This window comes from Cetorhinus maximus, chromosome 1 (assembly GCF_964194155.1).
Source record: "Cetorhinus maximus chromosome 1, sCetMax3.hap1.1, whole genome shotgun sequence".
Classification (NCBI taxonomy): domain Eukaryota; kingdom Metazoa; phylum Chordata; class Chondrichthyes; order Lamniformes; family Cetorhinidae; genus Cetorhinus; species Cetorhinus maximus.
This window is the reverse complement of record NC_135879.1, coordinates 239,367,213-239,511,391: the sequence shown is the minus strand read 5'-3', so window position 1 is coordinate 239,511,391 and position 144,179 is coordinate 239,367,213. Positions and strand designations below refer to the sequence as shown.

The 144,179-nt window shown below is 44.2% G+C and overlaps 1 pseudogene; it reads right to left on the bottom strand.

The window, feature by feature from the left end:
- Positions 1 to 23,734: 23,734 nt before the first annotated feature.
- Positions 23,735 to 100,742, bottom strand: LOC144679632 (fibroblast growth factor 18-like; annotated as a pseudogene).
- Between the last annotated feature and the right edge of the window lie 43,437 nt (positions 100,743 to 144,179).

Below are 144,179 nucleotides of genomic sequence, written 5' to 3'. Positions count from 1 at the left end.
GTTCTGCGTCTTAATTTTGTGCCTAGATCCTCATACTGACTATGCAGAACCTGCTTCTTTGTCCTGCCTATGTCGTTGGTACCTACATGGACCACAACGACTGGGTCCTCCCTCTCCCATTGCAAGATCCTCTCCAGCCCTGAGTAGATGTCCTGCATCCTGGCCCCAGGCAGCCGTCTGGACGCACGCTCTTTGCTGCAGAGAACAGTGTCAATACCCCTCACTATACTGTACCTTACTACCTCTACATTCCTTTTTACTCCCCCAACTTGAATGACTTCCCGTACCACAGTGTCATGGACAGTTAGCTCATCCACCCTGTAGCATCCACTCTCATCCAAACAAGCTGAAAAAACCTCAGACCTGTTGGACAATTGCAGAGGCTTATACTCCTGCCCTCTGAGTTCCCTTAGCTGCCTCACTCGCAGTCACACTCTCCTGTCCTTGACCACTGACCAAATCCGAAGATCCTATCCTAAGAGGTGTGACTGCCAGGTACAAAGAATCCAGGTAACTTTTCCCCTCCTTGATGCATCACAGTGTCTGTGGCTCGGCCTCCGGCTCATAAACTCTGAGCTGAAGCTGTTCAAGCTTCAAACCCTTGCCGCAGACGTGTTTGCCCTGGATCAGACTGGCATCCAGGAGCCCCTGCATGCTGCAGCTGTGACACATCACCTGTCCTGACATCCTTAATGTCCCAATTAACAATTTAATTATTTTATTCAATTATCTATTTTACTTCTGTTTTATATATTTTATTAACCTTACCACCAGTTGCTAGACTATTTTAAACATTAGGAGTAGAATAAACCTTAATCACTTACCAGATATTCACCAAATAACTAGCTTCTTCTCCTTTAGCAGAGTACGGCCACTTCCTGAAGGCTGAGACAGTTAAAAAGCAGAAAGCAAAAGAGCACCTCTTTCCCTTCCTTCCCTAACTTCCTAAATTACCTAAGTCCCAGCACTCTATTCTAAGTCGCACTTCTTGCAGTAAACCTTACCTACACGACCTCTTTCCTCCATGCATTCAATTCCCATTTGAACCAAATTCCCAAATATACTCACTCGGTTTCAGTCTCACTCAGGCTGAAGTCTCCCTTCACTGATCATGCTCCCCCTCCCCTACTGATTGTGCACTTAAAAAGTTCCTTTCTTATATAAATCTGTGATGATTCACTCTCTTCTTGCTACAGTTATCAACACCTAATTTAAGCTCTATTCAGGCAAAGGGCTTTCAGGTGATTTACAGTTAACTGACACTAAGAACTGTTTAACTCGGCTACTTAATTTATAGACTGTTAATCCTGGGTTGCCAGTTCTAGATCAGAATCTGACCCTTACTCCAAAATTGAACTTGAAAAAGATTTATCAGTTGAATTCCCACTTGAACCAAATTCCCAAATGTACTCACTCGATCTCTGTCTCACTCAGGCCGAAGTCTCCCCTCGCTGATCGCGCGCCTCTTACTGATTACTTTCCTCCTTTGTCCTTTTCTCATATGTTTGTATGAAGTATAACTATTTACAATACAATCTTCACTTTAATTGCTATCCCTTCTTCCCCCCTCAAGTCTCTGACTTTGTAAGTTCAGACAGCCTTGAGGCTTGACAATTCTTCTACATCTCGGCCCGTCATGTTTGGAGGAATGGTAGTCTCCGTTGCTTTGGGTTGGCTTTGTTGGTTTGGCGTTGGAATTGTAGTACTCTGGGTTTCTGGTACTTGGTTGTCTCCATTTGATTCACTTTTGGCACTCTTTATCAACAACCCATCTGCTTTGTTCGGAGACAGTGTGTTTGTCTCGTTCCTTCCGGAGGGACCCTGCACTCCGTTCATCCTTAGAGTGGCCTCAGATTTTCTTTTTCTGTTGGGTCTGCCATGTTCTTCCTGAACGTTGACATTTCAAAAATGGAACCTTTATTGCACAATTTCAGCCAAATATTTGTTTACTCTTTTATTTTCCAATTCTTTTGCAAGATTATGAATCTTTTCATTCAGCTCAGCAACTACTCTGGTGAGTTCACTGGTCCTTATTTCAGAGTTGTCTGTAAAATCCTTATACACACTGAACAACTTCATCTTGGCCTTCAGTTCCTTTCAGAGTCTTTCCTCCATGGTCACTGACTGCCCCTTAAGTTCTTCCAATTCATTTGTTAGCTCATTAATCTGTTTCTTAGAATTTTTGTTTTCTGCTTTTAAAGTCTGGATTTAGTCTTCCATACTGCACATCCCATCTTTCGTGTTCTCCAGATTGTATTGAAGTCCAAGAATTTCATTGCTCTTTTCATGATGAGGTTCCAACATTTTATCAAACTCATCTTCCGAATGTGGAAGTTAGCTCACTACACGGACCAGGTTTTACTTAGCAGAGCCGAAGTTGGGTGTACTATCCTTCAATCTTACATTCTTTCATTTTACTTCTGCTAGTTGTGTCTGAGACTCTTCACACTCATTTGTGAGAACCTCTACTTTTCCTTGTAACAGTTCAACTTTTCCTTGACATTCCCAGTTCTTGATTTTCATTTCAGCCACTTCATTTTTCAACAACTCCATGGTTCTCAGTACTTTTGAGGCATCCAGTGATTCTTCTTCTCATTCGTTGAGCTTCAGCGTCGGACTTACATTTTTCAATCTTATTTCTGTCATTTCTTTCTCTGTCTGCAGCAGAGCTTTGTCCTTGTCCTTCATTTTGGTTTTCTGTTGGCCAGGTCTGTCTCAGGCAAAGTCTTAACTTGTTTCAGTTCTGTAATTGTCATTATCCGCTTGCGGCTTGAAAAGTTCTACACCTTTTCCATTCAATGCCTCCCCACTTTTCCATTTAGCTGGTTCTTCAGCTCTTCAGTCTCTTTCTTGTACCTTTTGGCTTCCTCCTGGATTATTGAACATTGCTGACTCTTCTCTGCCAACTGGTTCTTTAGTTCATTCAGAGTAAAGTTAAATTAATTTTGCTTCTCTTCATAATTTTCCAGAGGCACAAGCATTGATCTAAATGATCCTTGTAATGTGCGAAGATCCAACAACAGGTTTTTCTTTTCTTTGCAAAGCTGGATTGCTTTGGTTTTTTTTTTGTAATTCAACAGAGCCTCCTCGAGTTTCTTCTGCCGTTCTTCTATTCTGCTACTCAAGTCAGTCTTCATTTCTTCATGTTGCTGAAGGGTTATGTACTCATTTTGCATTTGATCTTGAAGGACAATCAGCTGTTCTTTCAGCTGTTTATTTTCTTTTTGACCTCTTGCCAACTCACTCTGCACTTCAGTGCTTTGTTTTGTTGCTGCTGATAGTTCCAATGCAGCTCTTTCTGAAGTAATATTCAATATCTTTTTCAGTTCCTCATGTTTTTCCATAGCTACATATTGATTCTTCAGACATATTGAGTCTTTCAGAATGGCAACTTCTTTGCATGCCTTTTCTTCCTTCTGTTGCATCCTTGCTGCCAACTACCCAGCACCCCTCTCACCATGGCCCCCACCATGTGAAACTTCCCCCACCTACATTAGTTGACAATGGCCTGGGTCGCTCCCTGATCCTGGGACCCAGATGCCTGTTCTTCTGGCAGAAGCCGCAGCCTCCCCAGTGGCACTGCTGAGCACAAGAGCTGCCGGCCTCTGGCCAGCAACAGTTGGTAGGTGAGACTTATGCCCTGGGGTCTTGATTGCAGGGAAGGCCTGCTGCTGTATTTGCCACTGCCTGATTGGCTTGTGGTTCGGCAGGCCTTCCTGAAAAGAGGCAGCATGGGCCTCTCATTGGCTCTCCAGCCAGCAGGCGAGAATCCCAACACGATTCCACTCATAGAGACATAGAATGGTTACAGCACAAGAAGGAAGTCATTTGGTCCCTCATGTAAGTGGTTACATGTGTGGTATTTTCCACTATCAGGATGCTGCTGGCAGTTCACAATTACGTCTGCCTACCACACAATTGAGTGGCATTGTGTATGAATTTCAGTGCCAGTGTGATACTTGGTAGATAGGCCGTACACCCAATGATTGGCTGATCAAATAATACAGCATGTTACTTCAGTCATTCACAGGTATAGAAAATAAGTGCAGGAGTAGGTCATTCAGCACTTGGAGCCTACTCCACCATTCAATATAATCGTGGCTGATACTCTATCTCAATGCCATACTCCTGCTCTCTCCCCATACCCCTTGATGCATTTAGAGTTTAGAAATCTATCTATTTCCTCCTGAAATTTATTCAGTGGCTTGGCCTCCACAGCCTTCTGTGATAGAGAATTCCACAGATTCATAGTAGGTAGAGAACAGACCATACTCAACCAGTCCCCACTTGCAATACCCAAAACAAAACATCAGCTGTTAGATGTGATTCCCTGATTGGGCAGCACTTGCTGAACAATCCTGAATGCACCATGAACAATTGATTTAAGGTAATCAGTTGAGCTTGAAATGCAGCTCATTTATACTTGCTGGAAGTGACATACATTTATACGCAGGGACCAGTTCTCTGCAAAGAAAAGGAACATGTTCAAGCCTTGCGCCTTTTCTGAATTATCCAGGAACATGGAGAGCCTATAGTTCCTCATAGATTTCTCCATGGCAATGCCTCGGCCAATCAGAGGCAACTTGCCAGCCAGCACCCCTTTTCTTCTCTAGTATGAGTTATTGTGATCATTTGAAATTTGGCATTCTTGCATTTGTCCTGATGAATGTAAAACAGAAAGCTTCAGCAACATGTCTTTCTTTTTGACAATATTCAAGTTCTGTTTTACCAAGCAACTGTTTTTCAATTCCCCTCTGAACCTTCTATATTGGGCCTGGTTCTCAATTGTCTGTCATATCTGTCATATGCACACTTCTCTTCTCTGTTTCATCTTAATCTCTACACCTTTCATGCTATGGATTTGTTTTCCCTACCTTTCCCCTACATTGGAATCTAAGAACGTAACAACATAAGAACATAAGAACTAGGAGCCAGAGTAGGCAATACAGCCCCTCAAGCCTGCCCCACCATTCAATACGATCATGGCTGATCTCATTTTGGCCACAACTCCAATTTCCAGCCCTGTCCCCATAACCTTTCAACCCATTACTAATTAAAAATCTGTCTATCTCCTCCTTAAATTTATTCAGCGCCCGGCATCCACTGCATTCTGAGGTAGTGACTTCCACAGATTCACGACCCTTTGAGAAAAGTAATTCCTCCTCATCTCCGATTTAAATCTACCACCCCTTAGTCTAAAACTATGGCCTCTCATTCTAGAATGCCCCACAAGGGGAAACATCCGCTCCATGTCTACTTTGTCTATCCCCTTTAGCATCTTATACACTTCCATTAGATCTCCTCTCATCCTTCCAAACTCTAGCGAGTATAGGCCTAAACTGTTCAATCTCTCCTCATGGGACAAGCCCCGCATCTCTGGAATCAATCTAGTGAACCTCCTCTGAACCGCCTCCAATTGAACTACATCCTTCCTCAAGTAAGGTGACCAAAACTGTGCACAGTACTCCAGGTGCGGTCTCACCAATGCCTTTTACAGTTGCAACAACACTTCCCTATTTTTATACTCTATTCCTTTAGCAATAAATGCCAAAATTCCATTTGCCTTCCTTATTACCTGCTGTACCTGCATACTAGCTTTCAGAGATTCATGCACAAGGATACCCAGATCCCTCTGCACTGAAGCATTCTGAAGTTTCTCTCCATTTAAATAATAAATCCGACCAAAATAAATAACCTCACACTTATCCACGTTAAACTCTACCTGCCAAATTTTGGCCCATTCACCTAACCTGTCCATATCCATTTGTAAATTTCTTATTTCTTCATTGCAACTTACTTTCCCACCTATTTTGGTGTCATCTGCAAATTTAGCTATAGTACCTTCTATCCCTGAATCCAAGTCATTAATATAGATTGTAAATAGTTACAGCTTGCCATCCAGAAAAAGACTCATTTATCCCGATTCTCTGCTCTCTGTTGGTTAGCCAATCCTGTATTCAAGCTAATATATTACTCCTAACTCTGTGTGATCTTATCTTGTGTATTAATCTTTTGTGCAGCACCTTATCAAAGGCCTTCTGAAAATCCAGATATACTACATCTACAGGATCCCCATTATCCACTTTGCTTGTCACATCTTCAAAGAACTCTAGCAAATTAATCAAACATGATTTACTCTTCATAAAACCATGCTGACGCTGATGGATTGCATTTTGACTTTTCAAATGCCAATGCTAACCTACACTGAAAAAGTGTCTGAAAAACACATGCCATGCTGCCCAATTTTTACGCCAATCTGTCTAGGTTTCAGTTGTTACTACTCTGCTGAGGTGTGATGTTTATGACTGTGCAAAAATTATCTTACATTCTACAAATAAGAAATAAACATCACCCATATTCTAGTAAAAATGGAGGATATGTGGTGCCACATTGCCATCTACTGGTGCAACAGTATATCATGCATAAAAATCACATGACAACAGCTTCAGTATTGATAGGTTCAAAACAAGTCATCTGACATTGTTTGTCCTGGTGTATAAATAGGATGGCTTTCAGTATTTCTTTGGTATTCTCTGTTGAGAACTCATTGATTGGTAATTTGAAGACACCGATGGCTATCCTACTTGTAAACATATAGACATATAAAATAGTTTGCACTTGCTGCCAATATTAAAAACACATTTCATTTATATAGTGCCTATAGTACATTATAGTATAATAAAACATCCCATGGTACTTTACAGAAGTGTTATAAAGCAAAATTAGACACTGAGCCACAGAAGCTGGCATCTGGGCAAAAGCTTTGTCAAAAAGGTAGATTTTAAGAAACGTTTTAAAGGAAGAAAGAGATAGGAATTTGGCATGATGTAGGGAGGAAATTTCATAGCTTAGGCAGATGAAGGTCTGGCCAACAAGTTGAATTATCTTTGACATCCAATCTGTATAATTTGGATTAATTTCCTTGGTTCATCCAACACTTTTGGCGAGTCAGCCAGGAGTCAACCTGCTTGAGCTTTGGATTAGAATTGGACAGCCTGCTAGAGCAAAGAGATATTGACAAGGTGGAAAATCTGGATCAATGTTAATACTAAAGAGAAGTCAAGAGAATATGCAGCTAGAGATTTGAAATAACCCTGTAGTTTACCCCAAGCAGCTACTAGCACTATTCCGCAATGCATCCAATTAAGCCAGTCCCTTCCTGCTAAACAATTAGGCTAATTTCCTGGTATCAAAGGTGTAATTTCTCTGCCATTCAACTCTTGCTCTTCCTAAACCTGAGTTCATCCATTACTCTGCTGCCCATAGCTTAACACACAAGCCCTGTTCACCCATCACCCCTGTGCCCGCTGACCTACCTTGGCTCCCAGGCCAGGAACCCTGTTGGGAACACTCATGCCTTTGAGCCAAAAGGTTGTAGCTTCAAGTCCCTCTCCAGAGCTTTGAGTGCAAAATTGAAGCTGACAATCAAGTGAAGTATTGATGGAGTGCTACACTATCAAAGATGCTGCTTTTCAGATGTAATATTGAACTGAAACCCAATTTGCCTCCCCAGATGAACATAAAAGACCCCATGCCTCTACTTTGAAAAAGGGCAGGGGAGGTTCCCCAGTGTTCTGACCAACATTTATCCTACAACCAACATCATTAAAACAAATTATCTGGTCAGTGTAACACTGCAGTTTGTGGAATCTTGCTGTTCACAAATTGGCGACCAAGTTTTCTACATTAAAAGAAAATTTACATTAAATTACCTGACTGTAAAATTGTGGGACACCCAGAGTCCTTAAAAGGCATATATAAATACAAGTTCTTTTTTCTTTCTCTCCTCTCTCTTGTGGGTTATATGGTTCCATGAACAATAACAGACTATGCTGCTAGCCAATATGCCAGCCGTCAGTATTTGCTGCCAAACCTACACTCATCTTGCCTTCCCGTTGGCTCCTTTCTTGTGCTGCTGAACAGCATTTCACACTCAGAGCAGGAATCCTGACAGGTCATCACCCCAAATTCGACATGTGTGATCCACCCTTCGTCATCACCGGGTCCAAATCATTAACCTACCTAACTACCAGCATTGTAAGGGTTGAAACCACAACTTTCTGGCTCAGTGATGATTGTGGCAACAATTGAACAGGCACAGAAATCCCACTTGTTAATTTGACTCCAGGATATCGCTCCAACGATGGGAGGGCTGGCAGAGTGCCATTGGCGCCGGTGGTGTATTAATTACCTCTAGAACTCGAAAGATATGAGTGGAATGATAACAAAGATGAGAGATAACTTCTGCAGTTACTTCAAAGCATTCGGTGGTTTCTGACAGCCCTCCGTGCGTTAGCACATCATTTCAGCGCCAAATGAATCTCATAACAAACCAGCTATGGTCAGGAGTCCAACTTACCAGATTCTGTGTAACACAGGCACCTTCTTTTCGATTTTAGTTGAGCATTCGGGTGGCTCAGCTGGTGAATGAACTGCCCCTTTCCTAGCTCTGTTAACCTTCAGCCCCGCAACTCATACACAACACTACGATTCTCCAAATCTGGCCTCTTGTGTGTCCCCTGCTCCTGTCCCCCAGCTTTGGCAACCTTGCCTTCAGCTAGGCCCTAAGCTTTAGAATTTCATCAACCTACACCCTGCTCTCCACTTGCACACCTCTCCACCACTCTTTCATTCTTCATGTCCTTAAAATCTACCTCTTTGACCAAGCTTTTGCTCACCTATCCTAATATCTCCTTACGTGCTTCAGTGTCAAATTTTGTTCAATAGCTTTCCTGTGAAGAGCTTTGGGATGTTTTACTACATTAAAGGCTCTATATAAATGCAAGTTGATGTTGATGCTGCCTGATGTGGTACTGCACTGTACAGGACAGGACACCATTTGTTTCCATTCCCATTCGGTACTGATGTTAACTAATCTCAATTTTGGGTAGAGTGAGAAAGGAGCTGCAGTGGGTTTGAGTGACTAAGGAATGGGAAAGGGGACGAAAACCACGATATTCCTGATTGGCATGTGCTGATTCCTACTGAAGAGTATGTATTTAGGCTTCCAAAACACAAAGTCATGTGATTAATTAATTCTACCAGCTTCTATTGATATGTGAAGGCAGGTCACTTGGCTAGTCAATAGATGGTGACTGGCACAATGGGACAAGGACCAATAAGAAATATGACATCCAGGACAAAGCAATCTACTTGCCTGGGGAACCCATTCACTACATTAAACATGCAGTCCTCCACCATGGCTTCAGCGTGCTATCCACAGGAGGCACTGCAGTATGTCACCTCTACTTCTATGGCAGCAGTCCTCACACCTCAACCTCAACCACCTAGAAGGAGAAGTGAAGCATTATCATGGGAACACCACCACCATCCAGCTTCCCCCTAAAAGTCACACACCACCCTGATTGGAAATATACCACCATTCCTTCACTGTCGCTGAGTCACTGGAACTGAGAGTAATTCACCACATGGACTGTAGTGGTTCAGTAAGAAGACGGCTCACCACCAGCTTTTCAGGGGCAACTAAGGATGGGCAATAAATGCTAGCCTTGCTGGCAACAGCCATATCCTGACAATGAATTGAAAAAGGGGGAAGAAAATTGGGAGGATTAAATGAAAGGGTGACTGTGTTGGCAAAACTTGTTCACCATTTCTGCAGCACCAGTATACTGTGCTGGCTTTTATCATGTTGAGGTGTGTTAATTGGGACTAATGAAACGATGACAATGATACATTTTCTGATTCTCCCTCCTGACACAGAAGAAAGTTTGCAAACACTTTGATCATAAAGTGGGGAAAGAAAGAAGAAAACAAATGATTGTTGGATTCTTTCTGTACCGTAACCCTCACTTTATATCTCATTTAATCTTCTGCTCCTATTCTATCCGACAGGCTATTTCAAACATGTCTCACTCTTTGAGCAAAGGAAGTTCTTCCTGAAACAGGGATTGATAGATTTTTGTTTGGCAAGAGTATTAAGAATCAAGGCAGGTGGTTGGAATCAAGGCAGTTGTGATTAAATTGAATGGTGGAACAGGTTATGTATAGGGGCTGTATAGCCTCCAGCAGTTCCTTAGTTCCTGAAATCTGCTTTCAAACTATGGGGTGAAATTGGTCTTGGGAAATTGGTCATTTCTTTTCAGTAGTGAAAACAGGGTGATAGGAAGCTAACAGCCCAATTTACACCGATTGGATTTAATGGAAATGAAGTGATATGAAGTGCAAAGCAGGAACGTTATTGCACATTATTGCACATATTGCATTATCCTGTAATGAATTTATCATCCCTACTTCTTGCTATAATTTAGGTTTGTATCTTCTGCTACCACATTCTCGTTTTAACTTAATATCCTGGATTGCTGACCACTTCTAGCTCTGATGCACCTCCATGAAATTCATCCTTTAAGCCTTTTCTTTCTGGACCACAAAGCCCTTTGTTCCTCTAAATTTTCCATCATAATTCGTTTTCCAATATACTCAAGGTCACTTGTGCCACTCCTCTTTACAGTACTGTGGCTGTTTGCTGTGGCCTGGTGACCAGAGATAAAGGGAACAGATGCAAGTCTAATCATTTTGGCACTAGACTAACACTGGAGAAGATTGGAGTTCAAATCTCTCATGTGCCGGGTTGTGAAGTTTAACTTATTAAAGCTGGCAATTGGTAGATTCACATAAAAAACACAGGAAACCTACCGATTGTTCTAAAAATCCAACCAGTTCATTATCATAGAATCACAATTAGGTGGCCATTCAGCCCATTGTGCCCATGCCTGACATGTACTGGCTCTTTGAAAGGGCCATCCAATTAGTCCCACATCCCCTGTTCTTTAGCATTCTCCTGCAATTTTTTTTCCTTTTCATGTATTTATACAATTCCCTTGTGAAAGTTACAGTTGAATTTACTTCCATCACCCTTTCAAGCAGTGCATTCTAGATCATAACAATTAATTGAGCAAATAAAATTCTCCTATTCTCCTCACTGGAATTTTTGATGACCTTAATTTTTATTTTATTCACTCATGGGATGTGGGCTTTGCTGGCTAGACCAGCATTTATTGCCCATCCCTATTTTCCCTTGAGAAGGTGATGGTGAGCCGCCTTCTTAAACCACTGCAGCCCATCTGGAGTAGGTACACGCACAGCGCTGTTAAGAAGGGAGTTCCAGGATTTTGACCCAGCAACAGTGAAGGAACGGTGATATATTTCTAAGTTGAGATGGTGTGCAATCTCTAAGAAGCTAAGATACAGGAGCAGGAGAAGACCCTATGGCCCATCAAGCCTGCTCCATCTGACTATGGATAATCTTGGGCTACAACTCCACTTTCATCCCGTATCCTTCGATTCCCTGAGAAACTAAAAATCTGTCTATCTCATTCTTAAATATATTCAATGATGGCACATCCACAACCCTCTGAGGTATTTAATTCTAAAGGTTCATGACCCTATGAATGAAGAAATTTCTCCTCATCTCAGTCCTAAATGACCAGCCCATTATCCTAAGACTGTGCCCCCTAGCCAGGGGAAACAACATTTCAGCATCTACCCCATCAAGCCCCTTTATAATCTTGAATAATTTATTGAGATCACCTCTCATTCTTCAGAATCCCAGAGAATATAGATCCAGTTTAATCAGCCTTTCATCACAGGACAACCTTTTAATTCCAAGGGCCAATTTGATGAATCTTTATTGTACTGCCAGGAGTACAAGTATATCCTTCCTTAAAAATGGAGACCAAAATTGCACACAATATTCCGGGTATAGTCTCACCAAAGCCCATTTAATTGTAGCAAGACTTCTTAATTCTTGTGCTCTACTCCCCTTGCACTAAAGGCCAACATGCCATTTGGTTTCCTAATTACTTGCCGTACCTGCATGCTAACTTTTTTGTGTTCTTGAGCAATTACACTCAAATCTCTCTGAACATCTAAAAAATATTCTACTTTCTATTCATACAACTCGTGAATAACCTCACACTTCACCACATTATGCTCCATTTGGACCTTGTTGCCCATTCACTTAATCTGTCTATATCTCTTTGTAGCCTGTTTGTGTTCTCGTCACAGCTTGCATTCCCGCCTAGCTTTGTATCGTTATCAAACCTAGATACATTACACTCCGTCTCTTCGTCCAAGTTATTAAAATGCATTGCAAATAGCTGAGACCCCAGCACTAATACTTGCAACACTCTACCAATCACAACCTGCCAACTTGAAAATGCCCCACAAAATACTTGCTCAAAGTCTCTGCCTTTTCTTCATTCCATATGATACTCTCTCCTGTCTCTGCTTCTGAGGGACCAATATTTACTCTAGCTCCTCTCTTTCTTTTTACACGTTGGCAAAAGCTCTTACAATCTGTTTTCATATTCCTGTCTAGTTTACTCTCTGTCACGAAACTATCATATTTTTCATAACGTTATTGTGGTTTATTGTAAAGTAGGTTTATGAATGTGGGTGTGTCTGGTTCTGTCTGCGATTTAATTGAATTAGAGTCAGATAGGTTGCAAGGTTGAAATTATCAAAAGAAGTTAGGTGTAAAAGGCATTTGAAATGCTAATGAGTAGGCATGGATGAGGGCAGCATGTAGAGTGTGAAGGAAATTTGCATTTTTAGATAAAGGAAGGGGTTGTTTAAGTTTCAAAGGGATGACAGGATATTTATAACTAACAAGATAAGCAAGGTCAAGCAGTATGTTTATTTTTCCCAAAGGCACTGACCATATTGGCAAACTGAAAGATTTTTACATTATGGGAAAAGTAAATTTCCAAAGACATATAGAACAATGGAATTTACAGATTAAAGAGAGATAAACTTTTATAAAGAAGGATGGAAGGTTAAGTTGGGGGGCCATGTAAGATCTAAAAGGACCATGCAAAACAGCCTTGGGGAAGCCTACAGCCACTTTTGCAGAAGTCTGCTGTGTCCAGTAACCAAAGGTGGAGGAAAGCCTTTGGAATTCCACTGTCGAGTGGGTGCTGTGGTAAACTTGCTAGCTTGCCTATATAAATTTAAATCCTATTTTGGGACTGTTGCCTTAAAGGGTGTGTGTAATTGGGAGTCAGGTTAATTAGGGACGTTGGGATTTGTTATAGTATTAAGTAACTGTAATCTAATGTATGTGCTTGAAATCTTTTCATAACACTCTCATATTCCATTTTCTTCCCCTTTTCATCAGCTTTTTGATGGCCATTTGCTGGCTTCTGAATCACTTCCAATCTCCAGACTTACCACTATTCTTTGCAACAATATAAGCCTCTTCTTAGAGGGGAACTTGCAAGTGGTGGTGCCCCCATGTGCCTCTTCTGGGTGGTACTAGTCATGGGTTTTGAAGGTGCTGTTGAAGGAGATTTGGCAAGTTGCTGCAGTGCATTTCGTAGACGGTACAGACTGATGTCACTGTGTCGGTTATAGTGGAGGGAGCGAATGTTTAAAGCGATCAATGGGTTGCCAATCAACCGGACTGCTTTATCTCGGATGGTGTCAAGCTTCTTGAGTGTTATGGGAGCTGCGATTATGCAGTCAAGTGGAAATTATTCTATCACATTCCTGACTTGTGCCTAGGGGAGTCAGGAGGTGAGTTACTCGCTGTAGTATTCCCAGCCTCTGACCTGCTCTTGTAACCACAGTTAAAACTGTATTCGCTGATTACTGACCTCTGAGCTAATGGAGACAGTTCCTCTGTATTTACTCTATCTAATCCTCTCATAATAGATACTATATGTATGCAAATTGTTTCTTTTGATGCATTCTGAAAGGCAGAATGAAGAGAGGCAAGATAAATTAAATAGTATAAATTTAAAGGTAGGGTAGTAACAGAGATAGTTGTCTTTATTCTTTTCAACCCATCTTTTCCCATGTCTCTGTATTTGCTTAAAAACTGATCAAGCTCTAACTTCTTGCCAGGGCTTGAAAATTGCAGCTATGGGGAAAGATTGGAGCGGCTAGGGTTGTTTTCCTCAGAACAGAGGAGGCTGAGGAGTGATCTAAGGTGTACAAAATTATGAGGGGCCTAGATAGGGTAAACAGTGAAGACTTGTTTCCCCGAGCTGAGGGGTTCATTACCAAGCGGCATAGATTTAAGGTAGGATTAGAGGGGAATGAGGAAAAGATTTTTCACCCAGAGGGTGGTTGGTGTTTGGAATCACTGCCTAAATTGGTGGTTGAGGCTGAAATGCTCAATTAATTTAAAAGGTATCTGGATCTGCATCTGAAGTGCTGTAACCTCCAAGGGTACGGACCAGGGGCTGGAAAGTGGGATTAAAAATGATTGGCTAATTCCTTTTTTTTCTCTTTTTTGGCTGGCACAGACACAATGGGCTGAATGGCCTCTTTCTACACCATAACTTTTCTATGGTTTCTATGCTTATTCCAGTTCTGATGAAAGGACATCAATTTGTAATGTTAACTCTGTTTTCTATCATCACCTGCTGAGCGTTTTTAGCTTTTCATGTTCTATTCTAGGCAAGTACTCCTCTCATTTTTAAATAGTGTCCAGGAAATCTTTTATGCCCACCAAAGAAGGACTTGGGCATCAGTTTAACATCTCACCTGAAAAATGGCACCTCTGACAGTGAAGCACTCTTTCAGTGTTGCACAGTGTTGCACTTGCCTTTATCAATCGAGGCATAGATTACAAAAGTAGGGAGTACTGTGTGCAGTTCTGGTCGCCACATTATATGAAGGATGTGATTGCACTGGAGGGGGTGCAGAGGAAATTCACCAGGATGTTGCCTGGGATGAAACATTTAAGTTATGAAGAGAGGTTGGATAGACTTGGGTTGTTTTCGTTGGAGCAGAGAAGACTGAGGGGCAACTTGATCGAGGTGTACAAGATTATGAAGGGCATGGACAGGGTGGATAGGGAGCAGCTGTTCCCCTTAGTTGAAGGGTCAGTCACGAGGGGGCATAAGTTCAAGGTGAGGGGCAGGAGGTTTAGGGGGTATGTGAGGAAAAACTTTTTTACCCAGAGGGTGGTGATGGTCTGGAATGCACTGCCTGGGAGGGTGGTGGAGGCGGGTTGCCTAACATCCTTTAAAAAGTACCTGGATAAGCACTTGGCATGTCATAACATTCAAGGCTATGGGCCAAGTGCTGGTAAATGGGATTAGGTAGGTAGGTAAGGTGTTTCTCACATGTCGGTGCAGACTCAATGGGCCGAAGGGCCTCTTCTGCACTGTGTGATTCTGTGATTCTGTGATCAGCCTAAGTTCCATGCTCCAGTCTCTGAAGTGGGCTTTGAACCTACAACTTTCTGCCTCATAAACAACAGTGCAACTCACTGACACGCTGTAACATAGTGAATATAATCTGATCCTCATGCCCCTGCATCCCAGCACCTCCTGGAAAGAAAGTACGGAAATAAGCTTTTGGAAATTGCCCAGTCTGCCCTGAGTTGTACCAGTACAGATACAGGCTAATTAGCTGGCTTGGTCAAATGGTGACGAAGGCAGGGGGGGCACTTCCTACGAGAGGCCCTCACTTTCCTGTCCTTTCAGATTGGAGTTATAGAGAGGCCGGCATAATTATTAAAACGATCGCACTGACAGAATTTTGAAACACAAAAGAGGTCAATGGTTCTGGGAGATTGCACTGAAACTCTGCGATGTTCCAATTGACAGGATGATGGGGATACTTCTCTGGAGAAATGTCAACCCTCTAAGCACTGCATTCTTTGTCTCTACAGAGGTGTTATTGGGTCATTACATTCTGGATATTTTTGAACTGGGCACTCTAACTGTCCCACGCCAAAGCTGGTGATACCACCTGAGGAGATTAGCATATATTTGTATTTTTCACTTCACAACATTTCCACCATCCGCGCCCCCCACCGCCGTACCTTCTCGTTCCTTCTGCCTCCCTCTCACCCACCACCCCACCTGTACATTTCCATTTGGATTAAAACAAATTAGCTGATCATCATCACGCTGGTGTCTGTGGGAGCTTGCTGTGCGCAAGACCGAATGGTGCGTTTGCTGCATTACAACAGTGACTACGCTTTAATTAAAGTACTTCATTGGCTGTAAAGAGCTTTGGAATGTCTTATGGTTGTGAACAGCACTGTAGAAATACAAGACATTCTCTTTTTGAGGGAATGCAATTACAATTGCTTAAAACAAAGCCAATTGAGGTGAGTGGAACGAAGGATAATGTGCTTTTAAGGCGATTGTTCAACACACACCATAAATACAATGCAGAAATAATTCAAAACAGAAGAGCAAGAAAAGGAATGTAGCACAAACTCTGGGAGGATTTAGTAAGAGACATTGCAAGTGACTGTTTGGAAATAACATTAAATATTTGAAAATGTTTGCGATTGTTGGCATCACCCAACTCTGTGGCATTGCATAACATACCGGGTATGTGTATATTCTCTAGAAAGTTCTTTTGAGTTTAGAAGTCAGAAATATTTAAGGCAGTTTCTCATTTATTTTCACGAGGAACCCTGTCTCAAAGCCACTCTGGTCAAGATTTGTTTCAGAAATGGGAATTTTAACCCGTTAGAACCCACGCCCAAACACTATCTCTGTGTAAAATTTACTGTAAAACTGATGGTTGTCACTGAAGAGTTGGAAGTAGCTGATTAGTCGTTTGGTAGTACAGAACTTGAGTATTGCTGAAAGAAGAAATATGTCAAATCTCTTCGTCTCGCACTCATCCGGACACTTCACAAGAATGCCAATATAGGTGAAAAACAACAATTTATACTGTATGCGAAGAGAGTGCTGATTGGTTGGCAAGTGGCGTTGTCATCGAGAATGAACCAGTGATAGTGACTGACAGTTAACTGCCAAGCATTTACTGAAATTTAAACCAAGCAGCTTGACCTTGATTACCCTGAGGAATGAATCAGCGAATGGCTGTCACTTATTTTGTTTAGCTGAAACAGGCATAATGTGTGTACATGTTCTTTCTGTCTGCAAAGAACAGGGCCCTGTCTATTAATATATGTAGCTTCTAGTACTCACAGATGTTCCATACTGTGCATCCGACTGACAATATTAAATTGACTAAGAATTGGTTGCTAAGAATTACGCTGGCAACCAATTTGGTCACTGAGGAGTGAGTCGGTTTCCCGCCAACTTTGCTTCTAGGGGTGGGGCGGGGGGTGGGGGTGGGGCGCAAGCTGTCTGCCACCTGATAATATGCAGCCTCTGGTCTTTTGCATATCCCTGATTTTAGTCACTCCACCGTTGGCAGTTCTGCCTTCAGCTGCTGAGGATGGTAGCTTTGCAATTCACGGAATCACAAAATAGTTACAACACAGAAGGAGGCCACTCAGCCCGTCATGTCTGTGCTGGCTATCCGAAAGAGTAATTCACTTAATACCATTCCCCTTCCTTCTCCCCGTAGCCCTGACGATTCTTCCTTTACAGTTAATAGTCCATTTCCCTCTTCAATGCTTCGATTGAACCTGCCTCCACCACTTTCAGGTACTGCATTCCAGCATTCGGTCCCTAAGCCTCTCTACCTCTAACTCCTCCTATAAGCTTTCCTTAAAACTTACATCTTTAATCAAGCTTTTGATCACCTGCCCTAAAATCTCCTTGGGCAGAATTTTTCATATGGCGGGTGGGCGGACTTGGCGGCAACGGGCAGGGGCGGGTGCAGAACCGCCGTCATTTTACCTAGGTGAGCTAATTAAGGCCGGCCCAGTGTAAGACACAACTGGTAGCGCTCAGCGTTACCTGTGCAAGAAGGGGGAGGAGGGAGAGTCGGGGCCAGCGCTCTTTCGTGCTTGCGTGTGAAAGAGCGCTTCAATCTCCCAGAGGCACAGAGCTGCCTCAGGGAGATTGAATCCATGTTCAAAAAATTAAATAAAAGGTTTTAAAATTTGTTTAAACATGTCCCCTGAGATGGGACATGTTTTTATATTCATGAAAATTTTTCTATTTGTATAATAAAAGTTTTAGGAAGCCTCGTCCCACTCGTGGACGAGGTTTCCTAAAAGACGCGAAGGCTGCTTGGGCCTTTTGCCTGCCGCCAACCTTAAGGTTGGACGGGCAGTGTTAACAAGCACAATAATTACTAGTTTAATGGCCTTAATAGGCCGTTTACATTTTGGCGGGCATGCAGCCAACTCTGGCGCTCGCCCGCTGAATGAAATATTGTGCGACTGCGCAATGATGTCGGGACGCATGCCTGATGTCATCGCGCATCGACGCGTCGGGCCTGTCCCCGCATGCCAGCTGAAAAATTCTGTCCCTTAGGTGGCTGGCTGTCACTTCTGTGAAGTGGCTTGGGAGGTTTTACTATGGTAAAAGTACTATATAGACGCAAGTTGTTGTGTATAATATGTTTTTTTTATTCGTTCATGCGACATGGGTGTGGCTGGCTAGGCCAGCATTTATTGCCCATCCCTAATTGCCCTTGTTCAGAGGGCATGTAAGAGTCAACATGATTGCTGTGGGTCTGGAGTCACATGTAGGCCAGACCAGGTAAGGAAAGTAGATTTCCTTTCCTAAAGGACATTAGTGAATCAGATGGGTTTTCACAACAATTGATGATGGTTTCATGGTCATCATCAGACTTTTAATTCCACACTTTTATTGAATTCAAATTTCACCATCTGTCATGGTGGGATTCGAACCCGGGTCCCCAGAGCATTACCCTGAAATACTAGTACCACGGTGCCAGTAAAATCCACAGTATATTATGCAATATTATAATACACAATATGGGTATACCTAGTAATATTATTGTATAATATATAAAGGAGTCACTCAGTATGCTGTGCTACAATATGCAAATATGCAAAATACTCAGTAACACTATTATATAATATATAAAGCAGTGTTTAAGTGGCACTACGCAGGCTGCGTCGATTCTCTGGGGTTAAATAGCACCACAATTCACTATCTGCGTCATCCGTGCGGCATTCCTCATTGATATCATTGAAGACTACTGCACTGTCTACACAGGTAGCAGCTTATAGTGCTGCCTGCCTTGGGGGAATCCATCATCTGCCTAGCACCACTTGAAGCAGTGATATTCCAATGACTTTCTCTCCCCACAATGTGTTATTATGTGGTGAATGTAAACCCAGTAATGCTAAAGATATTACATTATACAGGAGTGTTATACCCAGTAACAGATGAGGTATATAATGTAACCAGGGGTGTTATACCCAGTATTAAAATGTGTTATATATTGTATACGGGACCGTTATACCCTGCAACACAGTGTGTTACATAATATGTACAGGAGTGTTATACATTGTAACACTATTATATAATATGAACAAGAATGTTTACTCATTAATACAGTGTGATATTATATAACATAAAAAGGAATGTTATAATCAGTATCCACGGTATGTGTTTTTGTGTATATAGGCGTGTAATGCCCTGTAACACAAGGTGTGTTACTATACAATATACACTGGAGTGTTATGTCCTGCAACTCACGGTGTGCTGTTATATAAGATATATCATGTTATACTCAGTAACACAGGGTGTGCTATTATATAAGATATATCATGTTATACCCAGTAACACATGGTGTGCTCTTTTATAAGATATATCGTGCTATACCCACTAACTAACAGTGTGCTAATATGTAAGATGTATTGTGTTATACCCAGTAATACATGATGTGCTATTTTATAAGCTATATTGTGTTATACCCAGTAACTTATGGTGTGATAGTATATGATATATCGTGTTTTAACCAGTAACACATGGTGTACTATTATATCAAATATATCGTGTTATACCCAGTAACTCAGTGTGCTATTCTATAAGATATATCGTGTTATACCCACTAACTCACAGTGTGCTATTATATAAGATATATCGTGTTATACCCAGTAACTTATAGTGTGCTATTATATAAGAGATATCGTGATATACTCAGTAACACATGCTGTGCTATTATATGATATATCGTGTTATACCCCAGTAACACATAGTGTACTATTAGATACACAGGAGTGTTATATCCAATATAACATGTGTTATAATATAATACTACAGTGATATACCCAATAACACACAGCGTGCTATTATCTAATGCTAATAAACCTGAGTCAGCATTGCCCAGGATTAGTTGATAAACATAAGCTATTCTTAGCACAGTTCTGTGAGAGATTTCAGAATCTTGATCCAGATATAGATAATAGTCCGTGACAACACAATGCAGGCGATTATGTCTTCAATTCTATTCTGCACAGGTTTGCTCTGGCTGCTGATGAGCTGAGCATAGATGACTGTACTTTGTTGAATGATTTTCCCACAACTTTCTAATTGGGCATGCTTTGAATATGGTAACTTCCTAATCTTTGTGCAACATTAATTCCTGGTTCAATAGAACCGTGGTACAAATCAGCCATGATCTAACTGAATGGCAGAGCAAGCTGGAGGGGCTTCCCGTTCTTATGCTCCTAACTCCCACGGATATACCTTAACCAGCACCCCTTTAGCCTCCTCCCCTCCCAGCATGAAAATATTGTCCAAACAGGAGCTTATAATGTGCAGAAACTCAGACACAATGCTATCACTTAATCTGAGTGTGGGAGCTCCATTTTACTTAAACAAGTACTTTAATACTCCTCTCAACCAAGTAGAATTATCAGGGCACGATGGAGGCTGAATTTAACAAAAATGCCATTTGTTGGTGATGGAATTTGCAAAGCTGATAAAATCAGTGTTCCGAATTATCACAGCCTGGAGGGTGTCAGGTTCGATCGCTGGTTTGTGCTGAGTTACATGATCTGTTACGGTGTTAATTGTCAGCTGTGGTTTAGTGGGTAGCACTCTCACCTCTGGGTCAGAAGATTGTGGGTTTAAGTCCCACTCCACAGACTTGAGTATAAAATCTAGGCTCCCAGTGCAGTACAGAGGGATTGCTGCACTGTTGTGGGTCAGTTTTTGGGGGGAGTCCCTCTCGGATGTAAAAGATCTCATGGCATTATGTAAAGCAGAGTGTCCTGATCAATATTTATCCTTCAACCAACAGCTAAAAAAGGATTATCTGGTCATTATCATGTGGCTATATGCAGGAGCTTGCTGTGCGCAAATTGGCTGTGGAGTTTTCCTCCATTATGTTATGCTTTTAGAAAAATCATTAGCTGTAAAGAATTTTGGGATGTCCTGAAACCATGAAAGGTGTTATGAAAATGCAAATCTTTCATTTTCTTTTACAAATGGCCTTATCTTGCCCAATAGAAGGCCATCAATATCCCTCTTGGAAGCATCACGTGCTGCAAAGGTTTTCACATAAAGAATGATTACCAGAGCAAGGCAGCAGAGGAGAGGGTTCTCAAAACTGGTTGAATTATATCCTGGCCTAAATCAATACACTCAGGAGAGTAGAGGTGAAAATCTGAGACAAGTCCAGTGGGGCAGCGGGTAGCAAAGGTTAACCAACCACAAGGGAGACCACAACCTCCCTCAGCCCAAAAAACATAACATCACATTTTTCCATGTAATCCTCATTTTTTAATCATGAGGCCACATTAATCTCCTCAAATTTTATTTTAGTTACAGATGCAATAAATAGCAATCCTTATAATAGTCATAAAAATTATTTTCATACATTTTACACTGTATATAAATGAATCAAGCTGTCACTGGAAACTATTTTCCAGGCCAAGGTTGTTGAATGATGACTGAGACGGAAAACTTGGGGGCGATCTGGGCTGTTGGTTCTAATGATAGCAAGCCATGGTATAACTGGATCACTCCAATTCCAAACCAACCAGTTCAAATCCTTTCATCATGTGTCTGCAGTGTCCTTAGTAGGGCTGCTGACCATTGCATCAGTTCTCAAACAGAGATAAGTCCTTTAAAATATCAGTGCCCATTTTCGATACCTTGCTCCAGCTAAGTCATTTCAGGCTGGCCTCACACTGGACCATGTGAATCTTGTGCCAATAGTTCTTCAATAGTACCATTAAGCTATATCGTTATTTCCTCAAGGCTTCTCCACTCTATGTGTGTAGAATGGAATAAGGGTGACAGTGTGCTGAAAGCAGAACTTTATCCCAGATCTTATTTGCAGTTGGCCTCGGGCCTCCTTCTTGGAATGCCCTGTTTGTAGATTTGGAGATGCAGAGAAAAGTATCTTCTAGCTTTCGCATGAAAAACTTTACATTTAACCACTTTTCTAGCAATCTCCAGCCATCCCAGTATATGCCCACCTCTTCGTTGATCACCTCCTGAACTTGCCCAGAGCACAGCCAGTTCTCTAGACTCATTCTCAGGTCATCCACGGTGGAATCTTCCCTCCAAACACCTTGGCAATGTTTTTCGCACTGTAACATTTGGGTTTCCTGGCAGCATTTCCATTGTAGAACCTTTCCCTCTGTGGACAGTTGGCCAGCAATTCCACTGACCCAATGCCAACACATCCAGTGCCAGTGGTCCAGAAACTAGGTGATTGCGTGTTGTATTTACAAGAGGACCTTGTCAGACCAAAGACAGTTTACGCAGCTTAAAGTTATGTACAGAATTGTGGATTCTTTTTTTTCCCTCAAACTCCATTATCTCACAGCCCCTCCATAAATGGGAAAGCTTGAGATCAGTGTCAACACAAACAGATAAAAAAAACCTCTTGAGCTAAAGCGTCGTTAACAAAACTGAAAGGACAAGCAATATGTTCTTACTCTTAATCTAGCCTTGATTTATCATTGATCACATTGATGTAAATAATAATAATCGAAAGGAGATAATATGACTAAAATAAAAATTATACATATTTTTACAGTTTCTGTACAAGTTGTTTTCCTGAATTACATCTAAATGCTATCAAAGAGAAGAAGGTCAGAAAGGAATTGGGGAACATTTCAGCAGCAGTAGACTAGAGGCTAAATGTTTGACAGGGAAACTGTCTATTTTTTCGGGAAACTTTGGAGAAGGGTCAAGGGTCAGAGTGCAGGGCACCTCCAAGATTGAGAAAAGCTGGGAGAGGAGACGAGCAGGATCTGGTGATTAGTTGACGCAAAGCTTGGGTTTAAAAAGCCTGAAGAATAGCAGTGGAAAGGAAAGGCTGATGATCGAAGGGAGGTCGCGCAAGAGCGAAATCAGCCTGAGGCAGAACTGAAGGGAGAAGCTTACTGTTGTCTCCAGGCTGTTTCTTAATGTGTTGATACCAATACAGTATGAGGGCAGGGGGTACAGGAGGGAGATGGAGTCAGACATCAGCCACTATTTTTCAGCATTTGTAGGATAAATGTCTTGCTTATATGTCAAATTACTTCCGACGCTACCACTTAACCAGTACGCCACCCAGAGTGCTTTACAGTTCGAAATGCTCCCGCCAGAGCATAATATCAAGTTTGGAAGGATGCAATTTGGAATTGCATTACTAGGTGTTTTTCACAGTTCTAGCAAGCTGAGTATATATGTTAAAAAAAGGGTCCCTACCCACCCACCCCACCCTAAACCCTCACTGTGCTTCACTGTGGATCCTAGTGGCAGATTTTGGATAAGAGCCAAATGCCATGGTGAAGAGATTTTCTTCATGGTTTTCTGTCAAGTTTTTTAAACTGCAGCCTTGCTGCAGGCCAACAACAAGAGGTGCCTATCCTTTTTGGGACGCTGATGAGAAATGGCCATTTTATAAATAACCTGCACACACACACACACACACACACACACACACACACACACACACGCGCGCACACACGCCACGCCCAGTTTCCCTTTAAATATAGGTCAATTCAGAGCAGTTCCTTTCACTAGTATAAAAATAAAGTATCTTTAGTTTTCAAAAAAAAACCCCCAAACACAAATATTTATCCGAGGCAGCCAGCAGACTGATAGAGGTCCCTTAGGTCCTAGCTGGTCTTGTGGTGACGAGCTCGCTTAGTCCTTTTAGTGACTGTGGTGTATTTGAAAGGTCTATGGTGCTCCCCTTTGTCTTTGGGGGGTCTTTTCATGAAATGGACCTCCCTCTGGTTCTGTTCGGTTTTCGATCCCTTCCTGGGCCGTCCTTTCCTGGTGAAGCCCAGGTACCAGCCTTTGTACTTGGCAGACATCAGAGCGGTGTAGTTATTCTCCAGGACCTCTTCTACAAACACGCACTCCCGGTTCTTTCCATTGAGCTGAAAAAGGGAAATAAAAGCGTTACTTGAGAAAGAGGAGGAGAACTGCAAATGGACGTGTGCCCTCAAAAGCGACTAAACTATAATAAAGCTCTGGTAGGGCACATCTGAAGCACTGCGTTCAGTTCTGATCACCATACTTCAAGGAGGATATGTTGTATTGGCCTTGGAAGGGGGGGTTGCAGTGCAGATTCACCAGAAAGATACTAGGGCTTAATTATGAGGTGAGAAAGCATAAACTCAGCTTGCGTTGAGCAGATGGGCAACAAATGCTGCTCTAGCCAGCGATGCCCACATCCCATTAAAGGACGATTCGGCCTGTTGCTCAATTTCACCCGGCCCGCAGCAAGATCTCGAGAAACTAAAATTAGCCTGAATACAGGACTAGCTCTTTCTATTGCCTAAATGACTTTTTTTTCATGTTGTCTCAGATGCTATTTTTAGTGAGATCCGTACAAACTCATCGTGACAGCATGGCTGCTCGTTTGTCTCTGTAACTGACCACGACGGTGCCTGCAAAAAATTAAGCCACGAGTGAACTTTAGGACAGTGTTAGACCTTTGGGTTGGGAAATTTGCCATCTAATTGAAACAAAACAATGACACCAGGAATGCTGGGAAATATGGGGCAGAATTTTACGAGTCGGCGAACGGGAGGCGGGGCCCGCTCACCGATGCGTAAAATTATGTGCGGTGATGTTGGGGGGGAACTCCCGATGTCACCGCGCCCAATTTAAATTTTTTGGAAGGCAGGAGCGCATCAAAATCAGCTGCGGGCCCGCCGACCTGTCAATGGCCAATTGAGGCCATTGACAGGGTCAATTAGGTAATTCAAGGACCTGCCTGTCCAACTTTAAGGTTGGCGAGCAGGCCAGGAGCCCCGGCGGCAACTAGAAAAGACATGAAACCTCATCCAGCGGCGGGATGAGGTTTCATGTCAGCTTTAAAAAATTTTAATAAAGATTATGTAAAAATTATGGACCTGTCCCAACTCATGTGACATTGTCACATGAGGGGACATGTAAGGAAAATTTTATTTTTCTATTTTTATCTTTTTTACATATACAGCCAATCTCCCTGAGGCAGCACTTAGCCTCAGGGAGATGAGTGCGCTCTTTCGTGCGCATGTGCGAAAGAGCGCACTCTCGATTTTGGGATTCCCCCCATCCCCAGCCTGCACAGGGCGAGCATAGAGCTTCTGTGCGGATGTCACGCTGGGCGGGCCTTAATTGGCCCGCCCACGTAGAATGGCACTGCGCCTCCGATCGGGGGTGCCGATCGGAAGTGCGCCCGTACGCGTCTGCCCATCAACTTCTCCCCGCAACGGGGGAAAAATTCAGCCCATTATCTTTGACTATGGCTGCTGTTCTGTGGGAAGAACTCAAACATTGCAAGTTGACAATGCAGTTTTATAAACTAAAGCTCCACTCACACTTGATTTTTATGTGTGTGTGTGTGGCCCGCAACTGATGTTGTCTTTGTGCGAATGGCCCATGATAAGCAAAGTGTTCCCCTGCGTTAAAGAATATTTTCTGCAATTTAGAAGAGTGGCAGGTGATATAATTGAAATGTAAAAACTATTCGAGGGCTTGTCAGGGAAGATGCTGAGAGGATATTTCCCTTGGCTAAAGAGACCAGGTTACGGGGTCACAGTCTCAGGATAAGGGGGTTGTCCACTTGGGACTGAGGTGAGGAGAAGTTTCTTCTCTCAGAAGGTTGTGAATCTTTGGAATTCTCTACCCTAGTGGACTGTGGATGCTCAACTGATTATATGTTCAAGACTGAAATTGAGAGATTTTTAGTCACCAAGTGAATGAAGGGATGTGGGGATCGGGTGGGGAAGTGGGGTTGAGGCTGAGGATCAAACGTAATTATATTAAATCCTGGCGCAGGCTGGAGGGGCTATATGGCCTTCTCCTGCTACTTCTTCTGCATTTCTCTGTTCATAGAAGATTGAGGGGTGATCTATTTGAGGAGTTTAAAATGGAAAAAGGATTTGATAGGGTAAAAAGAGAAAACTATTCCTCTGATGAGGGAATCAAAAACAAGAGAACATAAAAATTAGAGCTGGGTCACTTAGGGGTGAAATCAGGAACCAGGGCCAGGAGTTTTAGGATGGTGGGGACTTAGCACATCCCCTCCAACTCCGAGAGCCCTGTTGCCCTTTTACACTCTAACAAGCATTGATTGGCTGTAGGCGGGACTATGCTCTAACAAGCATTGATTGGCAGTAGGCGGGACTATGCTCTAATGAGCGTTGATTGGCAGTAGGCGGTACTATGTTGTAATGAGCGTTGATTGGCAGTAGACGGGACTATACTGTAATGAGCATTGATTAGCAGTAGACGGGACTATGCTGTAATGAGCGTTGATTGGCGGTAGACGGGACTATGCTGTAATGAGCGTTGATTGGCAGTAGACGGGACTATGCTGTAATGAGCGTTGATTGGCAGTAGACGGGACTATGCTGTAATGAGCGTTGATTGGCAGTAGACGGGACTATGCTGTAATGAGCGTTGATTGGCAGTAGACGGGACTATGCTGTAATGAGCGTTGATTGGCAGTAGACGGGACTATGTTGTAATGAGCGTTGATTGGCAGTAGACGGGACTATGCTGTAATGAGCGTTGATTGGCAGTAGGCGGGACTATGCTGTAATGAGCGTTGATTGGCAGTAGACGGGACTATGCTGTAATGAGCGTTGATTGGCAGTAGACGGGACTATGTTGTAATGAGCGTTGATTGGCAGTAGACGGGACTATGCTGTAATGAGCGTTGATTGGCAGTAGACGGGACTATGTTGTAATGAGCGTTGATTGGCAGTAGACGGGACTATGCTGTAATGAGCGTTGATTGGCAGTAGACGGGACTATGTTGTAATGAGCGTTGATTGGCAGTAGACGGGACTATGCTGTAATGAGCGTTGATTGGCAGTAGGCGGGACTATGCTGTAATGAGCATTGATTGGCAGTAGACGGGACTATGCGCTAACGATCGTTGTTTGGTAGTAGGCGGGTCTACACTCTAGTGAGTGTTGATTGGCAGTAGGCAGAACTATGCTGTAATGAGCGTTGATTGGCAGTAGACGGGACTTTGCTCTAACGAGCGTTGATTGGCAGTAGGCGGGACTATGTTGTAATGAGCGTTGATTGGCAGTAGACGCGACTATGCTATAATGAGTGTTGATTGGTAGTAGGCGGGACTATGCACTAACGATCGTTGTTTGGTAGCAGTGGGTCTACACTCTAGTGAGTGTTGATTGGCAGTAGGCGGGACTATGCTCTACAAGCGTTGATTGACACTAGGCGGGACTTCCATCTCTCACTCAGGAGGAAGTCCTGCCTTGAACAGCTGTTGGCCAATCAGATTAAATCAGAGTAAAATTCTGGCCCAGTTCTTCACACAAAGAGGTGGATTTTGTAGGGGGGTGGTGGCCCCAACATTGAGCCAGAAAGCCTTAAGCAACCCTGGCTCAGCCGTTTCTGGGAACCCTGACCTGATTCTGTGGCCATCAGGCAATTAACTGCCTGGCAAGGGGGCTCTCGTCCCTTTAAGCATAGCGATTCCACGTCCAACATCTGCCGGCCAATCGAAAGGCCGGCAGTTTTTCATTCCCAGCAGTGCCACTGAGTGTGGTGGCCACTGCTGGGACTGTGACTGTACCTGGCCCTGGAGTAGCATCATGAAGATGGTAGCATAGTGGTAATCCAGAGGCCCAGGCTAATGCTCTGGGGACACGGGTTCAAATCCCACCATGGGATCTAGTGGAATTTAAACTCAATTGATAAAATCTGAAATTAAAAGCTAGTCTCAGTAATGGTGACTGTGAAACTACCATTGATTGTTGTAAAAACCCATCTGGTTCACTAATGTCCTTTAGGGGAGGGAATCTGCTGTCCTTACCTGGTCTGGCCTACATGTCACTCCAAACACACAGCAATGTTGTTTACTCTTAACTGCCCTCTGAAATGGCCTAGCAAGCCACTCAGTTCATGGCAATTAAGTATGGGCAACAAATGCTGTCCTTGCCAGCAATGCCCACATCCCATGAAAGAATGAAAAAAATACAAATGGCCTTGGAACCCTAATAGGTTGGGTCAGTATCACTGCAGTTGGTCAGGCAAGCCCTAGTGAGTGGGTGTGGGGTGTCATGGGTTAGGGTGGGGGTGGGTGATTTCAGGGGCAGGGATGGCAGCCCTTGATGCGATGGACCACAGGGTACCTGATCAGGAGGGTGCCCACCTCCACCCCACCACCCTGAGCCTGCAGAGAGGCCTGTAGGTTTTTCTGGGCTGTCTTCCCACACAATTGAGGCTCCCCCTACTTCTGGCAAAGGCAGAAGGGAAGTCCATGGTTTTTTTTGAGAGAGGACGATGACAGTGCCTTTGCAGGAGAGGAAGCCATCTCCAACTTTAGCTAGCACGGGAAAGGAGGTTGGGTGTGTCAGCAATTGAGTGGGAATGGATTCAAAGGGGCAGGAGATAGATCGTATCCATGAGATGATCTCAGAGAGGGCGTAGGCAAGCTGGGAGAGAAAGTAGAAAGAGATGGAAGTCTAGGGGTGAGGTAGAATGGGCAAAGGAGGGATATGAAATTTGGTGGATATAAAGAATGTGGGGACAGGTAACAGCACCAGCTCAACAATGGTCTCAGTGATAAGCAGATCCATTAGCTCCTCTCACTAATTGTAATGAGAAGTAATGAGAGGTTGGGATTGGGGTTTGAGGAGCTGATTGATAGTGGGAAAGGGAGCCAAGGAATTGTTTTTTTCTCTTCAGGATGATTCTAATGTATTGCCAGGTCTGACCAAGGAGCCCAAGACCCAATGAAACATGGGGTTGTCAAGCCAGATCTGGCAAAGGATGGCTAAGTCAGTTATGTACCATTTTAAAGAAGGAACTTGCATTAAAGTTGCATCTTTCCCCAACCTCAGGGTATCACGTAGCTTTACGATCAAAGTGTAGTCATCATTGTAATATCTGTACACAGCAAGGTCCCACAAACAGCGCTCAAATGATGACCAGATCACCTATTTTATTAATGTTTTTTGTGGAATTAATATTGGCCAGAACACCAGAGAGAGATCTCCTCCTCTTCCTGGATAGTGCCATGGGACATTTACATTCACCTAAGAGGGTTGATGGGGCTTCGCTTTAGAATCTCAGCTGACAGAGCAGCACTACCTCAGTATCATACTGGAGTGTCAGTCCAGTTTATGGCCTCAAGCCTCTGAAGTAGAAGTTGAACCCATAAACCTCTTATTCAGAGGCAAGAGCACTAACCACTGAGACATGGCTGACACAAGAGGTCACTCGACTCTTAGTCTTGATGAAGGGAGGATGGTGGCTGTACCAGGTGGAATGGGAGATGGTTAAGCATTGCTAGGAATGTGGGCCTTCTTTGTGAGCTGACAGACTGGCTGACTCATTGAGGAGATCAGCATCTGCAGATACTGTGACAAATGGAACAGGCAGTTCAGCTTTATATTCACTCCAGTAAGCCTTGTATTCACAGTTGACAATAAGTCACTGAAGGCTAACATGTAGGTGTGGCAAGCAATTAGGAAGGCTAATGGAATGTTAGCCCTTATTGCAGGGGGATTTGAGTACAGGAGTGGTGAAGTCTTACTTCAATTGTATAGGAGCTTGGTTACACTGCACCTAGAGTACTGTGTGGAGTTTTGGTCCCTTTGCATTAGGGAGCATATTATTGCCATAGAGGTAGGTTTTTATTATTATTTGTTCATGGGATGTGGGCATTGCTGGCTATTATTTATTGCCCAGTGCATTTAAGAGTCAACCACATGGCTGTGGGTCTGGAGTCAGGTGTAGGCCAGACCAGGTAAGGATAGCAGGTTTCCTTCCCTAAAGGGCATTAGTGAACCAGGTGGGTTTTTACAACAATTGGCAATGGTTTCATGGTCATCATGAAACTCTAAATTCCAGATTTTGGATTATTGAATTCAAATTTCACCATTTGCCATGGGAGGATTTGAAACTGGGTCCCTAGAGCATTACTCTGGGTCTCTGGAATAGCAGTCCAGTGAAAATACCACTATGCCACAGCCTCCCCCATGAAGCATAGGTTCACCAGACTTGTTCCCGGGATGGCAGGACTGTCCTATGAAAAGAGATTGGGGATACCGGGCCTGTATTCTCTAGAGTTTTGAAGAATGAGAGGTGATCTCATTGAAAACTACAAAATACTTAAAGGGATAGACAGGGTAGATGCAGGTAAGATGTTATCTGTGGGTGGGGAATCTAGAACCAGGGGACACAATTTCAAAATAAGGGGGAAGCCACCTAGGACTGAGATGAGGAGAAATTTTTTTACTCAGAGGGTTGTGAATCTTTGGAATTCTCTACCCCAGAGGGCTGTGGAAGCTTAGTCATTGGGTACTTTTAAAGCAGAGATTGGCAGCTTTCTAAGTACTACTTACATAAAGGGGTATGGGGATGGTGTGGGAAAAAGGATGGAACTGGATGATCAGCTGTGATCATATTGAATGGTGGAACAGGCTGAATGACCTACTCCTGCTCCTATGTTCCTATGTTCCAATGTTCAGCATGCACAACATGATTTGCCTGTTTGCAGAGAGGAGGTGGAGGGGAATGGATATGAGAAAGGAACCAGGTAATATTTATAGGCAATGTAATCATTACTTTGGCCTAATCAATGCAGAAACCAACAGTGCTGAACCTTTGTGTAAATAGTGGTTTTGTGCCAAATGTGCCTCTAGTGTGCCAAAGCCCATGTTAAATATTTTAAATATTTGAATTTCTATTGTAGTATCATGTTGGGTCTTAAAGAAACATACACATAACTTTGTACCAGGGTCCAGGATGTAAACAAAATAAGAAAGACTTACATCTATATAGTATTTTACATCGTATTTCGAAATAAGTTTAACTTCACACACAGTTCATTACTCTGAAGTGTAGTTACCATGTGGGCAAATATGGCTGCCATATTGTGTACAGCAAGAACCCACAAACAGCAATTAGATGAATGGACCAGTTTTTGGTGGTGTTCATCCATTGAGGAATGTTGGCCAGGCCACTGACAGACCTTCTTTGACTGTAGTCATGGCATCTTTAACGTCCTCATGAGCAGGCATTTGGGGCCTCAGTTTGATGCCTCATACAAAGGTATGGCATCGCTGACATTCAGAAAATGTTCAAGGAATTCAATGCTTCTATTCTGGAACCGAGGACTTTGAAAGAATGAAAGCATTCAGACTATGCTATGTTAACTGCGTCTTAGTGGGTGGCATTACTGCCTCTGAGATTGTCGGTTCAAGTCCCAGCTGAGCCTAGGCTGACATTCCCAGCTGCAGTACTAAAGGAATGCTGCACTGTCTTCCAGATCAAATTGAGGCCCTGTCTGCTCTTTTAGCTGGATCTAAGAGGCCCCATGGAACTATTTTGACAAAGAACAGGGGAGGGGGAGTTCCTACCTGTGTTAAAGCCATTATTATCCCTCAATCTACATCGCTAAAACAGGTCACCTGGTGATTATCACCTTCCAGTTTGTGGGAGCTTGCTGTGCACAAATTGGCTGCCTCGTTTCCTACATTACAACAGTGACCACAGTTCAAAAGTAGGTGATTGTCTATAAAGCACTTTGGGGCATCCTGAGGTCATGAGTGGTGCTATATAATGCAAATGTTCCCTTTCATTCTTTATGCATGCTGAGCACCGAGGATCCTTACTTGGCTCACGCCTCCTGTTTTTACCAACTGACTCTTTATTTTCTCAACATGGAGCCAACTCTAGTCATACACCACAAACTCTTACCTTGGCCAATGCTGCGTGCTTTAGTCAGCTCAACTTTCTCCTCATTAAACACAGGATGGTAACATTCAGCAGCTGCTAGTGAGAGCCTCTAGTTGAGCAGGTGAGTTAGTCTGAACAGACATTACCTACTGTGTTTTATTGAATTGTTGCATTACGGATTGGCTTAGAGCCAACTCTGTGTTGGTTGGCAAACACTGTGAAACCCTTAAATATACAGGATCATACTGGGCCTCAATGATTTTCATTAAGGCTGCCTTAATTTTTCTGTTTTCTCAGGATACTGCCTGGCCTGACTCTGACCTGCCTGGGTGTGAGGGAGCCCAATTTAATCTTTCCTGTGCATGCTGGTCTCAGTTCTTTTTTAAATTCATTCTCGGGGGGAGGGTGGGCATTTGTTGGCCATCCCCAGTTGCCCTGAGAAGGTGGTGGTGGTCAGCCAACTCCTTGAAACACCGATAGCTGTTTGATCCAACTGAGTGGCTTGCTAGGCCACTTCAGAAGGCAGCTAAGAGACATCTACATTGGTGCAGGAACGGAAGTTACATGTAGGCTTAGAATGGGCAAGGACAGCACATTTTCTCCCCTGAGGAACATTAGTGAACGGATTGGGTTTTATACCACAATCTGTCAGCTTCACGGTCACTTTTATTGACGTCCAAATTTATTTTAAACGGGATTCAAATTCTCAAACTTTCACGGTTGGGGTTTTTCAGTTCAAACTAGACAGCCCCTGGGCTAGGAAAGAGAGGGGTGAATAAAATCAGATTGAGTTCTTGCTGCTTGCGATAGCCGATCTCACCTGCTGAATGTGTATTTGTGATGGCAATGAGGCCAAGTTTGAGGCCTGTGCCTGCCCAGGATCTAACCATTGCCCCTTGGCATTCAATGGCATTCCCATCAGTGAATCCCCCACTGTCAACATCTGGGGATTACCAGTGACCAGAAACTGAACTGGACTAGCCTTATGAATACTGTGGCTGGAAGAGCAGGTCAGAGGCTAGGAATCCTGCAGTGAGTAATTCACCTCCTGACTCCCCAAAGCCTGTCCACCATCTACAAAGCACAAGTCAGGATTGTGATGGAATACTCTCCATTTGCCTGGATGAGTACAGCTTGCACAACACTTCAGAACCTTGACACCATCGAGGACAAAGCAGCCCACACAGTAGCAGCAGTGTGTACCATCTACAAAACGCACTGCAGGAATTCACCAAGGCTCCTTCGGCAGCACCTTCCAAACCCACGACCACTACCATCTAGAAGGACAAGGGCAACAGATACATGTTGGAGGCTCCCTCGAAGCCACACACCATCCTGACTTGGAAATATATCGCCGTTCCTTCACTGTCGCTGGGTCAAAATCCTGGAATTCCCTTCCTAACAGCACTATGGGTGCACCTACACCACAGGGACTGCTGCAGTTCAAGAAGGCAGCTCACCACCACCTTCTCAAGAGCAATCAGGGATGGGCAATTAATGCTGGCCTAGCCAGCGACGTCCACATCTCATAAATGAATAAAAAAGACAAAAAGCAGGACAAATCCAACCCGGCCAATTACTGCCCCAACAATCTACTCTCGAACATCAGTAAAGTGATGGAAGGAGTCATCAACAGTGCTATCAAGCAGCACTTGCTTAGCAATAACCTGCTCATGGATGCTCAGTTTGGGTTCCACCAGGGCCACTTAGCTCCTGACCTCATTACAGTTTTGGTCCAAACTTGGACAGAAGAGCTGAACTCCCGAGGTGCGGTGAGAATGACTGCCCTTGACATCATGGCTGCATTTGACCAAGTGTGGCATCAAGGAACCCTAGCAAAACTGGAGTCAATGGGAATCAGGGGAAAACTCTCTGCTGGTTAGAGCCATACCTAGCACAAAGAAAGATGCAGGGATGATGTTTACTCTGGCTGGGGGTGCCAAGAACAAGAGATCACAATCTCAGGATAGGGGGTAGGCCATTTAAGACTGAGGTGAGGAGAAATTTCTTCACTCAGAGGATGGTGAACTTGTGGAATTCTCTACCACAGAGGGCTGTGGAAGCCAAGTCACTGAATATATTTAAGAAGGAAATAAATAGATTTCTAAACTCTAACGATGTCGAGGGGTATGGGGAGGGAGTGGGAGTACGGCATTGAGAAGAGGATCAGTCATGATCATATTGAATGGCGGAGCAGGCTTGAAGGTGGAGGAGTAGTGATTCATCAGCTAAGGGTAATAGTCATAATAATAATAATAACAATAATAATAATAACATTGCTGTGGGATGGGAGTCATATGTAGTCCAGACCAGGTAAGGATGGCAGATTTCCTTCCCTAAAGGGCATTACTGAACCAAATGGGTTTTTATCACAATCAGATTGTTTTCTCCACACCATTATTGAGACTAGCTTTTAATTTAATTGAATTTAAATTCCACCTGCCAGTTAGTTAGGAGAATCACAAAGATATTGTGCAGAAAAATCAGAGATAAGTTAATAAAGGTTAAATATTTAAACAAAATTAATCACTCTTATGCATGCAGTTAATGTGGAAAAAAATACTGATCAGGGGCCACCATGAGTAGGGCAAAACCGAGTCCTACCTTGGCCATTGTTGCATGGCTACTGAAAAAGAAAGACTTATATTTATAGACTGCTTTTCACAACCACCAGAAGGCTCACACCACCATCCCAAAGGCAATAAGGGTTGGATGACAAATGCTGGCCTTGCCAGCGATGCCTATGTCCCATGAAAGAATAAAAAGTCACTTTGGTAATGTAAGGGAATGTATTGACAGCCATAGCTCAGTTAGTATCAAGCTTTACACTGAATCAAAAAGTTCTGGGTTCAAGTCCCACTCCAGGGTGTGAGCACAATACTCAAAGCTGACACTCCAGTATGGTATAGAGGGAATCCTGCACTTTCAGAGCTCCTGTCTTTGGCATGTCAAACCGAGGTCCCAGATGCCTGTTTCGATGGATGTAAATGATCCCATAGCACCATTTTGAAGAAGAGCAGGGAAGTTATCCCTGATGTCTTGGCCAATGTTTATCCTTCAGTCAACATCACAAACAGATCATCTGGCTACTGGTAAGTATATCACTTGTTGCCACAGTGTACAAAAATATACTGCAGCTGTTGAAAGGATATAAAATTCACAGCACAGAAACAGACATTTTGGCATTTATGCTAAGCCTCCTCCCATTCTACTTACGTCATCTAACCCTATCTGCATATCTTACTATTCCTTTCTCCCGAATATATTTATCCAGCTACCCCTTAAAGGATCTATATCCCTCCCCACTAGCCAAGCATTCCAGCCTACACCTGGGGTGGGGTGGGGGTGTCAGTAAAATTGTGCTCCATATTTCAGTGAGTGAGTGATGAATCTATGAAACAGACTCCCTAAGGGAAGCAGCTAGTATTGAATCATAATTATAGAGACTCTTTTCAGAAATGGCATTTTGGAGATGTCGCATCTGCAGAGGGCACATTTCCCACTGCCTGCATCAAAAATGGTACAAAGACAGAAGGATGGAAGGAGTGTGTATCCATCTCACATTTTTCCCTTCCACACAGCCCACTGGTCATTTGCTATAGTTCTGTCGCCTGGCTGAATCTAATTCTGTCTAACTCTGCACCGCATGAACACTGATTAAATATTTGCTAGGAAGGAGCTACATTAACGAAGTACAACTAAATGCAGTGCAGTTATATTGTGATATTTTGTCCATGAAAATACAAATTAACTGTGCGTGAGAACATACTGAAAATCGCTGCCCTTCAATGCACAAAGATGGACATTAATGGTCATTTCTACTATCAACCAAGCACTCAAGCAGTCCCAAACGTAGGAAACGTTCTAAACTATGCACAGGCATATTTTAAAACAAAGGCTTAAATTTTCAGGCCGCATTGGCGTCAGGCACCATTTTGGGGGTGGGGGGCTCAATATGGCGAGAAGGCCAAGAATCAGTTTTAGATGGTTGTGAAACCAGTTTGCGATCATCTGCTCCCCCGGTCAATGGCGTTTCCTGCCACCGAACTTTGGGAGCCTAATTTCAATACTTTCGCATTTCATTATAAGCCCTGCTCACCGAAATCATTCCCCCCAACGTCAAAATTACCGTCCACGTTGGCGTGACCTCAGAATGGCGTGCTTCAAGACTGACCTGAACTTTGAGTGGAACTCGGAGGCCAGTGCACACAACCTCGCGCAGCACTTGCAAGCATCAGCAATAGGACATCAAGGAAGAGGCACTGCTCATTCGTGGGGGGCATAGGCAAGTCACTTCTCCCAGCTGGCATTCAGTGCAATGCCAGGGCAAGGGCTTCGGTGTGGGCCAGGTTGGTTTGTTGTGGGGGGGGCGGTGGGGGGGGCAGTGGTTTGTGGTGCAAGGCAGCACAGACTGAAAGAAGTATTCAAGCACATGCCGGGGTGGGGTGGGGTGGGGGACGGGGAGGGGGTTGAGGGTGAGGGAAGCAACCACGCACTTGGAAAAGCTTGTCAAAAGTGAGCATTCTTCCACAGCTGAGACTGTTCAGCTGCAGTTCCATTGACAGGCTTGGAGTCGGGCCTCTGAAGCTTTTCTGCTCACTCAAGCAACACAAAAGCATGAAAGTGCCACCAAATGCTCCAGAACTTTTCACCCCTCGGGTGCAGACGACAAATTAACGTGCGTTTTAGACGGCAGCAGAGCAATCGGCTGCCTGGGAAGTTGTACAATCCCCTTGTGAAAGCTGGCCATGGTGCAGTCACTGGTGGAGGTGCTCACAGCCCCTTGCAGTGTCTTTATTAAGGTTTGGATCAAGCTAACAGTGCGGGTTAGGAGAATGTGCCTAAGCTGAGAGCACAGTGTGCAGTCCAGTGGGTGAACTGCTGCCAATCCTCATTTGGAGTGGGAGAGAGGTTGGTGGGTTTCGGACAGCCATGAACAGCAATACAGTCTGGCCATCCAAGTGGTGGCCAGCACGCTACTGCATGCGTGAAGGGGCCTTCAGACTTAACCGAGAGAGGTTCCTAAGACACATATGCGAACCAATGCATCTCTCTTTGATCCTGCAGGAGGAGAACATCAGGATCATGAAGCCTGGTGATTTAGCGGTTTGCCTCATGGTTTACAGGGAGCAGAGAAGAAGAAGAAGAGTGTGGCGCAGGCGCCTAGCTCAGCAAAGAGAGGAACACCTTCCTCAAGATGAAGAGTGGTAGAACCTTTGGTGCACGCAGCTGAAGATCCAGAGAGAGCTGTTGCTTGTAGTCACCTTGCTAGACCCAGGGTCTATAGGCAGCACTTATCATTCCTGCAGATGACTGAGAACCAGTGTTACCAAAGACTGCACATGTCTAGGGAACTGGTCAGTCACATATGCCACCTGCTGCAGGATTTTATGCCACGGGCATCAACTGCCAGTAACCGTGGCACTCAATTTTAATGCCAGTGGCTCCTTCCAGGGCTCCGCAGGTGACCTGTGTGGGATCTTGCAATCCTCCACGCACAAGTGCATCCAAGAACTCACGGACGACATCTTGGTGAAGGCACAGAACTTTGCACATTTCACCCGGGATCAGGAAAGCCAGGAAGCAAGAGCGCTAGGATTTGCGCAGATCCCAGGTTTTCCACAGGTGCAGGGTGCCATTGACTGCACTCATGTGGCGACAAGCAGTCAACTACGTCAACTGCAAGGCTTCCACTGGCTGACATTCAACGACATTACTTGTCATTCAATTGCATTACCATCGCACCCCCACTATCAACATCCTGGGGTAACCATTGATCAGAAACTGAATTGGACTAGCCATATAAATACTGTGGCTACAAGAGCAGGTCAGAGGCTAGGAATCCTGCAGCGAGTAACTCACCTCCTGACTCCCCAAAGCCTGTCCATCATCTACGAGGCACAAGGCAGGTGTGTGATGGAATACTCTCCACTTGCCTGGGTGAGTGCAGCTCCAACAACACTCAAGAAGCTTGACACAAAGCAGCCCATTTGATTGGCACCCCTTCCACAAACATTCACTCCCTCCACCACCGACACGCAGTGGCAGTAGTATGTACTGTCTACAAGATGCACTACAGGAACTCGCCAAGGCTCTTTAGGCAGCACCTTCTAAACCCACCACCACTACCATCTAGAAGGACAAGGGCACAGATATATGGGAACACCACCACCTGGGAAGTTCCCCTCCAAGCCACTCACCATCCTGACTTGGAAATATATTACCGTTCCTTCACTGTGGCTGGGTCAAAATCCTGGAACTCCCTCGCTAACAACACTGTGGGTGTACTTACACCACAGGGACTGCAGCGGTTCAAGAAAGCAGCTCAGCACCACCTTCTCAAGGGCAATTAGGGATGGGCAATAAATGCTGGCCTAGCCAGCGATGCCCAGATTTCATAAATGAATTTTAAAAATGTTCAGCTGGTGTGCATCCATCACAAATGTATCCTAAAGGTCAGCACATGATTCCCAGGGACCGTCCACAACTCCTATACCCCTAACAGGTCTCAGATCCCTGACATTTTCCAGGGTCCAGAGTGGCTGTGGGGTTAGTTCCTCGGGGACAAGAGGACATGACTGATTATGTCCATGCAGCAACCTCGGACTGCAGCAGAGCGACGGTATAATGAGGCTCATGCTGCGACTCGAACTTTGGTGGAGAAAATGATAGGCATTTTGAAAATGAGGTTCCAGTGTCTCGAAAGGTCCGGTGAAGCACGGCATCACAATCCCCAGAGGTCGCGCATCATCGTTGCTTGCTGTGCACTTCACAACCTGGCACTGCAACGGGGGAAGGGGCTGGCTGAAGAGGAGCTGGAAGAGCTGCATTTCTCCTCCGATGAGGAGGATGTCGAAGGGGATGACGTTGATGAGGTCCTCGAAGGCAAGAATGCCAGTGAGGAGGCCACCACACTGGCCAGATGAGGCAAGCATGCTCAGGAGGCCCTCATAGCCGCAAGATTCATGGAGGATGATGACGAGATGCAGTGAGGACACTCCATAGCTCTTCATGTTGCCTCTGTGAATGCCTGACTGCTGTGTGACTAAGGGCAGCTCGCTCGTGCTCTATGATCAGCGTTATATCATGGAGATGCAGCCATAAAATTTTAAATGCACATGATCCTTTGTCAGCCTTCAGCACCTGACTTCAGGAGCACAGTGTCACTGTCACAGATGCTGAAGAGATGGGGACCAGCCCCACCTTAAAGGTGCTGAGCGCACACAGAGAGAATTACGGAACTCAGTGACGCCTGCCCACTACATTCTGGCAGAAATGACAACCACTGTCGAGGTGCAGGCATCAGTAATGTGTGAAGCCGGATCATCACTTTGGCCCTGAAGGCTGCACAAAGCCCTGGACTGAGATACCTGCCTTTATTTTGTGCAGGAACCAAGGTTTCACATCTGAGTGACACGAACACTGCTCATAATAACAAGGAGCCATAGGCAGGGAGATATTCTTGGCAGTTTATTTACAATAGTGAACATTATGTACAAGTGATTAACACCCGTGCCCGGCTGTGCAGCTACATCTTCTTAACCATCCTAACCCTGTCACTATGTCTTGGTGCTCCCCTGACATCCACAGCAGCGGTGGAGGCAGCCTGCTGACTGCTACGCTGTGTCTGTAATGAGCTTGGTGGGCGTCCTCTGGAGGACTAAAACCTGGAGGGTCCCGGCCTGCTTTTGGGGTCTGGCAGTGACACCCTTCTCAGCCTGTGGAGCTGGAGCTGCTGAGGTCACAGGAAGGCATTTTCATAAATACTAGTGGAGTGCCACAGGGATCAGTGCTGAGGCCACCATTATTTACAATCTATATTAATGACTTGGATGAGGGAAGTGAATGTACTAGCGCCAAGTTTGCGGATGACACAAAAATAGGTGGGAAGGCAAGTGGTGAGGATGACACAAAGAGTCTACAGAGGGGTATAGACAGATTAAATGAGTGGGCAAAAACTTGGCAAATGGAATATAATGTGGTAAGATGTGAGGTTATGCACTTTGGCAGGAAGAATAGAGGAGCTGCATATATTTTAAATGGAGAAACACTGCAGAAAGCTGCGGCACAGAGGGATTTGGGAGTCCTTGTGCATGAATCACAAAAAGCCAGCATGCAAGTTGAGCAGATTATAGGGAAGGCAAATGGAATGTTGGCCTTTATTTCAAAGGGAATGGAGTATAAAAATAGGGAAGTCTTGCTAAAACTGTACAAGGCGCTAGTTAGAAAAGCTTTGGTCCCCTTACCTAAGGAAAGATATACTGGAATTGGAGGCAGCCCAGAGAAGGTTCACTTGGTTGATCCTGGGTATGAAGGGATTTTCTTATGAGGAGAGGCTGAGTAGGTTGGATCTGTACTCATTGGAGGTTAGAAGAATGATAGGTACCTAATTGAAACATATAAGATTCTTAAGGGGCTTGACAGGGTAGATGATGAGAGGTTTTTTGCCCTTGTGTGAGAGTCTAGGACCAGAGGGCATAATCTCAGAGCAAGGAGTTGCCTATTTAAGACAGAGATGAGGAGGAATTTCTTCTCTCAGAGGGTGGTGAATCTGTGGATTTCTTTACCGCAGAGGGCTGTAGAGGCCGGGTTGTTAAGTATATTCAAGGCTGAGATAGACAGATTTTGAATCAGTAAGGGGATCAAGGGCTGTGGGGAAAAGGCAGGAAAGTGGAGTTGAGGATTATCAGATCAGCCATGATCTCATTGAATGGTGGAGCAGACTTGATGGGCTGAATGGCCTACTTCTGCTCCTACGTCTTATGGTCTTATGGAGAGGGGGAAGCTGGAGTGAGATCGAACTGCCCCACACCCCTCTTGCGTTGACACCTCTGGTGGCAGCAATGGAGTTCAGGCCGCGCAGCAGTGCAGGACTGATGTCCTGGACCAGTCTCCTTGGCAGCCACCATCCTACCAGTGTTGACCTCGGTGCAATGCCATGCCAGTGTTATCACCTCAGACTGAAGGCAGACAAACTCTTCCATTGTGCCTTGCAATCTGAGGAGTGCACGGAGCTGCCTCAGGGAGATTGAAGCGCTCTTTAAAAAAAAATTGAAGAGAATAAAAACTTAATAAAACATATCCTCTCATTTGATGAGCTGGGACATGTTGTTAATTGAAAAATAAAGTTTTTATTTAATGTTTATTTGCTTTAGGAAACCTCATCCCAGTCGTGGATGTGGTTTCCTAAAAAATGTAAAAGGATGCGTGGCTTTTTCGTCTGCCCGCCAACCATTAGGTTGTACAGACAGCGTAAATTTGAATTTAATTAGATTGTTAATGGCCTTAATAGGCCTTTTAATTATTGGCGGGTGCGCAGTCGACTCTAGCGCTCACCCTCCGAACAAAATAACGTGCGAGTGCGCGATGACGTCGGAACGCACGCCCGACGTCATCGCACATCATTTTACGCTCAGGCGTGTCCGTACGCCAAGCATAATATTCTGCCCTAGGTGCTCAGTCAATGAATGGCTCAGTTGTATGTTTCACAGAGGTCCCAGGTTTGATTCTGTGAGCTGGGTTGGCTGATCGGGAAATTGCCATCCAAGTGCACTCCTGAAAGGGAGCTGAAGTCAAAGGTAGGGCTACAGCAGAGTAATGTCGATTCTCTGACCCCGTGCTCCCAACTAATGTGGTTCCCCACTGGAAACACACAAACTGAGTGAATTTTCCTATTTGTGTTACACCATGGAGCCCTTTAACCAGCATGTCATGCTGATGTCCAACATTAAAGTTCCAGTGCACTGTGCCGCCTGTAATCTAATAGGGTTTAAATTTAACATGAGTTTTATTTGGAGGGACGACATGAAGTATTTGGAATTGAGATGCAATGATGTCTGTCCAACTTGAGTGTAAGAGCCAGACCCTTGGCTCTGCCAGCAGCGTACACTGTTTGTTCCTTTTTACTTTACTCAGGCATTTGCAGTGAGGCTTAGCACAAATAGGCACAAAAAATGTTGACCTGGGGATTTAAATTTAACTCTTTCCATCTTCTTATGATTATATTTCTATATTAAAACTCTTACTCCAGGAATTTCCTCAAGAGTTTCTCCTGGTGCAAAATTGTCGGAAAACCTGGTTTTCTTTGTAACTGGGATTTTTGCCATCATTCTGGCCCCCGATCGTACTGATCATTAGTCCGGAATGACTTCAGTTAGAAAGGAGTGGCCTTTTACAATGCCCCCATTTTAATTGCTCCATCAGTGACAGCTGGGCCTTTAGCTGCCTCAGCCATAAGCTCTGGAATTCTCTCTCTAAACCTTTCCGTCTTTCTAGTTCTCTTCTTTTAACATGCTCCTTAAAAGGTTTTAAGGATTTGGGTGCCTGTCTTGCTATCTCCTTTCTATGGCTCGGTCTGAAAGTTTTACAATGTCAAAGGTACTGTATAGGATCTTAGGAAGGTTGTACCACATAAGGAAGTAATTCAGCCTCTCGAGTTTGTGCCCTTTCTATATAAGAGCAATTTAGCTAGTCCCACTTTCTCCTTTCCCCTTAGCCCTGCCAATGTTTCCCTTCAGGTGCTTATCCAATTCCCTTTTGAAAGCCATGTTTGAAACTGCCTCCACCACACTCTCAGGTATTGCATTCCAGAACCTAGCCATTTGATGTGTATAGAAGTTTTCCCTTATGTCACCTTTTGTTCTTTTGTCAATCACTTTAATTCTGTGTTCCCTGGTTCTCGGCCTTCCCCGATGGGAATAATTTTTCTCTCTCTACTCTTCCTAGACCGCTCACGATTCTGAACACTTCCACTAAATCTCCTCTCAACTTTATTATAGGAAGAATAAAACTAACTTTCCAATCTATCCACTTCTCCAATCTATCGATCCCTCATCCCTGGAAGCATTCTCATTAATCTTTTCAGCACCCTAAACGTTTACCTCCTTCCTAAAATGTGGTGCCCAGCATTTGGCACAGTACTCTAGGTGAGATCAAGCTAGTGTTTTATATTGGTTGACTATAATTTCTTTAGTTTTGTACTCTATGCCTCTATTTATAAAGCCCAGGACCCCTTATGCTATTTTTAGCCACTTTCTGAACCTGCTAGCTTCAATGCATATAAACCCACAGTTCTGTCTGCTCTTGTACCCCCTTTAGAATTGTACCCTTTCGGGCAGCATCTGTGGAGAGAGAAACGGAGTTAACGTTTCGAGTTTGTATGACTCTTCTTCAGATAAAAACAAAATACTGCGGATGCTGGAAATCTGAAATAAAAACAGAAAACGCTGGAAATACTCAGCTGGTCTGGCAGCTTCTGCGAAGAGGGAAACAGGGTCAACGTTTCAGGTCAGGGGCCTTTCCAAGGATCCAAATAAAACCCTGGCATCTGGACATCCCCATAAAGTTAGAGCCCAGCCATTGATGAGTGACAGGAAGAACTTCACACAAAAGGTAGTAGAAATATTGAACTCTCACTTCTAAAAGACTTTGAGGCTGGAGGACAATTGAACATTTTAAAACTGAAATTGATCATTTTTTGCCGGGGCAGGGGCATTAAAGGTAAGGAAACCAAGATCGGTAAGTGAAGTTAAGTCACAGATCACCATTAAGGGTTACAGTCCAAGATGGCTAGATGGAGTTAAGATACTAATCCACTTTGACCTAACGGAATGCCAGAACAAGTTCAAGGGGCTGAATAGCCTATGTCTGCTCCTATGATCCAGGAAAATGGGGAAGGTTCATTTTTTTAATTCTTTCATGGGATGTGGGCATCACTAGCAAGACCAGCATTTGTTGTCCATTCCTAATTGCCCACAATTTTTCATGTAACAAGTTCCTGAGCAGGTCTTTGTTAAGGAGCAAGTGAAGATAAAGCACTGGGAGAGATTGGCATCTTCACTTGGCTGTAAATGTGATGGAAGGGATTGCTCGCCCATTATAGACTATCACTCCATGGAAATTTTGCCCTGATCTCAGCCAACATGAGGCTAGAAGGTTAAGGGGAGACTTAATAGAGGTGTTCAAAATTATGAGAGGTTTTGAAAGTATAAACAGGGAGAATCTGTTCCTAGTGGCAGAAGGGTTGGCAATCAGAGGACACAGACAAGATAATTGGAAAAAGAGCCAGAGCGGAGATGAAGTGGATTTTTTTTTTATATGCAGTGAATTACTATGACCTGAAAAGCACTGTCTGGAAGGGTTGTGGAAGCAAATTCAATAGTAACTTTCAAAAAGGGAATTCGATAAATACTTGAAAAGGAAAAAAAATGAAGGTCTATGAGTAGAAGAGTGGGGTTAATTGTTTAGCTCTTTCAGGCACGGTAGCCTGAATGTGCTGTATGATTCTCTGGGGATGGTCCTGCCTACATCTAAGTGGCTAATTCCAGACTTTTGTGCAGTGATCAAACAACTTAAGAAGAGATTGAAGGGGACAGACTATTTCAGCAATCAACCCTGCTCCTTCCACAGACCATTCCAAGTGATCAGCCGGCCTGACACATATTTGGAAAGGCTGGATTGTCATTAGGTGCTGAGTTCTTTCCCATTCAGCTCTACATTCAAGCAAGCCAACCTCCTAATGGGTAACCTGATCTTGGGTGGACAATCAATCAATGGGGAGTGCATATGTGTGTGGACAGTTCTTCCATTATCAACTCCCAACAGCTCATAACAGCTTGAAGAAGGCTGTAAAAAGTCTTTTTTCACTGTTTTATTTCACCTTGAAATGAAGTCCATTTGCGCGTCAAAAATCGCTGTTTTGTAGGCAGAGCTTCAGTAAGCCCGGGAAAGTAATCCACCAAGAGCACATAACAGACATCATCCAAATAAGATTTATGAAATGTCTAGCCAAGCTACACAATCAGATGATGATGACGACTCGGCCATCGATACACAAAGTGAGCAGCCATTCGGCACGGTGAATGTTAAAGAATGTATTGGTACAGTGGTACACTAGAAATCTTTGCCATCATCCAGACTATATGCCCACTATTGGAGGGGCTGCACAAATCAAATGCAATCTGGATACCGGTGTGGGTGGAAACATCCTTCCACTTATCACACTGAAATGTATGTACTCACAGAGGTAGCAAGTGATGATTCAACCAAACATTGCCAAATTCACTGCGTACAATGGCTCGGAGATTCCATCCATGGGATCCTTTGCACTCAAGTGTTGCTACAAAAACTCACTCTCGTCACCCCAGATATTTTATGTTGTGGACACCTTGGGTCCAGTGATCGTAAGCCTACCGGTGTGCACAGACCTGTCCTTGGTCACCATCCATGGTACTTGTACTGTCAAGACAATGATGAAAACCACAGACCACAGGAAGCACCATTGGAAACCCTGTGCTTACACTGAGAGAAGACCACCTAACTCTGCAGCACAGAGCATCAGCGGACAGGCTTCGCGGCACGGTTGGGACCGAGTATGTATACCCATTTCAATCTTGCAATCTTCATCGCACTGTGGAACCAAAATGGAATTACTATTCAGCAGACTAGTGCGGACAACCCTTCCCAGTCATCACTCGTCATTACTCCCAGGTATACAAAATGCATTAATCAAAAATACAGGGGAAGATAAAAGATGCCCACGACCGGCATGTGGGTAATGAATTACCGAATTTCAGACAAACCGTTCAAGTCCAACACCCAGCTGATGGCACATGTAATCCAGCAGTAATCATCAGCATAAGCCCAGAACCAAGATCATATCAAGTGTGAGCACCAAATAGCGCGATGAAACAGGTGCCAAATCAGGACAATACCACAACCAGAAAGACCAAGTAATCCTATTGTGAACAGAACATGGTCTAAATTACAACAAACACAGCACCCCTAACCAGCATTCTGAAATCGTACAGCAGCCTCCAACCAAGATCATCATAACTAAATCTAGATGGGGATAAGCAAACCGCTGATATGTTTCGAAGACTTATAAATGTATTGCTTTGTTTCAGGGCATATTCAGACACAATGTTACTTCCTTTTGCTGCATTTAAATAGTTTGATTCCTCAAACTATTGAAACCTTTAGTTTAGAAAAAAAGGGGGATGTCATGATATGATGTACATGTATCTTTAAGGGTGAATTTCTTAAACTGACGTCTATCACTACCACTGAGACAGATGTGATGCAGTAGTCCCATGGCTACGTACTCAGAATACAGCAGCAGTAATAGGGGTGAGATATGCATACATCACCTCCCAGTTAACATTGTATGTATATAGTCTTATCTTTAAATAAAGAACCCCCATTATTGTTTTACCAAATCTTGTAAATGATCGGTATGCTTATGATGAATAGAAAAACGTAACACTGGCTTCGAGATCTGCCGGCCAATCTGATTTGCCAGAGGCATCAGCCAGAAATTTCCTTGGAATGCTTATCTGTCATAACTTTGTGCCGGATGTGTGACAGATAAATTCCAGTTCCGCAACGTTTGCGATGGACTTCCGGCAAAGTAGTAGTGCTACAACTGGAACTGTTTCAAGTAAATTCTCAGCCATGTGGTGATGGGCTCAAGCCTCTTTCCAGGGATAAAGCTATATAATCTAGGCTGCCACTAAAGTGCAGTACTGAGGGAGTGCTGCAAATGGGACATTAAACCAAAGTCAAATGAAGAGTTTAACAGTTAGAGGTGTTAGACATCTCATGTTAAGAGAGTTGAACTGGCCAAAATTGATTCCTAAACACAGATTAACAATGATAGTGTGTAGGGATGGATTTTTACTAGCCAAGGAGCATGAAAGTGTATGGAGCCATGGCAGGTAAATGGAGTAATTAAGAGTCAGATCATCCATGAGCTAACTGAATGGCAGAACAGAAATGGTTCAAAGGGCTGAATGTTGATTACCTTGCCAAGAATCTTCCCTCGCTTGCTCATGCAGATGTAATGACCCGTCTCTTTGCCCTTAATTCTCACGTGGCTGCCAAATGTGTCTGTCTCCACCACAAGAAGAGCTGGAAAGTGAAAAAAAGTGTGGAATAAGCACATAAATAAAACAAAGGTTGAGACAAATCTATTTGGCCCATAGTAGATCATCCCTCCTGTAACCTAACAATCTTATAGAACCTCATCCCTCTAGATACTATTAAAGCTCACCCCACTTGCACCCAAATTATCCCATCAAAGATCATCTTCATAGTACACTAACTCCCATTATAGGACCTAGCACCATTATGAAAGTGACTAATACACTCATTTCTAGTTGTTCCAAACACTTCTCATTCTTTGTCTGAAGAGTTCTTGTCAGCTCTGAAGAAGAGTCATAAGGACTTAAAATTTTAACTCTGTTTCTGTCACCACAGATGCTGCTAGATCTGCTGAGTTTTTCCAGCATTTCTGTTTTTATTTCAGATTTCCAGCATCCGCAGTATTTTGCTTTTAAATTTCTTGTCAGTAATGGTTTGGAGCTATGAAGTGAGAGCTTCCCTATGGGCATAGTGACCAACGGTCCCATATTTTAAGGGATTGTCCCTTATTTTGATTGTTTGTCCAATGTCCCTTAGGGGAGTTTTTTGTTCCTTATTTCTAGGATAGCCTGTGCCTTGGAGTCTCCAGGGTGAGACTGAGTGATTTGAGTGGGAGTGCAAGTAGTGAGTCGGCCAGCAGAGAGATGATAATGTTGTGACTCAACAAGATGAGTTGTAAGATTTTACTGCTTTTAAATCCAACCCCACCCCCACTCCCCACCGCATCCCCCTCCCCAACCCCTGATATTATGGTCTCAAGAAACTCCCCGCTCTCTTGTGTACCAAATCTCCTCTCCACCCACTCTTCCAGCCTCAGCTCTTACCGTCACCAGTACCCCCTCCCCCTCCTTCAATCTCACCAGCACCCCCACCCCCTCCTTCACTCTCACCAGCACCCCCACCCCCTCCTTCACTCTCACCAGCACCCCCACCCCCTCCTTCACTCTCACCAGCACCCCCACCCCCTCCTTCACTCTCACCAGCACCCCCACCCCCTCCTTCACTCTCACCAGTACACCCACCCCCTCCTTCACTCTCACCAGCACCCCCACCCCCTCCTTCACTCTCACCAGCACCCCCACCCCCTCCTTCACTCTCACCAGCACCCCCACACCCTCCTTCACTCTCACCAGCACCCCCACCCCCTCCTTCACTCTCACCAGCCCCCCACCCCCTCCTTCACTGTCACCAGGACCCCCACCCCCTCCTTCACTCTCACCAGCACTCCCACTCCCTCCTTCATGGTCACCAGCACCCCCACCCCCTCCTTCACTCTCACCAGCACCCCCACCCCCTCCTTCACTCTCACCAGCACCTCCACCCACTCCTTCACTCTCACCAGCACCCCCACCCCCTCCTTCACTCTCACCAGCACCCCCACCCCCTCCTTCACTCTCACCAGTACCCCCACCCCCTCCTTCACTCTCACCAGCACCCCCACCCCCTCCTTCACTCTCACCAGCACCCCCATCCCCTCCTTCACTATCACCAGCACCCCCACCCCCTCCTTCACAGTCACCAGCACATCCCCACCCACTCCTTCACTGTCACCAGCACCCCCACACCCTCCTTCATGGTCACCAGCATCCCCGCCCCAAGTCCATGACTGAAGTGTCGCATATTTTCTTTCATAAGAATTGGTCACCCTGCCTATGGGTTGTATGTGGCAACATCATGGATCCATTCATAAAGAATTTTCCTTGGATATTTCCAACAAAATGGCAGATGTGTTCCAACAAGAGATTAAAACCTCCCTTAGGCAGAGAGAATTTATATCATGAAATCACACACTCTCGGCCTACAGTTTACTGCTGGGATACAAAAGATGCCTTTTACTCTTGGCTTTTGGGCTCTTCTGATTTTAAAGTATCCCCATTAATGCCTGTGTTAAAGTAGCTCAGATAGGAATGATCCATAGTGCTAACCAAAAGGAGGAGATTGTGTTGAAAAGGCAAGAGATGCCTTTAGTTTAAGCATATACATTAACACTAATCGTTCTTTTAAAAATATCAAAAAATATCAGTCAAACAGAAGCCAGGTCAGGTAACTAGACCTAGGATCTTTGAGTGCCAGGGAAACTCCATTGGTAACTAATGGAGTCATGTCTTCAGAATCCAATCTGGAACAGTGCAATCTGGGTGTAAATTCAGCTAGGGAACTTCAAACTTTAAGGAAGTATCTTATACAACACTAAATAGGCAGTAGGAGGGTTTTGGACAAATAGCACACTCAGTAGGGATTCCATCCCCTTTTATGGAACTTATTAACGAGCTTAACAAAGAGTTTGTATTTATAGGATGTCTTTCAATTGCTCAGAACATCACAATGCAATTTACAGCCAACAGATTGCTTTGAAATCTAGTTACTGTTTTTCTGTAGGCAAATACAACAGCCAATTTGCAAGTTCCCTTGGTTGGGGATAAAAGTGAGAAATTAGTCTTTTAGCTGATATTGGGCAGGACGCTATGGGAGAATTCCCTGCAATGGGATTCTTTATAATCACCTCATTTGAATAGCAGCCCGCGTGTGTGCGTGTGTGTGTGCAGATGGCAACCCCCTGCGCATATTGTACAGAATACAGTCCCTCTGTATGCTATAGAAGAAAGCAGCCTTTTTGTATATTATAGAGAACAGCAGACGCTGTGTATATTTTAGAGAGTCACTGCCCATGTGCAAATTGTAGAGAGTAGCAGCCCCTGCACGTATCAAAGAGAATGTGATTGCACTGGAGGGGGTGCAGAGGAAATTCACCCAGGATGTTGCCTGGGATGAAACATTTAAGTTATGAAGAGAGGTTGGATAGACTTGGGTTGATTTCGTTGGAGCGGAGAAGACTGAGGGGCGACCTGATCGAGGTGTACAAGATTATGAGGGGCATGGACAGGGTGGATAGGGAGCAGCTGTTCCCCTTAGTTGAAGGGTCAGTCACGAGGGGACACAAGTTCAAGGTGAGGGGCAGGAGGTTTAGGGGGGATGTGAGGAAAAGCTTTTTTACCCAGAGGGTGGTGACGGTTTGGAATGCACTGCCTGGGGGGGTGGTGGAGGTGGGTTGCCTCACATCCTTTAAAAAATACCTAGATGAGCACTTGGGATTTCATAACATTCAAGGCTATGGGCCAAGTGCTGGTAAATGGGATTAGGTAGGTAGGTCAGGTGTTTCTCACATGTCAATGCAGACTCGATGGGCTGAATGGCTTCTTCTGCACTGTGATTCTGTGAATAGTAACTCCTCTGTGTATGTTGAAGGAAATAGCAGTCCCTATGTATATTTACAGTATAGCAGCCCATGTCCATGCTATAGAGAATAGCCCTTCCTGCATATGTTATAGAAAATAGCAGCCTCTGCATTTATTGTAGAAAATAGCTGCCCCTGTGTATGTTACAAACATACAGACATATGAAATAGGAGCAGAAGTAGGTCATTCGGCCCCTCGATCCTGCTCTGCCATTCAATAAGATCATAGCTGATCTGTTTGTGTTTCTGATTCCACGTTCCCATCTACCCCCGATAACCTTTGATTCCTGCCAAACAAGAATCTATCTACTTCTGCCTTAAAAATATTCAATGACCCTGCCTCCACCACCTTCTGAGGCAGAGAGTTCCAGGGCCGCATGACCCTCTTGAGAGAAAAAATTTTTCCTCATCTCCGACCTAAAAGGGCAACCCCTAATTTTAAAACAATGCCCCCTTGTACTGGGCTACCCACAAGAGGAAACAACTATTTTCACGTCCACTTTGTCAATATCATTCAGGATCTTATATACTTCAATCAAGTCACCCCTCACTCTTCTAAACTCCAGTGGAAACAAACCCAGTTTGTCCAACCTTTCCTCATAAGGCGACCAGAGAATAGCAACGCCAGTGTAAATAGCAGAGGAATAGAGACCACTGGGTATGTTATCAACCTTTAGGGAAGGAAATCTGCCGACCTTACCTGATCTGGCCTACATGTGACTCCAGACCCACAGCAAAGTGGTTGACTCTTAAATGCCCACATATTTTGGACATGCAATGTGAATGGGAGGGGAGTGTTTGGAGAAAGAGATAATGTGAGGAAAAACACCTGGAAAACATGCCAAGGAAGGCCCAAGATGGCATGGATGGATAATATCAGAATGTGGACTGGCCTCTCTATGGGACAGGCAGTGTGGGCAGTGGAGAATAGAAATCAGTGGAGAAAGATTGTTCATAGTGCGGCCAAACCTCGAATGAGGACAGATAAAGGACAAGACAATACTTGCATTGGAGACAGTGCAGCGAAGGCTCACTAAATTGGTCCCTGGTGAGAGGGTTGCCCTATGATGAGAGGCTGAGTAAACTGGGCCTATATTCTCTAGAGTTTAGGTAGGAACAAGAGGCAATCTCATTGAAACATCCAAGATTCTGAAGGGGATTGGCAGGATAGATGTCAAAGCTGTCCCTAAGGTAAGGCAAATCGGGGCAAGCGCCCTGGCTCTACACTTTGGGGAGCCCCGTGCTTTGACATCACGGTGTCAGGTGTAATGCTATTCCGAATTAGTTAACGTCTTTAAATCAGTCATATGGAGCATAGCGTCCAACCTGCAGGGTAAGTCATTCACGTGCTGTATTTGTTTTCAGTCCCGGGCAATTTAAACCCTCCCCCTTCTCACTTTATTTTTCTCCCAGTGTGCGTTTGCAACTAATGTTTGCTTAACATTGGAAGATGGACAGTCATTTTCCTCTTAAAAATAAAATCTAATTATTTATTGCATCACGTCTGTATTTTTTTTTTAAATGAATGCCCTCGCTCTGACATCTAGGCCAGAATTTCCCAGTCCCCCTGCAGCGGGTCCCTCCGGGACGAGTCCGCCGAGCCATTGAAATCTCCGTTCACATCGGCGGGACCGGAAGATCCTGCCCGTGTGAGGGGCTGGGAAATTCCGACCTTAAAGTTTTCTCCAGCTGGGGTATGAATTGCGTTAGTGAAAATATCGTAACGGAATCCCCCGGAGATCATGGATTTCCCCTGAACAGAAAGAGAGCCAGCAATGATGTTCAGCCTTGGAAGCAAGGTGTAGTTTTAATTGCGACACGGTTATCACTGTCAATAGTGCAGGACGTGCTTGTGACCGAGAGCTCAGTAGTTGGGATGCTGCTGGTGCTCCTTTCCACACACACACGGTCAGGGGGACCAGCCATCAGAGGAAACTTGTATAAATATGTTACGGGGGGTCCACACAGTGTGATTTGCCCTGGGCCCCCGCACCCCCTAGGGACGACCCTGATAGATGCTGAGAGAGGGATTCCGCTGGTCGGGGAATCTAAAATATGGGGGCATAGTCTCGGGATAAGGGGCCGATCATTTAGGACTGAGATGAGGAGAAATTGCTTCACTCAACAGGCTCTGAATCTTTGGAACTCTCTACCCCAGAGGTTGTGGATACTCCATTGTTGAACACATTTAAGGCTGAGAGGGACAGGTTTTCGGTCTCAGGAAATCGAGGGATATGGAGAGTGGGCAGGAAAGTGAAGTTGAAGCTCCAGATCAGCCGTGATCATATTGACAGGCCATGTGGTCTACTCCTGCTCCTATTTCTTGTGTTCTTGTGTTAGAACATACTTGATCAAGTGTTTGGTCACCTTTCCTATTATTTTCTCCAATTGGGCTAAATGTCAAATCTTGTCTGATAACGCTCCTGTGAAGCATCTTGGGATGTTTTACTATTAAAAACACGACATAAATAAAAGTTATTGTCGTGATTGTGAAGTCACACTCACTGCTTTATGAATTGTAGCCATTAAATGTTGGCACAGAATGGCAAAAGATATCATTGAAACGTTAATACAACCATTTGCCATGGCTGCTGTTAAATTGGCCAACCATCCCCACAAAACCTCCCTGATTCATGACAAATGCTCCCCTTCCTTCCTAACTCACTATCAAGCTAAAACCTCTCCTACTGCTATACCTGGGCGGAATCTTCTAGAACTTCTCTCTTATTCCTTGGGCAAGGGATTAATTTGATTTACAGTGAGGCTTAATTGAATTTACAGTGAGGATGGAATGCTGGTGACAAAAGATCAACCACCCCATACACCCAATCCGATTTTCCTTGCTGCTGAACCTGCCCAAAGGTTAAAGGAGAGAGTTTCCGGAAGAGTCTGCCCAAATATGGGAGCAGGAGAGGTTGTAGCTTGATAGAGAGTTAGTAAGGACGGGAAGAAGCATTGGAACAGATTTTAACATGATAGAGAGCTAGGAGTTGTTAGAAAGGAGGAGAAGCATTTGTCATGAGAAAGGAAACTAAGGACATCAAAAAATGCATTTTGGTTCAGCAACTGCTCTCCTTCTTGTTGATTTGTACCTCTCTGTAAACCCTGCCTAAGTGTGTGGCTCTGGATTCTAAAGCCCCCTCCAGAAACTTGAACATAAATTCTAAGCCGACACTCTCAGTGCAGGACTGAGGGAGTGCTGTCTTTTGTATGAGATGTTAAACCAAGGTCCCATTTTCCCTCTAAGGTGGAAGGAATGAGAGATCCTGTGACACTATTTAAAAGAAGAGCAGGGGGAGCTTTCCCTGCGGTTCTGATCTCTACTCATCCCTGAGGCAACATCACTAAAACAGTTTAGTTTAACACATTGCTGCATATGACACCCAGCAATGTGTAAATTGGGTGCCTATTTTTTTATTTGTTCATTGGGTGTGGGTGTTATTGGCAAGCCCAGGATTTTGTTGCCTATCCTTAATTGCCCTCAAGAGCAGTTAAGAGTCAGTCACATTGCTGTGGGTCTGGAGTCACACGTAGACCTGACCAGGTAAGGATGGAAGGAATGGAGTCACATGTAGATCTGACCAGGCAAGGATGGTAGGTTTCCTTCCCTACAGGACATTAGTAAAGGAGAAGGGTTTTTATCACAGTCAGAGACTAGCTTTCAATTCAAGATTTTTCTTGGTTGAATTTAAACTCCATTAGCTGCTGTGGCAGGATTTTGAGCCCCTGTCCTTAGAGCATTAGCCTGGGCCCCTGAATCACTAGTTCAGTGACATTACCACATCACCACCATCTTCCCCTAAATTGCAATAGCAACTACACTTCAAATGTACATCATTGACTGTAAAGCACCATGGGACATTCTGAGGCCATGAAAGGTGAGCCTTTCTTTCCATCATTGTTCGTCAGGTTTCTCTGTGATTCAGTGACACAACTTTTATTGATGGTGCAAAAGCTACTTGCCTTCTCCTTTCTGCAAATTGTGTAACACATGTGTCCTGCTATAATTCGCCCTTCTCAAGACTTCAGGGCTGTGGAATTCTTCCCTCCCTCAGTCTATCCTGTCTCCTACAACGTTTAGGTTTGGAAAACCCAAGCACGGGGCCATCGAGCCACTGGCCACCGCCTCTTCTTTGCAAATTTGCTGCTGTCCTGCGATTGTGAGCCATGGTTCTTCACTCGAGTTACTGAGCAGGGAAAGCGCAGCCCCCGTAGCTACTGGCAGTTGTGGGCAAACACATTTTATTTTTGTTTTCTGTACCGCGGTCTCACTATCTAAATAGTACGGTTAATTTCACCAGTGGTATGTTTTTTTTCTCTGCTGTAAACAGTCGGGTACTGGCTGAGCCACAACTCTTTGGTCAGCAACTCCAGCAATCGTCAGTCGCAGAAATACAGCAAAGTTCTGTAACCGAGCTGTCAAAATAACGGCATTTTGCATTGCCAGTTCTGCAGCTAGTATTTGACAAAAGGTGCGGGAGATGCTGAAGCATGGGGAAGGTCACAGTTGAGTGGAGACGGAGGGAAGAGAGACTTCTTTTAAAATGAATTCTTGGGACGTGAGTGTCACTGGCAAGACCAGCATTTATTGTCCGTCCTTAAGCTGTCTTAAGTGGCTGGCTCAGCCACTTTAGCAGGCGATTAGGTGCCAACCACATTGGCAGTGGGACCAGAGTCACATATAAGGGCACAAGGTTTAAATGCCCTAAAGGGACATAAGTTGGGGTTTTCTGACACTCTGGTAACTTCACGGTCACTTTTACTGACAGCTGGTTTTTATTTATAGATTTCTTTTTTTAAAACTGAATTCAAGTTCTAAAACTACCACAGTGGGAATTGCACTCAATTCCTACACGTTTCTCTCTCTCCCACTCTCAGTAAAAGGGACTTGTATTTATTTATCCCTCATAAATAATGACGCGGTCCAGTTGCTTCACAGGAGTGTTTTAAATTTGACTCTGAGCCACGTATAGAGATATTAGGGCAGATGACCAAAAGCTTGGTCAAAGAGGTATTGTGTAAAGGGTGTCTTAATGGAGGAGAGAAAGAGATGGAGAGGTTTTGGGAAGAAATTCTAGAGTGTAGGGCCTAGGCAGCTAAAGGCATGACCACCAAAGGTGCAGTGATTATAATCGGGGATGCTTGGAGGCTGAAATTAGAAGAGTGAAGATATCTCCATGGAATATAGACCAAAGGAGATCACAGAGATAGGAAGGTCATGGGGGGATTTGAAAACAAAGATGAGAATTTTCAAAATCGAGGTGTTGTTTAACCAGGTAACAGCGTAGGTCAGCAAGCACAAGGTTGATGGGTGTGAGAATTAGGTCACGGGCAGCTGGGTTTGAATAACTTCATGTTTACGGAAGGTAGATGTGGGAGGTTGACCAGGAGTGCATTGGAATAGTGATATCTAGAGGTAACCAGAGTTTGGAGAATCCCAAGTTTGATCCCTAACTGATTCTATCCCAAAGTAGTGACTACATAGGATCTCCTTGATATGGAGAGAGGACAATCAACCTGTGCTTTCATTCAATGACATCAATAACAACAGCATATATTTATATAGCACATTTTACATAATGAAACTTCCCAGGCTGCTTCATAGGAGCATTATAAAACAGGGTATGACATCGAGCCACAATAGGAGATATTAGGTCAGATGACCAAAAGCTTGGTCAAATAGGTAGATTTTAAGAAGTGCTTTAAAGGCAGAAAGTGGGGTATAGAGGTGGAGAGGCAAAGGGAGGGAATTCCAGAGCTTGGGGCCTAGGCAACTGAAGGCCTGGCCACCAATAATGGAGCAATTATGATTAATTTTGATAAAAGTAGGACTGTCGCTTTAAGAATAATCCTGTGTTGTAAGATCATATGATCTGTGTAAACCAATCAGTTTGTTAGAACCTCTGGAGAGAGTTCTTCTTTAGTTATATAGTTAGATGCACACATGTAGCTGCTGCTGCTGTCTTGTAAATAAAGTTCAATGTTTCCACCAAGAAAAGTTGCCTGGAAAAGCAACTCTATAACAGTGAGGTAGAGAGGTGGAGAGGTGTGGGGAGGGAATCTCAGAGCTTCTGGCCTAGGCAACTGAAGGCGCGGCCACCAATGATGGAGCAATTATGATTGGGAATGCACTAGAGGCCAGAATTAGAGGAGCACAGGTATCTCGGAGGGTTGGGAGTTGGAGGAGATTGCAGACATGGAGGGGTAGGGGGGTTTGCGGATGGCAAGGCTATGGAGGGATTCAAAAGGAAGGATGAGAATTTGAATATCAAGGTATTGCTTGAACAGGAACCAATGTAGACCAGTGAGCACAGGGATGATAGGTGAATGGTAATTGGTGCCAGTTGGTCACACGCAGCAGAGTTTTGGATGACCTCAAGTTTACAAAGGATAGAATGAGGGAGACCAACCAGGAGTACATTAGAATAGTCAAGTCTGGAGGTAACAAAGGTGTGAATGAGGTTTCAGCAGAAGATGAGCCGAGACAGGAACAAAGTCAGGCCATGTTTGATGGTTGAAATAGACAGACTATTCATGATAGCATGAATATGTAGTTGGAAGCTCTACTCCGTGTCAAATATGACATCAAGGTTGCGAACAGTCCGGTTAGTCTCAAACCAGGGAGAGGGATGGAGTCAGTAGCAAGGGAATGGAATTTGGAATGAGGCTAGAAAACAATGGCTTCATTCTTCTCAATATTTAGGAAATTTCTGCTCATCCAATACTGGATGACAGATAAACACTCTGATCATTTAGCAGTGTGATGAGTCAACAGGGGTGGTGGTGAGGTAGAGCTGGTGTTGTCAGTGTACATGGGAAAACTAACACACTGCCTTCGGATCATGTCACTGAGGGGCAGCCTGTGGATGAGATATAGGAAGGGACCAAAGATAGATCCTTGGGGGTCATCAGAGGTAACAATGTGGGAGCAGAAAGAGAAGCCATTGCAAAAATTGCCCTGGCTACAATTAGATAGATAAGAATGGAAGCAGGCGAGTGTCAGGTAATGCACTTGGGGAGGGCTAACAAGGCAAGGGATTACACTATGAATGGTAGGACCTCGGAAAGTACTGAAGATCAGAGGGACCTTGATGTGCATATCCATAGATCCCTGAAGCTAACAGGCATGTAGATAAGGTGGTTAAGAAGGCAAATGGGATACCTGCTCTTATTAGCTGAGGCATAGAATACAAGAGCAGGGAGCTTATGCTGGAACTGTATAAAACGCTGGTTAGGCCACAACTGGAGTACGGCGTGCAGTTCTGGTCACCACATTATAAGAAGGGTATGATTGCACTGGAGAGGGTGCACAGGAGATTTACCAGGATGCTGCCTGGGCTGGAGGGCCTGAGCTATGAGGAAAGATTGGATAGGCTGGGGCTGTTTTCCTTGTAGCAGTGAAGGCTGAGAGAGGACCTGATAGAGGTGTATAAGATTATGAGGGGCATATATTGGGTGGATAGGAAGGCACTTTTTTCCATTAGTGGATGGGTCAATAACCAGGGGGTATAGATTTAAGGTAAGAGGTAGAAGGCTAAGAGGGGAGTTGAGGAGAAATTTTTTCACCCAGAGGGTGGTTGGGAGTCTGGATCTCACTGCCTGAAATGGTGTTGAGTCAGAAACTCTTGTAACATTTAAGAAGCATTTAGATATTCACTTGCGTTGCCATAGCCTCCAGGGCAATGGGCCAAGCGCTGGAAAATGGGATTAGTGTAGTCAGATCTTTGTTTACTGGTGTGGACATGATGGGCTGAATGACCTATTTCTGTGCTGTAAACATCAATGTGTCTATTAGTCTGTGAGCAGTTGCAACCAGCTGGATGACAGTGGATAGACATGCGAGCCAGAAGGAGGATGATGTGGTCAACTGTGATAAAGGCTGCAGAAACGTCGAGAGGGACATGGAGTCACATAGGACGGCAGTGTGACCTTGATAACAGCTGGGTCGGTATTGTGAGAGGGGAAAAAACCTGATTGGATGGATTCATAAAATGGAGTTTTGGGAAAGATGGGAATGAATTTGGGAGGCAACGACACATTTAGGATTTTGGAGCGATCATAATAAGATCAGAAGAAATAGAAGCAAGAGACCATTCAGCCCCTCGAGCCTACACTGCCATTCAATAAGATCATAGCTGTTCTGATTGTGGCCTTAACTCCACTATCCTGCCTGCCACCCATAACCCTTGACCTCTTGTTGATCAAAAACCTGTCTCACTCAGCCTTGAATATATTCAATTACTGCAGTATCCACTGCTCTCTAGGAAAGAGAATTCCAAAGGCTAATGACCATTTGAGAGAAGAAATTTCTCTTCATCTCTGTCTTAAGCGGGAGACCCCTTATTTTTAACCTGTGCCCTCGAATCCTAGATTCTCCCGTGAGGGGAAACATCCTCTCAGCATCTACCCTGTCAAGCCCCCTCAGGATCTTATATGCTTCAGTAAGATCACCTTCATTCTTCTAAACTCCAGTGAGTATAGGCCCAACCTGTTCAACCTTTCCTCATAAAACAACCCTTTCATATCAAGAATCAGCCTAGTGAACCTTCCCTGAATTGCTTCCAATGCAAGTATATCCCTCCTTAACTAAGAAGACCAAATCCTATACAGTACTCTAGGTGTGATCTCACCAATGCCCTGTACATGCGAACATACAAACATGCGAATTAGGGGCAGGAGTAGGCCACTCAGCCCCTTGAGCCTGCTCCTCAATTCAATAAGATCATGGCTGATCTGAATGTAACCTTAACCCCACATTCCTGCCTACCCCCGATAACCTTTCACCCCCTTGTTAATCAAGAATCTGTCTAGCTCTGCCTTAAAAGTATTCAAAGACTCTGCTTCCACCGCCTTTTGAGGAAGACAGTTCCAAAGGCTCACAACTCTCTGAGAGAAAAAATTTCTCCTCACCTCTGTCTTAAATGAGTGACCCCTTATTTTTAAACAGCGATTCTTCGTTCTAGATTCTCCCACAAGAGGAAACATCCTCTTCACATCCACCCTGTCAAGGCCCCTCAGGATCTTAAAGGTTTCAATTAAGTCGCCTCTTACTCTTCTAAATTCCAGTGGATACAAGCCTAACCTGTCCAGCCTTTCCTCATAGGACAACCCGCCCATTCTTGGTATCAGTCTAGTAAACCTTCTCTGAACTGCTTCTAATACATTTATATCTTTCCTTAAATAAGGACATCAGTACTGTACACAATGCTCCAGATGTGGTCTCACCAATGCTTGTACAACTGAAGCATGACCTCCTTACTTTTGTATTCAATTCCCCTCACAATAAATGATAACATTCTATTAGCTTTCCTAATTACCTGCTATACCTGCATACTAACCTTTTGTGATTCATGCACTCGGACACCCAGATGCTGCTGAATCTCAGAGCTCCTCAATCTCTCACCATTTAAATAATATGCTTATTTTTTATTCTTCCTGCCAAAATGAATGATTTCACATTTGCTCACATTATACTCTATTTGCCAGATCTTTGCCCATTCACTTAACCTATCTATATCACTTTGTATCCTCCTTATGTCCACTTCACAATTTACTTTCCTACCTATCTTTGTGTTGTCAGCAAATTTAGCAACCATTCCTTCAATACCTTCATCCAAGTCATTTATATAAATTGTAAAAAGTTGAGGCCCCAGCACTGATCCCTGTGGCACACCACTCGTCACATCCTGCCAATCAGAAAAAGACCCATTTATGCCAATTTTCTACTTCCTGTTAGCCAGCCAACCTTCTATCAATGCCAATAAGTTACCCCCTATACCATGCAATAACCTCTGATGTGGCACTTTATCAAATGCCTTCTGGAAATCTAAGCATAGTACATCCACCCTTTATCCACAGCACATGTGACTCCTTCAAAGAACTTCAATAAATTGGTTAAACATGATTTCCCTTTTACAAAACCATGTTGACTCTGCCTGATGGCCTTGAATTTTTCTAAGTGCCCTGCTATAACATCTTTAATAATAACTTCTAACATTTTCCCTATGACAGATGTTAGGCTAATTGGCCTGTAGTTCCCTACTTTTTGAATAAAGGGGTTATATTAGCTATTTTCCAATCTGATGGAACTTTCCACAAATTTAGGGAATTTTGGAAAATTAAAACTAGTGCATCAGCTATCTCATGAGCCACTTCTTTCAAGACCTTAGGGTGAAATCCATCCAGACCTGGGGATTTGTCAGCCCGCAGCCCCAACAATTTGCTCAATTCACGTCCCTGGTGATTGTAATTTTCCCAAGTTCCTCTCTCCCTTCCATTTCCTGATTTACAGCTATTTCTGGGATTACTTGTGTCCTCTATAGTGAAGACCGAAGCAAAATACCTGTTTAATTCATCGGCCATCTCCCTACTTTCCATTATCAATTCTCCAGACGCACTCTCTTTAGGACCAATGCTCGCTTTGTTAAATCTTTTGTTATTTAAATATCTATAGAAACTCTTACTATCCATCTTTATATTACTAGCTAGCTTTCCCTCATACTCTCATTTTTCTCTCCTTATTAATTTTTTTGTCATTCTTTGCTGTTCTTTATATTCTTTCCAATCTTCAGACCTGCCACCCGTCTTTGCATAATTATATGCTTTTTCTTTAAAGTTTGATACTGTCTTTAACTTTTTTAGTTAACCACAGATGGTGGGCCCTCCCCTTGGAATTTTTCTTTCTCATTGAAATGTATATGTTCTGTGGATTCTGAAATATCCCTTTAAATGTCTGCCACTGAACTTCTGTTGACATATCCCTAAACCGCATTTGCCAGTTCACTTTAGCTAGTTCTGCTTTCATACCCTCATAATTGCTCTTATTTAAGTTTAAAATACTAGCCTGGATGCACACGTTTCTTCCTCAAAATGGATGTAGAATTCAATCATATTATGATCACTGCTACCTAGGGGCCTTCACTAGGAGGTTATCAATTAATCCTATCTCATTGCTCAATACCAGGTCTAGTACCACCTGCTCTCTGGTTGGCTCTAGAACATGCTGTTCTAAGAAACTATCCCAAAAACATTCTACGAACTCCTCATCTACACTACCTTTGCCCATCTAATTTATCCAGTCTATATGTAGATTAAAATCCCCCGTGATTATTGCTGTACCTTTCTGCCAAGCTCCCATTATCTCTTCTTTTATACTCTGTCCTACAGTGTAGTTACAATTAGGGGGTCTGTACACCTCTCCCACAAATGATTTCTTGCCTTTGTCATTCCTCAACTCAACCCAAACCACTTCTACATCCTGGTTTCCTGAACTTAGGTCATCCCTCTCTAATGTGACAAGACCATCATTAATTAACAGAGCTACCTTTTCCTAACTTCCTGTCCTTTCTAAATGTCACATAACCTTCAATATTCAGGACCCAATCTATGTCATCCTGTAGCCATGTATCTGTAATGGCTATCAGATCATACTTATTTATTTCTATTTGTGCTATCAGTTCATTTGTTTTGTTTTGAATGCTACGTGTGTTCAGATACAGAGCCTTTAGTTTTGTCCTTTTATTATTTTTGTAGCATCTAGCCTTATCTGCTGAGTTCCTCTTAGATTTATGCTCCCTGTCCCTTCCTATCACAGTCTGTTTATCATTTCCCATTTTAATACCTGTCTCTCTTGCCTTGTCTCTGCTCTTTGGTTTACCACATATTCTCAGATTTGATCCTTTGCCCCCACTATTCAATTTAAAACCATCTCTGCTTTCCTAGTTATGCAGCTCACAAGGACACCAGCCCCAGCACGGTTCAGGTGTAGACCATCCGAACGGTACAGATCCCAACATTGGTGCCAGTGCCCCACAAACCAGAACCCACTTCTCCCACACCAGTCTCCGAGCCACGCATTCATATTGCTAATCTTATTTGTCCTTTGGCAATTTGCATGTGGCTCAGATAATAATCCAGAAATTATTACCTTTGAGGTTCTGCTTCTTAATTTGGTGCATAGCTTGTCATACTGATTATGCAGAGCATCCTTCCTCATCTTTCTATGTCGTTGATACCTACATGGACACTGACCACTGGCTTCTTGCTCCCTCATTGCAAGTTTCTCTCCAGCCCTAAGCAGATGTCCCAAATCCTGACACCAGGTAGGCAACAAAGCTTTCGGAACTCTTGCTCTTTGCAACAGAGAACAGTGTCAATCCTTCTTAATATACTGTCCCCTACTACCACTACATTCCTTTTTGCTCCCCCCACTTGGATGGTTTCCTGTACCACGGTGCCCATGGTCAGTTTGCTCATCCACCCTGCAGACCCCACTCTCATCCAAACAAGCTGTGAGAACCTCAAACCTGTTGAACAATTGCAGAGGCTCACATTCATGCACCCCTACCCTCTGGGTCCACTTACCTGCCTCACTCGCAGTCACACTCTCCTGTGCCTGGCCACTGACCAAATCAGAAGACCCCATCCTAAGTGGTGCGACTGCCTCCTGGTATAAAGCATCCAGGTAACTTTCCCCCTCCCTGGTGTGCCGCAGAGTCTCCAGCTCAGCCTGCAGCTCAGTGACTCTGAGCTTACTGCAGACGTGTTTGCCCTGGATCACAATGTTATCCAGGAGCTCCCGCATGCTGCAGCATTGACACATCACCTGTCCTGCCATCCTTAATTTAAATAATTACTTAATTATATTAATCACTTATTTATGTTGCTTTCTTATATATTTTATTAACTTTACCACCAAATTATGTACTATTTTAAACCTTAGGGATAGAATAGAACTTGTCAACTTACCAGGTACTCACCAAACAGCTAGCTCTTTTCCCTGTAGTAGAGCAAGAACCAATTTCTATGGGGTGAGAAAGATAGAAAGAGGAAACAAACAAGTCCTTTCTCCGACTCCCCTCTCACCAAACTCAGTTTGTCAGCTGCACTTACGGCTGCTCGAAAGACCCCTGAATTTACAGTAAACTGAACGGGGGCTACAGTAGCCAGATTCAACCAGTTAGCTAATTAACTACTCAGCTCCTACAGCCGAGAGTGAGTTTACCCCATCTAAACTGCAAGAAAGAAAAAACTTAGTCCGCTTACAGCAAGCTGTGCCTACTTTTATACTCCATCCCCTTGCAATAAAGGCCAACATCCCTCATGCCTTCCTAATTACTTGCTGTACCAGCATGTTAACCTTTTTGTGATTCATGTACCAGGACACTCAGATCCCTCTGTAAATAAAGGAAAGTTGGAGGTGGGATGGTAGTTTACAAGGATGCTAGGGTCAAGGGTTAGTATTTTGGGGAAAGGGTGATGACGGCAGATTTAAAGGAGATAGGGACAACACCCGAAAAGAGAGAACTGTAGACAACATTGGCTAACATGGGGACCAGGAGGGCAAGTTGGGTGGTCTGCAGTTTAACAGGAATAGGATAGAGGGAGCAGGGGGTGGATCTGATGGGCAAAAGAACTTGGAAAGGGCATTAGGGGAGATATGAGGGAAACTAGAGAAAGATCAAATTTCAGGGCTAGAGTAGCGGGTAGCTTGAGAGGACGTTAGGTTGCAGCAAGCTGGATGAAGGGACAGACACTGCAAAGGCAGCTGATTGGATGGTTCAATCTCTTTCATTCCAGTGTGCATGTACCTCACACTGTTTTGGCTACGGGTTCAGCTGGTTTTCACTGGTCACAGGGTACACATGCATCTGACACATGCATCTGCATATGAGCATGCACAGACCATGCTAATGTCTCACTACAGAGCCTGGCCTCCAATCATCTTGCAATGCCCTTGCCATTGGGCCAAGGCCCCACTCTACCTAGACCATGTGGTAGTCAGTGTGCAATGACAGCCCCGCATTAAAAATAAATTCCTGCACAGGCATCTTCCACTTGTTAAAATGAAGTTTGGGACCTTGAACGTCAGACCCCTCAATCACAACCCAATCCCAAATCCCAACAGCAACAGACCTGAGCGTCACACCACTATCATAACTCGGGGACTCAGGTGCCTTGACACCAACATTGCCGCCCTAAATGAGACATGAAGGAGAAGGCCAACAGAAGAAACAAGGTGGTAGATATATCTTTCCCCAGGAGGGCCTTCCAGAAAAGGAACGGCGCCTCCATGGGTAGGCATCACCAATAAAACTGAGCTTGTCTGGCACCTCAGTGTTCGAGCAAGAGTCCACAGAAAAGTCCAAATCACCCACACTATGGCAGGTTCTGGTGGCTGTGGACTGATCACTGTCTTGTCTGATCTACCATCTCCAGCCTAGCCACCAAACAACGGAGATACAGAAGCAATGCTGCAAGGAAATTTACATCAAAGGCCTCAAAGATCCTACTAAGGCAGCCCCTCTTAGTCAGCACTTCACTGCCAACCTCTCAACCTCCAACCACCAGAAGCTGCAATGTGCCCATATGGTCGACCTAACAAATACCTGGAGGCAATCTACAGCAGTCATCTCCAAGCACTGGAGAAGTCCCACCATAGTGCCTTCACAAGATCCTCCAAATCCACTGGCAAGAAAGGCGGTGCATCTGCAGTGTCCTCTCCCAAGGCAACTTTGTCCAGCATCAAGATGCTAATCACTCAAAACCAGCTCTGTTGGGTGGGACATGTCATTCATATGTCTGACACCAGTCTACCAAAGCAACTGTCCTACTTGGAACTCGGTTGCAACAGGACACTCCCAGGAGCACAGCGGAAACGCTTTAGGATTCTCCTCAAAGCATTCCTAAAGAGGTCAAACATCCCTGCCGGCTCATGGGAGACCCTGACTTATGACTGACCAAAATGGAGAAGGTTCATCCAGAAGGCACCAAGCACATTGAGGAACTTCATCGGGAATGTGAAGAGGTGAAGTTGGGGGGTCAGAGCGAGTGCACCAAACACCCAACCTCCAAACACCTCAACCACCCCACCCTTCAAACTCGACTTGCCCTGCGCCTGGCAGAGTCTGCAGATCACACATTGGACTTACCAACAATCTCAGAACCGATCAAACCCGAGTGGAAGCAAGTCATCCTCGAACCCAAGGACTGCTTAAGAAAAGATGTAATACTATCCAGTGTCTTATAGACTGGAATTTAACACCCACCCCCCTATCACAGATCAGACTGGCAGGCGGGGAGGGGGGTGGCATAAAATCGGGTAGCACGTTGGGGCCTGTTGCCTGGGCGCCTCCATGGAATTTTCCCAGCGAGGGGATAGGTGTTGTGAGGTACACTCACCCTGGGGCCAATTAATGACCACTTAAGGACACCAACCCACTGCCATTGGTATTTTACCAGCAGTGAGGGGTGCCCACACCACCTGCAGTGCTTCATTTTCGGACACCCTGTGCTTAATGGAAGACTGCCCCCCAGTGGTGATCCCCACCACCACTTGCTTCCTGATTGAGGCTCTCCACACTGTCACTGGGGCTTGCCTGACTGGCCCCAGTGAAACCTCGCCATTTACCTCAGGATCCAGCTCCAGTGATGGTCCTCATGAGGAGACCGGCTGCAGTCCCAGCAGTGGCCAGCGCTCTTGGTAGCACTGTTAGGACTGGAGAGCTGCCAGCTGACTGACTGGCCAGCAGCTCTCAGAGGCAGGACCTCCTATCAAATGAAAGGGTTGGATGCCACAACCTGAGCCAATTAACAATATGCTGGCCGTAAGATCGGGTCGGGACTTTCCGACAATGCAGAGGCGAGTTCGCTCACTGACCGTTTTAGCCAGGGGCAGGAAAGCTTGGCACAGTTAGTAGCACTCTCATCTCTTAGGAAGAAGTTTGTGGATTCAAGGTCCACTTCAGAGACTTGAGCACATAACCTAGACTGACACTCCAGTGCAGTAATGAGGGAGTGCTACACTATTGGCTGCTGTCATTTAAATTGGACATTAAATAGAGACCCTCCAAACCATGGCACAGTTTAAAGGTGTATTAGCCAACACTGTAGAGTCATCTGAAGGACCTCCTCCCTTCAGTATTGCACTGGAGTGTGAGCCAAGAAAACAAGGTCAAGTCTTCTAATTGAACTGGAGCTGCAGTCTTCCGACTGAGAAGTGAGATTGTTACTAAGTCAGCCAACCTGAATTCGGTGGAAGGGAAATTCGAAGAAAAAGAATTGGCAAGTGACCATCAGAAGATTTCCCTTTAAGAAGTCCCAAAGTGCCATGATATGATTAACCCACTTCAGTCTATGACGAGTGTTTATACAACAAGACTAAATAGCCCAATGCAAACATCGAGAGCTCTAAACACACACCTGACTCAGCCCAAGCTTCCCAGATGGATATTCTTATGTCATGCCACAGGAACTGATGTTCCATTATTGGGACTGGCTGACTTATCATGAGCTGCTAGGGTCAAAGTGCTCACAGTGTGCATTAAAGTCTCACGCTTCTGCAACAGGTGTACAAGTGAGAGAGGCCAATCTACAATAGAGCAATCAGTACACTATTGACAATGTGCCAATGGTGACTTCTTTAGCTGTTTCTACTTTGAGCAGGTCTCTGATAGCCTGAAGGCTAAACAGGCTGGGCTTACTGAAGGCTTCAGGGATCTGGAAGACCACCATTGGAAATGGGTAGTAGTGTGGGTCAGGAAAGGTATTGAGTGGCAACTCTACCAATGGTTTAATTAGTTTTGGCAAATGGTTAGGATTGTCCTGAGGCTTCAGCAACTTAAGTTTAACCACCTGGATATTGTTGCAAGTACGACCAGAGCAGCATTAAAAAAAAACGGAGCTTATTTTCATTTTCTTAGAACATTCGCTGTAAAGGTGTTAAAGGTAAAATGGATTGGAGCTGAGGGGGAGGGTGGTTGTTTAACTGGGTGGGAGGAGCTGGAGGTGCAAAGTCATGTGATAAAACTCCCAGGACGATGCCCAACCGCAGCCTTCGGCTTCATGTGGTCATTATAATGGAAGAGCTTAGATTGGGCCTTCTTGGGCCTTCAGTCTGCAGCACTTTGTACCTCAATTTCAGGGCAGCTACCTCAGCACTTCAGGACTGACCACAAGTGTTCCCATTCTTCACCACAATCTGGCAGACCCTGTTACTATTACTTTCGAGATGAGAATCAGGTCCGCTCCTGGTGTACCGCCCTCACGAGGATTGGCGTGAGGCACAGGAATGCTGTGGGCATCTGTGGAACTGTAACCCTAGGATTCAGTCAATACCGCCAAGTGGGTAAGGGAGAAGAAAAAAGTAGGAAGAGAAACAGGATGATCTCCTTACTAGTAAGCAAGAAAGGTTGAATCTCTGGCAAAGGAATGTAAATGAGGAGGAAACTCAGTGGCTGAGCATTGTTAAAGGAAACAAAAACAAAAATTGCTGGAAAAACTCAGCAGGTTTGACAGCATCTGTGTAGAGGAAGACAGAGCTAATGTTTCGAGTCCATATGACTCTTCATCAGAACTCTCCTCCGTCTGGCTGAACTTGTTCTCTCACTGAACAATTTCTCCTTAAACTCGTCTCACTTCCTCCAAATAAAAGGTGTGGCCATGGGTACCCACATGGGCCCCAGTTATGTCTGTCTCTTTATGGGGTATGTGGAACATTCCTTGTTCCAGTCCTACTCCGGCCCCCTCCCACAAGTCTTTCTCCGGTACATCGATGACTGCTTCGGTGCTGCTTCATGCTCTCGTCTGGACCTGGAAAAATGTATTAATTTTGCTTCCAATTTCCACCCCTCCATCACTTTCACATGGTCCATCACTGACACTGCCCTTCTCTTCCTTGACCTCTCTGTCTCAATTTCTGGTGATAGACTATCCACCAATATTCAAGACAAGCCCACCGACTCCCACAGCTACCTCGACTACAGCTCCTCACACCCTGCTTCCTGTAAGGACCCCATCCCATTCTCTCAGTTCCTTTGCCTCCATTGCATCTGTTCCGATGATGCCACTTTCCAAAACAGTGCTTCTGACATGTCTTCCTTCTTCCTTAACCGAGGTTTTCCACCCACGGTGGTTGACAGGGCCCTCAACCATGTCCAGCCCATCTCCCGCGCATCCGCCCTCACACCTGCCTCTCCCTCCCAAAACCTTGATAGGGTCCCCCTTGTTCTCACTTATCACCCCACCAGCCTCCACATTCAAAGGATCATCGTCTACCATTTCCGCCAACTCCAGCACGATGCCACCACCAAACACATCTTCCCCTCCTGTCAGCATTCCATAGGGATCGTTCCCTCCGGGACACCCTGGTCCACTCCTCCATCACCCCCTATCACGGCACCTTCCCATGCAACCGCAGAAGGTGCAACACCTGCCCCTTTACTTCCCCCCTCCTCACTGTCCAAGGACCCAAACACTCCTTCCAAGTGAAGCAGCGTTTCACTTGCACTTCCCTCAATTTAGTCTATTGCATTCACTGCTCCCAATGCGGTCTCCTCTACATTGGAGAGACCAAACGCAGACTGGGTGACCGCTTTGCGGAACACCTTCGGTCTGTGCGAAAGCATGACCTAGATCTCCCTGTCATTTGCCATTTTAACACACCACCCTGCTCTCATGCCCACATGTCCGTCCTTAGCCTGTTGTAATGTTCAAGTGAAACTCAACGTAAACTGGAGGAACAGCACCTCATCTTCCGACTAGGCACTTTACAGCCTTCCGGACTTAACACTGAGTTCAACAACTTCAGATCATGAACTTTCTTCTCCATCCCCACCCCCTTTCCTCACCCCCTTTTTGATCCCCCTTTTCCTAATAATTATATATTTTTTATATATTTTTTTCTTTTCCCACCTATTTTTATTATTATTTTTAAAATTTATTTCCATCCATTGTTTTATCTCCACCTTTTAGCCTAATTTGATCCCCTCCCCCCGCCCCAACCCCACTAGGGCCATCTGTCACTTGCTCGTCCTGCTTTCTACCCTTAATGTCACCATTAGCACATCCTTCAGCTAATATCACCACCGTCAACACCCCTTTGACCTTTTGTTTATGACACCTTTGGCAATCTCTCCTTTGTCTCCACCTATCACTGGCCCTCTATCCAGCTCCACCTGTCCCACCCCTTTAAACAGCTTATATTTCACCACATTTCTATTTCTCTTTAGTTCTGATGAAGAGTCATACGGACTCGAAACGTTAACTCTGTCTTCCTCACCACAGATGCTGTCAGACCTGCTGAGATTTTCCAGCAATTTTTGCTTTTGTTTCAGATTTCCAGCATCCGCAGTATTTTGCTTTTATCTTATTGTTAAAGGAAAGGTTGGTTCTATGGACAAACACTGTTGAAATAAGGTTGGCTGTGTGGGTACACAATGTTAAAGGGGAAGTTGGTTCTGAGTAAGCACAAGGGCAGGTTGACTCTGTAGGTATTGTTAATGGGGAGTGTGACTACAATGATAAGCAATCTTAAAGGGTAAGGTACATCAAAAGGGGAAGGTGGCTCGGTAGTTAACTAGCAAACAGAAGAGTGAAAACAAAAAACTACTGCGGATGCTGGAAATCCAAAACAAAAACAGAATTACCTGGAAAAACTCAGCAGGTCTGGCAGCATCGGTGGAGAAGAAAAGAGTTGACGTTTCGAGTCCTCATGACCCTTCAACAGAACTAAGTAAAAATCACCCCTCTCCTATTTTTACTTAGTTCTGTTGAAGGGTCATGAAGACTCGAAACGTCAACTCTTTTCTTTTCCGCCGATGCTGCCAGACCTGTTGAGTTTTTCCAGGTAATTCTGTTTTTGTGTTGAAACAGAAGAGTGACTTTGCTGGTAATTATTATTAGGGAAACAATTCTATAGCTATCCTATGACATCCTATGTTACTGTGACAAAGGTAAACTTGTCCTTCTAATCCTTCTTAACCTGTATGCAGCCTTTGACATAGTTGACCACACCATCCTCCTCCAACACCTCTCCACTGTTTCCCAGTTGGCTGGGACTGCTCTCACCTGGCTCCATTCTTATCTACCTAATTGTGGCCAGAGGATCACTTGGATTGTCTTCCTGCTCCTGCACTGTTACCTCTTGGGTCCCTCAAAGATCTACCCTTGGCCCCCTCCTGTTTCTCATCCAGATGCTGCCCCTCAGTGACATCATCCAAAGATGTGGTTTTAGTTTGCACATATACACCGACGACACCCAGATCAACCTCACCACCACCTCTCTTGACTCCTCTGCCATTACTAAATTGTCAGCCTGCTTATCTGACATCCAGTGCTGCATGAGCATAAATTTCCTCCAATTAAATATTGGGAAGACTGAAGCCATTTCTGTTCCCTGCTCCAAGCTCTGTTCCTTAGCTATTGACTCCATCCTTGTTCCTGGCAACAGTCTGAGATTAAGACAGTCCGTTCGCAACTTTGGTCTCACATTTGATCTCAAGATGAGCTTCCGACCTGATATTAATGCCATCACAAAGAGCGCCTGTTGCCACCTCCATAACATTGCCCAACTTTGCTGTCTCAGCTTATCTGCTGCTTGAACCCTCATTCATGCCTTCACTAACTTTAGACTCGACTATTCCACCACACTCTTTGCTGGTCTCCCATATTCTACCCTCTGTAAACTTGAGGTTATCCAAAACTCTAATGTCTGATTTAATACACGGCCTGTCCCATTCTCCATCACTCCCTGTGTTCGCTGGCCCCCAGCAAAGCACTGCCTTGATTTCAAATTTTCACCTTTGTTTCTAAAGGGTTGTGGGAACCAGGAGGAAACACCAGAGAGGAATAACAAGGTGTACAGAATACTGGGAGAGATAGATAGCACTGGAGTAGGGAATAGTACTGGAGTAGAGTAGTTGTTAGGTGGGGTCAGAGTAAGTAAGAAAGTATTAAGTCTAAGTCATAGTTAATGTGCATGTATGTGAATGGTGAATGTGAAAAGTAGCAAGTAACATCCGTACCACACAAGTGCCAGGGAATGACCATCTCAAACATGAGAGAATCCAATTAACAATCTCCCTTGACAATGGCATTACCATCCATTACCATCGCTGAATCCCCCACTATCAACATCCTGGGGGATTACCATTGACCAGTAACTGAACTGGACTAGCCATATAAATACTGTGGCTACAAGAGCAGGTCAGAGACTGGGAATTCTGTGGCAAGTAACTCACCTCCTGACTCCCCAAAGCCAGTCCACCATCTACAAGGCACAAGTCAGGAGTGTGATGGGATACTCTCCACTTGCTTGGATGAGTGCAGCTTGAACAACACCCAAGAAGTTTGACACCATCCAGGACAAAGTAGCCCGCTTGATTGGCATCCCATCCGCCACCTGCAACATTCACTCCCTCCACCACCGATGAACAGTAACAGCAGTGTGTACCATCTACAAGATGCACTGCAGGACCTCATCAAGGCTGCTTTGACAGCACCTTCCAAACCTGTGACTACTACCATCTAGAAGGACAATGGCAGCAGAGACATGGGAACACCACCACCAGCAAGTTCCCCTCCAAACCACACACCATCCTGACCTTGAGATATATCGCCTTCCTTCACTGTTGCTGGGTAAAAATTCTGGAACTCCCTTCCTATCAGTGCTGTGGGTGTACCTAAATCACATGGACTTTGGTTTGGTTAATGAAATTGGTGAGTTACGGGCACAGATTGGCATGTGGAAATATGCTGTTGTGGCTATAACAGAGACCTGGTTCAAAGGAGGGCAAGACTGGGTGTGAAATATTCCTGGTGTTTAGGAAAGATAGGAAAGGAAGGAAAGGAGGAAGGGTAACATTACTGATTAAGGAGGACACTGCAGTGCTGGAGAGGGAGTAGAGGGGTAAACGGTAGAATCTATTTGGCTGGAGCTAAGGAACAAAAACATGCTCAGTACAATCTATAGGCCTCCAACTAGTGGAAACAATTTAGAGGAACAAATTTGCAGGGAAATTACAGAGATGCACAAGAATTATAGAGTAGTTATAATGGGGGACTTATCCATATATAGGTTAGGGATAGTAATAGTGTAAAAATCCAGAGAGGGGCAAGAGTTCCTAGAGTGTTTTCAAGAGAATTTTCTACAGCAGGATGTGTCCAGTCCAATGAGGGGCTAGGTGCTGCTGGGCCGTATTCTTGGGAATGAGGTGGACCAAGTGGATGAAATGTCAGTAGAGGACAGTAATCAATTTATCATAAGGTTTAGGTTGGCTATGGTATAGGACAAAGAACAATCTTGAGAAAGAATAATTAACTGGGGGTAAGCCAACTTCAATGGGGTCAAAATGGATCTTGGCTGAATAAATTGGAATTAAAGGTTGGCAGGAGAAATGGTGGCTGAGCACTGGGCTACCTTCAAAGAATAGATCATTCAGGCACAGTCAAGGTATATTCCTTCAAAGAGAAAAGGTAGGGCAAACAAATCCAGAGCTTCCTGGATGACAAAAGTGATAGAAATTAAGACAAAGAAGTCAAAGTGTGCTTTTGACAATGTCAGGTGGATAATACAATTGAGAACCAGGCCGAATATAGAAGGTTCAGAGGGAAATTGAAAAAGCAAATAAGAGAAGCAAAGAAGAGCATGATAAAAGACTGGCAGCTAACATAATAGGGAATCCCAAAGACTTCTTTAGGCACCTATATAGTGAAAGAGTGGTAAAAGGAAGAGTAAGGCTGACTGGGGACCAAAGGGGGATTTACACATGAAGGCAGAGGGAATAGTTGAGGTATTAAATGAATACTTCGCATCTGTCTTTACCAAGTAAGTAGATGTTACCCAGGCCATGGCAAAAGAGGAGGCTATTAATACACTAGAGGGATTTAAAATTTATAAGGAGGAGGTATTAGATAAGCTGTCTATACTTAAAGTTGAGAAAACAGAAGGACCAACACCACACCTGCAAATTTCCCTCCAAGCCACACACCATCTTGACTTACAACTATATCTCCATTCCTCTACTGTCGCTGCGTCAAAATCCTGGACCTTCCTTCCTAACAGCACTGTGGGTGTGCCTGCACTACATGGACTGCAGCAGTTCAAAAAGGCGGCTCACCACCACCTTTTCAAGGACAATTAGAGATGGGCATTAAATACTGGACTACCAGTGATGCCCATATACCATGAATGAGTGAATGAAATACATTCAAGGATACTGAGAGAATTGAGAAGTCACTGACCATAATTTTCCAACCTTCCATCGACTCATGGGGTGGTGCCAGAGGATAGGAGAATTGCAAACATTACACCTTTGATCAAGGAAGGTTTCTTTTTTCCTTTATTCTTTCAAAGCCAGCATTTGTTGCCCATCAACTGAACATTTCAATGGACAGTTAAGAGTCAACCACATTGCTGTGGATCTGGAGTCACACGTAGGCCAAACCAGGGTAAGGATGGCAGATTTCCTTTCCTAAAGGACATTAGTCTTTACAACAATCGATGATAGTTGTTCTGGGTCACCATCACTGAGGCTAGCTTTATATTCCAGATTTGTTAATTGAATTTAAATTCTACCAGCTGCCATGGTGGGATTTGAACCCATATTCCCAGAGCATTAGCCTGGGCCTCTGGATTATCACTATGCCATCATTATCCCCAGGTGTAAAACTGAGCCCAACAACTACAGGCCAGTCAGTTCAACTTCAGTCATAGGGAATATTCTGGAAACAATAATTTGGGAAAAAATTAATAGTCACAAATGTGGGCTAATTAAGGAAAGCCAGCATAGATTTGTTAAGGGAAAATCATGTTTAACTAACTTGCTCGCGTTTTTTGAAGAGAGAACAGGAAAGGTTGGTGAGGGCAATGCTGTTAATGTGGTGTACATGAACTTCCAAAAGGCATTTGGTACAGTGCCAAACCACAGACTTGTGAGCAAAGTTAAAACTCATGGAATAAAAGGGACAGTAGTACAGTAGTAGCATGGAAACGAAATTGGCTGAGTGACAGGAAACAAAGAGTAGTGGTGAATGGTTGTTTTTCGGACCGGAGGAAGGTTTATAGTGGAGTTCCCCAGAAGTCAGTGTTGTGACATTTGCCCTTTCTTAATGACCTATTATTAATGACCTAGCTCTTGGTGCACAGGCACAATTTCAAAATGATGATATGAAACTTGCAAGCATTGTGAACTGTGAGAAAGATAGTGTGGAACTTCAAAAGGACATAGACAAGTTGCTGGAATAAGCAGACAAGTGGCAGATGAATTTCAATGTGGAGAAATGTGAAGTGATTCATTTTGGTAGGAAGAACATGGAGAGACTATACAAAATAAAGGGTACAAGCCTAAAGGGTGTGGAGGAGCAGAGAGATCTGGGTGTATATGTGCATAAGTCATTGAAGGTGGCAGGACAGGTTGAGAGAGCAGATAATGAAGCATATAGTATCCTAGGCTTTATTAATAGGGGCATCAAGTACAAGAGTAAAAGGTTATGTTGCATTTGTATAGACACTGGTTTGGCCACAGCTGGAGCATTGCATCCAGCTCTGGGTGCCGCACTTTAGGAAGTATGTGGAGACAGTGCAGAAAGATTCACGTGAATGGTTCCAGGGGTGAAAGACTTGAGTTATGAAGATATATTGGAGAAATTAGAACTGTTTTTGTATGGGAAGAGATGGCTGAAAGGAAAGGTATTCAAAATCACGAGGAGTCTGGACAGGGTAGAGAGGGAGAAATTGTTTCCATTCGCAAAAGGATCGAGAATGAGAGGGCACAGGCTTAAACGAAAGTGACATGACCATAAGACCATAAGACATGGGGGCAAAAGTAGGCCATTCAGTCCATCGGGTCTGCTCCACAATTCAAGGAGATCATGGTTGATCTGATAATCCTCAACTCCACTTTCCTGCCTTTTCCCCATAACTTTTGATTCCCTTAATGATTAAAAATCTGTCTATCTCAGATTTGAATATACTTTACAACCCAGCCTCTACAGCGAGTGCAGGGAAGCTTCAAAAAGTGAAGTCAGCAAAAAGGTGAGTAGTGCGTGAATATTTTTGTCCAGCTTTTTCTCCAGTTTTTCTCCAGTTTAAAATAGATTAAGCTAAGGAAAGGTAAGAGTTCTCGTTTTTACTTAAAGTACATAATTAATTTAACTTTTTTTACAGTATTTAACTTAAAGTAAAGGTTTTTTTTCAACAAGAGCCATGGTAGGACAGCTCAGTCCCGTGTTATGTACCGCCTGCAACATGTGGGAAGTCCTAGATGCTCCTTGCGTTCTGACCGACCACGTATGCAAGAAGTACCACCAGCTGCAGATGCTTGAGCTCCACGTTTCGGAGCTTGAGCGGCAGCTGGAGGCACTGAGGTGCATCCGCGAGGCTGAGAGTTTCGTAAATAGCACATTTTTAGATGTGGTCACCCCACAGCATACGGAAGTGCAGACAGAGAGGGAATGGGTGACCATCAGTCAGAAGAAAGGTGTCAGGCAGGTAGTCAGGAAATCCCCAAGGTGCATCTCGCTCGAGAACAGTTTTTCTGTGTTGGAAAATGGTGAGAACGATGTTTCCTCTGGGGAGTGCAGCCATGCTCATGGCACTGTGAGTGGCTCAGCTGCACAAGGGGGGGAGGAAAAAGAGGGGGAGAGCAATAATGGTAGGAGACTCGATAGTAAGAGGAACAGACAGGCGTTTCTGTGGCTGTAGACGTGACTCCAGGATGGCATGTTGCCTCCCTGGTGCATGGTCAAGGCAGATGGGTTGCACCTGAACTGGAGTGGGACCAACATCCTTGGACTTTGAAATAAAGGCCAACATTCCATTTGCTTTACCTATTACCTGCTGAACTTGTATGCTAACTTTTTGGGATTCAAGCACGAGGACCCCCAAATCCCTCTGTGCTGCAGCTTTCTGCAGTGTTTCTCCATTTAAATAATATTCAGCTCCTCTATTCTTCCTGCTGTAGGGCATAACCTCACATTTTCCCACATTATATTCCATCTGCCAAGTTTTTGCTCACTCACTTAACCTGTCTATAGCCCTCTGTAGACTCTTTGTGTCATCCTCACCACTTGCCTTCCCACCTATTTTGTGTCATCCACACACTTGGCGATAGTACATTCACTTCCCTCATCCAAGTATTAATATATATATTGTAAATAATTGAGGCCCTGGCACTGATCCCTGTGGCACTCCACTAGTTACAGGTTGCCATCCTAAAAATGCCCCCCTTATCCCAACACCCTGTCTTTTATTAGTTAGCCAGTCCTCCTTCCATGCTAATATACTACCCCAGCACTATGGCTCTTATCTTTTTAAGTAGCCTTATGTGCAGTACCTTATCAAACACCTTTTGTAAATCCAAATATATTACATCTACTGGTTCCCCTTTATCTATCCCACTTGTTACCTCCTTAAAGAATTTTAATAAATTTGTCAGGCATGATTTCCCCTTCATGAAACCATGCTGACCATGGGGAAAATTTTTTTCACTCGGCGAGTGGTTAAGGATTGGAATGCACCTCCTCAAAGCATGGTGGAGATAGGTTCAATCAAGACATTCATAAAATATTTAGATCGTTATCTGAAAAGAAATAATGTGCAGGTCACAGGGAGAAGGTTGGGAATGGCATTAGGTGAATTCCTCACTTGGAGAGCCAGTGCAGGCACGATGAGCTGAATGGCCCCCATCTGTGCTGTAACAATTCTGTGGCTCTGTAAAACCCCTCAATAGTCTTGTCCCTCCCTATCTCTGCATTCTGCTCTAGTCCCACAACCCTCTGAGATATCTGTGCTCTTCTAATTCTGGGCTCTTGTGCACCTCAGTTTTAAGCACTCCATGGTGACTGTGTCTTCTGTGGATGAGGTCCCAATCTGGGGAGATGGTGGTGAGGTGGTAATGTCATTGGACTAGTAATTTACAGGCCTAGGCTAATATTCTGGGAACATGGGTTTGAATCTTATCTCAGCAACTGCTGGAATTTGAATGCAATTAATAAAGCTGGAATATGAAGCATGTCTCAGTAATGGTGACTATGGTTGTTGTTAATGCACCTAATGCTATTTAAGGAAGGAAATATGCCATCTTATATCCTGATCTTGCCTACATGTGACTCTAGACCCACAGCAATGTGGCTGACTCTTAAATGCCCTCTGCAATGGCCTGGCAAGCCACTCAGTTCAAGGGCAATTAGGGATGGGTAATAAATGCTGCCCTTGCCAGTGACACCCACATCCCATGAAAGAATAAAAACAAATGCTTTGGAATACCCTCCCTGCACCGCTCCGCCTCTCTACCTTGCTTTCCTCCATTGAGAAACTCCTTAATATTTACCGCCTTTGACCAAGCTTTTGGTTATCTGACCTCAGGTGGCTTGGGTGTCATACTGTGTTTTATAATGCTCATGCGAAGCACCTTAATTGGGTTGTTTTATTATGTTAGAGGCGATAGATAAATGTAAGTTGTTGTTGTCGCTAGTCACAGGAAAAGGGTGACCCCCCCCAACCGGCCCCACAAAAATGCGCAATGAATTTATCTTTTGGCGCAATCACTTGGTTTCTTGAAGCTTTTACAGAGCATTATGTTCATGTGGAATTTTCCACACAACAGGCCTTTAAAATAATACAATAGAGAACCAAGCAGGAAGCAGAGGAGATCTAACAAAGAGAATCAGAGGGACAAAGAGATATTATGAGAATAGATTAGAGGGTAACATCAAAGGGAGCCAAAAAGTCTTTTGCAAACATATAAATAATAAAAAAAAACTATTCAAAACAAGATATTTTGGGGAGGTAGAGGGCATGGCTGTGCTAGTAAATGAGCACTTTACATCAGTCTTCACCAGAAGAGGATGCTGCCAATGTGATAGTAAATGACAAGGCAGTAACAATATCAGACAGGTAAAAACAGATAAAGAGAAGGTACTTAAAAGGTTGGCAGTCCTCAAAGTAGAAACATCACCTGGTCCAGATAGGATTTATCCAAACCTCTAACTCAAACAAGATCCCTTCCCCTAAACGTTACTTTATCTGAAAGTGAAACATTTACATCAAAAATAAAAGAAACAGTCAGGAGGGCTGGTGAGCTTTGAAAGGATGCTGCATCTAAGGGTGAATGCTAAATCCACCTTTAAAGTGCTGCCAACGCTAAACGATAACATCTTATCAAATAAATGCTTCTTCACTTGATCTACATGAGCTGTAGTGAAAACCTACCTGTCAGGCAGCCTATTAAGTAAGTATTCAGTTAGTCTGTGTTAGTTCAGGTAGCAATAGTAGAGTTTCTGCATTTACACTCAGTGCCTCAGAGTCTTTGCAACACACATTATCAGACCATGCTATTCTTCATCAGAACGACAAGGTTTTACAAAGATCATCTATAAATAATGTGTTGGGTATTGTTGGATTCAGCAGCTAAGAGTAGGACCCCAACTATTCTGGAAATAATTCACAGGGATGATGTTAACAAAACTTTTTGTTTCGCCACAATAAGAGTGAATCTAATGGCATCTGTCATTTTTCAGGGTCACCCTTGCCCATTTAATCTCAACGATATTTTGCAGGCAATTTGTTGGAAGTTAGGGCTGCCAACCCTCCAGGACTGGCCTGGAGTCTCCAGGATTGAAGATCAATCTGCAGGACACTATTGTGTGCAACCCTGGAGAAAAATCATCAGGACATTAAAAAATATTGGGTTTTTCTTTTGTCACCTTCATTCAACATTTCTCTTTACCAGGTATAAAAATATTGAAAATGGGGAGGAGAAAAAGGCTGTTTGTCTGACAATCAAGCATCATCCAATTGGGCAATAAGTCTTTTAGTTTTCCAATTGGTGTAGGAGGGCAGTACGTACATCACAAGGATGGATGCGTTTGCTGGCGAATGGCTGGAGTGTGGAGGCAAGTCATGTGATGAAACCTCCAGGAATACATTTAATCGCTGTTGGCAACCCTATCGGAGTGTGAGCTGATAATGGACAAGGGAAACAGGACACCTGGAACCTGACTGAACAGGCCAAGCAACTTTGCACTTTGGCGGGAAGAATAGAGGAGCTGAACATTATTTAAATGGAAAAAGACTGCAGAAAGCTGCAGTACAGAGGGATTTGAGGGTCCTTGAGCTGAATCGTAAAAAGCTAACATACAAGTTCAACAGGTAATAGGAAAGGCAAATGGAATGTTAGCCTTTATTTCAAAGGGAATGGAGTATAAAAATAGGGAAGTCTTGCTAAAACTATACAAAGCACTAGTTAGACCACACTTAGAATACTGTGAACAGTTTTCGTCCACTTATCTAAGGAAAGATATACTGGAATTGGAGGCAGTCCAGAAAAGGTTCACTAGGTTGATCCTGGGTATGGAAGGATTTTCTTATGAGGAGAGGTTGAGTAGGTTGGGCCTGTACTCATTGGAGTTTAGAAAAATGAGAGGCGACCTTATTGAAACATGTAAGATTCTTAGGGGGCTTGACAGGGTAGATGCTGAGAGGTTGTTTTACCTTGTGGGAGAGTCTAGGACCAGAGGGTACAATCTCAGAGTAAGGGGTCACCCATTTAAGACAGAGATGAGGTGGAATTTCTTCTCTCAGAGGGCAGTTAATCTGTGGAATTCTTTACCACAGAGGGCTGTAGAGGCTGGGTCATTAAGTGTATTCAAGGCTGAGATAGACAGATTTTTAATCAGTAAGGGAACCAAAGGTTATGGGGAAAAGGCAGGAAAGTGGAGTTGAGGATTATCAGATCAGCCATGATCTCATTGAACAGCAGAGCAGACTCGATGGGCCAAATGGCCTACTTCTGCTACTAAGTCTTATGATCAATCAGATTGAAGGATTGCGAAATAACCAATACAGGGCTGAGAGGAAGTCTAAATTAGATTGATTGGGTGAACGCTATGCAGAACACCTCCACTCAGTCCGCAAGTGTGACCCTGAGCTTCCAGTCGCTTGCCATTTTAATTCACCACCTTGCTCTCACACTCACATCTCTGCTCTTGGCCTGCTAGTCTTCCAGTGAAACTTAATTGAAGCTCAAGGAATAACATCTCCTTTACCAATTAGGCACTTCACAGCCTCTGGGCTTAACATAGAGTTCAACAACTTCACACCATGAACTCTGACCCCATTTTGATTCTGATTTTTTACCATGTGCCAATTTGAATCTTGTTTTTCATGTTTTTGCTTTTGGACATTATTCTACCATTCGCACTCACTCTGGGCAAATTCTTTGTTTCTTTACTACAACCATTACTCTGGCAGCAAATTATGAGCTAATAACTCGGGTTGTAATCACTGTCCTCACCTCCAGGACCACCATCATGCTGTCACTGCTTGTTTGTCGTTGAGCTTTGAATTAGCTAACTTTTCCTCCTTGAAAAAACTTCGCATCCTAATCCTGACACTATCCCCGTCTCTGGCTGATCACTCTATCCTTATGGTGTAGAACTTTAGAATCCTGATGGACTCTGAGCTGAGCTTCAGCACCACTTACATTGTCAAGGCCACCAACCCATCCCCACAAGAATGCCAACCCTTGCATTTACCTCACTTTCACCACTGCTGAAACCTTCATCGGTGCTATCTTCACTTCCAGGCTTGACTTTTCCAAAAGCTCTCCTCACAGATCTCACACCCTCTCCAATGTATCCATAACTATGCCACTCACATCTTATCTCCTGATCTCCAATCACTCCTGTATGTACCAGCTCCCCAGCAAACTGAGATTCTTCATCCTCTTTTCTAAATGCCTTGTTGCCTTACTGCCACTTCAAACTCCCTGGCTTGAATTTTTAGGATGGCAGTGGCTGGGCTGGGCCAGGCCGGGCCCACGCCATCCGAAGAGTTGGCGGGGAACACATCGCAACACCAACTCCGACTGCACTGCTGCTAATTTACGCTCTAATCAGTGTTGATTGGCATTAGCAGAAGATAAGGTGTGAAAGCTGGCAGGTAAAACGTCCTTTTTCCTACCCGCTACCGCACTTAGTGGAAATATGGGACAATTCCGCCATAAGCCCCTCACTCAGGAGGAAGTCCCATCCTTGAGAGCTGTCAGCTAATCTGATTGGCTAGCAGCTCTTCAGTCCCTGCAGCAACAGCGCTGCAGTGGCCGGAAGAGGAACTCCATGTAGCTGCCCGAGACTAAGAGCTGAATTTTCTGTACCAGTTGCATCTGCATATCATTATAAGCCCTGCTTGCTGGAATCATCTCCCCACACTGGATAATCTGAGCACATCGGCATGATTGCGCACTGACATGCTTCATAACTGCACATAGGCGACGTGCACCCAGTGAGTTGTACTTCACTCAGAACTTTAAGGTTTGTTTGCCTACTTGCTTCGGTCAGCACTCGCGGTCATCAGAGCCAGGCTTTGCAGACAGCATCATATCCTTTGAGGGGAGCCTACGGGCAAGTCTGTATCTACCAGACCAGCCATAAGGCAGGAGTGGCTTTTCAATGGCTGCAGGGCTAGGGCTTCTTTGGGGAAGGGGGAGAAGTGGCCTTAGGCAAGGGAAGAGGCTTCAGGGCTAGGGCTGTACTGGGAAAGGGAGGTATCCTAGGGTGTGTGTGGGGGCACTTGTTGATCTGTGCAAGAGGCCTCAAGATGGTGAGGGCTGAGGAGGCAGTCTCCAGAGGAGGTGAGGCCAGATGGAGATGTGAGGGTGTGTGTGTGAGAGAGTGTAGTGTTGTCCCTTGAGCTGGCAGTGAGTGAGATGCCAGTGAATGTGTGATGGGCTTGTGAGTGGGTGAGTTTAGAGTGGTGAGATGGTTGCCTTACCCTGGCGACACGAATGAGATCATTCATCCTCTTTCTGCACTGGATGGCCAACCTCTTCTGTGCAGCGTAGGCACTGACCACCACTGCCACCGCCTCCCAAGCCGGAGTGGTGAGATTGCTGGACCTCCTGTGGCCAAAGCGAGGGTGGAGGACATCACGACGAGCCTCCGAAAGACATTCCAGTGACAGGTCACTGAACTCTTCTTGGCTTTCAGGGCCATGTCTTCACTGGAGTAGTCCTGGGCTGTAAGAACTGAGAACTGTGTGGGTGGCTGCAGTTGAGATATGTCAGCCAGAGTGAGGTAACAGCATGGCGGGCGATTCAGAGGCTGCCCACCAGCAAAACGGCGCATTTCCTGTGCCAGCATAATTAATGAGGCAGGAAGCGGATGATAAGGTGAGAAAAGGCGCCACTGCGTCCAGTGGATAAAACATCCTTTTTCCCGCGCACTACCTCATTTATTTAAACTCTGAGACGATTCCACCCTAAGACCCGGGAACCGGAGACCTAGGTAAATGTAACGGGTCACAGGGCGGGGAGGTTAGGGAAGGCCTAGGGGGTTGTGAGGGGGGGGGCAAGCGGGTTCTCGGGGGATAGGCCGGGGTGCAGGTGGAGGTACGGAGGTCATCAGGCCTTAACGGGAGGGCACCCCGAGTCAGAAGGGGGCTTCTGATGGAGGCATCCAGCGCCGCCTTCCCCCCCGGTATTTAACTTTATTTTTCGGTTCCAAAGCTCCCACCAGCATAAAAATTGAGGCTGGGTGGGAAATTGCCCTTAAGTGGTCACTAATTGTCCACTTAAGGGCCTCAATTTGGGCAAGGGTGGAGCTCCTTGCCTGAGGCCTTCCCCACCCAAGTGTAAAATCGCAACGAGGTCAGGGGAAGCGGGAACCCAGATGGAATCCCGTCCCTGCAATTTCACGTTCCCCTCCACCTAAAAACCCTCCATGTGGGAGTGTAAAATTTTGGCCCTTTGTCCAACATGCAAGTGTGCACTACATTCACACAATAACACAAGAAATAGGAGCAGGAATAGGCCATATGGCCTGTCGAGCCTGCTCTGCCACTCACTATGAACATGGCTGATCTTGGGCTTCACCCACTCTTTTCCGCCCACTCCCTATTTCCCTCGGTTCCTTGAGAGATCAAAAATCTCTATTCCAGCCTTAAATGTTTTCAGTGATGGAGCATTCACAATCTCTGGGTAGAGAATTCCAAAGATTCACAACTTTATCAGTGAGGAAATTTCTCCTCATCTCTGTCCTAAATGATTGGCCCCTTATCCTGAGACTGTGCCCCTGTGCTCTAGATTCCCCAGTCAGGGGAAACAACCTCTCAGTGTCTACCCTGTAAAACTCTTTCAGAATCATGTATGTTTCAATGAGATCAACTCTCATTTTGATTTACTCCAGAGAATATAAGACCAATTTACTCAGCCTCTCATCATAGGGACAACACCCTCATCCCAGGGACCAATTTAATAAATCTTCACTGTACTGCCCTTACTGAAATATGGAGAACATATTCTGACCCTGACCTTCTTTGCAAGCCCCCCCACTTTTTATCACTGGCCAAGCCTTCAACTAGCTGAGTCCAACTGTTTTTTTAAATTAATTCATGGGACGTGGATGTCATTAGTAAGGCCAATATTTATTACCCATCCCAAATTGCCCTTGAGAAGATAATAATGAGCCTTGTTCTTGGTCTTGAACTATTTCTTCAAAGCATAGTTGTATTTATTAATGACTTAGATGATGGAACGAAAAGTCACATATCCAAATTTGCTGATGACACAAAGATAGGCGGCGTTGTAAGCAACGTAGATGTAAGAATAAAATGGCAATGAGATATTGTTCGATTAAGTGAATTAAGTGAAATTGTGGCAAATGGATTTCAATGTTGGTAAGTATGAGGATATCAGCTTTAGACCTAAAAAGAACAGGTCAGAATACTTTCTGAATGGTTTAAGGCAGTTAAGAGTCAACCACTTGGGTGTGGGACTAAAGTCACATATAGGTACTTGGAAATATATCGCCGTTCCTTCACCATCACTGGGTCAAAATCCTGGAACTCCCTTCCTAACAGCACTGTGGGTGTACCTACACCACATGGACTGCAGCAGTTCAAGAAGGCAGTTCACCACCACCTTCTGAAGGGCAATTAGGGATGGGCAATAAATGCCAACCCAGCCAGCGAAGCCCACATCCCATGAATGAATAACAAAAATACATTGGAGGTCAAAACAGACTTGGGAGCCCAGGTACACAGATTATTAAAATGTCATGAATAGGTACAGAAATCATCAATGAATGTTAGCCGTTATATCCCAAGTACTAAAATTCAAGAAGTCATGCTTCAGCTATGTAAAGCACTAGTTTGATCACACCTGGAGTACCGTGAGCAATTCTGGGCATCAATTTTAGGAAGGATATATTGGCCTTGGAGGAGGTGCAACATAGGTTTACTAGAATGATACCATATGTCAAGGGTTAATTTACAAAGAGAGATTACACAAGCTAGGGATATATTGCCTGGAATATATAAGGTTATGGGTTAATTTGATCAAAGTTTTCAGGGTGTAATGGGAAACAGATAAAGATGGATAAAAGAGAAACTATTTCTGCTGAAGTCTAGGACTAGGTTCTAGGACCAGACAGTCTAAAAATTAGAACCATACCTTTCAGGGCTAAAATTAGGAAATACTTCTAAATGTAAAGGGTGGCAGCAATTGGGAATGCTCTTTTCGCAAATGGTGATCGATGCAAAATCAATTGTTAATTTTTAATCCAAAATTGATGGATTTGTGCTATCCAAAGACATTAAGGAATGTGGGACAAAGAAAATCTATAGAGTTAGGTCACAGATCAGCCATGATCTCACTGAATGGTGGAACAGACTTGAGGTGCTAATGGCTGACTCCTATGTTTAAACCAATGTTTCTATGTGCCAATGTTCAGCCATTTTCAGGCATAAGCCTGGACAGTGTGTAGAAGCTTTTTTAAAAATTAATTTTCAGGATGTGGGCGTCACTGGCATGGTCAGCAGTTATTGTTAATCTCTAATTGCCCTGAAGAAGGTGATGGTGAGCCTTATTCTTAAACATATGTGGCGAAGGTGCTCTCATGGTGATGCTCTTTTTTTTTTGTAGTTGGTTCATAGGCCACTTTCAAGGGCAGTTAAGATCAACCAATTCAGTGTGGGATTAAAGTCACATACAGGTAATACACCAGGTTTCCTTCCCTAAAAAATATCAGTGAACCAGTTGGGTTTTGTCAGGCAATCTGACAAATTTATGGTCTTTAACTGATACCAGATACTTAATCCAGGACAAGGAACTGTGCATCACACTAGTGGTCGGTCTTCAGGCATACTCTCTTCAGCAGAGATCCCGAGCCAATTTTCTCCTCTGTAATGCAAGGACGTTGAAGGATATTGCATTGCCTCTGCTGCCATGTTGGCTGAAATCATCATAAACTGGGGATTGAACCTGAAATTTGCTTAATTTATTGAACTCAAGGACAGACCACATTGAGATTCTAAGCCCATAAAGAGCAGGAGCGGAGTGGCTGTGGTTTACCTGTGAGGGAGCAGGTTCTCACCCAGACACTCGGTGGCGCTGGAATTCAAAAGGAGAGACGTCAAGACCAGGGAAAGAGCTGATTGGTGAGTAGTGGGTAAGTTGTGTATTTTTTCCACTTTAAAGTGACATTACAGAAGGTAAGAGTCTCAGCATTTGTTTTTTTTAAGAAAAACTAAATAGTTTTCTACTTAGCTTAAATTTAAGGAAATAATCTTTTAATGAAAAACAAACAAAAAGTATGGCAAGGGAGCTCAGTCCCATGTGTTGTGCAGCCTGCAGCATGTGGGAAATCTTGGACACTCCTTGCAGTCTGGATTACCACATGTGCAGGAAGTGCCACCGGCTTGACCAGCTTGAGCAACGGGTTTCGGACCTTAAGCATCAGCTGGAGACACAGCGGTGTATCCGTGAGGCTGAGGGTCACGTGGATAGCACGTGTTTAAATATGGTCACTCCACAGCTTAAGGGAGGTGCAGTCAGAGAGGGAATGGGTCCACCAGTCAGAAGAAGGGAGGAAGGCAGGTAGTCAGGAAAGCCTCAGAGTGCACCTCACTCAAGAGCGTTTTTCTGTGTGCATAACGGTGAGGGTGAAGGTTCCTCTGGAGAGTGCAGCCAGAGCCAAGTTCATGGCACAGTGGGTGCCTCAGTTCCACAAGGGGGGAGGAGTAACAGTGCAAGAGCAATAGTGGTAGGATACTCAATAATGAGGGGTGCAGACAGGCGCTTCTGCGTCCGTAAACGTAACTCCAGCATGATGTGTTGCCTCCCTGCTGCCAGGGTTAAGGATGTCACTGAACAGCTGCAGGGTATTCTGAAGGAGGAGGGTGAACAGTCAGAGGTCATGGTTCACATTGATACCAACGACATAGGTAGAAAGAGCGATGAGGTCCTGCAACAAGAATTTAGGGAACTAGCAGAAGATTAAAAAGCAGGACCTCAAAGGTTGTAATCTCTGGATTACTCTCTGTGCCACGTGCTAGTGAGTATAGGAATAGGAGGATAGAGAGGATGAATGCGTGGCTGAAGAGATGGTGCAGGAGGGAGGGCTTTAGTTTCCTGGATCACTGGGTCTGTTTCTGGTGAAGGTCGGACCTGTACAAAGTTGGACAGGTTGCACCTGAACTGGAATGGTATCAAAATCCTTATGGGGAGGATTGCTAGTGCTGTTGAGGGTGTTTAAACTGATTTAGCAGGGGGATGAGATACAGGGTGGAGGTACAGTAGGGGGTGATACACAGCCAAATATAGAAGAGAAACTAAGTCAGTCTGGAAGTCAGAGCAAATATAGACCTGTTAAGGCACAAGGGAATAATGCAAGGCCAGATTGCATCTATTTTAAGGCAAGGAGTCTTCCAAGTCAGGCAGATGAATTGAGGGTGCTAATTAACACATGGGATTATGATTTTGTTGCTATCGCAGAGACATGGTAGAGGGAAGAGCAGGACTGGCAGCTCAATATTCCAGGGTATAGAATTATCAGGTGTGATGGGGGCGGGGTGGGTGGGTGCGTGTAAAAGAGGAGGTGGCATTGCACTATTGATCAAGGAGTCAAGTACTACAGTAAGGAGGGATGGTATCTTAGAAAGTTCCTCACGTCGGTCCTGAAGTGCTCTGTGGTCTGCTTTGATTCCTGTTAAATTAATGAGGTCATATGGGTAGAACTTAAAAACAAAAAGGGGGCATTCACTTTGCTGGGAGTGTAGTATAGGCCTCCAAACAGTCAGCGGGAAATAGAGGAGCAGATATGTTGGCAAATCTCAGAGAAGTGTAAAAATAATAGGGTAATAATAGTAGGGGTTTCAACTTCCCCAATATTAACTGGGATAGACAAAGTGTGAAAGGATTAGAGGCGACGGAATTCTTAAAGTGCAGACAGGAGAGCTTTTTGAGCCAGCACATAGAAAGCTCTACAAGAAAAGGGGTGATACTGGACCGGATCTTAGGGAATGAAGCCAGGCAAGTGGTAGAAGTGTCAGTGGGGGTGCATTTCGGGGATAGTGACCATAACTCTAAGATTTGAGGTAGTTATGGAAAAGGACAAAGGTGGATCGGAAATAAAGGGCCTGAATTGGGAGGCGGCCGATATCAATATTATAAGGCAAGATCTGGCCAAAGTGGACTGGAAGCAGCTACTTGTAGGAAAGCCTACATCAGACCACTGGGAGACATTCAAAAGGGAATAGTGAGAGTTCAGGGCCAACATGTTCCCGTAAAGGTGAAGGGTAAGACCAAGTCCAGGGAACCCTGGATGTCAAGGGATATAGAGGATTGGATAAGGAAAGAAAGGAGGCTTATGGCAGATACAGAGGGCTGAAAATAGCGGAAGCCCTAGAGGAGTATAGAGGCTGTAGGGGGTACTTAAAAAAGTAATTAGGAGAGCGAAGAGGGGGCATGGAAAAACACTGGCAGACAAGATAAAGGAAAATCCCAAGGCATTTTATACATATATTAAGGGCAAGAGGATAACCAGGGAAAGAGTAGGGCCCATTAGGGACTAAAGTCGCAATGTGTGTGTGGAGCCGGAGGACATAGGTGAGGTTTTGAATGATTACTTTTCACCTGTGTTCACTATGGAGAAGATGATATAGGTGTAGAAATCAGGGAGGGAGACTGTGATATGCTTGAACAAATTAGCATTGAAAGGAGGAGGTATTAGCGGTTTTAGCGGGCTTAAAAGTAGATAAATCCCCAGGCCCAGATGCGATGTATCCCAGGCTGCTATTTGAGGCAAAGGAGGAGATTGCAGGGGCTCTGACACTAATTTTCAAATCCTCTCTGGCCACAGGAGAGATGCCAGAGGACTGGAGGACAGTGAATGTGGTACCATTACAAGAAGGGTAGTAGGGATAAAGCAGGTAATTACAGTCCAGTGAGTCTAACATCAGTGGTAGGGAAATGATTGGAAAAAATTCTGAGGGACAGGAGAGGCAGGGGTTAATCAGGTATAGTCAGCATGGCTTTGTCAGGGGGAGATCATGTCTAACAAATTTGATTGAATGTTTCAAGGCGGTGACTAGTTGTGTAGGTGAGGGTTCTGCAGTTGCTGCAGTCTACATGGACTTCAGTAAGGCTTTTGACAAGGTCCCACATGGGAGAATAGTCAAGAAGGTAAGAGCCCATGGGATCCAGGACAATTTATCACTTAGTGGCAGGAGGCAGAGGGTGATGGTCGAAGGTTGTTTTTGTGATTGGAAGCCTGTGACGAGTGGTGTACCGCAGGGATCGGTGTTGGGACCTTTGCTGTCTGTAGTGTACATTAATGATTTAGGTGTGAATATAGGAGGTATGATCAGTAAATTCACAGATGACACAAAAATTGGTGGTGTCATAAATAATGAGGAGGAAAGCCTTGGAACACAGGGTGATATAGACGGACTGGTAAGATGGGCAGAGCAGCGGCAAATGGAATTTAATCCTGAGAAGTGTGAGGTGATGCATTTGGGAGGACTAACACGACAAGGGAATACACAATGAATGGTAGGACCCTAGGAAGGGTCAGGGGGACTTTGGTGTACATGTCCATAGATCCCTGAAGGCAGCAGGACAGGTAAGGTGGCTTAGAAAGGAATATGGGACACTTGCCTTTATTAGCTGAGGCATAGGGTATAAGAGCAGGGAGGTTATGTTGGAGCTGTATAAAATGCTAGTTAGGCCACAGCTGGAGTAATGTGGAGTGTGTGCAGTTCTGGTTGCCACATTATAGGAAGGATGTGATTGCACGAGAGAGGGTGCAGTGGAGATTCACCAGAATGTTGCCTGGGCTGGAGCGTTTCAGCTATGAAGAGAGACTGGATAGGCTAGGGTTGTTTTCCTTACAGCAGAGAAGGCTGAGGGGGGACCTGATAGAGGTATACAAAATTATGAGGGGCACGGATAGGGTAGACAGGAAGGAACTTTTCCCCTTAATGGAGGTGTCAATAACCAGGGGGCATAGATTTAAGGTAAGGGACAGGAGGTTTAGAGGGGATTTGAGGAAAAAGTTTTTCACCCAGAGGGTGGTTGGAATCTGGAACACACTGCCTGAGGGGGTGGTAGAGGCAGGAACTCACACAATAGTTAAGAAGTATTTAGATGAGCACTTGAAACGCCGTAGCATACGGGCCAAGTGCTGGAAAATGGGATTATAATAGATAGGTACTTGATGGCCGGCATGGACATGATGGGCCGAAGGGCTTGTTTCTGTGCTGTATAACTATATGACTCTATGACTCTAAACGAAAGTCTCCCTTTTGCCTCAAACCTTAAAGATCCCAGCTGGCCAGATGCATCTATGTTGAAGTTATATAAAGCACTGGTAGACTGCAACTGGAGTAACAGCTTTCAGCTCTTGCCACTGTAGCTCAAGAAGAATATATTGGCCTTGGATGAAGTGCAGTGCAGATTCACCAGAAAGATAACTTGGCTTGGAGTGTTAAATTATGAGGACAGGCTGCATAGACCAAGCTTGTATTCCTCTGAGTACATAAGATTAAGGAATGATCTAATTAATCTGTTTTAGATGATTAAAGGAATCAATTGGATGGATAGAGAGAAACCATTTTCTCTGGTATGGGACTCTAGAACAAGGGGACATAACCTTAAAATTAGAGCTAAGGGCTAAGACCATAAGATTTAGGTAGGCCCATCGAGTCTGCTCCGCCATTCCATATGAGATCATGGCTGATCTGATAATCCTCAACTCCACTTTCCTGCCTTTTCCCCATTATCCTTGATTCTACCTATCAAGTCTATCTCAGACTTGAATATACTTTATGACTGAGCCTCTACTGCCCTCTGCGTTAAAGAATTCCACAGTTTAACTACCCTCTGAGAGAAGATATTCCTCCTCATCTCTGTCTTAAAAAGGTGACCCCTTACTCTGAGATTATGCTCTCTGGTCCTAGACTCTCCCACAAGGGGAAACACCTCTCAGCATTTACCCTGTCAAGCCCCCTAAGAATCTTATATGTTTCAATTAGGTCACCTCTCATTCTTCTAAACTCCAATGAGCACAGGCCCAGCCTACTCAACCTCTCCTCATAAGAAAATCCCTCCATCCCTGGGATCAACCTAGTGAACCTTCTCTGGACTGCCTCCAATGCCAGTATATCTTTCCTTAGATAAGGGGACCAAAACTGTTCACAGTATTCTAGGTGTGGTCTAACTAGTCCTTGTATAGTTTTAGCAAGACTTCCCTATTTTTATACAAACACAAAAATACCTGGAAAAACTCAGCAGGTCTGACAGCATCTGCAGAGAGGAACACAGTTAACGTTTCAAGTCCTTATGACTCTTCAACCGTTCTGTTGAAGAGTCATAAGGACTTGAAACGTTAACTGTGTTCCTCTCTGCAGATGCTGTCAGACCTGCTGAGTTTTTCCAGGTATTTTTGTGTTTGTTTTGGATTTCCAGCATCCGCAGTTTTTTGCTTTTTTCCCTATTTTTATACTCCATTCCCTTTGAAATAAAGGCCAACATTCCATTTACCTTACCTATTACCTGTTGAACCTGTATGCTAGCTTTTTGTGATTCATGCACAAGGACTCCCAAATCCCTCTGTGCTGCAGCTTTCTTCAGTCTTTCTCCATTTGAATAATATTCAGCTCCTCTATTCTTCCTGCTGAAGTGCGTAACCTCACATTTTCCCACATTATATTCCATCTGCCACGTTTTTGCCCACTCACTTAACCTGTCTATATCCCTCTGTAGTTGTTGTCGCTGATGTCAGGAAGCACTTTTTCACATGAATGGCAGTGAAAACCTGGAATTCTCTCTCCTGAAAGGCTGTTGAGGGTGAGAGTCAATTGATAATTTCAAAACTGAGATTGATAATACTCTTCTCCAACAAAAATCTTAAGGGATATGTAATCAAGGGGGATGTAGGTTAGCTTAAAGGAAAAGGCTCAATGGGTGGATTGGCCTCCCCCTATTCCTCTATAACTATCTTTGAAGCCTCACTGAACAAGACATTTACCGTATTTGCCACCATCCTCCCCGTTGGCATTGACCTTTTTGCCCAGCACCTGGACATGTTTGCCACTGGTCCTGCTGTAGAGCTGGTAGACTCTGATCTGCTTCCGGCTCAGGTCATCTGAGTGTCTGGTATGGTTCTCCACGTAGGTCCTGAAGTGCTCTGTGGTCTGCTTTGATTCCTGTTAAATTAATGAATAGCGAGAATGAGGGTAAGGAGCTGTGTGAGGATCAGACACTGAAGGCAAGGGGCTGAGAGTGAGGTGCTGAGAATGAGGGCAAGGAGCTGTTTGAGGCACTGAGAATGAGGGCAAGGAGCTGAGAGTGAGGTACTGAGAATGAGGGCAAGGGGCTGAGAGTGAGGTACTGAGAATGAGGGCAAGGGGCTGAGAGTGAGGCACTGAGAATGAGGGCAAGGAGCTGTTTGAGGCACAGAAAATGAGGGCAAGGGGCTGAGAGTGAGGCACTGAGAATGAGGGCAAAGGGCTGAGAGTGAGGCACTGAAAATGAGGGCAAGGGGCTGAGAGTGAGGCACTGAGAATGAGGCAAGAGGCAGAGAGTGAGGCACTGAGAATGAGGGCAAGGGAGTGAGAGTGAGGATGAGATACTATAAATAGGAGAAGGAGCTGAGAGTGAGGATCAGCTATTAAGAATGAGGGTAAGATGTTGAAAAGGAGGATGATAAGGGTGAGAAGTTGAAAATGATCTAAATTTGAAGACTGTGGTCAAGAAGAGCATCATTTCTAAGAATGAAGGCCTAAAACCAAAATGAGAGAAAAACACTGAGCACAAGAGTTAGGCAGCAACAGTGGGGGTAATTTAGTGTGCATGATGGGGAGATGCCGAGACAGAGGATGTGTTATTGCTGAACTATGTTGCAAGTTATATTCCAAGTTTGGTCAGCAAGACAGAAGGAAGCTCTGGAGGCTGCGGGACAGCTGTGAGGCTGATCCCCAATGTCAGAAAATTAAGTTGTGAAAATAGACAAAAAAGTGCTGTGGCTTTGAAAGGAGACAACTAAGAGGATACCTTCTCCAAGTATAGTATTAAACACTAACCTGGAGCATTCCTCTAGGTTAGGCCATAATAGTGGAACAAGAGGCACTGGTTAAAATGGGTGAAAGGAAAACTGAGGTCAAGTAACCGGAGGGACTTCATACAAAGAGTGATAAGCAATGGAAACATATATAAACACCCCCACACCCCTGCCCCCGGGTGTAGTGAGGCTCGTTCAAGAGGAAGCCTGCTCAGATTTATTGAAAATTACTCCCCATTTGAACTCGACAATTCAAAACGGCAAGTAACCACGCATAATCTGTTAGGAGAGCAGCAATGCATCTTGTAGATTATAAGCCACTGTGCATTGGCATAGAATAGGGAGCCATGTGTATATTCTAGAGAATAGCAGCCCCTGTGTATATTATGGGGAATAGGAGCCCCCATGTATATTACAGGAATTAGCATGTGAGAGAATAGCAGTCTAAATATTATACAGAATAGTAGACTCTGTATATAAATTATTAAAAGTTACATTGGCCAGAATAAATGGAATTAAAATTTATGACAAAGAGCCAGAGATGAGGAACTGAAAATAGTTAAAAGTGGACGGGGAATAAAACAAATGTGTCCCAACAATGGTCATTGCAATCGACCAATCGGAGCTGACTTGCCATCCAATCAGCACTCCTTTTCTCATGCACTATACATCGTTGTTCCTTTGAAATTTGGTACTCTTGTGTCTGTCCTGGTGGATGCAAGACGAAAAGCTTCAACAAACTCAAATGCAACTAATAACAATTTGTATTTATATAGCACCTTTAACATAGTAAGTTGCCCCACGGCGCTTCACAGAAGCATTACAAAAGAAATTTGGCACCAAGCGATATAGGGAGACATTGGAGCAGATGATCAAAAGGTTGGTCAAAGAAGTATGTTTTAAGCATTATCTCAAAAGATAAAAGAAAGGTAGAGAGTTGGAGAGAGAATTCAGAGCTTTAGGTCCAAGCAGCTGAAAGCACAGCAGCCAGTGATGGAGCAGTTAAAATTGGGATTGATCAAGAGGCAAGCATTACAGGAGTGCAGATATCTCTGATGGTTGTAAGGCTGGAGGAAATTACAGGGATAGGGAAGCATGAGGCTGTGAAGGGATTTGAAAAAAAGGATGAGAGCTTTAAAATAAAAACGTTGCTTGACTGGGAGCCACTAAGTCAGTAAGCACAAGAATAATGGGTGTATAGGGCTTGGCACGAGTAAGGACATGGATAGCAGAGTTTTGGATGTCCTCACGTTTACTGGTGTAGGTAGTGGGAGGCCGGAGAGCATTGGAATAGGCAAGTCTAGAGGCTACAAAAGTATGGATGAGAGTTGCAGCAGCAGATGAGCTGAGATAGGGGCAGAGGTGGCAATAGGCGGTCTTAGTGATGTCATGGGTATGTGGTTGGAAGATCATCTCATGATCAAATTATGATGCCAAGATTGCAAACAGTCTGTTTCTGCCTCAAGACAGTTGCTATGGAGAAGGATGGAGTCAGTGGTTTGGGAAAGAAGTTTGTAACGTGAACAGAATACAATGGCTTCAGTCTTCCTTATATTTAGTTGGAAGAAATGTTTGCTTGTCCAGCATTGGATGTCAGATAAGCAGCCGGATAATTGAATAACAGTGGAAGAGTTGAGAGAGATGGTGGCATGGTAAAACTGGGTGCCATCAGCATTCACGTGAAAACTTGCATAGTGTTTTTGGATGATGTTGCCGAGGGACAGCATGTGGATGAGAAATAGGAGTTGTGGGGTGGGTGGCGGTGCCAGGATAGATCTTTGGGGGAAACCAGAGGTAATGGTGCAGGAGTGGAAGAAGAAGACATTGCAGGTGATTCTTTGTCTGCAATAGATAATTAAGGATGGAACCAGGCGACTGCAGTCCCTTCCAGCTGGACAACAGTGGAGAGGCGTTGGAGGAGGATTGTGTGGTCAACCATGTCAAAGGATTTCTTGGTAGCCAGGATTCTGGTGGACATTTTGCAGTGAGAATAACCAGGACAATCATAGATCCAGTTTCAAAATCTTTAATGAAGTTCTTTACAGAAGCTAATCCAGTCAGAAAAGGTGGAGAGCCAAGCAGCAAGCTGACCAAGGTCCAATTCTACATACTGAGTCTCTGCTGAATAAAGCATGTTCACATTCAAGGAATCTTCATTTCTTTTCTCATATAATACACCTCTCCTGATAAAAATGATGTGACATACCCTTCACTATAATACCCTGCATATATTCAGGAGAATATATATGTTATAGAGAGTAGCAGAAACTCTGCACGTTATTAAAAAAATGATATAACAAGCGCCAAATTGCAGCACTCACTGATACAGTAAAGCCCTGCCGGAATAATCTGATATAACACATCCGATGCTGTGAAATTCTCTGATATTACACACTTTTTATTATAACACTGTCTGATATAACATAACCTGAACTATAACACATCTGCACGATGGCGTACTGGACTAATAATTCAGAAACCCAGAATAATGCTCTGGAGACATGGGTTCAAATCCCACTCACGGCAGAAGGTAGAATTTGAGTTCAATAAAAATCTGGAATTAGATAACTATGAAATGATTGTTGTTAAAGAACCATCTGCTTCACTAGTGCCCCTGTAGGGAAGGAAATCTGTTGTCTGTGACTGTGTTGTCCCTTTGGACAAAGGTAACCTTACAGTTGGTGAGAAGGCCGGGCAGCCTTTTGCCAGCCTCATCTCGGGTGGGATGAGGTTTCCGACAGCTGTTAAAAATTAAATAAAAATTTTAACATTTCATTAACAACATGTCCTTGTTCATGTGTCACGAGGGGACATTTTTATTAAAATCCTTTATTTTTTATATCTTCAGCTCCCTGAGGCAGCTCTGTCTCATGGAGCTTTTCCTGCACGCACGCGCAAAGTTTCCCGTTCATCCTCCTCTCCTCCCCCACACAGGCAGCACTGAACGCAGCAGCGTGCATTTCACGTTGGGCAGGCCTCAATTGGCCCACCAGCGTGGAATCGTGGTCAGGGCCCGATCGCGTGTCAGTTCCCCAGTGTTACTGACCATCCTGTGCCCCAGTGTTACTGACAGTCCTGTGTTCCAGTGTTACTGACAGTCCTGTGTTCCAGTGTTACTGACTGCCCTGTGTTCCAGTGTTACTGACTGCCCTGTGTTCCAGTGTTACTGACAGCCCTGTGTTCCAGTGTTACTGACCGCCCTGTGTTCCAGTGTTACTGACCGCCCTGTGCCCCAGTGTTACTGACCGTCCTGTGCCCCAGTGTTACTGACCGTCCTGTGCCCCAGTGTTACTGACCGTCCTGTGCCCCAGTGTTACTGACCGTCCTGTGCCCCAGTGTTACTGACAGTCCTGTGCCCCAGTGTTACTGACAGTCCTGTGCCCCAGTGTTACTGACAGCCCTGTGTTCCAGTGTTACTGACAGCCCTGTGTTCCAGTGTTACTGACAGTCCTGTGTTCCAGTGTTACTGACTGCCCTGTGTTCCAGTGTTACTGACAGCCCTGTGTTCCAGTGTTACTGACAGCCCTGTGTTCCAGTGTTACTGACAGTCCTGTGCCCCAGTGTTACTGACAGCCCTGTGTTCCAGTGTTACTGACAGCCCTGTGTTCCAGTGTTACTGACAGCCCTGTGTTCCAGTGTTACTGACAGCCCTGTGTTCCAGTGTTACTGACTGCCCTGTGTTCCAGTGTTACTGACAGCCCTGTGTTCCAGTGTTACTGACAGTCCTGTATTACAGTGTTACTGACTGCCCTGTGTTCCAGTGTTACTGACAGCCCTGTGTTCCAGTGTTACTGACAGTCCTGTATTACAGTGTTACTGACTGCCCTGTGTTCCAGTGTTACTGACAGCCCTGTGTTCCAGTGTTACTGACAGCCCTGTGTTCCAGTGTTACTGTCAGTCCTGTGCCCCAGTGTTACTGATAGACCTGTGCTCCAGTGTTACTGACAGTCCTGTACCCCAGTGTTACTGACAGCCCTGTGTTCCAGTGTTACTGACAGTCCTGTGCCCCAGTGTTACTGATAGACTTGTGCTCCAGTGTTACTGATAGACCTGTGCTCCAGTGTTACTGATAGACTTGTGCTCCAGTGTTACTGATAGACCTGTGCTCCAGTGTTACTGATAGACTTGTGCTCCAGTGTTACTGATAGACCTGTGCTCCAGTGTTACTGACAGTCCTGTGCCCCAGTGTTACTGATAGACCTGTGCTCCAGTGTTACTGACAGCCCTGTGTTCCAGTGTTACTGATAGACCTGTGCTCCAGTGTTACTGATAGACTTGTGCTCCAGTGTTACTGATAGACCTGTGCTCCAGTGTTACTGACAGTCCTGTGCCCCAGTGTTACTGATAGACTTGTGCTCCAGTGTTACTGATAGACCTGTGCTCCAGTGTTACTGACAGTCCTGTATCTCAGTGTTACTATAGTCCTGTGCTCCAGTGCTACTGACAGACCTGTGCCCCTGTTGTTACACTGACAGAACTGTACCCTAGTGTTACATTTTGCACCAGCCTGGCAAAGGTTATCAGATGCACATTTTGTGGACACTCAATTGAATGCAACAATGCACATCATAACTGGGACCCTCTGCTCAACACCCCTCCTCTGGCTTCCTGTCCTCGCAAACATCACTCCCCCACACATCCGCCCACTGATGAAATCCCAAAAGCTGGTTGAAACATCTGCGCTGCACCTCACCTACCACTCCATTGATGACCTGTTCAACCCACCCACTGCCCGCCTTCCATCTCGGTGCCCATATGGAGCACCCTTCCTGAGCAAGGTCTACAACAGACATCCTTTGGTCAAGGAATGGGAAACACGAGATGTCACTAACAAGTTCCTTGTGACAACTCCACATCTGTCAAATGGGGCGAGCTTTGAGCTACTATGGCGAGAGTGGTGATATGGGGCAGAAATTTCCCCCTGTCCCGGGGGGGTTGTGCGAGGGCGGGCACAAACCCAATCAGCGCCCCCGATCTGGACCGCGCCACCATTTTACGTGGGCGGGCCAATTAAGGCCTGTGCGGGCAAGGGGGAATTCCCTCAGTCGGGGCCTGCGCTCTTTCACGCATGCCAGAAGTGCCTTAGGGAGATTACTTTCACTTATGAAACAAAGGTTAAAAATAAAATTTAAGGACATGTCCCCTCATGTGAAACTGTCAGATGAGCTGGGACATGTCCATTAATTTTTTCAAAAATTTGTATTTAATTAATAAACCCTTCATGAAACCTCATCCCGTCCGTGGATGAGGTTTCATGAAAAATGTGAAGGCTGCCTGGGCTCTTCGCCTGCCCGACAACCTTAAGGTTGGACGGGCAGCATTCTTAACAACTTTGATTACCTTCTGTATGGCCTTAATAGGCCTTTGCCAGTTCGGCGGGCGTGCAGCCGACGTACGCCCGACATCACCGCGCGTCATTTTACGCGTCGGCAAGTGGTCCCCGCCCCCTGCTCGCTGACCCGAAAATTCTTCCCAGGAATATACATACAAACATATGAATTAGCAGCAGGAGTAGGCCACTCAACCCCTCAAGCTTGCTCCAACATTCAATAAGATCATGGCTGGTCTGATTGTAACCTCAACTCCACATTCCCACCTACCTCCAATAACCTTTCACTGCCTTGTTTATCAAGAATCTATCCACCTCTGCCATAAAAATATTCAAAGTCTCTATCCTCTATAGTGAAGACCGATGCAAAATACCTGTTCAATTCATCTGCCATCTCCTTATTTTCCATAAGACTCACTTTCTGTAGGACTAACGCTCATTTTATTCATTCTTTTCTTACTTAAGTATCTGTAGAAATTCTTACTATCTGTCTTTATATTTCTAGCTAGCTGTCTCTCATACTCTAATTTTTCCCTCTTTATTAGTCTTTTAGTTATTTTTGCTGTTTTTACATTCTGTCCAATCTTCTGACCTGCCACCTATCTTTGCACAATTATATGCTTTTCCTTTAAGTTTTATACTGTCTTTAAATTTTTGGTTAACCAGGGATGGTGTGTCCTCCTATTGGAATTTTTTTTCTTGTTGGAATGTATCTATTCTGTGTATTCTGAAACATCCCCTTAAATGTCTGCCACTGCATCTCTATTGCCCTATCTCTTAACCTAATTTGCCAGGTTACTTTAGCTAGCTCTACTTTCATGCTTTTATAATTGCCCTTATTTAATTTTAAAATGCTAGTCTTAGACCCACTCTTCTCTCCCTCAAACTGAATGTAAAATTGAATCATATTATGAATGCTGCTATCTAGACAGGTTCAGGTCAGGCCAAGGCCCCTGCGCAGCTGATTTTTATCACTCCACAATTGTTAGCTGTGCCTTCAGCAGCCTCGGACCTAAGCTCTGGAATTCCCTCCCTAAATCTCTCTGCCTCTTCACCTCGCTTTCCTGCTTTAAGACACCAGTTTGTTGTGGAACTTGTTTTGGGATGGCTGAGTTGGTACCATAGACAGAGTAGGTCAGTAGACACTTCTTAGGTGGAACACATTCTGTTTATTTACAAAGGTATTCTGCAACTACACATGTGTGCTTTCAACTCAAACCCTGTCTCTCCACTACAGGCTCTAACTATAGACCACTGACTACTGAGGTAGCCCGTGCTACTCCTCTATTGGATAATAAAATCATGTGATCTTCCATTATAACATTCTTCTTAAAGATATATTACACATCAGATTACCACACCTCTCCCCCTTTACTCAGAAATGCATTTTTCAGTTACAATTACAATTTTCTCAAAATATCAAATTATTTACAGGGTTTGAGTTGAAAGCACACAAGTGTAGTTGCTGAATACCTTTGTAAATAAACAGAATGTGTTCCACCTAAGAAGTGTCTACTGACCTACTCTGTCTATGGTACCAACTCAGCCATCCCAAAACAAGTTCCAACAAACTGGCGTCTTAAAGCAGGAAAGCGAGGTGACGAGGCAGAGAGATTTAGGGAGGGAATTCCAGAGCTTAAGTAATTTACAAATTCAGACTTTCTGGGTGTTTCCTATGTGTGTAGAACGTCTCAGCTCCACAGCTTCAGATGCTTCATCAGGAACCTCCTTTTCTGATGCTGTCCAAATATCAGGTTCTTCGACGGGCACCTGCAAATCTGCTTCCTCAACTCTCGCAGGTACAGCCGACCCTTCAGAGACATCTGTACTCGGTACAGTTCTCTCAACAGGAAACGTTGACTCGGTCATGAACACTGGTGAATGGTTTGTCTCCTCTTTATATGATCCACATGTCTCCGTATGACTCAGTCTTCCACCTTCACGTGGTAAGAAGGAGGTCCTGTTACTGCACTTATTTCACCCCATGACCACTTTGGTCCTTCTCCAAAATTCTTCACAAATACTGTGTCTCCTACAGTAAACCTCCTGTCATGACTATGCCAGTTATGTCTAGTTTTCTGACTTCCCTGGCTCCTTTCCACCTTCCCCGCTAAATTTGGCATTATTAAGCTCAATCTTGTCCTGAGACGGCGTTTCACCAATATTTCCGCAGGTGCAACACCTGTTGTTGTGTGAGGGCTGGTCCTATAATGGAATAGAAAGCCTGCTGGCTTGGTTGCTATGGAATCTCCAGTTAATTTCTTCATGCCAGCCTTGAATGTTTGAACCACCCTTTCGGCCAGTCCATTTGAGGAGGGGTGGTATGGTGAAGTTTCTACACGAGTGATATCATTGAGACTGATAAACCATTGAAGCCCAGCATTCGTAAATGCCGTGCTGTTATCAGATACGACCACTTTTGGTAGCCCATGAATGGCAAAGCTTTGACGTAGCTTCTCAATTGGAGCAGAGGATATTGGTGACTTCCCCTCATACATGTCCATCCATTTTGAGTGGGGATCACAATGCGCAGAAACATGTTCCCATGAAAGGTCCCACATAGTCAATGTGTAATCGTACCCATTGCCTTCCTGGCCACGCCCAAGGGTGTAATGGAGCTGTTGAAGGTAACTTTTCAACTTGGTGACACTGCATACTAAGCTCTCTATTTCTCCATCCATCCCAGGCCACCATAGATAGCTACATACTAGGATCTTCATTTAGGAAATTCCTGGATGTGCACTATGTAGTTCAATTAACAATGGTGTTCTTCCTTTTGGAGGGACTATCGCTCATGCTCCGCACAATAAGATACCATCCTGGCTGGTTATTTCATGCCTTCTGTTAAAATATGGTTTCATTTTATCAGATACCTGCTCTTGTGACCAACCATGAAGAACTTGTTCTCTTACTTTGGATAAGATTGGATCTCGACTTGTCCTTTCTCTGATCTGTCCAGCAGATGCCGGTGATGAATCCAAGAAATTCAACAATAAAATAAGTTCTTGATGAGCTGGGACATCCTCATCATTTTCCTGTAAGAGCAAACGACTAAGTGCATCAGCGTTTGCAATTTGACTTCCAGGCCTGTGGATGAAAGTATACTCAGTCGCTGCCAGGATCAATGGTATTATTTGTGTTTCTGTGTCTACTTTCGATGGACTTTCTTATTTCTGACACTGACTTTAATCACTGCCTTCTTTTCGAATTCCATATTTGCCAGACCACTCTCAGGTGCAAGCTCGTCTTGAGTGAACTCATTGGTTGAGCTTTCCAGAATTGCATAATTTGTCTGCTTCTTGGAAAATTCTGTAACTTTTGTCTCCAAAGCCTCTTTAGCTTCATGCAGCTGCTTCCTCAGCTCTTCCATCTCTTTTTTGCATTGGAGTACTGCCTCCTGGAAAAGCATTGTCATGTCTTCTCTGCCAACTCATCCTTCATTTTACTCAGAGAAGTGCAGAGCTCTCTGTTTCTTCTCATACTTTTCCAGAGGTACAAGCTGAGACAGGAGGGAAACTGGCCGTGTGTGAAGGTCCTTCGGCAGGTTTTCACTTTTCTTCCGGGGGTTGTTCACCTCAACCCGGGCTCTGTCCCTCAGGATGGTCTCTCCTAATTCTTTTTGCTGTCTTACCGTGCCTTTGCTTGAAACATCCTGCATTTCTTTAGGTTGTTGAGTCTTTATACACTCCTTTTCCAAAACAGGAACGTTTTCAGCTTCCTTTTGGAATCTCTGTGACAAATGAAGGTTGATTTCCCTCAGCCCGTTTCGTTCAAGGAGGCTTGGCCCCCTCGCCTGCTTCCACCATCAAGGATAGTTTTACTGATTGGTTTCCATAATGGACACTAACTCTGCTTGTGCCTTTGGGCAGAATTTTACACTCGGCGTACGGGCATGCACCTGACACGCCCAAATGTAAAATGGCGCACGATGATGTCGGGCGTGTGTCCCAGTGTCATCGCGCACTCGCGTGACATTTCGTTTGGCGGGCGCACGCCGGAGTCGGCTACACGACCACCGATAATTAAAAGGCCATTAACAAGCTAATTAAATTCAAATTTACGCTGCCCGTACAACCTAACGGTCGGCGGGCAGGCGAAAAGGCCAAGCGGCCTTTACATTTTTTAGGAAACCTCATCTACGAGTGGGATGAGGTTTCCTAAAGCAAATAAACATTAAATAAGAACTTTATTTTGGAATTAAAAACATGTCCCATCTCATGCGAACGAGTCACAGGAGGGGACTTTTAAAAAATTTTTTTACTGTATTTATTACTTTTTTTAAAAAATGCTTCAATCCACCTGAGGCAGCTCTGTGCCTCAGGGAGATTGAAGCGCTCTTTCGCGTGTATACACGAACAGCACGCCAAGCCCGCTCTCCCTCCTCCCCCCGCCCGCACAGGTAGTGCTGAGCGCTGTAGCCCGTGATCCACGCAGGGCGGGCCATGTGAAATCACAGAGCGGAGTCAATCGCGGGCAGCGGCCGGCTTCCCAATCGCCTCTGCCCGCCAAGCCCGCCCGATGAAGGAAAAATTCTGGCCTTTGACTTGGATGTCTTCACCCATGTAAGTTTTTAATTTGGCATCTGTTTCTTCCAAATTTAATTACGTTCACCATAATTCAAATATTTGAAGGTGTGTTCACCGGTCACTGTAGTGGAAGCTCCTGTGTCCACTTCCATTCTAATAGGTCTGTCATTTACCTTCAATGTTACATATAATGGTTCTGTTCTCCCAACCTTCAAGTTATACAACGAATAAATATCCGACTCTCTTAATTCAGGCTCTTCTACATTGTAGATCTCACAGGGTTTTTTATTTTGTTGGAAAGTCTGCCTGATTCTTTCCTCGCTCTGTCTCCTCAGGTGTCCATTTCGATGACAATAAAAGCATTCGATATTTTTAAACTGCCGATCATTATAAAGTTGTCTGTTTCCACCTCTGTTGCCATTGTTCCATGTTTTTGCAGCTAAGTCACTTCTTTTTACTTGTCTGCTAGCGGTGGCTGTTTCCCGCTTCTCAGCAGAGCATTGCATTTTCGCTCCCTTTTCGGCTGGGGCTTCCCACCCAACGTGGAGGACAGCACCATTTTGCGCTCCCTGTATGGCTGTCGAACCCCTTAATGCGCTTTCCATGGCCAGTGCTATCTCTAGCACCTTCAAACCTAAATTTTAAAAAGTGACTTGCAAAAGAAGCAAGTGTGACATGAGAAAAAAACATTTTCACACAATGAGTGGTTCGGGTCTGGAATGCACTGCCTGGAAGTGTGGTGGAGGCAGGTTCAATCGAGGTATTCAAGAGGACATTAGATGATTATTTGAATAGAAACAATGTGCAAGGGTATGGGGAAAAGGAAGGACAATGGCATTAGGTCATAATGCTCATTTGGAGAGCCGGTGCAGACATGATGGGCTGAATGGCCTCCTTCTGTGCCATTAAGATTCTGTGATTCTGTTTCAGACAGTAATCTCTTCTGAATCGAGTCCTCATTTACACCGCACACTAAACGATCTCTGTGCATGTCATTAAAGATGTACCAAACTTGCAATGTTCTGCCAACCTGCCACATAACAAGCAACTGTCTCCCCTGGGGCTCTAATTCTTGAGTTAAATTTGAACCATTGCATCGTTACCGAGGGCCTTGGCTGGTAATGACCTTTTACAAGGTCCATCAGTTCCTCAACTTTTCGAACCAGCGACACCGGATGCTGTCAGACTTCGAATCAATCCATTGGTTTTACTCCCACACGTGGATAAGAGGATCGCTTGTCTCTTCTCTTACCGTGCAATGTCATTCGCTTGGAAAACTAACGCGAGGCATTCAATATAATGAGACCAATTGGCTGGATCGAAAGGATCAATTCTTCTGAATTGCGGCATTCTGTGAGGGGATTGCTTCGACCATTAGGACGGAAATTCTATTTACAATTACCATGCGAGGTACAGCCCGATTTAGGGGGTTGTCACAAGGAACCTGCTAGTGACTTCCGTGCTTAGTACTGTACCAGTGTAGTATTAACAGGCTTGTACCCACCATCATTCTACCCATGTAATACCGACAGACCTGTTCCCAACTGCACTGTACCAGTGTAATATTGACAGTCCTGTTCCCAACTGCACTGTACCAGTGTAATATTGACAGTCCTGTTCCCAACTGCACTGTATCAGTGTAATATTGACAGTCCTGTTCCCAACTGCACTGTACCAGTGTAATATTGACAGTCCTGTGCCCACCAGTACTGTACCCATGTAATGCTGACAGTCCTGTTCCCAACTGCACTGTACCGGTGTAATATTGACAGTCCTGTGCCCACCAGTACTGTACCCATGTAATACTGACAGTCCTGTTCCCAACTGCACTGTACCAGTGTAACATTGACAGTCCTGTGCCCACCAGTACTGTACCCATGTAATACTGACAGACCTGTTCCCAACTGCACTGTACCAGTGTAATATTCACAGTTCTGTGGTGACAAGTACTGTAAAAGTGTAATATTGACATCACCAGCACTGTACCAATCCAATAAAACAGATCAGTACCAATCAATACTGAAGCCTGGTATCATACTGTTGAAAATACTGTCTCCAAACACAATCTTAGGTTAGCAGAGTTAAATCCAATTGGTGTTTTTCATGATAGAAGTGGATTAAACATTAATATTTCATCTACCCAGCTATAAAATAATGTGACGGCACTGTACGCCTCACACCCAGGGGTCATTTGAGAAATAACATTCAAAGAGCCTTTCTCACCCCCGGCCCCTTGCACCCATTCCTCCTGCTTTACCTGTCTGGGAGTACATGAGTGATTGCAGCACATTCCCTTGGGGGTTTCTCTCCGCATGTTTAACCACGAGGTTCCAGCCAAGAAACTGCAGCCGATTCATTACCTCAGGAGACTGAGGCCAGCTCCAATTTCCACCTGAGACCAAACAACCAGCCTATTTCAATCGGCAGGTTTATTTTTAATGGTCCGGTCCCTAGAGGTGTGGCTTTTGCCAGGATTGGTTTTGGTGGGTAGAAAAGGATGGCTAAACTCTTGCTATACAGCTATGGTCCATGAAGAAAGGAAAGGAAGGACAGAATGGATGAAGGAAAGGGAGGAGGGAAAGGAAAGGAGGGAGGGAGGGAGGGAGAGAAACAGGAAGAAGAAAGAAGGAGGGAGAGAGGTAGGATGGGCGGAAGGGAGGGAGAGAGGGAGAAAGGAAGGAAGACTAGAATTTATGTAGCACTGTAGGTCTTCCCTAAATGTTACGCAGCCAATCACAGAATTGTTACAGTGTAGAAGGAGGCCATTCGGGCCATTATGTCTGCACCGGATCTCTGAGCATTTTAACTTAGTACCAATCTCCTGCCTTTTCCCCCTAACCCTGCACATTGTTTCTATTTAAATAATTATCCAATGCCCTCCTGAATGCCTCAATTGAACCTGCCTCCACTACACTTCCAGACAGTGCATTCCAAACCCTAACTACTCGCTGTGTGAAAAAGTTTTTTCTCACCTCGCATTTACTTCTTTTAAAAAACACTTTAAAACTGTGCCCTGTGGTTCTCGATCCGTTTACGAGTGGGAAAAGTTTCTCCCTATCTACTCCGTCCAGACCCTTCATGATTTTGAAAACTTCTATCAAGTCTCCTCTCAGCCTTCTCCTCTCAAAGGAAAACAGTCCCAACTTCTCCAATCTTTTCTCATAACTGAAATGTCTCATCCCTGTAGCTATTCTTGTAAACCTCTTCTGCACTCTCTCCAATGCCGTCACATCCTTCCTATAGTGTGGCGCCCAGAACTGTACACAATATTCCAGCTGAGGTCTAACCTGTGTCTTATATAAGTTCATCATAACCTCCCTGCTCTTGTACTCTATGCCCCTTTTAATGAAGCCTAGAATACTGTATGCTTTAGAAACAGCTCTCTCTACCTGTCCTGCCACCTTTAATGACTTATGTACATCCGGGTCTCTCTGCTCCTGCACACCCTTTAAAATAATATCCTTTATTTTATACTGTCTCTTCATGTTCTTTGTACCAAAGTGCATCACCTCACGCCTCTCCGCATCGAACTTCATCTGCCACATATCTGCCCACTCCAACAATGTGTCAATGTCCTTTCGAAGTTCTACACTGTCCTCCTCACAGTTTACAATTCTCCCATGTTTTGTGTCATCCATAAACATTGAAGTTGTTCCCTGCACACCAAGATCTAGGTAATTTATATATATCAGGAAAAGCAAGGGTCCCAATACCGACCCCTGGGGGTCTCCACTACAAACCTTCTTCCAGCCCAAAAAGTACCCGTTAACCATTACTCTCTGTTTCCTATCCCTCAACCAATTTTGTATCCATGTTGCTACTGTCTCTTTTATTCCATGACCTATAACTTTCCTCACAAGTCTGTTGTGTGGCATTGTATTGAACGCCTTTTGGAAGTCCATATTCTCTACATCAACAGCCTTGCCCTCATCAACCAACACTGTTACCTCTTCAAAAAACTTCAGCAAGTTAGTTAGACACCATTTTCCTTTAACAAATTCATGCTGACTCTTCTGAATCAATTCACATTTTTCCATGTGATGATTAATTCCATCCTGAATAATTGTTTCTAGAAGTTTTCCCACTGAAGTTAAACTGACTGGTCTGTAATTACAGGGCAGATCTTTACAACCTTTTTTGAATCAGAGCAATGTTTGCAATTCTCTAGTTCTCCGACACCTCCCCCGAATCCAGGGAACACTGAAAGATTATTGCCAGTGCCCCTGCAATTTCCACTCTCACTTCCTTCAAAATTCTTGGATGCATCTCATCAGGTCCCGGTGCCTTATCAATTTTAAGTACTGACGGCTTATCCAATACCTTCTCCTTATCAATTTTAAACCCTTCTAGTGACTGAGTTTCCTCCTCTTGTCACCATGGCCTGAGCAGTATCTAGCTCATAGGTAAAGACACTTGCAAAATATTCATTTAGCACCTCAGCCATTCCTCTTGCCTCTATGTGTAAATCCCGTTTTTGGTCCCTAATTGGCCCTACTCCTCCTTTAACCACTGTTTTACTATTGATGAATATTATAGAATACTTTGGGATTTCCATTTATGTTAGCTGCCAGTCTTTTTTTATAAACCCTCTATGTTTCTCGTATTTGCTTTTTAACATCCCTTCTGAACCTTTGTATTCAGCTTGGTTCTCAATTGTATTTGCTACCCGACACCTGTCGTAAGCACATTATTCCTTCTTTCACCTAACTTCTATCTCCTTTGTCATCCAGGGAGCTCTGAATTTGTTTGTCCTGCCCTTCCCTTTTGAGGGAACATAGCTTGACTGTGCCCAAACGATCTCCCCTTTGAAGGTAGCCCATTGTTCAGCTATTGTTTGTCCTGCCAACCTTTGGTTCCAGTCTATCTGGCCCAGCTCCGTTCTTGCCCCATTGAAGTCCGCTTTCCGCCAGTTGATTATTCTTACCCTGGATTGAACAATATCATTTTCCACCGTCATCCTAAACCTTATGATACAATGATCACTGTTCCCTAAATGTTCCCCCATTGTCACTTGATCTGTTTAGCCCACCCCATTCCCAAGAACCAGGTCTAGCAGTGCCTCATTTCTTGTTGGACTGGACACATACTGCTGTAGGAAATTCTCCTGAACACAATCCAGGAACGCTTGTCCTTCACTGCCCCTGACACTATCACTATCCCAGTCTATATCCGGGTAATTAAAGTTCCCCCATTATAACTACTCATGATGTTCACACCTCACTGTAATTTCCTTGCAGATTTGTTCCTCTATATCCTTCCCACTAGCTGGTGGTCTACATACTACACCAAGCAATGTAATTGCAGCCTTCTTATTCCTTAGCTCTAGCCCAATCGATTCTTCCTTGAATTCTCTGACACATCCTCTTTCTCCAGTACTGCAATACTCCCCTTCACCAAAAAAACCACCGCTCCTCCTTTTTTCCCTTTCCTATCTTTTCTGAACACCTTGTAACCAGGAATATTTAACACCCAGATCTGCCCTTCCTTAAGCCCAGTCTCTGTTATCACCACAACATCATAATCCCACAAGGCAATCTGTGCCTGTAACTCCCCAGTTTTACTAACTATACTCCGTGCATTCACATATATGCAGTGTAACCCTGATTCAGAATTCATTACTTGCTCCCTTACTCCGACTCCACCTTTTAACCTACTATTCTCTACTTTCGTGCTACGTGCCTCTCCCAGCATTCTGTGCACCCTAGGTATTACTTTCTAATATTATCTCCTGGTTCCCACAGCCCTGCTGAGTTAGTTTAAACCCTCCCAACGGCACTAGCAAAACACCCCACAAGGAACTCAGTCCCAGCTCTATTTAGATGCAACCCATCTGCTTGTACAGGTGCCATCTCCCCCAGGGCCAGTCCCAGTGTCCCAGGAATCTAAAGCCCTCCCTCCTGTAACATATTTCCAGCCACGCATTCATCTGTCTTATTTTCCTATTTCTGTACTCACTTGCACGTGGCACTGGGAGTAATCCGGCGATTACGACTTTAGAGGTCCTGCTTGTTAATTTTCTACCTAGCTCCCTAAATTCTGATTGCAGGACCACATCCCCCTTCCTACCTATGTCGTTAGTACCAATGTGGACCATGGCCTCTGGCTGTTCACATTCCCCCAGTGAAGTACTTCTGAAATATAATCGCTATTGTAATGCGGAATCAGGCCAGACAATTTGCGCACAGCAAGCTCCCACAAACAGCAATGAAACAATGACCAAATAATCTGTTTTAGGAGATAGGTGAGGGATAAATGTTGACCAGGAAAGTGGGGAGGACCCCTCTGTTCCTCTGAAATATTCTTGTGGGATATTTGATGTCCACCTGAGAGGGCCTCCATGGCTTATCCGAAAGGTGGCGTCTCCAATGGTGCAGCACTCCCTCAGTTCTGCACTGGAGTGTCAGCCTGTATTACATGCTCTGGAGCAGGGGAGAGGTGATGGCGTAGTGGTATTGTCGCTGGACTAGTGATCCAGGGTAATGTTCTGCGCACTTGAGTTTAAATCCTTCCACAGCAGATGGTGGAATTTGAATTCAATAAAAATCTGGAATTAAAAGTCTAATGATGACCAGGAAACCATTGTCAATTGTTGTAAAAACCCATCTGGCTCACTAATGCCCTTTAGGGAAGGAAATCTGCTGTCCTTACCTGGTCTGGCCTACACCTGACTCCAGATCCACAGTAATGTGGTTGACTCTTAAATGGCCTCTGAACAAGGGCAATAAATGCTGGCCTAGCCAGCGATGCCCAGGCCCCATGAATGAATAAAAAAAAGGCTGGAAGTCACAAACTTCAAGCTCAGGCACCAGTTCTTTCAATTGAGCCACATTTGGCATGAGGCTCTGCCTAAAGACAAAATATTTCTGCCTAAAGTATCTGGCTCATTTGCATGGTGCCCTTATCTATTGTATGACGATAGCAACAATTTGTAAATTGGAAAAAGGCAGAGATCAATCATTCTGACCGAGAGAGAACCAGAATTGAATGGGACCTGCATATTTTTTTTCTTAGTAAAGGAGGCTATAAAAGGGGAAAGGACACCACAAGATGCCCTCTATTGCAGCCATTCAAAAGTTTCTTAAATAATTCTTAAAAGCAATGAGGTTATTTCCTTTATAATGATTGGTTCTGCTGCAGCTGGAGTACTGCGTCCAATTCTAGGGATCACACTTTAGGGAGGATGTTAAGACTTTGGAGAGGATTCAGAGGAAACAGTGCTACAGTGGCAGTGTCATTGGACTAGTAATAGAAAGATCCAGTGGAGATACAGGTTCAAATCTCACCACAGCAGCTGCTGGAATTTAAATTCAAGAAATAAAATCTGAAATTGAAAGCTAGTCTCAGTAATGGTGACCATGAATCTAACATTGATTGTTGTAAAACCCCAGCTGGTTGACTAATGTCCTTTAGGGAAGGAAATCTGCTGTCCTTACCTGGCCTGGCCTACATGTGACTCCAGGCCCACAGCAATGTGGTTGACTCTTAACTGGCCTAGCAAGCCACTCAGTTCAAGGGCAATTCAGGATGAGCAATGAATGTTGACCTTGCCAGTGACATTCCATGAAAGAATAAGCTTTTAAAAAACCAGGGATGAGACATGTCAATTCATGGAGAGACTGGAGAAGATGGGATTGTTCTCCTTCCAGCAGAGACAGGTCAAGGGGAGATCTAGGAGATGTTCAAACTTATGGGGAGGTTTTGATTTGGTTAATCATGAGAAACTGTATCTATTGGCAGCATGGTCAATAACTAAAGGACTATTTGGCAAAAAAAGAACCAAAGGAAGAGAGGAAAATATTTTTTACACAATGACTTGTGACCCAGAATGCACTGCCTGAAAGGGTGGATGCAGAAACTTTCAGAAAGGAATCGGACATATATTTGAAAAGGAGAGACCAAGGGGAATGGGGCTAATTGGATAGCTCTTTCAAAATGCTGGCACAGCAATAATACACCAAGTGGCTTTCTTCAATGCTGTATTCTAAGAGGTAAAGGTTGCAAAACAGTTATGGCTGAGGACGGATTTCAGCCCACCATCTAGAATGACCCCTAATCCCTAGCACTGACCTCCCTTACCCATCTTCCTGGACCTTCAATGATTCTAGGGACTCCACCTCCAACGTGCTCCCTCCTCAATTTTTCCCTTGTCAGACGGGCTTGACGGGGGTGGGTGCGAGCGGTCGGGAAGCCAACCGCTGCCGCAATCGGGGCCAGACTACAATTTCACGCTGGCTGCCCTAACGTGAAACGCATGCTGCAGTGCTCAGTGCTGCCTGTGTGGGGAGGAGGGGAGGGGGGAGGAGGGCTAGTGAAAACTTCGCACAAACGTGCGGGTGCGCGCTGGAAAAGCTCCCTGAGGCAAAGAGCCGCCTCAGGGAGATGAACAGTTTTGAAAATAAAAAGTAAAGATTTTTTAAAATGTTGACAAACATGTAACTCATGAGCAGGGACATGTTAAAAATTAGGATGAAATTTTGTTTTATTTTTTAATGACGGATCGAAACATCATCCCGCCCACGGATGAGGCTTCGCAAAAAATGTAGAGGCCGCCTGGCCTTTTCACCCGCCGGCCAACCGTAAGGTTGGACAGGCAATGAAAAATTTAAAGCAATTGGATTGTTAGCAGCCTTAACAGGCCTTTTAATTGTCGGCGGGCACACCGCCAACTCACGCATGCGCCCGTCAACCGAAATATTGCGCGAGTGCGCGATGATGTCGGGACGCTCGCCTGACGTCATCGCACGTCATTTTACGCTCGAGCGGGTCGGGCGCGTGCCCACCCGCTCAGCGAAAAGTCCTGGCCAGATATGTTGATTGCTCCTGTCTGAAGAACTTCCTGATGTTGGTCCTAAATTTATCTTTTACTAAGTTTGAACCTGTGTTCCCTGCACCTTACTCGTCCTTCAGTTTGAAGAGCAGAGGAGTTAACTTTGGTGTACAGACCAAATTTTAACTCTTAACCAACATCACGAGAAAAAAAATTCTTAGATAATTTGGTCAGCTATCTCATTGCTGATTGTGGAACCTTGCTGTGCACAGATTGGCTGTTGATGTAACAACAGCAAAAGTACTTCACAAGATGACTAGGGAGGGATTCAGAAGGTCATTCAACCTGAGAGAACCTTTCGCTCCCCCCACTGTAACGTCCAATTGTTTATTAAACTGATCCAGAGACTTTACTTCCGCCACCCTCATCTGGATGATTCTTCCACACATGTCTGTGCATGCTGTGTGTGTATTTCTGTGTTAGTGTGTGGCTAGATGCACACACACATTCTTTATGTATGTTCCTGCGAGTTTGCCTGTGTGCATGTAGGTCTGCATATATGTATGTGGATATACATTGACAGAAAGAAACATTCATTCATTTAACTCATTCATTTGTGTGTGTTTAGAAGTGTCCTGCAGCCATATGAAGCCATACAATAAAGGCCAACAGCATTTTAGGTTTTATAAATAGGAGCATCGAGTACAAATAATAATAAATCTGACCCAACCAGTGGTTAGACCACAGCTGGAGTACTAAGGTCAGTTTGAGTATCCCATTATAGAATGAACATTAAGGCCATGGAAAGTGCACTATGTAAATTCACCAGGTTGATGCCAGGGATGGGAAACTCTAGGATGAATATTTGAAACAGAAGAAGATAGAAGACTGGAGCTAGTGCCCAGGGCCCTCGGATTAGTTTTGGATTGCTCTAGCAAAGACGCGATGGCCTCCTTCTGTGTTGTAAATGGCTATGGTTCTACCCTTGATACCCTGAAGCTTGCAGTTGTTTTTGCTGTTTGTTTGCCTGAGGGAATTTCTCAAGAGGTTTTATTGAACTTGGCCACATGTTTTTTTTTGGTTTCTTTGCCTCCCCTGGGAGTTAGTGTTCCTAGCGGTGAGAGTTGTGTACAAAGTTGCACCATAGAACAGACTGAGCGACCATTGATGGGTCTGACGGTCTATTCCTGTCTTTTCCATATGTACCTCAAAAGAGTCCCTCCAGCTGCAGCAGTGTGGCATTTTTCCATTTCCTTGTACAGCCAGGCTTATGGCCTTTCTAAAGTGGGAATGCCTTTCAAATTCCAGAAAGTCAGTAGATGTCAAGAAGTGTGAGCCGTGTCAAGAGCATATGCCAAGTCAGCACAAAGCACCATTGATTCCACATGACGTTCCTACCCATCCTTGGTCCAAAATCGCATCTGACCTCTTTCATGTCAGCACTGACTTCATCGTCACCGTCGACTACTTTACCAAGTACCCCATTATTCGACAATTGCACAATGCGTCAAGCACAACTGTTGCGCACACTCTAAGTGCTATTTTCAGTTTATTTGGTGTACCTAGAGAGACCATTACGGATAACAGTCCACAATTTATTGGTAAGTCATTTCAGGATATGTGTGAGAAGTGGAATGCTATTCCCCTGTGCCTCATCTTAATAAATGAACCCACAACATGTTTACCCAATCCCTTATGTGTCTTGTACAGCAAATAAGCCCAAGGTATTATATCATTATAATAACACAACACAGCTCACTATTCAAGGGGGCCAGCTTCTTCTGCCAGCTGCAGCTTTCTCTCTCTTCTCGTAGCTTCTGACTCTGCCCTCTCTTCAGCCCACGCTCAGGGCTTCAGGTTCTTTTTTTAAATTCATTCATGGAATGTGGGCATCGCTGGCTGGGCCAACATTTATTGCCCATCCCTAAACGCCCTTGAGAAGGTGGTGATGAGCTGCCTTCTTGAACCGCTGGAGTCCATGTGGTGTAGGTAAACCCACAGTGCTGTTAGGAAGGGAGTTGCAGGATTTAGACCCAGCGGCAGTGAAGAAACGGCGATATATTTCCAAGTCGGGATGGTGAGTGACTTGGAGGGGAACATCTAGGTGATGGTGTTGCCATGTGTCAGCTGCCCTTGTCTTTCTAGATGGTAGTTTTTAATGTGTTTGGAAGGTGCTGTCAAAGGAGGCTTGATGAGTTCCTGCCCTCTCTTCAGTCTGCAGTCAGGGCTTCTGGTTCTGCTATCTCTCCAACCCAAGTTCAGGTTTTCTGCCTCCTCCCTCTCTTAAGGCCCCTAACAGTTACCACAATGTTGGATAAAATATACAAAAAGAAATATTGGGTGCTTGTAATAGAGGGACAGCAATAATCATGGGTGATTTTAATCTACATATAAACTGGAAAAATCAGGCCGGCAGTAGTAGCCCAGATGAGGAGTTCATAGAATGCTTTTGAGGTAGTTTTTTTTAGTGCAGCACATTCTGGAACCAACCAGAGAGCAGGTTATATTAGACATGGTATTTTGCAATATGACAGGGTTAATTAATGACCTCAGACCACAGGGCACCCCTAGGTAGCAGGGACCACAATATGATTGAATTTTACATCCAGTTTGAAAGAGAGAAGAGTGGGTCTAAGACTAGTATATTAAACTTAATAAGGAGGCAGTGGCATAGTGTTATTGTCACTGGACTAGTAATCCAGAGATCAGGGTAATGCTCTGGGGACCTGGGCAGATGCTGGAATTTGAAGTTTAATGATAACCACGAAACCGTTATCAATTGTTGCAAAAAGCCATCTGGAAGGAAATCTGCCATCCTTACGTGACTCCAGATCCACAGCAATGTGGTTGACTCTGAAATGGCCTAGCAAACCACTCAGTCCGAGGGCAAATAGGGATGGGCAACAAATGCTGGCCTTGCCAGCGATACCCACATCCCATCAAAGAAACAAAAAATAAGGTCAACTATGTGGGCATAAAAGCTGAGCTAGCTGAAGTGAACTGGGATACTAGGCTAGAGGATAGATCAATAGAGAAGCATTGGGAGACATTTAGTGGGTTATTTCAGAATAAGTACATGCCTACTATAAAGAAAAATTCTAAGACCCACCATCTGTGGTTAACTAAAGAAGTTATGGAAAGCATCAAACTTATGGAAAAAGCATATAACTATCCAAAGATGAGTGGCAAGTCAGATGATTGGTCAGAATATAAAGAATGGCAGAGAATGACTAAAATGTCAATCAGGAGAGAGATATTAGGGTATGAGAGGAAGCTAGCTAGAAATGTAAAACGGATAACAAGAGTTTCTACAGGTATTTAAAAAGGAAAAGTGAGTATTGGTCCTCTAGGGAGTGACAGTCTCCGGGTCCTGATGGACTTCATCCTAGGTTCTTAAAAGAGGTGGTTAATGAGGTAGTAAATGCGTTTGTGTTAATTTTCCAAAATTCCCGAGATTCTGGAAAGGTTCTATCAGACTGGAAAGTAGCAAATATAACCCCTCTATTCAAGCAAGGAGGGAGGCAGAAAACAGGAAACTATAGGCCAGTTAGCTTGATGTCTGCAATGGGGAAGTTGTTAGAATCGATCATTAAGGAGGTTATAGCTGGGCATTTAGAGAAACTCAAGGTAATTGGGAAGAGTCAGCATGGCTTTGTGAAAGGGAAATCATGTTTAACCAATTTATTGGAGTTCTTTGAAGGAGTAACATGCGCAGCGGATAAAGGGGAGCCTGTAGACCTGCTGTATTTGGCTTTCCAGAAGGCATTTGATAAGGTGCCATATCAAAGATTATTGCGGAAAATAAAAGCACATGGCTTAGGTGGTAACATATTAGCTTGGATAGAAGATTGGCTGGCTGGTAGAAAACAGATAGTGTGCACAAATGGGGCTTTTTCTGATTGGCGGGATGTAAAGAGTGGAGTCTCACAGGGGTTTGTGCTGGGGCCTCAACTTTTTACAATTTATATCAATGACCTAGGTGGTGGAGTGAAGGCATCGTAGCTACATTTTCAGATGACACAAAGATAGGTAGGACACTATGTTGTGAAGAGGACATAAGGAGGTTGCAGACAGATATAGATAGGTTGAGTGAGTGGGCAAAAATCTGGCAGATGGGGTATAATGTAGGAAAATGTAAAGTTGTTCACTTCGGCAGGAGGATTGATAAAACAGAGTATTACTTAAATGGAGAAAGGCTGCAGAGTTCTGAGGTGCAGTGGGATCTAGGTTTCCAGTACATGAGTCACAAAAAGTTAATATGCAGGTACAGCAAGTAATTAAGAAGGCTAATCGAATGCTATTCTTTATGACAAGAGGAATTGAATATAAAAGTAAGGATGTTATGCTTCAGTTATACAGGGCATTGGCATCTTGAATACTGTGTGCAGCTTGGTCTCCTTATTTAAGGAAGGATGTAAGTGCGTCGGAGGCGGTTCAGAGGAGGTTACTAAATTGATACCTGGAATGAGTGGGTTGTCTTATGAGGAAAGGTTGGACAGACTGGGCTTGTTTCCACTGGAGTTTAGAAGAGTGAGGGGTGATGTATAAGATCCTGAGCGGTATTGACAAGGTGGATGTGGAAAGGATGTTTCCTCTTGTGGGTGAGACCAGAACTAAGGGGCACTGTTTTAAAATTAGGGGACGCCCTTTCTGGACAGAGATGAGGAGAATTTTGTTTCTCCCAGAGGGTTGTGCGACTTTGGAACACTCTGCCTCAGAAGGTAGTGGAGATGGGGGTCATTGAATATCTTTAAGGCAGCGGTAGATAGATTCTTGTTAGGCAAGGGAATCAGAGGAGGTTACTGCGCGTAGAAGGGAATGTGGAATTCGAAACACAAACAGATCAACCATGATCTTATTGAAAGGCTTGAGGGGCGGAATGACCTCTCTCTGTTCCTATTTCATATGTTTGTATGTTCAGCCCACGCTCAGGGATTCTGGCTCCAGCCTCTCTTCAGCCCACGCTCAGGGCTTCTGCCTCCGCCCCATGTTCACTGGCACTTAGAGCTTTTGGCTCTGCCCCCCCGCCATAATGCCACTTTCCTCCATCGCCACTTGCCAGTGGAGGCCTGGCCAACAGAATTCCTCAGCAGCCACAGGTAATTCCCTGCAGTGAATTCCCCGCAGAAGGTGGGTTCCAGCCTCCAGCACTGTGCCAAAGTCTGGAGACAGGAGCTGGGGCTCAGCTCGACTCCCGCACTGCAGATTGCCAACACCCTTATAATGAACTATAGATCGTTAGAGATGGCAGTTGCCATGCAGTTACTGGCCTCTGGGTGATAATTGGCAATGCCACTTTCAGCCTGGCAATGCCCTGTTTACTCTCTCTAATTAGAACTCCAATTATTCTCCTCAGGAAAGACATCCACAGTCAGAATTTGGATGTCTGGAGACCACATCCAACGGTGCCCACATTCTCCAAACAATTTAAATTAGTTCCATGTCACTTTATAAAGTGTCTAGGGATTTTAAGGAATCCATGTAATGGAATGCACAGGACATCTGTCAAATCACTTGTCTCTGAACTTGACTGGGGAACTGATCCAAGAAAGTCAATTTGCATTCATGCTATAGATGGAGTACAAGCCCCGTTAGTACAGTTTGCCGAGTTGGAAGATGCTCCTAATGCTGAAATGGCCTTGTGACAGAATTATGTACATTTCATCAAGCTACAGCAATGCATCACTTGTACCCACCTGTGTCAGAATTGATCTGTGGTTTCCATCCTTCTCGCTCCCCCCACCCCCAGCCCCACCAAAACATTTGGAAAATGCCTTTTCACGTTCATGACATCCCAAAACAGGCGCCAGCTGAGGTTCATAGCATAAGAAACAGGAGCAGGAGTGGACCATTCAGACCCTTGACCCGCTCTGCCACTCAATACAATCATGGCTGATCTTCTATCTCAACTCCACCTTTCCTGCCTCCTCTCTCTCTCCCTTCATTCCCTAAGAGATCAAAAAATCTATCCATTTAATATACTCAACAATGGAACATCCATGATACTCTGGGGTAGAGAATTCCAAAGATTCACAACCCTGAGTGAAGAAATTTCTCCTCATCTCAGTCCTAAGTGATCAGCCCCTAATCCTGAGACTGTTCCCATGTGTTCTCAATTCCCCAGCTAGAAGAAACAACCCCTCAGTATCTAGCCCCTTCAGAATCTTATATGTTACAAAGAGGTTATCTCTGATTCTTCTAAACTCTAGACTATAGGCCCAATTTACTCAGCCTCTCATCATAGGACAATCCTCTCATCCCAGGGACCAATATAGTGATCATTTGCTGTACCGCCTCTAATGCCAGTATTTCCTTCCTTAAATCTGGAGACCAAAAGTGCACACAGTATCCCAAGTACTGACTCACCAAAGCTCTATACTCTATACTGGAGTGGGTGGCACTCTTGTCTCTGATCTCGTCTCTCATCTCTGATTGAGAAGATCATGAGCTTGAGCCTTATGCAAGAGATTTGAGCTCAAAGTCTAGGCTGATGCTCACAGTGCAGTACTGGGGGAGTGTTGCACTGCCAGAGGTGCTGTCTTTCAGATGAGATATTAAAACAAGACATTGTCTGCCCTCTCAAGCAAACACAAAGGACCCTACAGCACTTTTTAAGAATTCAAAATGATGAAGGGATGGAACGGGGTAAATAGAAGTAGACTGTTTGATGTAGTACAGGGGTTGACACACACAAGACTAAATATAAGAGGTTTATCACAGAGGGCAGGAGAAATTTCTTCACACAGAGTTGTGAAGATGTCAAATTCATTTCCAGGGCTAGAGGTTGAGGCAGAAGCTGGGGATGAGAATTTCCTCAGAGTTTCCCCGACTCTGTCGTCATAAAGTCATTGGGGGGGCAACAGAAATCTCATTAAAGACAATTCCAGCCAATGGTGATATTCAGTGTTGGATTAAATAGATGGCTGAAGGTATATGGGCATCATGAACAACTAGGGCTAGCTGAGGCTCCTGTAAATGGCTAGATCATTGGTGGCAAAGAAAGCAATCATTGAAATACAATAGATACTATTTTGCTTCCACTTGTGATTTTGTTTCCTGAATTCTGGGTGATCTATGTGATTATGTGGTACCAGGTGGAGTGTTCGATTGTTCTCTGCTTGATTACATGAGTCTGATTACAATTAATGCTCACTGTGCTTGATTGGTTAAGCCTGGGTGTGGGCTCAGAGAAAAGTAAACAAAGCTGTAAAAAGAGCTGGAAGCCAAAGCTGTAGCATGGAGCAGACATTTTAAAGCACTGTTACACACATAGGAACTAGTGACATCTCTGCATGATTCTGAGATATAAAATATAGAACACTAAGTATTATTTATTTGCGGTGTGTGGTGAGATGGGTGTGAAACTGTCAATGCAGCAAAAACACCAAGGGAAGTTATTGGATCAAATTTGTTTCCCTTATAAGGTTGAACTCTTTTTGCTCAAATATGGTTGGCTATCATTTCCCCTCTTCACCCACCCCCACCCGTCTCACTGAATGTGATGAAGTAGAATTTATTTCTTAAAGTGCAATTGGGCACAAATTATTTTGCAAGAGTATGTTTGGATGAAATTGACAATGGAGTGAGGAGAATGTACAAAAGCAAGAGGAAAGTAGATATTCACTCGTGGTTCAACACACACAACATATTTGATGTGCAGCAGATTTTTGTTTTAATAATTATTATATAGTGGTGATTCTACAGAATATACAGAGGGGCTGTTATTTTCGATAATCACATGGGCTGCTATTCTCCATATAATATACAAGAGGTGCTATATTCTATCATAAGCAAGGAGGCTGTTATTCTCTATAGCATACATATTGGCAGGTCTTGTGGTGCTGTGAGTAGTGTCCCTGCCTTTGAGCCAGAAGCTCTGGGTTTGAGTCCCACTCCGGGACTTGATAGCTAAGGAAGGTGCATTCATAATGTGGACAACAGGATGTGTATCAAGTTGCAAATCCTTCCAACACACACTGATAGTGGATGGTAAGAGCAGGAGAGATTCTTGGTCAGCCATGTGATGGAAAGAAATTGGAGCCTCTACCATCGCTATCCATTGCTCCAGGCTACAATATGCATGCAAAAGTATATATTGCCATAGCAACTCCAAATCCTCGGGGACCCGGTTGGCTCAATCGGCTGGATAGCTGGTGTGGATCAGTTTGTTGGCAACAGCGTAGGGTTTGATTCCTATTCGGGCTGGGGTGGATTTGGGACCTGCCTCTTTGCCCTACCCACGGTGGAGATTGTGGCGCTATGGGTCAGATCTGCCTTCGTTCAGAGAACTGGAAGAAGATACACAAGGGCTGTTATTTTCTACAATATAAATGGGGCTGCTATTCTCTGTAATACACAACTTAAATCGGCGTTCTCAAGTGTCGGTGTTTCTCACGTGTCGGTGCAGACTCGAAGGGGCCGAAGGGCCTCTTCTGCACTGTGTGATTCTGTGATTCTGTGAAGTTCTCAGCCCTTCGCTAATGAGAACAGTCTCTGTCCATCCACTCGATCCAGATCCGCGATGATTTTGACCACCTCTATCAAACCTCCTCTGAACGTTTTCTTCTCTAAGGGGAACAACCACAGCTTCTCCAATTTATCCACGGAAATTAGACCCCTCATCCCTGGAACCAATCTCGCAAATCTCTTCTGACTCTCTCTAAGGTCTTCACATCTTTCTTAAAGAGTGATGCCCAGAATTGGATATAATTTTTGTTGTTGTTACTAAACAAGTGTTTTATATTCTGCTTTTGTACTCTGTGGCTTGAATCTTCGGCTGGGCAAACAGGGTCGGGGACCGCTCGCCAAGGCGTAAAATGGCGCAGGGTGACATGAGGTGGGTGTCCCGACGTCACCACATGTCATGTAGATTTTCAGTTCGGCGGGCGCACAGCCAACTCGGCTGCATGCCCGCCGAACTGTCAAAGGCCTGTTAAGGCCATTAGTTAACTAATTAAACCTATTGAGGAAGCTGCCCGTCCAACCTTAAGGTTGGCGGGCAGGCGAAGAGCCCAAGCAGCATTCGCATTTTTCATGGAACCTCATCCACGGGCGGGATGAGTTTTCACGAAGGGTTTATAAATTAAATAAAAGTTTTTCATTAAAGTTCATTGACATGTCCCAGCTCTTGTGACACTGTCATATGAGGGGATATGTCTGTAAATTTTCTTTTCCTTTATTAAAATTTTTCAAACTTAAAACTTATCTCCCTGAGGCACTCAATTAATGTGGCGGCCCACGTAAAATGGCGGCGCAGACCCGATCGAGGGCACCGATCGGGTCCGTGCCTGCCCCCGTACAACACCCACCCCCGCCAAACGGGGGTAAAATTCTCCCCTATATCTCTATTTATAAAACCAAGGATCCAACCAAGGTTTAATTGCTTACTTAAACTGCCCTGCCACTTTCAGCAATTTGTGTACATACATCCCGCACCCCCCAGGTCTCTCTGCTCGTGTACCCACTTTGGAATTGTATCCTCTCATTTTTATTGCCTCTCCTCGTTTTTCCAATTTAAGTGAAAAACGAAAAAGGGGCAATCACATTGCTGGGAGTGTACTATAGGCCCCCAAACAGTCAGAGAGAAATAGAAGAGCAGATATGCAGGCAAATTTCAGAGAAGTGTAAAAATAATAAGGTAGTAATAGTGGGGATTTCAACTTCCCCAACATTAACTGGGTTAGTCATAGTGTGATAGGTTTAGAGGGAACGGAATCTTAAAATGTATCCAGGAGAGCCTTTTAAGCCAGTACATAGAGGGTCCTACAAGAGAGGGGGAGGTCCTGGACTTAATTTTAGGGAATGAAGCCGGGCAAGTGGTAGAGGTATCAGTGGGGGAGCATTTTGCAGATAGTGATCATAACTCTGTTAGATTCAAGGTTGTTGTGGAAAAGGACAAGGATGGGCCAGAAATCAGAGTTCTAAATTGGGGGAAGGCCGATTTTAATAAGGTCAGATATGATTTAGCCAGAGTGGACTGGGAGCAGCTACTTTTAGGTAAATCTACGTCAGAGCAGTGGGACTTATTCAAGAAGGAAATAGGGAGCGTACAGGGCCAACATATTCCAGTAAAGATAACGGGTGGGACCAAAGAATCCAGGAAACCCCGGGTGTCGAGGGATATACAGGATTGGATAAAGAGAAAAAGGGAGGCTTATGGCAGATACCAAAGGCTCAAAACAACGGAAGCCCTAGAGGAGTATAGAATGTGTAGGGGGGAAGTTAAAAAGGAAATTAGGAGAGCAAAAAGGGGACATGAAAAAATATTGGCAGGTAAAATAAAGGAACATCCAAAGTTATTTTACAAATACATTAAGAGTAAGAGGATAACTAGGGAAAGAGTAGGGCCCATTAAGGACCATAGTGGTAATTTGTGTGTGGAGCCAGAAGACGTAGGTAGGGTTCTAAATGAATACTTTGTGTCAGTGTTCACAAGTGAGAGGGACGAGGGGGGTATGGAAATCAGGCAGAAGGACTGTGATATAATTAAGGTCCAAGATCCAAGGTCCAAGGTGTGATACAATTAAAGTAATTAGCCTTAGAAAGAGAGGAGGTTCTAAGTGGTCTGGCAGGCTTAAAAGTAAATAAATCTCCAGGCCCGACTGAAATGTATCCCAGGCTTTTGAGTGAGGCAAGGCAGGAGATAGCAGGGCCGCTGGCAATAATTTTCAATGCCTCTGTGGCCACAGGAGAGATGCCAGAGGACTGGAGAACAGCCAATGTTCAAGAAGAGAGGAAGGGATAAACCAGGGAACTACAGGCCAGTCCGTCTAACCTCAGTGGTGGGGAAAATATTGAAAGCAATTCTGTGGGACAGAATTAATCTACACTTGGAGAGGCAGGCATTAATCAAGGACAGTCAGCATGGCCAATTTGATTGAATTTTTCGAAGAGGTGACCAGGTGTGTAGATGAGGGCAATGCATTTGACGTAGTCTACTTGGACTTCAGCAAGGCTTTTGATAAGGTCATGCATGGGAGACTGATAACAAAGATAAGAGCCCATGGGATCCAAGGCAATTTGGAAAATTGGATCCAGGATTGGCTGAATGGCAGGAAGCAGAGGGTGATGGTCGAGGGGTGTTTTTGTGACTGGATGCCTGTGTCCAGTGGGGTTCCACAGGGATCGGTGTTGGGTCCCTTGCTGTTTGTGGTATATATAAACAATTTAGACTTAAATGTAGGAGGGTTGATCAGTAAGTTTGTAGACGACAGAAAAATTGGTGTGATGGTAAACAATGAGGAGGATAGCCTTAGATTACAGGAGGATGTAGATGGGCTGGTCAGATGGGCTGATCAGTGGCAAATGAAATTTAATCCAGATTAGCGTGATGTGATGCACTTGGGCAGGACAAACAAGGCACAGGAATACATGATGAATGGTAAGACCCTGGGAAGTACCAAGGATCAGAGGGATCTTGGTGTGCATGTGCACCGGTCCCTTAAGGTAGCGGTACAGGTAGATAAGGTGGTTAAGAAGGCAAATGGGATACTTGCCTTGATTAGCTGAGACATAGAATATAATAGCAGAGAGGTTATGCTGAAACTGTATAAAACGCTGGTTAAGCCACAACTAGAGTATTGCGTGCAGTTCTGGAATCCGCATTATAGGAAGGATGTGATTGCACTAGAGAGAGTGCAGAGGAGATTTACCAGGATGTTGCCTGGGCTAGAGAGTTTTAGTTATGAGGAGAGATTGGATAGATTGGGGTTATTTTCCCTGGAGCAGGGGAGATTGAGGGATGACATGATTGAGGTGTATAAAATTATGAGGGGTATAGATAGGGTGGACAGGAAGGAACTTTTCCCCTTGGTGGAGGGATCATTAACTAGGGGGCATAGATTTAAGGTAAGGGGCAGGAGGATTAGAGGGGATGTGAGGAAGAATTTTTTCACCCAGTGGGTGGTTGGAATCTGGAACTCTGCCTGAAAGGGTGGTAGAGGCAGAAACCCTCATAACATTTAAGAAGTATTTGGATGTGTACTGGGATGCCATGGCATACAAGGCTATGGTGCTGGAAAATGGGATTAGAATAGTTAGGTACTTGTTTGACTCGCCTTTTTCTGTGCTGCAGACCTCTATGACCCTACATGACTTTAACAAATCTATGCTGGCTTTCCTTAATTAATCCACACGTCCGTGTGAATGCAAATGTTGTCCCAGATTATCATTTCTAAAAGCTTCCCCACAACTGAGGTTATACTGGCTGTTCTGTAGTTGCTGAGTTTATCCTTACATCCTTTTTGAACAAAGGAATAATATTTGCAATTCTCCAGCCCCCTGGTACCACTCCCACATCGAGGGAAGATTGGAAGGTCAGTGCCAGTGCTTCCACAATTTCCACTTTTACTTGCCACAGCATCATTGGATACATCCCATCCAGACAAGATGCCTGATCCACTTTAAATACAGTCAGTCTTTCAGGTGCCTCCTCTTTTTGCCCATCCAGTGTTTCGATAACAGTGGGTCTGCCAGTCTTTACAATAAATACATGGTTTGCTATTCTGTATAATGTACACAGATGTGTTATTGTCTATAATATACCCAGTGGTCTCTATTCCTCTGCTACATACACAGGCGTTGCTATTCTCTGGTTGTCTTATGAGGAAAGGTTGGACAAACTGGGTTTGTTTCCACTGGAGTTTAGAAGAGTGAGGGGTGACTTGATTGAAGTATTTAAGATCCTGAACGGTATTGACAAGGTGGATGTGGAAAAGGTTGTTTCTCCTTGTGGGCGAGTCCTGAACTAGGGGGCACTGTTTTAAAATTAGGGGCGCCTTTTTAGGACAGAGATGAGGAGAAATTTTTTTCTCACAGAGGGTTGTGCGACTTTGGAATTCTCTGCCTCAGAAGATGATGGAGGCGGAGTCATTGAATATACTTAAGGCAGAGGTAGATAGATTCTTATTAGGCAAGGGAATCAAAGGTTATCGGGGATAGATGGGAATGTGGAATTCAAAAGACAAAAAGATCAATCACGATCTTATTGAATGGCAGAGCAGGCTCAAGGGGCTAAATGGCCTACTTCCGCTCCCATTATATATAGAGGCTGCTATTTCGTTCAACATACACAAGGGAGTTGCTATTCTCTACAATATGTGCAGGGGCTTCTATTCCCTATAGTTTGCACAGGGGCAGTGATCCTCTGTAATATACACAGGGCCTGCCATTCCCTATAATGTAAAAAAACTGCTATTTTCTATAGTATACACAGGGACTGTATTCTGTATAATATGCACAGGGGGTCGCCATATGCATGTACACACAGACGCAGACACACAGACGCAGACACACAGACGCAGACACACAGACGCAGACACACACAGAGTTATTCTCCATAATATAAACAGAGCAATGCATGAATTGCAAAGCAGAGTTCCTGGGATTTGGCAAGCGTAGAGAGGTGGTTAGTTAGGTTTATAGCGCGTTGGTCACTGGGGGTTTACTGGGAGACTGGACGAGACAGGAAATACATCTTTGCTCTTTTAGCCACCACATAAGAACACGCAAAGTAGGAGCAGGATTAGACAGTACAGACCTTCAAGTCTACTCCGCCATTTAATACAATCATGGCAGATCTTCTCCCTCAACACAAATTCCTGCCAGGTCCCCTTGATTCCCTGAGAGACCAAAAATCTGTATTTCAGTCTCGAGTATATTCAATGATAGACCATCCACAAACCTCTGGGGTGGAGAATTCCAAAAGATTCACCACTCTCTGAGTGAAGAAATTTCTCCTCATCTCAGTCCTAGCATGGTCACCCCCTTATCCTGAGACTGTACCACCTATTTCCACCACAATACATTATTAATGCCCCAAAGTTCGGGCAGAGAGGCGCTCAGAGCCGGTGACGCCTCAAACCAGCGCAGTCTCCTGGACGGGCACAGGTTCCTGAAGGAAGCCCCATGTGATTAAAGTTTGCTTTTTATTTTGAGTATTATTAATTTATTTGTTGGAAATGCAGGAAAATCAACCAAGAAGGTGTCAAAAACTCCTGGAAGGAATATCCGCTCCCATATCCTCTTGGAAATATAGCTGCACCATCACAATTCACTTTCTCTAGAAGGGAAATGACTGAGGAAGATCTGATAGAGGCCAGTAAGTGCATCAGAGGGGAAAAAAAGGATAGACTTATAGCACTTTTCACAATGCGAGGACAGTCAAAGCCAATGAAGTATTGTTAAAGTGTTGCAATCTAGGAAACACAGCAGCCAATTTTCCCACAGCAAGTTCTTACAAACTGCAACGTGATAATAGCTAGATATTCTGTTTTAGTGATGATGGCTGAGGGAAAAATATTGGCCAGAACACCAGGGAAAACTCCCCCGCTCTTCTTCAGAATATGTCCTGAGTTCTCTTACATTCCCCTGAGAGGACATTCGGGCCTCACCACAGGATTCCTAGCTTCTGCCCTTTAATCTTGGAATCATAGCTTGATATAACACAAAAAGAGGCCTTTTGGCTCATCATGCCTGAACTGGCTCTTTGAAAGAGATTTCAATTACTCCCACTTGCCCTACTCCTTGCCCATTGCCCTGCAAAACTTTCCTTTTAAAGTATTTAACTCATTTCCTTTTGAAACGGAATCTGCTTTCACCATTTTCAGGCAATATTCTGAACCATAACCAGCCACTGTGCAAAAACCTTTTCCCTCATGATGTTTCATTACCCTAAATCTGTGTCCTCCAATTAACACCTCTTGTACTACCGACCTAAGATACTGATAAACCCAATGGAGAATTTAAGAGAAACTTCTTTACATAGAGAGTGGGAAGAATTTGGAACTCACCATCATTGGAACGGTTAATGCAAATAGCGTACAGGCGTATATAGGGACTCTAAATAAACACATGAGAGAGAAAGGAATAGAAGGATATATTGATAGTGTTAGATGAAGTGGAGTGGGAGGAGGCCCATGTGAAGCAAACCACCAATTGGGCCAAATGGTCATTCATGCTCTGTATATTCTATGTAGCTTAGTGAAAAAAATTCTAAAACTGCAACTTCAAAAATTGTACTTTCATATTCTTCAGATTTGCTGGTCATTCTCATTCTCTATGGGGCGTTATATTGTGCAAGTTGTCTTATATATTTTCCTGCAGGACAGTCACTGTATGAACATACGAATATAAGAATTAGGAGCAGGAGTAGGCTATTCAGCCCCTTGAGCCTGGACCACCATCCAATACGATCACGGCTGATCTGATTGTGGCCCCAACTCCACATTCCCACCGATCCCCGGTAACCTTTCACTCCATTGTTAGTCAAGAATCTATCTACCTCTGCCTTAAAAATGTTCAATGACCCTGCCTCCACCACTCCCTGGGGAAGAGTTCCAAAGACTCACAACCCTCTGAGAGAAAAAAATTCTTCTCATCTCTGTCTTAAATGGAGACCCCTTATTTTTAAATTGTGCCCCCTCCGCCATTTCTTTATTTTCCATTATGAATTCCCCATTCTCACTCTCTAGAGGACCAATGCTCACTTTACGTGGCTTTTTCCTTTTTAAATACCTGTAGAAATTCTTAGTTTTTATATTTCTAGCTAATTTTCTCTTGTATTCGATTTTTTCCCTTGCTATTCTCTTTGCTGTTCTTTACATTCTTTATATTCTGTCCAATTTTCTAACCTGCCACTCAACCTTGCGGAATTATATGCTTTTTCTTTCAATTTGATACTATCATTAGCTTTATTAGTTAGCCATGGATGATGTGTCCCTCCCTTGGATTCTTTCTTTCTCACTGGAATGCATCTTTTCTTTGTATTCTGAAATGTCTCCTTTCGTGTCTGCCGCTGTATCTCTACTGACCTATCCCATAGCGTAATTTCCTAGTTCACTTTAGCCAGCTCTGTCTTCATGCCCTTATAATTGCCCTTATTTAAGTTTGAAGAGAAACACTATTATTCCTTACAATTCGCAAGGTGAGGCAATTAAAATTGGGGATGCTCAAGAGGCCAGAATTGAAGAAGAGCAGAGATCTCAGAGGGTTGTGAGGCTGGAGATTACAGACATAGGAAGGGGTGAGGCCATGGAGGGACTCGAAAACAAGGATGAGAATTTGAAAATTGAGGCTTTGCTTAACTGGGAGCCAAAGTAGGTCATCAAGCACAGGGTGATAGATGAATGGGGACTTGCTGTGGGCTGGGACATGGGCAGTAGAGGTTTGGATGGTGTCAAGTTTATAGAGGGTCGGATGTGGGAGGTTGGCCAGGAATGCACTACAAGTCTAGAGGTAACTAAAGCAACAAGGATTCCAGCAGCAGATGAGCTGAGCTAGTGGGGGAGTCGTGCAATGATATGGAGATGGAAATAGCGATGGTGCAGATGTCTGGTTGGAAGTTGACCTTGGGGTCAAATATGACACGAAAGTTGTGAACAGTTGGGTGAAGCCTCAGTCAGTTGCCCAGGAGAGGGATGGAGCTGTGGCTAGAGACTGGCGTTTGTGACGCTGACCGAAGACAAAGGATTTGGTCTTCCAAATATTCAGTTGGAGGGAATTTCTGCTCACCCAGCACTGGATATTAGAGAAATACACTGACAATTTAGCGACAGTGGAGGAGACTAGAGAGGTGGTGGCGGGGTAGAGTTGGGTGTCATCAGCATACATGTGAAAACTAACATTATGCTTTTATTGCTGAAAAAAGAGACATGTCTAAGCTTTTCTTTTTGCACTCATCAGGCCACTCGCAAAAATACTAATATAAGGGGGAAAACAACAATTTATACTTTATGTGAACAGAGCGCAGATTGGTTGGCAAGTGTTTTCCCCCTTATATTGGTATTGGTATTCTTGCGAGTGTCCTGATGAGTTCAAGGTGAAAAGCTTTGACGTGTCTCTTTTTTCAGCAATACTCAAGTTCTGTACTACCAGCCGAATATTGTGCTTTTAAATGATGTCACTGAGAGGGCAGCATGTAGTTGAGAAATAGGCGGGGGTCGAGTATTGATCCTTGGGAAGAGAAGCCATTGCAGGTAACTCACTGGGTAGGACTGCATAAATAAGACTAGAACTAGGCGAGGGCAGTCCTACCTAGCTGGATGATGTTGGAGAGGCGCAGGAGGAAGATGGTGATTTCAACTGTGTCAAAGGCTGCAAACAAGTCATGAAGGATAAGAAGAGATAGTTTAACGTGTCAATGACTTATGGGTTGCCATTTGTAACTTTGATAGGAGCCATTTTAGTACTGTGGCAGGGCCAAAAACCTGATTCGAAGGATTCAAACATGGGAGTTCCAGGAAAGGTCAGCACAGATTTAAGATCGTAAGCTCATAAGAAATAGGGCGGGAGGGTGGGGTTTAGGCCATTTGGCCCATCGAACCTGCTCTGAGCATTCAATAAGATCATGGAAAATTGTGGCCTTAACTCCACGTTCCTGCCTGACGCCACCCCACCCCGCCAACCCTTGATTCCCTTGTTAATCGAACATCTGTCCAATTCAGCCTTGAACATATTCAATGATCCAACCTGTTCTCTGTGGAAGAGAATCCCAAAGACTAACGATGCTCTGAGTGGAGAAATTCCTCCTCGCCTCCATCCTAAATCTATATTTTTAAACTCTGCCCCCTGGTTCTAGGTTGCCCCACAAGCGGGAACATCCTCTCATCATCCACCCTGTCAAGCCCCCTCAAAACCGAATATGTTTCAATAAGATCACCTTTCATTCTTCTAAACTCCAATAAGTATAGGCCTAACCTGCTCAACCTTTCCTCACAACACCTCCATCCAAGGGATTAGCCCAGTGAACCTTCCCTGGGCTGCTTCCAATGCAAGTGCACCCTTCCTCAAGTAGGAAGATCAAAACTGTACCCCAGGCGCGGGTCTCACAACAAAGGCCAACATTCCACTTGCCTTCCTAATTACTCGCTGTGTCTACGTGCTAACTTTTTGTGATTCATGTACATTTCCCCGTCCTGCAGCACTCTACAGTCTCCATTTAAATAATATTCTGCTTTTCTATTCTTCCTGTCAAAGTGGAGAACCTTTCATTTTCCCACGTTACACTGTATTCCTCAGGGAGGTTACAGCACCTTCAAGGACAAAGGGAGGTACTTTGCAAGGACAGAGGGAGCAATGCCTGAAGTAGGGGGTTATCTCAGCAGATTTGAAAGAGAAGGGGACTATATTTAAGGAGGAAGAGCTGTTAACAATATCAGCTAACCAGGGAGCCAGGAGAAGAATTTGGATGGTCAACAGTTTAGTGCAAATAGAGTCAAGGGAACCACTGTGTCTCCTGCCAACGCAACACGGCCAGTGACGCCCATCTGCGCGTGTGCACTTGTCCACACATGCACAGGAAACTTAAAAGCTAGATCTTGCCGACAGTGGAAAACATGCATAATTTTAAATTGTCACTCAGAATTTGAGGTAAGATAAAACATGCTTTATATATTTAGCATTCTCATTGCATTTTTTAAAAAAATTGGTGCAGATTTGTTGTGTTCCTAATTTGGGAGTGTTGAATCATCCAGGTACAAAGCATCAAGAGAAATCGGGTGAGGAGGGTCACATACCCATAAGGGAATCAGGCAATTTCCCAACCCGTTGTTAATCTGTGTCCAGGTGTTTCAGTGGCTTCAAATGCAGGAACATGAAAATCTGCTCAATTGCATTCTAAAGGGAATTTAACTCTCCAGCCTCTAAGCACATGCTTGCTTGTTTGAAATGGTTGCTGGCCATAGGAGAAGATAAAGCTAAAGGAATTTGCCTCGGCAAAAATGGGTATTGCATTTTGTTCTGAATCAAATAGCCCTTTCCGGTCCCAAACTCCTAAAAATAATGAGAAACTAGATTGAGAGGATGAGTGTCACACTGAGGTTGGGGGAATGAGAAGAATTTTGATCTCCGTTGCTCACACTGATGTCATGGAGTGAAACGGTACAACCGTGCATGCACCGCGTTGGCGGTAAACGCAGCCTTGAGGGAACAGGAGCAGAGCAAATCTGCAGGAAACAAAATCCTATAGCAATATGATAACTACCAGATAATTTTTTAAAAATTTATTCACAGGTTGTGAGCTTCGCTGGCTGGGCCAGCATTATTATTGCATATCCCTAGTGCCCTTGAGAAGGTGGTGGTGAGCTGCCTTCTTGAACTGCTGCAGTCCCTATGGTAGTAGGTACACCCACAGTGCTGTTAGGGAGGGAGTTCCAGGATTTTGAACCAGCAACAGTGAAGGAATGGCGATATATTTCCAAGTCAGGATGGTGAGTGGCTTGGAGGGGTATTTCCAGGCGGTGGTGTTCCCATCTATCTGCTGCCTTTGTCCTTCTAGATGGTAGTAGTCATGGGTTTGGAAGAAGCTATCCAAGGAGCTCTGGTGAATTCCTGCAGTGCATCTTGTAGATGGTACACACTGCTGCTACTGTGCGTCGGTGGTGGAGTGAGTGAATGTTTGTGGAAGAGGTGCTGATCAAGAGAGCTGCTTCGTCCTGGGTAGTGTCAAGCTTCTTGAGTGTTGTTGGAACTGCACTCATCCAGGCAAGTGGAGAGCATTCCATCACACTCCTGACTTGTGCCTTGTAGATGGTGAACAGGCTTTGGGGAGTCAGGAGGCGACATACTCGTTGCAAGATTCCTAGCCTCTGATCTGCTCTTGTAGCCACAGTATTTATATGGCTAGTCCAGTTCAGTTTCTGGCCAATGGTATCCCCCAGAATGCTGATCTGTTTTAGTGATGATGTTTGAGGAATAAACAGTGGCGAGAACACCAACGAGAGCTCCCCTGTTCTGAAAACTGTGCCACGGACCTGTCATGTCCACTGAGAGGGAAAATAGGGTCTCACTTTAACATCTCATTTGAAAGAAGGCACCTCCAACAGTGCAGCACTCCCTTGCTGCCAGAGTGCCAGTCTAGATTTTGTGCTCAAGTGTCTGAAGTGGGACTGGAACCCATCATCTGCCCCAGAATTTACCGTGCTACAAGTTGAGCCATAGCTGACAGCGGGAGCAGGGAGACCATATGTATGATCATGGATTTACAACCTAGGAAGAGTGAACGTTTAGGAATATAGGAATAAGCAGAGGTCATTCATCCACTCGATCCTGTTCTACCATTCAATTAGATCATGGTTGATCTGTATCTTAACTTCATTAACTCATCTTGGTTCCATAAACCTTAATACCCTTACTTAACAAAAGCCTCTCAATGAAAAATCTCATCAATCTCGGTTTTGAAGTTTTTAACTGACCCCTCAACCTCACAGCACTTTTTGCAGGGGTGTTCCATATTTCCACTTGTGTGAAGATGTGTTTCCTGGTTATGTTCCTTTATTCTGGATTCCCCTGCCAGAGGAAGTTGTTTCTCTCTACTTACCCTATCAAATCCTTTAATCATTTTCAACGTCTCAATTAGATCACCCGTTCATTTTCGGTGCTTGAGCAAATTCAGGGCTAGTTTAGGCAACCTGTCCATATTATTTAACCCTCTTTGCTCCAGTATCATTCTTATTGCACAGTTGAACATATCAGTGCAGAGGTGGAAGGGAGAGGTTCGACATGAAACAAGGACGGTCTACCTTACAATAAAGTTTCACAGGGCAATAACAAAATAGACGTAACTTGAAAAATATCTGCCGGTTGTTTGTGAACAGCTGTGGGCCAAAGGTTCTTGGCAGATAAAATCAGCACTCACCACCTTTTTACCACGCCCCCCATCCTCCCCGCCTACCCCCACCCAGGCCTCCTGTGACATTCGCAGCTTCAACCTCAATTACAGTTTGCAGACTTCAGAGATCACAGAGCTACAGCAAGCGTAGCTGATCTTATCTCAGGCTAATGGCTCGCAAATGTGTTATACGCCACTGCACAGGACACTAGCTGTTCAGCTTACCTGCCGGACTAGCAGGGTGCATTGGAAAGAGGCATCGCACTATTGGGTCTCTCTTTTAAACAGGGAATTCCTTTCAGAAAGGCAATCATACCTTCATGAAGCCTTTTAAACAGGGAGATGAGCAATAAAGAACCCACTTTTCAAAATAAGTTTCTTTTAAAAACCTGCAGTAAAATATATTTCCCTCTGTTCTCACTGATGTTGCCTGTATAACAATGACTTGCACTTACATGTATCTCAGTCATATCACTTCACATACAAATGAGTTACTTTGAAGTGGTTATTGTTATGGAGGAGAATGGTATTTCAGCCAATTTACCTATACCTCTACTGAATCCATCTCGCTCACACTGTCACCCCCACTCCCCAGCGCCCTCAGATACCGACTGCTTCTCCTCTGGTGCTAATTCGGTTCCCTCACACTGTTTAGTAACTCACTCCCAATCATTCTGACAATGTCTCCACTGATGTTAATCTAGCTCCCTCACACTGTCACTCAGTAACCCCTCTCCCCCAGCACCCTGTGTTACTGACTGTATCTTTACTGATGTTAATCCAGCTCCCTCACACTGCCACTCAGTAACCCCTCTCCCCCAGCACCCGTGTCACTGACTGTATCTCTACTGAAGTCAATCCAGCTCCCTCACACTGACACTCAATGACCCCGCTCCCCCCAGCGCCCTGCGTTATTGACTGTATCTCCTACTGATGTAAATCCAGCTCCCTCACACTGTCACTTAGTAACCCCTCTCCTCCAGCATCCTGTGTTACTGACTGTATCTCCTACTGATGTTAATCCAGCTCCCTCACACTGTCACTTTATTATTCCGACACCCAGGGCTCTGCATTACTGACTTTTTCTTAATTTATGCCACATTGACTAACCATCCAGTAATGTCTCCATTTTTAAACTCTCAAAATTGGTTTCAAATCCCGCTCTGGCCTCATCCCTCCCTACAATTCTAAACCTCTCCAGCCCTGTAACCCACCGAAATCTTTGCTTTCCTCCAATTCTGGACACAGTTGGTGGCAGTGAGCAAAGACAGAGGAAATGACTGACCTTTTTCCTGGTGATGTGATATATTGAGCCTTTGATCCTGTACGGCACAAGAAACCAATTTAGAAGGTAGATTGTATGCATTAGGAGAGAAGATTCTGAGGTGAATTGAAAGCTGCCACTCGAATATGTGAAGGGTCACTATGAATAGGCAGGTATTACTGTGGACAAGAGGTCAGGAGTGACTTCCGTAGGGATCAGTGCTGGGGCCACTGCTGTTTACATTGTTTAGAAATAGAGTTACCATCTTTCAGTTCTGTATCTGATGGATTTAAATCTCACTCTGGAGACTTGAGCACAATATCGAGGCTGACACTCCCAGTCAAGACTGAGGGAATATTGCGCTGCCGGAGATGACATCTTCCAGGTGAAATATTCATCCAAAACCCTGACTGCCCAAGAAGGTATATGTAAAAGATCCTAATGCTCTGTTCAAAGAAGAGCAGGGGAGTTATCCTTGGTGTCCTGGCTAATATTTCTCCCTCAATCAACATCATTAAAACAGATTATCTGCTCGTCATCGCATTGCTGTTTGTGGGAGCTTGCTGTGTACAAATTGGCTGTTGTATTTCCTACATAACAAGAGCGACAACACTTCAAAAGCTCTTCATTGGTTGTAAAGAGCTTTGGGACATTTCTGGTCATGGCTTGCGCGATGTAAATGCAAGTTATTTGTGATTTGCAACTATCTAACTATGCAGCTGACGACAATTTTGAGGGTGCATTCCATTAGCAGGGAGTTCAATAAGCAGGAAACATAGGTTTAAAGCAATTGTTGGAAGGATTAGGGAGGAATTAATGAGAATTTTTTTCACCCAGAAGATAGTGGGAGTCTGGAACTCATTGCCTGAAAGGGTGGTAGAGGCAAAACCATCATCACTTTAAAAACACTTAGGTATACCCATGTGGTGTAAAAATCTACAGGGTTATGGACCAAGAGCTGGAAAGTGGGATTAGACTGGATGGCTCTTTTTTGGCCAGCATGCACATGATGGACTGAATGGCCTCCTTCTGTGTTGTAAATGGTTGTACAGGAAGAGAGTCAAACAACAGAGAACAGGCAAACTATGTACAGAGGAATCTGGATAGATTGAGAAGATGAATTGAGGAGTGGAAAATGGCAGTTAATGACGATGAATTAAGGGTATTGAGACAAAATGACTGAAAATTTACTAATTTGAGTAAACAAGAGAAATTGTTTTCATTGGAAGAAGTCTTGGAACCAGAAGACACAGGTTTAAGGAAATTGAATAAAGAACCAGAGACGAAATGAGTAAAAAAAATGCAATGGGCTATGATCTGGAATGCACTGCCTGAAAAGGTGGTGAAGCAGATTCAATAGTAATAGTAAGGGAATTGAATGAATACTTGGGAAGCAAAATTTTGCAGGGCTACAGGGAACTAGCAGGGAGTTAGGACTAATTGGAAAGCTCTACCAAAGAGCCAACACAGGTGCGATGGGCTGAGGACAAATCTGGGGCCTGCACTACAAAAAGGGGTATTAGACTTAGACAGCTTCCTAGATCTAGAGACACATAATGCAGCAAAGCACATACTAACATCTGTTATTCATAGCTTGTTTTCCCTGGAATAGATCACTAGCCTGAAGCCAGAAGTGCCACTCCACATCACACATAGCTGACCAGGAGTCTCCTCCACTCTTACCACCTGCCAAAAGCATGAGGTATGTTGAAAGGATGTGCAGGCCAACAATCAACCTGTTTGGCTATATTATGAATGCACCCTTCTTGCCCACCAAGTTCTGGAGTGGGACTTGAACCCAGAGTTTCTGGCTCAGAGGCAAGGACACTACCCAATGTGCCACAAGACCTCCTAGGTGTTGGTGACTGTGCTGAAAATGAAACCAAACTGATACCGAGGCTCAGGCATCTGAGGTATGGACATCTCACCATAGGCACAAACATGTCCAACCATGCCATCATGCAGTAGGAACAGGATTTTGACAAACTTGTTTTGACATCCTAGCTTGGAGAGCAAGTGCCATAGACTAGGTCAACTCAGACTGTTAAAAGCTTTTAGTTAGGTCTATGAACAGTGAATATAGACCCTGATGTTGCTCTCTGCCCTTTTCTTGTAGTTGTCTGGCTACAAATATCATATCAGCTGCCTCATGGTTAACTCTAAAGCCACACTGTGGTTCTGGGAGGCCATCATCCACGAGGTTGTAGACGGTTTAATGGCACCCTTGTGAGGGTCAATCTTGGGTGATGTCAGAAACACTTACTCACACAAAGGGTAGTGGAAATCTGGAACTCTCTCCCCCAAAAGAGTCGGAGTCATTTATGGCACAGAAGAAGGCCATTCAGCCTATTGAATCTGTGCCAGCTCTCCGTAGTGTAATCCAGTCAGTCCCACTCCCCCGCCCTATCCCCATATCCCTGAAAGTTAAAAAAATACAACAACAACTTGCATTAATATTGTGTCTTTAACGTGGTAAAATATCCCAAGGCCCTGCACAGGAGCAGTGCCCATCGAATTTCCTTTTGAAATCATTGATTGTTTCTGCATCCACCACGCTCATGGGCAGTGAGGCTGAGATCATTCCCTCTCTGAGTAAAGAAGTTCTTCTTCACATTCCCTTCTGCATCTCTTGCCCAAAACCTCAAATCTGTAAGACTGTTGGGTGCCAATTGAAAATTTCAAAACTCCGATTATAATCATTCAGCAATTGCTGGCCATGCTTCAAGTAAGCTCTGGAATTCCCTACCCGTCCCCCGTCCTCCTCAAGTTTCTCTATCTTCACACCTCTCCCCCATCCTGTAACACTCTCCTTAAAACCTACCAATATGACCAAGCCAAGTTTACATTTCAGGTCAAAGACCTTTCTTTCATCAGCTCTGACACAAGGTCAATATCTGAAATGCTAACTTTGTTTCTCTCTCCACTTTCTGTTTTTATTTCAGATTTCCAGCATCTGCAGTCATTGGCTTTTAACATTGACCAGAGTAATATCTACTTATGTGGCTCTGAAAAGCACCTTGGGATATTTTACAATTTCAAAGACACTACATTAATGCAAGTTGTTGTGCCTTTTTATTCCTGTTTTGGGATCCAATATCCTTTACGTTCAGTTCTGGGGGGTGGTGTTGCTCACCCTGCACTCTCTTGTACAATACAGAGTGACCCAGTGGGCGGACATGGCCCCATCCAAAAACTCCCACTTTTATTTTACTCACAATGGGTGAAGAGGCATATTTTCAAGGGCCAAGGTAGAGGATCCATACAGAGGATTCAGTCCACCTCAGGGGAGGTGCAGATCTGCCATGAACCCTTCAGTCTGAAGGCTCCCCCCAGTCTGAATACTGCCTTCCTTTGTACTAAGTGTAGTGAAACTGGGGAGCCTTCTTTTATAAACCACCTTATGATTTTACACTTGCCCACAGAACATCCACCATACATTTTCAGTTTTTATTGTCTTCTTTATCAAGGGTCTGGATGTTTGTGCATGTATCTGTCTGTGTGTGTTTGTTTGAGCCTGTATTTGGGTCCCTGTATGCATGTTTGGATCTGTTTGTGTTTGCCTGTACATCTGTGTGTTTGCATGTCTGTGTCTGTCTACATGTAGTGTTTGGGTCCATGTGTGCATTTGTTCCCATTTGAATGTGTTTGGATGTATTTGTTTTTGGCTGAGTATATGTGTGTGTGTTGGTATGTCTATGCATGTGTGTGTTGTCTGTGTGTGCATGTGTGTGTCTGTGTCCCTGTGTGCATGTTTGGATTTGTGTATTTATGTGTTTTGTGTCTGTCAGTGTGTATCCGTGTGTATGTTTGTGTCCATTTATATTTTAAGTTTGTATAGTTGTACATATATATTTGTGTATCTGTGCGGGATATTTGTGTCCATATGCAAGTGCATGCCGACTTGTTTGCGTCTGGATATGTTTAGGTTTGTCTTTGTAATTGTGTAGTGTGTTTGTATGTCTGGGCAAACGGCTGTGTGCGCTGTTTTACCCGCGTGTTTCTATCCGAGTGCATGTTCAACTCTTCTTCCCCGGCCCCCCAAGCTCATTTCAGTCTCAAGTCCGAGTCCTGAATCGGGCGCCGTGCGGTTCAGAGCACCTGATGAAATTAACACCAGGTAATCGGTGACTTCCTTTTAAATCGACGTTACCTTTATTTTGTGTCGGCATACTCGCTTGGAAACTTACCAAAAACATTACGTCTGCACAGTTCCCCAGGAGTTAGTGTACCTGTACTGCGTTCAAACGTCCTGTCAAAGCAGGTCAGGACAGGGCACGGGTGCGAGATAATTGATAAACTGATAATTGCTTTTTTTTTTAAAAAAAGTGGTTTGAAATCACACACATACATATACCGTATAAGTTTGCCAAAGGCGCGATTCGCCAGTTGCATTAATAACTAATGCCTTTCAGCGTTATGTGTTTATGATTGATATTATACAGCTTTAATGCAGCGATTTAAATGGGATGGAAGGGCGTTAACATGCAGCAATGCGGATATGTACATACTTACATATAGAAAAAATATTAAATGCCAGCTCTCACCTGGACTTGGAAATACAACATCAGTAAATGCAGACATCTGTAGTGGGGGCAAAAAACACACAACATTAATGTCAGTAAGTGAAACATCGCCTACCCTCACCCCCCCAAAAAAATCCAGCCAATTTGTTTCAGTGAATCTCAAGGATAGGCAGTGAGATGGGTAAAATGTAATTAATGTTAAACTTACATGCATATAAACCTTGCAGGTAGAGGAAACATCCTTCCTCAGCTGCCTCTAAATGAAGATCGGAAGAAGCAGGTTTTAACTCCAAGAAATGGGGAGAAGGAATTGAGACGGAGGGAGATAATCCCACGTTTTTCGTAATGCAAAATTCCGAAGTTGATTTTGCTCTCTCTCTCTCTCTCTCTCTTCCACCAACGTGCAATAAACAGAGAAACCCCTTGAGAACGACTTTGATGGGAAGTTCAACCCACAACACACATCTGAATCACGGTCAGGTCGCTGGTTCGCTGCAGCTAAGTGGAGGGAATTACAATCAATCCAAACAAATGGGTAAATATTTGTTCAAACGGAAGCGATGAATTGCCAACCTGTGTTTGTTGTGTGTGTGTGTGAGTTCCCTTTAACAAGTCCAAGGGCTTGCCCCGAACTCGCTCCAAAACAACCCACAAGACAGCTGCAGCTCCTGTCCGTCTAAAGCCCTTCGTAGGCACCGACGTCGAAGTGGCTAAAACGGCCTAAAATTGACATTTAGATGTTCTTTCCCTAGGAAGGGTGTGTGTGTGTGTGTGCTCGTATGCCTGTTTCTTTTCTCTTTCTGAAGTCTTCCTTTTTTTCCTTGCCTCAGCCAACTTCACAGTCCAGGCAGCTTGCTTCCAGATAGCATCCGTGCAGCCCAGAGGAGTTTGAGTGCAGTAGTAACAAGAGACTGTCCCAGCATCGAACGTGTGAGGATCTGAGAAAGCGATTACCTCTTTCGGAGAGGAGGTAACACCACTTGTGCCTTGATTTGTGCCTTCGATAAGCCCATCACAGATCGTAAACCTGCGAGAACTTTTTTTAAAAAGGGGGCAGAACTACGAAGATTAGCCTCGCAGCAGACTCAAAGAATTGCATTTATGTAAGTTTTCCTGTGGGTGTTGGTATGTTTTGTGTGTGTGTGTGTATGCTATATAAGCTTGCGTGTATATATAGATGGAACTTTTTGGGAGTGTATATAAGTTTTTGTGTCTATATATTAACGTAAGCTATGTGTGCGCGTGCATTTTTTTTTTCTGTTTTTAAGACTTTGAAAATTTCTTGCGAACACAAATAAAAATAACTTATGAAAGGCCACAGACCTGAAACGTTGACTCTTTCTTTCTCCACAGATGCTGCCAGATCTGCTGAGTATTTCCAACACTTTATGTTTTAATTTCAGATTTCCAGCATCTGCAGTATTTTGCTTTTCTACAAATTCTAAAGCATTGTAAATTCAGTCTGACCATCATAACATTTAAATATAACCAATTTTAATATATCTTTAAAAACGTTTCTTTTCTATGGTTCTATGCTTCACCCTGTGTATAGACTCTGAAACCTTGAATTGTTTCAAAGCTCCTTCTTGTGTGAGACAGAAAGTAACTAAAATGGAAATAAAAACAGAAAATGTGCAAAACACACAGCAAGTCTTCCAGCATCTGTGAATAGACAGGACAGGTTAATGACTCCGATTAATGATAGCCTATCCAAAATCTATTTCAATAGAGTCATAGAACCTGATAGCACTGAAGGAGACCAGATTATGTCGCCCATTGTACATTTGTATTGCTGTCAGTGCAAATTTGAGTGTCTTACTCTGTCAGTGTTCAGTTTTGTGTCTTGTCAGTGTATACATACATGAATTGTGTGTTTGTGTGTGTCAGTTTGTGTATGTCTGTATGTGTACATGTATGTGTGCATATTTTTCTGTATTTGTGTATGCATCGGTATGTGTATCTATCTGTATGTGTCTGTGTATCTATGTGTATCCACTTGTGTGTCTTTGTGCATCCATGTGCGATCTGGCTGTCTTTGTACCTCTGCTTGTAAGTCTGTATGTCTGTGCATGTATCTGTGTGTTTTGTAGATGCATCTGTATGCATGTGACTGTGTGTCTGTTTTGTATGTAGCTGTGTGCATGCCCATGTACCTCTGTATTTTATTTAAACGGTAATTATTACAGCAGCTGTCAACAGAGATCTCAATTTTCATTTCTTTTAGATAGCATTAAAAACTATTTACGCAAAAATCAAAAGGTTAAGCGTCGATGCAGATTAAACCTGGAATAAAAAATTGTTTCAGGCTAGAATTACTGTCGGTAAAGTTAGCCAACTTTGGGGTAATATTAAAACCATCTGTCGTTTCAAATTAATTAAGACCTCATTTGGAATAGCAGACATGAAAATACATGAATGTGTTACCTTCTCACTAATTCCACAATGAGTTAATTCCCAGCTTTACTCTAAACAGCCATTAAAAGAAAAATCAAAAATGCACGTCTCGATTTTTAAACATTCCAGTCGTCCCTAATTTTTAGTAAATAATAATCATTTTAAATTTCCTTCTTGGTTCTTTCTATGCCTTTTTCCTTGCTGTTGTACAGGTTGACTGCGTGGACTATCCCTTTAAGAAAATCAGATGGATCGACTATTTGTGTGCTGGTCTTCGCCGACGATACTGAAATGTAGCAGATATTGAGCCTGCCTGAATAACGCACAATGCCATCTACTGAAAACAGCCCACCCTCTTCTCAGCTTTGTAATGTAGAGTGCAAAGAGATGGGCAGCAATTAAGGAGCTTTGTTTGTTTTACTATTTAGCGAGAGATTACAACATTTGCTCTAAAACCAACTATGTGGAATCAGTCCCTCATTTGCAATGAACCCTCCGAGTAATTTCAACACCTTGCTCTCCGTCGACGCTGCGAGTCATTTATAGGGACATAGTGCACCGTACTGAACTCACTTTCCTTCAGTACTAATATTAAGATGATACAATAATGCCGGTAAAAAGTGTTCACCGGGCAAAAAAATCCAAACACTGGAATGATTTGCATGAAAAATTATTGAGTATTGCAAGCGAGAGTGTTTGTCATAAGGTCACATCAGAGAAGTCATTTGGTCCATCTCAATTGTTCGAAAGATCTTAATGCGACATTGCAGCATCTAATTGTCACTTCAATCAGGCCAGGCGCTTTACCTCCCATTATTCCATCAGAAAATCTGACATACGTACATACATGTATATCTTAGAGTCATACAACACAGAAAGAGGCTATTCGGCCTATCGTACCTGTGCTAGCTCTTTAAGCTATCCAGTTGTAGAACCATTGAATTATACAGCACAGAAGGGGGACATTGAGGCCATTTTGCCCCTCCTTTGGTAATGGTATCATATAGGCTGGCTCTCCTCTTCTTTTCCATAGCCCTGTTTTTTTTCTCTCCCCATTCAAGTATTTATCCAATTCCTTTTTCAAAATTACAATTGAATCTGCCTCTGTCACCTTTTCAGGCAGGGCATTCCAAGTCACTAAACACACTGTGTAAAAAAAAAAAACAGTTCTTCATCTTGCCTCTGGTTCTTTGCCAATCATCGTGAATTGAGGTCCACTGGTTATTGACCCTTCCACTAATGGAACCCATCTCTCCTCATTAACTCCTCCAACACCATTCATGATTTTGATCAGCTCTATCAAATCTCCCCTTAACTATGCCTGCTCTAGGAAGATGACAGTACCTCCAGTCCCTCCACATAACTGACATACAAACATATGAATTAGGTGCAGGAGTAGACCATTCGGCCTCTTGAGCCTGCTTTGCCATTCAATAAGATTATGGCTGATCTGATTTTGGCTTCAACTCTACATTCCACCTACCCCTGATAACCTTTGACTCCCTTGTTAGTCAAGAATCTATCTACCCCTGCCTTACAATAGCCCTTCAATAGCCCTGCCTCCACCACTCTCTTGGGGAGAGAGTTCCAAAGGCTCACAGCCTTCCAAGAGAAAAAATTTCTTCTCATTTCCATCTTAAATGGGAGACCCTTTATTCTTAAACTGTGTCCCCCTAGCTCTAGTCTCTCCCACAAGGGGAAACATCCTTTCGGCATCCATCCTGTCAAATCCCTCCCGGATCTTATATGTTTCAATAAGATTACTGCTTATTCTTCTAAATTCCAATGGACACAGGCTCAGCCTGTCCAACTTTTCTGCGTAAGATAACCCCCACCCCAATCACAGGTAATCAGTCGAGTGAACATTCTCTGAGCTGCTTCTAATGCATTTATATCCTTTCTCAAATAAGGAGACCAAAGCTGTCCACGGTACTCTGGATGTGGTCTCATCATCGCCCTGTACAACTGTTGTAAAACATCCTTACTTTTATATTCCATTCCCCTTGCAATAAACAACAACATTCCATTTGCCTTCCTAATCACTTGCTGTACTTGCATATAACTTTTCCTGATTGATGTGCCAGGACACCCAGATCCCTCTGTTCTACAAACTCTCTCCATTTAAATAATATGCTGCTTTTTTATTCTTCCTGCCAAAGTGGACAAGTTCACATTTTCCCACATTATATTCCATCTGCCAAATTTTTGCCCACTCACTTAACCTGTCTATGTCCCTTTGCAGATTCCTTTCCTACCTTTCTTTGTGTCATCAGTAAATTTATCAACCATACATTTGGTTCCTTCATCCAAGTCATTCATATGAATTGTGAATATCTGAGGCCCCTTAAGACCATGCTGGGATGAGTGTTCTGGCTAGGTGTTTAACTAGGGTAGGAAAGACTTTAAACTAAATACTGGGGACAAGGGATCAAGTTTGGGAAGATGTGATAAATTAAGTGGAGAAGACAAGTCAAAAAGAGCAAGGCAGGAATAATGGAAATGATGATCAGAGCATGGCAAAGATGAGGTGAAAGTGACTGCCCTTGACATCAAGGCAGCATTTGACAGAGTGTAGCATCAAGGAGCCCTAGCAAAACTGGAGTCAATGGGAATCAAGGGGAAAACTTTCCGCTGTTTGGAGTTATACCTAGCACAAAGAAAGATGGTGTGGTTGTTGGAGTTCTAGGACATCACTACAGGAGTTGCTCAGGGTAGTGTCCTCAGCCCAACCATCTTCAGCAGCTTCATCAATGACCTTCCTTCCATCAAAAGGTCAGAAGTGGGGATGTTCGTTGATGATTGCACAGCATTCAGCACCATTCGTGACTCCTCAGATACTGAAGCAGTCCATGTCCAAATGCAGCAAGACCTGGACAATATCCAGGCTTGGACTGACAAGTGACAAATAACATTCATGCCACACAAGTGCCAGGCAGTAACCATCTCCAACAGAAGAGAACCTAACCATCACCCCTTGACATTCAATGCTATCAACATCCTGGGAGTTACCATTGACCAGAAACTGAACTGGACTAGCCATATAAATACTGTGGCTACAAGAACAGGTCAGAGGTTAGGAATCCTGTGGTGAGTAACTGACCTCCTGACTCCCCAAAGCCTGTCCACCATCTACAAGGCACAGATGGAATATTCTCCACTTGTCTGGATAAGTGCAGCTCCAACAGTGCTCAGAAGTTTAACACCACCCAGGACAAAGCAGCTTGCTTGATTGGCACCCCACCCACAAGGATTCGCTCCCTCCACCACCAACGCACAGTGGCAGCAGCCAAAGTTCCTCAAGCCGCACACACTTACTGCAGACGTTTTTGCTCTAGGTCACCTCGGTGTCCAGAAACTCCCATATTATGCAGCTGCAGGGCATCACCTGCCCTATCAACTTTATTATTTGCTAATTAATTTATTCTTAATTAACTTATATTTAATAAACACTGCTACTCCCAATAATTCAATACTGCTAGTAAACTCACTACAAACATTAAAACCTTACAATTACTAACAAATTCCATGAGGTTTGAAAATAAAGCAAAATATTCACCAGCCAATCACTTATCTGTTTTTCTGTGATATCACACTTTGACTTCTCTCAGGAGTAACAGACTGGATTGGATAGGATAGTTCTTCTGGGTAATAAAAGCAGAAAATGCTAGAAAAACTCAACAGGTCTGGCAGTATCTGTGGAGAGAGAAACAGAGTTAAAGTTTTGCATCCATATGACTTTTCTTTGGAGCTAAAGAGAAGTAGAAATGTGATGGACTTTATAATGTTTAAGAGGGTGTGGAGCAGTGGAGCAAAATAGAGGGTCTGTGATAGGTGGGAGCTAAGGAGAAATTTGACAACGATGTCATGGACAGTGTTAATACTAGTGTTAAAGACTAAAGAAGGTGCTGATAGTGGCACAAAGGTAAGATAGCAGAATGTGTTAATAGCAGAACCAGGGTCAGCGCTCTGTGAAAGCAAAACATAAGAGCAAGTGACAGATAGCCCTGCGTTGGGGTGGGGGGGGGGGGGTTCTGTTGAAGAAAAAAGATTTTTTTTAAATTATAAACAAAAATAAATGAATAAATAAATAAAAGTAAAAAAAAATAAAAAAACTGAATATAAAAAGGGGTAAAGACGGAGGGGAGAGTTCATAGCCTGAAGTTGTTGAACTCACTGTCAAGTCCGGAAGGCTGTAAAGTGCCTAATCGCTGTTCCTCCATAGATATAGACATAGACCGGACATACACATCAGTAAACCTGACAAAAGATGGGAATCGTCAACCTTAACAAGTGTGACTATATCAACAAAATTCACACCATTCTTAATGACAGGTCCAAATTTGCATCCACCGGACCTCTCACTCAACATGACCAGACAACCTTGCTCGAAAGCAAGCTAAAACACGTTTGCTGGACTTGTTTAATAGCGATGAGCTACCCCGTGACATATATGATAGGTTCTGTCCTCACGGCTCGCTGCGTCCACATATGTATGGGCTACCCAAGACACACAAAAGTGATGTCCCTTTACGCCCTATCTTATCTATGACCAGTTCTGCACAACATGAATTGGCCAAATAGTTGGGTGAATTCTTACAACCGGTTTTTAACAAATTTTCCACATACACTCCTTCACATATGCTCCTTCGCATTTCTGAAGGTCATACAGAACTTGCACATCGATAGCGATGCTGTGTCCATCTGCTCATTTGACATTGCTAGCCTATT